At 51.7% G+C, this 120,905-nt stretch overlaps 7 protein-coding genes, 1 long non-coding RNA gene and 1 pseudogene across 33 annotated transcripts; 5 read left to right on the forward strand and 4 right to left on the reverse strand.

The window, feature by feature from the left end:
• The first annotated feature begins 19,142 nt into the window (after nucleotides 1–19,142).
• On the forward strand, nucleotides 19,143–22,415 carry NRM (nurim). The gene is made up of 4 exons (XM_059702173.1): nucleotides 19,143–19,342; nucleotides 19,783–19,979; nucleotides 21,135–21,311; nucleotides 21,647–22,415. The coding sequence occupies exons 1-4, from the start codon at nucleotides 19,210–19,212 to the stop codon at nucleotides 21,926–21,928; spliced, it is 789 nt and encodes a 262-aa protein (XP_059558156.1). The 5' UTR covers nucleotides 19,143–19,209; the 3' UTR covers nucleotides 21,929–22,415.
• A 587-nt stretch (nucleotides 22,416–23,002) lies between these two features.
• PPP1R18 (protein phosphatase 1 regulatory subunit 18) lies at nucleotides 23,003–31,721 on the forward strand. Of its 2 annotated transcripts, none has more exons than XM_059702155.1 (4): nucleotides 23,003–23,132; nucleotides 23,866–25,440; nucleotides 29,069–29,264; nucleotides 30,776–31,721. In XM_059702155.1, the coding sequence occupies exons 2-4, from the start codon at nucleotides 23,893–23,895 to the stop codon at nucleotides 30,793–30,795; spliced, it is 1,764 nt and encodes a 587-aa protein (XP_059558138.1). In that variant the 5' UTR covers nucleotides 23,003–23,132; nucleotides 23,866–23,892; the 3' UTR covers nucleotides 30,796–31,721. The 2 variants fall into 2 exon arrangements, with proteins under 2 accessions (XP_059558138.1, XP_059558139.1); XM_059702156.1 differs by having other exon boundaries at nucleotides 23,077–23,208.
• Nucleotides 31,722–33,775: 2,054 nt separating this feature from the next.
• DHX16 (DEAH-box helicase 16) lies at nucleotides 33,776–49,075 on the forward strand. 4 transcript variants are annotated; one of them, XM_059702145.1, is made up of 20 exons: nucleotides 33,776–34,278; nucleotides 35,674–35,915; nucleotides 36,010–36,172; nucleotides 36,485–36,541; nucleotides 39,627–39,881; nucleotides 40,647–40,850; nucleotides 40,929–41,120; nucleotides 42,091–42,201; nucleotides 42,366–42,481; nucleotides 44,038–44,248; nucleotides 44,397–44,495; nucleotides 44,580–44,732; nucleotides 45,644–45,784; nucleotides 45,971–46,133; nucleotides 46,436–46,554; nucleotides 46,638–46,705; nucleotides 47,333–47,495; nucleotides 47,639–47,744; nucleotides 48,002–48,144; nucleotides 48,825–49,075. In XM_059702145.1, exons 1-20 carry the CDS (start codon nucleotides 34,072–34,074, stop codon nucleotides 48,951–48,953), a joined length of 3,042 nt encoding a protein of 1,013 aa, XP_059558128.1. In that variant the 5' UTR covers nucleotides 33,776–34,071; the 3' UTR covers nucleotides 48,954–49,075. The 4 variants fall into 4 exon arrangements, 3 of the variants coding, with proteins under 3 accessions (XP_059558128.1, XP_059558129.1, XP_059558127.1); XR_009453543.1 differs by having other exon boundaries at nucleotides 33,781–34,278; nucleotides 47,971–48,144; nucleotides 48,825–48,964; XM_059702144.1 differs by having other exon boundaries at nucleotides 33,786–34,278; nucleotides 47,583–47,744; nucleotides 47,971–48,144; nucleotides 48,825–49,050.
• An 11-nt stretch (nucleotides 49,076–49,086) lies between these two features.
• Nucleotides 49,087–52,450, reverse strand: C6H6orf136 (chromosome 6 C6orf136 homolog). Of its 3 annotated transcripts, none has more exons than XM_059702171.1 (6): nucleotides 52,211–52,450; nucleotides 50,732–51,133; nucleotides 50,363–50,451; nucleotides 50,051–50,251; nucleotides 49,423–49,492; nucleotides 49,087–49,326 (listed from the first exon to the last, which is right to left on the reverse strand). In XM_059702171.1, the coding sequence occupies exons 1-6, from the start codon at nucleotides 52,280–52,282 to the stop codon at nucleotides 49,318–49,320; spliced, it is 843 nt and encodes a 280-aa protein (XP_059558154.1). In that variant the 5' UTR covers nucleotides 52,283–52,450; the 3' UTR covers nucleotides 49,087–49,317. The 3 variants fall into 3 exon arrangements, with proteins under 3 accessions (XP_059558154.1, XP_059558153.1, XP_059558155.1); XM_059702170.1 differs by having other exon boundaries at nucleotides 49,087–49,351; nucleotides 52,211–52,448; XM_059702172.1 differs by having other exon boundaries at nucleotides 49,231–49,368.
• A 163-nt stretch (nucleotides 52,451–52,613) lies between these two features.
• Nucleotides 52,614–79,119, reverse strand: ATAT1 (alpha tubulin acetyltransferase 1). Of its 12 annotated transcripts, none has more exons than XM_059702162.1 (13): nucleotides 78,782–79,119; nucleotides 78,304–78,364; nucleotides 78,130–78,221; nucleotides 77,961–78,021; nucleotides 77,728–77,841; nucleotides 77,440–77,541; nucleotides 57,673–57,718; nucleotides 57,495–57,560; nucleotides 56,124–56,195; nucleotides 55,752–55,992; nucleotides 53,388–53,467; nucleotides 53,253–53,295; nucleotides 52,614–52,950 (listed from the first exon to the last, which is right to left on the reverse strand). In XM_059702162.1, the coding sequence occupies exons 1-13, from the start codon at nucleotides 78,886–78,888 to the stop codon at nucleotides 52,773–52,775; spliced, it is 1,263 nt and encodes a 420-aa protein (XP_059558145.1). In that variant the 5' UTR covers nucleotides 78,889–79,119; the 3' UTR covers nucleotides 52,614–52,772. The 12 variants fall into 12 exon arrangements, with proteins under 12 accessions (XP_059558145.1, XP_059558146.1, XP_059558143.1 ...); XM_059702163.1 differs by having other exon boundaries at nucleotides 52,614–52,799; nucleotides 53,388–53,500; XM_059702160.1 differs by having other exon boundaries at nucleotides 53,388–53,500.
• Nucleotides 79,120–79,258: 139 nt separating this feature from the next.
• MRPS18B (mitochondrial ribosomal protein S18B) lies at nucleotides 79,259–88,048 on the reverse strand. 3 transcript variants are annotated; one of them, XM_059702176.1, is made up of 7 exons: nucleotides 87,893–88,048; nucleotides 86,451–86,550; nucleotides 86,258–86,355; nucleotides 86,061–86,129; nucleotides 84,658–84,724; nucleotides 80,361–80,420; nucleotides 79,259–79,831 (listed from the first exon to the last, which is right to left on the reverse strand). In XM_059702176.1, exons 1-7 carry the CDS (start codon nucleotides 87,968–87,970, stop codon nucleotides 79,539–79,541), a joined length of 765 nt encoding a protein of 254 aa, XP_059558159.1. In that variant the 5' UTR covers nucleotides 87,971–88,048; the 3' UTR covers nucleotides 79,259–79,538. The 3 variants fall into 3 exon arrangements, with proteins under 3 accessions (XP_059558159.1, XP_059558160.1, XP_059558158.1); XM_059702177.1 differs by lacking the exon at nucleotides 87,893–88,048 and adding an exon at nucleotides 87,697–87,872 and having other exon boundaries at nucleotides 79,259–79,726; XM_059702175.1 differs by lacking the exon at nucleotides 87,893–88,048 and adding an exon at nucleotides 87,697–87,867.
• On the forward strand, nucleotides 80,258–85,792 carry LOC132237545 (uncharacterized). The gene is made up of 2 exons (XR_009453544.1): nucleotides 80,258–80,462; nucleotides 85,473–85,792. It is a non-coding gene; the product is annotated as an uncharacterized LOC132237545 (long non-coding RNA).
• Nucleotides 88,049–88,516: 468 nt separating the features above from the next.
• PPP1R10 (protein phosphatase 1 regulatory subunit 10) lies at nucleotides 88,517–110,856 on the forward strand. 7 transcript variants are annotated; one of them, XM_059702148.1, is made up of 20 exons: nucleotides 88,517–88,631; nucleotides 88,850–89,368; nucleotides 94,974–95,091; nucleotides 95,750–95,836; nucleotides 95,960–96,095; nucleotides 97,025–97,076; nucleotides 104,381–104,458; nucleotides 104,600–104,773; nucleotides 105,142–105,298; nucleotides 105,386–105,498; nucleotides 106,411–106,511; nucleotides 107,139–107,283; nucleotides 107,361–107,519; nucleotides 107,619–107,865; nucleotides 107,993–108,056; nucleotides 108,159–108,353; nucleotides 108,482–108,557; nucleotides 108,732–108,845; nucleotides 109,020–109,598; nucleotides 109,817–110,856. In XM_059702148.1, the coding sequence occupies exons 3-20, from the start codon at nucleotides 94,985–94,987 to the stop codon at nucleotides 109,924–109,926; spliced, it is 2,694 nt and encodes an 897-aa protein (XP_059558131.1). In that variant the 5' UTR covers nucleotides 88,517–88,631; nucleotides 88,850–89,368; nucleotides 94,974–94,984; the 3' UTR covers nucleotides 109,927–110,856. The 7 variants fall into 7 exon arrangements, with proteins under 7 accessions (XP_059558131.1, XP_059558135.1, XP_059558130.1 ...); XM_059702147.1 differs by having other exon boundaries at nucleotides 88,518–88,631; nucleotides 104,597–104,773; XM_059702150.1 differs by having other exon boundaries at nucleotides 88,519–88,631; nucleotides 104,597–104,773; nucleotides 105,193–105,298.
• Nucleotides 110,857–115,145: 4,289 nt separating this feature from the next.
• Nucleotides 115,146–115,886, reverse strand: LOC132237546 (midkine-like; annotated as a pseudogene).
• Nucleotides 115,887–120,905: the final 5,019 nt, after the last annotated feature.

Raw genomic sequence — 120,905 nt, forward strand, 5'->3', positions numbered from 1 at the left:
TAATATGTTTGCTCCCCTGCCCTAACCGGTTTGGCTCAGTGTATAGAGCATTGGCCAGCAGACTCAAGGGTCCCAGGTTTGATTCCATTCAAGGGCATGTACCTTGGTTGCAGGCACATCCCCAGTGGGGAGTGTGCAGGCGGCAGCTGAACAATGTTTCTCTCTCATCAATGTTTCTAACTCTCTAGCCCTATCCTTTCCTCTCTGTAAAAAAATCAATAAAATATATTTTTTTAAAAATATGTTTGGCCGAAACCAGTTTGGCTCAGTGGATAGAGCGTTGGCCTGAGGACTGAAAGGTCCCAGGTTTGATTCCAGTCAAGAGCATGTACCTGGGTTGTGGGCACATCCCCAGTAGGAGATGTGCAGGAGGCAGCTGATTGATGTCTCTCTCTCATCAATGTTTCTAACTCTCTCTCTCCCTTCCTCTCTGTAAAAAATCAATAAAATATATATATTTTTAAAAATATGTTTGCTCCCCTAATTAGCACTATGTGTTTTAACCAAGGTCACCTCTCTGAGAAAGGTTGTTTCCCCAGGTGGGGATTTTTCCCTGGAGTTAGGGATTAACAGGACTAAGGAAGGGAATAAATCAGTAAAACCCCTTAACTAAGTGCCAGGTGGGTAGTTAATCCCTTTAACTACGAGATAACAAACGCCCTCACCTTTGGAATAGAATGGATAGGATTAAAATCAACTGGTATAAATACAGATGTAACAGGAGAATAAAGACAGAACCTGGCTAGAACCTGGCTAGGCTGCTGATCAACTGAACGCTATCTCCATGTCATTCCTTCTTCGCCAACTCTGTCCACACCTTTGGGAACCCCTGATCCTGCTGGGGCTGGACCCCAACAATACTCTTAGGAAGCTAGAAATAGAGGGCAAACTTAATTTGATAAAGATATGTATTTTTTTAAACCCTGACAGCCTGGCCGGGTGGTTCAGTGGTTGAGCACTGACCTATGAACCAGGTCAAGCATGGTTCGAATCCCAGTCAGGATATATTCCCAGGTTGCAGGCTTGATCCCCAGTGTGGGGCATGCAGCAAGCAGTTGACCAATGATTCTGTCTCTGATGTCAAATAGTTTATTACCTGTTTTCTTCCAGGAGTTTTATAGTTTCATGTCTTACATTTAAGTGTTTAATTCATTTGGAGTCTATTTTTGTATAAGGTGTAAGAAAAAATATGGGGAGAACCAAGATGGCGGCGTAAGGTATAGACCTGTGTGTGCTGCCTCCCACAACAACATTAAAACTACCAACTATAAGACAAACAGCTATCATTCAGAACCATGCAACTGGATGCGGGGTTTTTTTCAATCGGAAGGGGTTACAAACTCTCAAATCCACTGAGCTTATTTGGGGTGGGATTCTGAGGTCCCAGACCCCTACAGGGAGAGGTGGGACGGCCATGCAGCGGGTCAGAAAGCGAGGGTGGCTCTCTCGTGGAGATGCTCGCCGGCACTCCGGGATGCAGAGTCCCGGAGAGGCGAGGAGCCATGGAGACCCCACTGCTGCTTGCTCCACCCTGGTGACTCCCTGAGACCCCGCCCTACTCAATTTACATCCCCACCCAAGCTGTGCCAGTGGCACAAAAGGAACCACCTGCGCTTTTGCAACGTAACCCAACAAACTGCAAATTTCAACTTCTCGCACCCATAAGAGACACACTCAAGAAGCAGACTCAGGTTCGGAGGAAGCCGGAGCCAGACACGGCTGGGCCGGCGACATGGAACCGCTGTACCAGCAAATGCACAAGCAGGTCCATCAGATCCAGTCTCACATGGGACACCAGGAGATGGCAGACAAGCAGTCTGTGCACTTAGTAGAAAACGAAACCCAAGCAAGCATACCAGATATTCAGCCAGCTAGAAAGCCTGGGGATTTGGTCCAGCAAGGAGCCGCCCAACAAAAGACAGAATGCCAAACTTCGTGTTGACCAGTTAAAGTATGATGTCCAGCACCTGCAGACTGCTCTCAGAAACTTCCAGCAGGAGAGACAGCGAGAGGAGCTTCTGACTTGTACCTTCACCCGCAACGTGGGATGCGGGGCTCCCTGTGAGGCTGCAGTGCCCCCTGCAAGGCTGTGACGGCCCCTGTGAGGCTGCAACAGTCCCAGTGAGGATGAAACAGACCCAGTGAGGCTGAAACGGCCCCTGTGAGGCTGAAACGGCCCCTGTGAGGCTGAAACGGCCCCTGTGAGGCTGAGTCGGTCCTAGTGGGGCTGAAACAGCCCCTGTGAGGCTGAGTCGGTCCCAGTGGGGCTGAAACAGCTCCTGTGAGGCTGAGATGGTCCCAGAAGGGCTGAAACGGTCCCAGTGAGGCTGAGATGGCCCCTGTGAGGCTGCGACGGTCCCTTCGAGGCTGCGACAGCCCCTGGGAAGCTGGCGGAACCACGTGAACCGCCCAGATGGCTTCGTCGACGGCCCTCGAACCAGCGAGAAGCCCCAAGCACAACTATCACGAGAGGGGCGAGAGCAGCTGTAGTGTTGCTTAATCCTCACTTTTGGTAACAAAATCCTCATTTTAAACATAAGAGGACACATTATTTTAAAAAGCAGTTACATTTCTCCGTACCCTTTCTGAGTAGAGTGTGAACAAGTCATGAGAGACCTTTCTGAAAACAGGGACACATCGTGGATGGAAATAGCTACATTTTCCATGTGTGTGACCTTTGACCCGGCAACAAAAAGCGTACCCCTATGGATGAGGACAGTGGGGGGAGGTAAGGGCAGAGGGCGGGGTTGGAAATGGATGGAGGGGAGTTATGGGGTAAAAAAGGGGAACAACTGTAATAATCTGAACAATAAAGATTTATTTTAAAAAAAAATATGACAAAAAAATGGGCAGAGGACATGAAGAGACATTTCTCCAAAGGAGATATACAGATAACCAATCCTATCTAATAAAAGAGAAACATGGTAATTAGCCATACGTCCGCTATCCTTCCCATTGGCTAATCAGGGCGATATGCAAATTAACTGCCAGCCAAGATGGCCGCCGACAGCCAGGCAGTTTGAAGTGAACATGAGGCTTGCTTGCTTCAGTGACGGAGGACTCCAACGTTCCCCGCCTGCTGCTGCCAGCCTCTGAGCTTGCAGTTTGAAACATTGTTACAAATATAGAAGCTAAACAAAACCCCAAAAACCTGCTTTCAGCCAGCTGGGATCTCAGAGCTGGAGTTGAAACAGTGTTTCGATTATAGAACCCAAACAAACCAGATACCTGCTTTCAGCAGCGGAGGCGTAAGAGCTGGAGCCAAGCCTCAGAGCTAAAGCTGGCCCAGAATAAAAAAGAAAAAGAAAAAAAGGAGCGGTTGGGAGCTTCAGTCACCCGCCAGCCTGAAAACAGCCCTCAGCCCCTCACCCAGACTGGCCAGGCACCCCAGTGGGGACCCCCACCCTGAAGGGTGTGTGACCAGCTGCAAACAGCCATCATCCCCTCATCCAGGCTGGCCAGGCACCCCAGTGGGGACCCCCACCCTGATCCAGGACACCCTTCAGGGCAAACCAGCCGGCCTCCACCTGTGCACCAGGCCTCTATCCTACATAGTAAAAGGGTAATATGCCTCCCAGCACCGGGATCACCATGACAGGGGGCAGTGCCCAAACCCCCTGATCGCCCTGCGGCTCTGTGTGTGACAGGGGGCGGGGCCACAACCTCCCTATCCGCCCTGCTCTGTTCCTGACAGGGGAAGGCGCCCCAACCCCCTGATCAACCCTGCTCTGTGCCTGATAGGGGGGGAGCTCCCCAAACCCCTGATCGCCCTGCGGCTCTGTGTGTGACAGGCTGCGGTGCCCCAACCCCCTGATCGGCCCTGCTCTGTGTGTGACAGGGTGTGGCGCCCCAACCCCCCGCCCCACAGGCCTTGCTCTGTGTATGACGGGGTAGAGCCATAATCTCCCCATCGGCCCTGCCCTGAGTGTGACAGGGTGTGGCGCCCCAACCCCCTGATCCACCCTGCTCTGTCGGCCCTACTCTGTGAGTGACAGCAGGGAGCTCCCCAACCCCCTGATGGGCCCTGCTCTGTGCGTGACAGGGGGGAGCTTCCCAACCCCCTGATCGACCCTGCTCTGTGCATGACAGGGTACAGAGCCCCAACCCCCCTGATGGGCCCTGCTCTGTGAGTGACAAGGGCGCCGCCCCAACCCCCTGATCGGCCCTGCTCTGTGCATGACAGGGGGTGGCACCGCAACCTACCCATCGACCCTGCCTTGAGTGTGACAGGGGACGGTGCCCCAATCCCCCAATCGGCCCTACCCTGAGCATGACTGAGGGTGGCATCGCAACCTCTCATCCGCCCTGCTCTGTGCATGACAGGGGGTGGCGCCCCAACTCCCCAATCAGCCCTGCTCTGAACCCGACCAGGGGCTGCACCTAGGGATTGGGCCTGCCCTCTGCCACTCAGGAGCAGGCCTAAGCCAGCAGGTCGTTATCTCCCGAGGGGTCCCAGACTGCGAGAGGGCACAGGCCGGGCTGAGGGACCCCCCTCACCCCCAAGTGCACAAATTTTTGTGCACCGGGCCTCTAGTAGCCATATAAAAAGATGTTCATCCCTAGCCGGTTTGGCTCAGTGGATAGAGCATCAGTCCACAGACTGAAGGATCCCAGGTTTGATTCCAGTCAAGGGCATGTACCTTGGTTGCAAGCTCAATCCAGGCCCTGGTCCAGGTATGCAGAAGGCAACCAATTGTTGTCTCTCTCACACATTGATATTTCTCTCTGTGTGTCTCTCCCCCTCCCTTCCACTCTCTCTCTTTGAAAAATCAATGGAAAAATATCCTTGGGTGAGGATTAACAACAAAAAAGATGTTCCGCCCGGTGTGTCTCAGTTAGCTGGAGCATTGTTCTGTACACCAAGATGCAGTGGGGTCGATTCCCCATCCAGGCACATATACAGGTTTCAGGTCTAATCTCCAGTTGGGGCGCATATGGAAGGCAACCAATATGTTGTTTCTCCCTCTCTCTCTCTCTCTCTCTCTCAAATCAAATTTATTTTTAATCCTCACCTGAGGATATTTTTTCCATTGATTTTTGAAGAAAGTGGAAAAGAGAGGGAGAGAAAGGAAAAGAAACACTAATGTGAGAGAGACACATGGATTGGTTGCTTCCCACATGCCCCTGAACAAGGCCCAGAGCATGCAACCAAGGTACGTGCCCCTGACCAGAATCAAACCCGGGACCTTTCAGTCCACAGGCTGACGCTTTGTCCACTGAGCCAAACTGGCTAGAGCTCAAATCAATTTTTAAAAAAGATTTTTTTAGAAAAAGATGTTCAACATCCACTAATAATCAGGGACATGCAAATCAAAATCATGAGATACCATCTTACACTAGTGAGAATGGCTATTATAAAAAAGTCAACAAAAGACAAGAGTTGAGATTAAAAATGGCAGTGGAGTAAGTGGAAGCTACACTGACATGCTCCCAGGACCAAACTGGTGCTGTGTGAGGAGAGTTCAGGGTTGGGGGCTCTGGGATTGGAGCTTGGTTTCCTGTGCTGAGTCATTCCCTCATGCTGCGGAGAACATATTTCTCTGATGGACCTTGGTTATCTGGTGTTTTGGCCTGGGAGAAAGGCAGTTGTCACACCCTGTTGGAAGAACTCTTGACCCATTTTGTGGTCCATAGCCTAAGGCAGCAGTCGCCAACCTTTTGGTGGTCTGCGGACCACCGGTTGGCAACTGCTGGCCGAAGGCCAAGCAAGGCAGATAACAGGCGGATCTCTGGAGGCTTTGAGTCTTTGCCTGATCTCATTCTGGGCCTGGGGGTATAAAAAGTAGATTCTGGTGCACATCGTGGTCCATTCTAAAGGCACCCAGCCCCAGCAAAGGGAGCTACAAGCTGTGGATTACTAATAGGTCCAAACAGGGTACTCAGGGCCAGTCACACACAGCATCTGACATTGTCCTGCACTAGAAATTAGGTAGCTAAAGCAGATCTACCTAATACATAGACACAAACCTAAATAGGCAGCCAAAATGGGGAGACAAAAAAAACAAACCCCAAATAAAAAACAAGAGAATTCTCCAAAAGAAAAGCTAAATGAAATGGAGATAAGAAATTCATCAGAATAATGATGTCAAAGATGCTCAACAGCATGAGAAAAGATATGGTAACTATGAAACAGAAATAAAGAATGACATAACACTAATAAAGAACACATTGGAAGGAATACACAGTAGATTAGGGGAAGCTGAGTATCAGATGAGTAAATTAGAAGACAGGTAGAAAAAAATCAATTGAGAAACAAAAGGAAAAATCAATTAAAAACTAGGAGGACAGCATAAGGAATCTGTGGGACAACATGAAACAACAATATTCACATAATTGGAGTGCCAGAAGGAGAAGAAAGTGAGCAAGGGATAGAGATTGTCTTTGAAGAAATAATGGCAGAGTCCGAGCGAGTTTGGATCAGTGGAGAGAGCGTTGGCCTGTGGACCAAATGGTCCTGGGTTCGATTCTGATTAAAGGCACGTACCTTGGTTGCAGGCTCCTCCTCCCGGTCAGGGCTCATGCAGGAGGCAACCAATCAATGTGTTTCTCTTACATCAATGTTTCTCTCTGTCTTTCCCTTTCTCTCCCACTCTCCTTAAAAATCAATGGGTGAGGATTAACAACAACAACCTGAGGGGGGAAGCCATGCAGGCAGGGCCTCCAGCTGGAACACTGGCTGTGGGTCAGTATGTCCATGGTGCTGGCAGGACCCTCATCTGGGATGGCGATGAAGACTCTGGACAGGCTCCAGGTGCTCCAGGCTGGTACCCAGGCGGGTTTCTATTAAACCCACCTCCTGTGCACTGGACAAGGGGCCTGGTGATGCCCAGAGTAGCCCTAATGCTTGGATGGGGAACCCTCCATTTTGAATAGAGCTCCCTGAGTACTCCTTCTTTTACTGGCTTAGGGGAGGGACAAGAGATCTGGATAAATGTGGATTTCAGTATCCTTCTCGTAGTATCCTTCATTTCTCTTTGTGAGGCTCTCTCTTGGCATTCCTTGTAGGACGGGTGTAAAAATATATTGTAAAATGTAATATAAATGTGGGTTTTCAGTAAATTAGGGCATTTGCTTAGCAAATGTTATCTGTGCCCTAGCTGGTTTGGCTCAGTGGATAGAGCGTTGGCCTGAGGACTGAAGGGTCCTGGTTTGATTCCAGTCAAGGGCACATGCCTGGGTTGTGGACTCAATCTCCAGTAGGGGGTGTGCAGGAGGCAGCTGATCAGTGATTCTCTCTCATCATTGATGTTTCTATCTCTCTCTCCCTCTCCCTTCCTCTCTGAAATCAATTAAAAAAATTTTTTTTAATGTTATCAACACCTCTGTTTTTTATGTCTGTTCTGAGGACTGTTCCTCCAGCAGAGGGGGAGAGCCTGCAATGGCAGCAGCTCAGCAGTTGTGAAGTCAACAAGCCAAATGAAAGTAACAGCCATGTCTTTAATCAGGCATTTCTTCAGAGGGCCCTGGTTCCTTTTAGTACAGAATGGTATTAAAAACTTACTTCGACAGAACCTAGACACAGAACCTACACAGAACCTAGAGACAGAAGAACTTCGCTGGAGAGAACATGGCAAAAGATCCTGGACAGAAACTGGCCACAGAACCTAGAGACAGAACCTAGCGAGAGAACATGGCAAAAGATCCTGGACTGAACCTGACTACAGAAATTGGCAAGAGAACCTGACTAGAACATGGCAACCGAACCTGGCTGGAGAACCTGTAGAACCTGACTGGAGAACCTAGCAAGAGAACATGGACACAGAAGTTGGCTGGAGATTGTGGCTAAAGATCCTGGCAAGGCTGCTGATCAACTGAACGCTGTCTCCGTGTCATTCCTTTTTCGCCGACTCCGTCCACACCTTTGGGGACCCCTGGACCTGCTGGGGTTGGACCCCAGCATTATACTTTTCTGATAAACATTTGTTGTATCAAAAAAAAAAAAACTTACTTCATGCCTTGGCCAGTATGGCTCAGTGGGTAGAGCACCAGCTTGCAGATGGAAGGGTCCCAGATTTGATTCTGGTCAGGGGCACATGCTCTGGTTGCAGGCTCAGTCCCCAGTGCGGGGCATGTGGGAGGCAGCCAATTGGTGATTCTCTCTCATCATTGATATTTCTATTTCTCCCTCTCGCTTTCTCTCTAAAATCAATTTTTAAAATGTATATTTTTAAATTACATCATGTGGGAGCTAAATGTGCTCAGGTGACCATGCCAGGAAATGTATACATGTATTCCAACCGATGTATACAAACCTAATTATAAAGATTTCTATGTGGAACTGTCCATATTAAGCTAAAGATGAATTTATACTGTTGTCTCCAGCCTGATCCATTATCACATGGATACTGTAACCTCTCCTTGACTGGGGTTCAAACCCACAACCTTGGTGTATTGGAATGACCATCTAACCAATTGAACTACCTGACCAGAGCCATCTGCCACTTACTAATTCATCGCTCCATTCCATATTGTATATAGAGTGGATTCAGAATCATAAACTACCTCCAAGGGAAATAACTTTATAAAATAGAGTCCACTGTCTACATACAGTAAAAAATAAACAAAAAATTATTCAAACACATGGAATTTAAATAGAATATTATACAATAAATGGGTTACCAATAAGATCAAGAAAGAAATAAAAAAACTTTCTGGAAACAAATGAAAATGAACACACAACAACCCAAAATCTCTGGGACACAGCAAAAGCAGTCCTGAGAGGAAGTTCATGGCACTACAGGCTTACCTCAAAAAATAAGAAAAATTAATAATTAGCAATTTAACCCTTCAACTTAAAGAATTAGAAAGAGAACAACAAGTAAATCCCAGAGTAAGTAGAAGGTCGGAAATAATAAAGATTAGAGCAGAAATAAATGGCAAAGAGACTAAAAAAAACAATACAAAAGATCAATGACACCAAGAGCTGGTTCTTTGAAAGGATAAATAAGATTGATGAACCATTAGCCAGACTCATCAAGAAAAAGAGAATCCAAATAAATAAAATTAGTAACAAAAGTGGCAAATTAACCACTGACAGCACAGAAATACAAAGGATTGTAAGAAAACACTATGAATAACTATATGCCAACATGCTGGACAATGTGGATGAAATGGACAAATTCCTAGAAAAATGCAATCTCCCAAAACTGAATCAGGAAGAATCAGAAAACCTGAATAGGCCAATAACAACTGAGGAAATAGAAGGAATAATAATTTAAAAAAAAGAACTCCCAACAAACAAAAGCCCTGGTCCAGACATCTTCCCAGGGGAGTTTTACCAAACATTCAAAGAACTAACACCTATTTTCCTCAAACTATTTCAAAACATCCAAGAGGAAGGAGCACTTCCAAGCGCTTTTTATGAAGCCAGCATTACCCTAATTCCAAAACAAGGTAAAGACACTACAAAGAAATAGAATCACAGGCCAATATCCCTGATGAACATGGATGCTAAAATCCTCAACAAAATATTAACAAATCAGATCCAGCAATATAGTAAAAAGACCATATGTCATGACTAAGTGGGATTTTTTTCCAGGGATGCAAGGCTGGTACAATATTCACAAATCAATAAAGGTGATACATCACATAAACAAATTGAAAGACAAAAATCACATGATCTTATCAATAGATGCAGAAAAGGCATTTAACGAAATCCAACACCCATTTTAAAAAAATATATATATTTTTTTAATATATTTTATTGATTTTTTACAGAGAGGAAGGGAGAGGGATAGAGAGTTAGAAACATCGATGAGAGAGAAACATCAATCAGCTGCCTCCTGCACACCTCCTACTGGGGATGTGCCCACAACCAAGGTACATGCCCTTGACTGGAATCGAACCTGGGACCTTTCAGTCCACAGGCCAACGCTCTATCCACTGAGCCAAACCAGTTACGGCTAAAAATATATTTTTTATTAATTTTAGAGAGGAAAGGAGAGGGAGGGAGAAATAGAAACATCAGTGATGAGAGAGAATCATTGACCGGCTACCTTCTACATGCCCCCTACTGTGGATCAAGCCCACAACCTGGACATGTGCCCTGACAGAGAATCGAACCATGACCTCCTGGTTCATAGGTCGACGTTCAACCATTGGACCACACCAGCGGGGTACAACACCCATTTTTGATAAAAATTCTCAGCAAAGTGGGAACAGAGGGAGCATATCTCAACATGATAAAGGCCATATATGACAAACCTACAGCCAACTTCATACTCAATGTGCAAAAACTAAAACCATTTCCCCTAAGAACAAGAACAAGACAGGGATGTCGGCTTTCACCACTCCTGTTCGACATAATACTGAAGTCCTAGCCACAGTGATCAGAAAAGAAGAAGTAAAAGGCATCCAAATTGGAAAGGAGGAAGTAAAACTCATTATTCACAGATATCATATTGTACATAGAAAACCCTAAAGACTCTACCAAATATCTACTAGATTTAATAAATGAATTTGACAATGTAGCAGGATGCCAAATTAACACGCAGAATTCGATGGCATTTTTATACTCCAATAATGAATTCCTAGGAAAAGAAACTAAACAAACTATCCCATTTAATACTGCAACAACAAAAAAATGTAGATACTTATAAATAAACTTAATCAAGGAGGTAAAAGACTTGTACTTGGAAAACTTCAGGACATCGAAAAAAGAGATAGAAGAAGATATAAACAAATAGAAGAATATACCATGTTCAATGGTAGAATTAACATCATTAAAATGTCCATACTACATAAAGCAATCCATAGATTCAATGCAATCCTATTAAAATACCAACAGCATATTTCACAGATCTAGAACAAATACTCTCAAAATTTATATGGAACCAAAAAAGACCCCAAATAGCCAGAGCTATCTTGAGAAAGAATAAAGTTGGAGGGGTCACAGTAACAGATACCAAGTTACACTACAAAGCCACCATAATAAAAAACAGCCTGGTACTGGCACAAAAACAGACAAATAGATCAATGGAACATAACAGAGAACCCAGAAATCTACCCAAGCCATTATGCCCAAATAATATTTGACAAAGGAGGCAAGAGCATACAATGGAGTCAAGACAGTCTCTTCAATAAATGGTGTTGGTAAAATTGGACAGATACATGCAAAAAAATGAAACTAGACCACCAACTTATACCATACACAAGAATAAACACAAAATGGATAAGACTTAAATGTAAGTCGGGAAACCATATAAATCCTAGAAGAAACTATAGGCAGCATAATCTCAGACATCTCTCAAAGCAATATGTTTATAGATACACCTTCCATGGTAAAGAAAACTAAGGAGAAAATAAACAAATGGGACTACATCAAAATAAAAAGCTTCTGCACAGCGAAAGAAACCATCAACAAAATGAAAAGGGAGCCACCTGTATGGCAATGATACATATGATAAAGGTTTAATATCCAAAATATATAAGGAACTCATACAACTTAAAAAAAGGAAGACAAACAATCTAAATAAAAAATGGGCAAGGGACCTAGACACTCCTCCAAAGCAGACATACAGATGGCCAAGAGACATGTGAAAAAATGCTCAAAGTCACTGATCATCAGAGAAATGCAAATTAAAACAACAATAAGGTATCACCTCACACCTGGCTGTGGGGGCGCTGTTCAGAGTACGTGGGATGGTCAAGGCCACTCTGAGGGTGGGAATCCTCATCGGGGTGTTTCAGGCTAATTTGCTATCTGCAGGAGCAAAAGCAAGGATGCAGCCATCTATGCCCTGAGCAGGGTACCCTTCTCTAACCCGAAACACTGATGTCACTATTTGGCCAGAACTCCTTTGTCTAAGTTGGTATAAAGTATGCTACTGAGCAGCTGGTGCAGGGCTGCGTGGTGGGGAAGATGAGTCACTGAGCATGCTGTCTCAGAGAGTAAGAGATCCTTCTTTTTCACTGCTGCATAGAATTCCATGGTGTAAATGTACCACGGCTTTCTATCCACTCATCTACTGATGGGCACTTGGGCTGTTTCCAGATCTTAGGTATTGTAAATTGTGCTGCTATGAACATTCTTTCTGATTGTGTTTCAGGATTCTTATGATATATTCCTAGAAAAAATATATGCAGTAATTCTCTCTCATCATTGGTTTTTTACCTCTCTCTCCCTTTATCTCTGAAATGAATAAATATATGTTATATTTTTATTAAGTTCAGAGAGGAAGGGAGAGGGATAGAGAGACAGATACATCCATGATGAGAGAGAATCATTGATTGGCTGCCTCTTGCACACCCCCCACTGGGAATTGAGCCCGCAACCCAGGTATGTGCCCTTGACTGGAATCAAACCTGGGACCTTTCCAGTGCAGGCCAACACTCTAACCACTGAGCCAAACCAGCTAGGGCAATAAAAATATGTTTTTTTAAAAGACAAGTATTGCTGAGAGTGTGGAGAAAAGGAACACTTATGTACTTTTGGTGGGACTGCAAATTGGTATAGCCACCATGGCAAGCAGTATAGAGATTATTCAAAAAACTGAAAATCAATCTACCATATGACCCAGCAATTCTACTTCAGGATATTTCTACAACAAAAACAAAAACACTAATTTGAAAAAAATATATGCACCCCTATGTTCATCATATATATAGAAGAACAGGTAAAGACGTGATACATATAGACAATGAAAGCCTATATAATAAAGCGGTGATTTGCAAATTGACCATCATGTCCTCACACAAAGATGGCCGCCCCATGTAGTCATAAGATGGCATGGCCATGCTGTCACAAGATGGCCACCACAAGATGGCCAGCAGGGGAGGGCAGTTAGGTGCAACCAGGCCGGCAGGGGAGGGCACTTGGGGGGGACCAGGCCAGCAGGGGAGGGTAGTTGGGGTGTTGGGGGAACCTGGTCCGGCAGGGGAGCAGTTAGGCGTCGATCAGGCTAACAGGCAGAAGCAGTTAGGGGCAGGCAGGCAGGCAAGCGGTTGGGAGCCAGCAGTCCCAGATTGTAAGAGGGATGTCTGAGGGGTCCAAGATTGGAGAGGGTGCAGGCTGAACTGAGGGACCCCCCCCCCAGTGCACAAATTTCATGCATCAGGCCTCTAGTATTACAATAAAAAGAATGAAATCTTGCCATAGCCGGTTTGGCTCAGTATTTAGAGCATTGGCCTTCAGACTGAAGGGTCCTAGGTTCAATTCTGGTCAAGGGCACATGCCTGGGTTGTGGGCTCGATCCCTGTTGGGATGGGGGGGGAGGCAGCAGATCAGTGACTTTCTCTCATCATTGATGCTTCTATCTCTCTCCCCCTCTCCTTCTCCCATCCTCTATGAAATCATACAAATATATTTTTTAATGAAATCTTGCAATTTGTGACAACATTGATGGACCTAGAGGATGTTATGCTAAGTGAAATAAATCAGACAGGGAGAGACAAATGCCAAATGGTTTTTATATGTGGAATCTAAAAAAATACCAGCCCTGGGTGGTGTGCTCAGGTGATTGGCCATTGTCCTGTGTACCAAAAGGTTGCCAGTTCGATTCCTGGTCAGGGCACATGTCCCAGTTGTTGGCTTGATAACACTCTCACCTCTCTCTCTCTCTCTCTCTCTCTCTGTCTCTCTCTCTCTCTCTCTCTCTCTCTCTCTCTCTTCTTCCCTCCTCTCTCTGTGAAAATCAATAAAAAATATTTGGAAAAAATACTAAAAACAGCCCTAGCCTGTTTGGCTCAGCGGATAAAGCGTCAGCCCACAGACTGAAGGGTCCCAGGTTTGATTCCAGTCAAGGGCACATACCTGGATTGCAGGCTTTATCCTTGGCCCTGGTCAGGGTGCATGCAGGAGGCAACCAATTGATGTGTCTCTCTCACATCGATGTTTCTCCCTCTGTGTCTCTTCCCCTCCCTTCCACTCTAAAATCAATGGAAAAAATATCTTCCGGTGATGCCCGAGCTGGTTTGGCTCAGTGGATAGAGTGTCGGCCTGCAACTGAAGGGTCCCGGGTTTGATTCTGGGCAAGGACACATGCCCGGGTTGCAGGTGCCATCCCCAGTAGGGGTTGTGCAGGAGGCAGCTGATCAATGATTCTTTTTCATCATTGATACTTCTTTCTCTCCCTCTCCCTTCCTCTCTGAAATCAATAAAAATATTTAAAATATATATATATCCTCAGGTGGGGATTAACAACAACAACAAAACAGATGAACAAACAAAACAAAAACAGACTCAGAAACAGAGGTCAAATTGATGGTTGCTAGAAAGGAGGTGGTTGGGGAATAGGCGAAAAGGGTGAACAGGAATATAGTCAGCTAGAGGCCCAGTGCACAGATTCATGCACCGGTGGGGTCCCTCAGCATGGCCTGCAGGGATGGCTGAAACCTGCACTCCAACATCCCCTGAGGGCTGTAGTAGTGCGAGAAGTGGCAGGCAGCCAGGGAGAAGCCCAAGCCCCAGCCAGGCGCTCCATTCATCCCGGCCCTGCTGCGCCTGCTGCCACTCAGTAGGCTCGCTGCCACTCCCCTGCAGTCTCTGCGCTCCCGTCCTAAGGCGATACCATGCACCCGTGACTGAGAAGCAGCCATGGGCTCACACCCTGTCTGTCCCAATGCCGATCCCAATGCCAGTCCTGGTCCGGATGAGGGAGGGGCGTGCAGGGGGAGTGTTCGCGGGAGAGGCTCGAGCCGCAGCAGCTGCACTCGCCAGCCATGAGCCCAGTGTGTGGCGCCTATCGGTCAGCAGAGCAGCGCTCCCATTGTGGGAGCGCACTGACCACCAGGGGGCAGCTCCTGCTTTGAGCATCTGCCCCCTGGTGATCAGTGCGTGTCATAGCGACCGATCAAATGGTCACTTAGGCTTTTATATATACACTGAGTGGCCAGATTATTATGACCACCCCATCAGTACTTCATTGGGCCACCTTTTGCCTTCAATACTGTAGTGATTTTTCTTGGCATTGACTCCACGAGATGTTGAAAGGTGATGCGAGGAATCTGACACCATGCCTGATGAATAGCACTGTCCAGTTCTGTGAGATTTGATGGTTGTGGAACCAGCTGCCTGATGGCTCTTTTAACTTCGTCCCACAAATGCTCAATTGGATTGAGATCTGGTGATTGTGGGGGCCACCTGAGCAAGGTAAAGTCTCCCTCATGTTCTTGAAACCACTCTGCACAATACGAGCACGTGGCGCATTGTCTTGTTGGAAGAAGCCATCTCCATTGGGATACGCCATCAGCATGATAGGATGAACCTGATCAGCAACGACACTTAGGTATGTTGTGCTATTCAGACGTTGTTCCACACGAATTAAAGGGCCCAAATCACGCCAGGAAAACATGCCCCAAACCATAGCACTGCCCCCACCAGCTTGAAGGGTTGTACTCATGCATGTGGGGTGCATGCTTTCATGCTGTTTCTGCCAAATTCTCACTCTGCCATCTGCATGATGCAGCTGGAAACGTGATTCATCGGACCACATGACTTTTTCCCAATGCTCGACTGTCCAATCCTTGTGTTCCTAGTCTAATTGGAAACATTTTATCTTGGTAACTGCAGACAGAAAAGGTGTTCAAACAGGCCTTTGGCTTCCATATCCCATACGATACAGTGTACGGCTAATGTGCCTACAAAGGTCAGGTGGTCATAATAATCTGGCCACTCAGTCTATAGACTAGAGGCCTGGTGCATGAAATTCTAGCACGGGTAGGGTCCCTAGGCCTGGCTGGAGATCAGGGCCGATTGGGGCCTTCTGGCTGCCGGTCGGGGCCTTCCTTCGTCCTGCACTGCTCCCTGGTGGTCAGTGCACATCATGGCGAGCAATTGAACTCCCAGTCTCCCAGTCGAACTCCCGAGGGGACAATTTGCTATTAGGCTATTATATATGTACTAGTGGCCTGATGCAGGAGCCCCACTATCCAGCACCCCAAAGAGCTAGGCCCCGACCAACCATCTGGGGCTCCTAGATGGACTGCCCCAAAGAGGTAGGCCGGAGCCGGGGGTCCCGCCACTGTCCCACGCGGAGCCACGGACTCCCAGGCCTCACCGTGTGGAGGCCTCTGCCGGGCCCCACCTCTGGGCCAGTTCACGCAGAGGCCTGTGGAACCCCGGCACAGGCGGGCAGAGGCCTCCACTGGGCCCCGGCCCCGTCCCCCATGCCGCAAGTCCCTGCCCATCTGCGCCTGCTGCATTCGCAGCCTCCTGCTGATCAGTCATTATCCATGAGGGCATCCTGACCATTTGCATATTCCCCTTTTATTAGTATAGATTATAGATAGATAGATAGACAGATAGATAGATAGATAGATAGATAAGATTATGATAAGTTTGCACAGCTACAGATAACAACTAGGATTAATAGGGTGATCACATTGTAAAGATATATAAATGTGGAGTCACTTTTTGAACACCTGAAACTAATATATTTTGTATCAATTACAAATAATACGTATATTATATATATGGGTATATATATATTTAAATTACATATAATTTTTAATATCTGAATGAACTCTGGACTCTTGGTTAACAATAAGGTATCAATATTAGTTCATTAATTGTAACAAATGGACGATACTAATTAATATATTAATAAGAAAGTAGTGAAGGATGTAAGGGAATTCTGTACTGTCTTCTCACTTTTTCTGTAAATTTGAAACTTTTCTATAAATAAAGTTTACAATAACAAAACACAATGGGATAGGACATATTCACTGGATTGTCTAAAACTAGAGAGACTGTTAATACCAAATACACAAAGGGGAGCTCTCTTATGCATGTTGGTAGCTGCTGTGAGTAGGTCCTTTTTTGTTTTTGTTTTTATCACAAATAGGACTTGTTATTTGTCACCCTTAAGTCTGAGGTAAGCAGAGTCTTGGCCTGGGGCTCATGTCCATCTGCCCATTCACCTTGAGCGCTGTCTCAACCCCAGTGGGCTTTCCAGAACTGTACCCTTCACCATGAAGCTCTGTGAGTTCCCCCATTCAAACTTGGGCTTCTTCAGCATTTGACTTCTCCTTCTTTTTTAAAAAATATGTTTTTATTGATTTCCAAGAGGGAGAAAGAGAGAAACATCGGTCAGCTGCTTTCTGCATGTCCCCTACTGGGGATCAAGCCCACAACCTGGGCATGTGCCCCCACCAGGAATCGAACCGTGACCTCTTGGTACATGGGTAGATGCTCAACCACTGAGCAACATCGGCTGGGTAGCATTTAACTTTTCTGACAAAGTAATCGTGGAGCGGGTAAATAGATTGGTAAACCTTTTCCATGTCCTTTCCAACGCTACCTGGAATCAGCTTATGGCATCTTTCAAGTCATTTGTCTGCACTCTTAGGCCATGATTTTCATCATCTTCTGGATTTGGCAGGCCTGTTGTTGAGATAAGAGGTCTTCTGGATTTGTTTTAAAAGTTTTTAAATTAAAACCAACACAGACAGATGAAGCAAATAACCATTGGCAGTCTTGACATCAACATGAGCTTCAATCATGGTCAGCCACGTTTTTATCATGGAGCATTCTGTCTGACACCGGTAAGACCCACGCCACGACACGGGTAAGACCCACGCCACGACACGGGTAAGACCCACGCCATGACACGGGTAAGACCCACGCCATGACACGGGTAAGACCCACGCCACAACACGGGTAAGATCCAGGCCACGACACGGGTAAGACCCACGCCATGACACGGGTAAGACCCACGCCACGACACGGGTAAGATCCAGGCCACGACACAGGTAAGACCCACGCCATGACACGGGTAAGACCCACGCCACGACACGGGTAAGATCCAGGCCACGACACGGGTAAGACCCATGCCACGACCCGGGTAAGACCCATGCCACGACACAGGTAAGACCCACGCCATGGGAGTTAGGCAGCTTGGGCCCTGAACACCTCAGTAATCTGGGTTTCTAACTGCAGTTTCATGGGCCTGCAGGTCAGTGAAGCTCACCTAAAAGACATGAGCCCTGAGGCCCTCAGACGCGATTTTGGTTCCTGAGTTCTCGGGACTAGTGTTTTCCCAACCTTTCTTACATCGCGCAGAGCTGGCGCTCACTCACGCCGGTTTTTCTTGGAGAACAGATCAGACACTTCCTTCTTGGCTCCTTTTTGCCACCTTTTGTGAGCACTTGCCCACCACCACCATGCTGCTCACGGAGGCCCAGAGGCTGTGAGTAGGTTTTTTTTTTAATCTTTTTTAAAATACATATTTTTAGCCCTAGCTGGTTTGGCTCAGTGGATAGAGGGTCCCAGGTTTGATTTCAGTTGCAGACTCCTCCTCAGCCCCGCGCCCTGATCAGGGTTAGTGCAGGAGACACCAAATGATGTGTTTCTCTCTAAAAAATCAATGGAAAAATATCTTTTGGTGAGGATTAAATATATATATATAATCTCCATTGATTTCAGGTAAGGGAGAGGGAGAAACATGGGCTGCCTCCTGCACGCCCCCTACTGGGGATCAAGCCCCAAACCTGGGTATGTGCCCTTGACCAAAATCGAACCCGGGCCCTGCAGTCTTCAGGCCAACGCTCTATCCATTGAGCCAAACCGGATTTTTAACTCTGATGAAGAAAAGCTTACTTTTACATTGTAATCTGCATTGTAAACAGGTCTGTAAGGGAAAGTATTAACACAAAAGATCTAGGTGGTTTCTGATTAGTAAGTGGAGTTCAATGAATGAGGTTGCAGAGCACAGTTACAGTTCATTAGACGCTGGATAAAGTTAACCTACTGCAACGTGTACAACTGTCATAAATAAAGCTTCCTGCCGCCAACGTTTTCACGTTTTTATTCTCATGGTGACAAGTCAGCAGCCTCTGGGAACTCCCGCGTGTGCAGTTCCCTGCGCTGCTCGGCGACCGAGGCGCGGCGGGCCCTGAGGCCGAGCGCGCGCCGCCACGTGGGGCTCGCGGCCCCGTCTCCGTCCAGCGCCGAGCGGGACCCCGGCCGCGGCTCAGCCGGCCGCAGCCTCCTCGGTTCGCTGAGCTTCGGGGCCCGGGCTCGGGCGCCGCTTCCGCCGGGACCCCGCCAGGCGGACCCGCTTCCCACGGGAGAACAGCCCACCCGAGGCCGGGGGCCGCCGCCTTCCCCTCCCGGGGATCCCGACTTCCCGCCCGTGACGCGGCGACGCGGGACCGGGCGCTCCGGGGCGTGGGCGAGGGGAGCCCCGCCCGCCGGGGCCGGGGCCGGGGCGGGGCCGGGGCGGGGCCTGCGGCGCGGGAATCCCGAGCCGCCGCTCCCGCCGGCTCCCCGCCATGGCCCCGGCGCTGCTCCTGGTCCCGGCCGCCCTGGCGTCTTTCGTCCTGGCCTTTGGCACCGGCGTGGAGTTCGTGCGCTTCGCCTCCCTTCGGCCTCTTCTCGGAGGGCCCCCGAAGCCTGCGGGTCCCGGTGAGCCGGGCCGGCGGCCCTGCGCGGGGAGGCGGGCGGGAGGCAGGAGCGGGGCGGGGCCCGCGGGCCCCACTAGGAAGTCGGGGCAGCGGTCCGGGCGGCGGACAGTGCGGCCCGAGGCCGAGGGGCGGCCGCGCGCGGTGCGGAAAGTGCTTCGTAGCCGGGGGGGAGCCGGTTAGCGGGCCCTCTGGACGCGGGGGGGTGGACCGGGGCTCCCCCGCGCGCCTCGGTGCCTGCCCGGGAACGCCCCCCGGCCCTGAAGGAGGCCCGGGAAAGGGCGGACACTGCGAGGGGAGGGGAGGCGAGGCGGGCGCAGCCGAGAGATGAAGCGTTAGGGCTCTTGAAAGCTTGGAGAGACACGGCCCAGCACCCCCAGAGGAGACGAGGGTCGGGGATGTCTCCCACCATCTTCCTGTTCTTCTCTCTCCCGACTCCCCCAGAGGCACCCCAGGGCTGGCTGGCCGCCCTGCAGGACCGCGGCGTCCTGGCTCCCCTGGCGTGGGATCTGGGGCTCCTGCTGCTCTTTGTGGGGCAGCACAGCCTCATGGCGACGGAGACAGTGAAGGTGTGGCTGTCCCGGTCCTTTGGGGTTCTTCAGAGGTCGCTGTACGTGGCATGCACGGCCCTGGCCTTGCAGGTATGCGGCCCGCAGGGAGAGTCTGGGAAGGACGCCCTAGACCGCGGGGGGCGAGGACCTGAGGCCGACAAAGGTGTGGGTGTAGGAGAACTCGGGGCGTTCAGGACTCTAATCTCAGCTTCCAGTCCTCCACAGCACACACCTCACTTTATATCAGGAAGGGTGCACTGCCCTAGCCGGTTTGGCTCAGTGGATAGACCGTCAGCCCGAGGACTGCAGGGTCCCGGGTTCGATTCTGGTCAAGGGCATGTTCCTTGATCCAGAGTCGGAGAAGCAACCAATCGATGTGTCATTGACAGACATCAGTGTTTCTCTCTGTCTCCCCCTCCCTTCCACTCTCTCTAAAAAATCAATCTAAACATGTGCTGGGTGAGGATTCACAAGAAAAAGGTGCACCTTGTCATTCCCCCAGCACGCGTGCCATGTGCACTGCACCCCTGCAGGTTGTCGGTCCCGCCTGCAGCGCTCTCCTCAGCCCTGCCCTGCCTTCAAACCCAGAGCAGGCTCCCTAGTTACTGTGATTTTTATTTACTTACTGGAGGCCCGATGCACGAAATTGGTGCAAGGGCCTTGGCCTCGCCCCACCCACTGCAGCATTGTCTGCAAGGACGTCCAGTCCAATTAGCATATTACACTTTTATTATTATAGATATAGATGTTTTTTAATCCTCACCTGAGTATATTTTTCCATTGATTTTCAGATAGAGTGGAAGAGAGAGGGAAAGACAGAGAAATATTGATGTGAGAGAAACATCAATTGGTTGCCTCCTGCACGCCCCCGACCAGGGCCCGTACTGGGGGAGGAGCCTGTAACCGAGGTACCTGCCCTTGACGGGAATTGAACCCAGAACCCTTTGGTCTGCAGGCCAAGGCTCTATCCATTGAGTCAAACCGGCTAGGGCCAGGCTTCCTAGTTAGTACTCGCCATCTTCTCAGTGGGTGCTGGGCATAGGCTGGTCCGTGCGCCTCTCTGGCCACCCTCACCATCCTGTAAGCGCTCTGGGAACATACGGGTCACCCTTATATCCTTGGAACCCCACCCAGCACCTCCACGAGCTGAGTGTTGGTGATGCTCGTGGTAAAGATGGGGAGAGCTACAAGCTGTCTGGGGTGGGGCAGCCTGTCTAGGTCTCCCAGCCCCTCTTCCTCCCCCAGCTGGTGATGCGATGCTGGGAGCCCGTCCCCAGAGGCCCTGTGCTGTGGGCAGCTCAGGCCGAGCCCTGGGCCACCTGGGTGCCCCTGCTGTGCTTCGTGCTGCACGCCGTTGCCTGGCTCCTCATCTTCAGCATCCTCCTCGTCTTTGACTACGCGGAGCTCATGGGCCTCAAGCAGGTGAGGCCCGTTCCCTGCCTTCCATCCTTTCTAGAACACCTCTCGCCTTGCCAAGGACTCCCCGCTCCTCCTCCCATGCTCGGCCACCTTCCTCTTGCTCCCGCTCCCGCTCCCTCACCTGCCCTTCTTGTATGATAGTCTCCCCGCAGCTCCCGCCTCAGAGGCCAGAAGCCTCCTGGGCCTGTGGAAGGTTCCTGGACCGGAGATGAGGGTCAGGGGCCCAAGACCTAGAAGGGGGAGGTTCCTGGGCCTGAGTCATCGAGGGGGGTACCTGGCAGGGAGGAGAGGTGATAGCTGTGAAAGGCCCCGGCTCCCTGACTGCTCCCCTCTCCTAGGTGTACTACCACCTGCGAGGGCTGGGCGAGCCCCTCGCCCTCAAGTCCCCCCGCGCTCTGAGGCTCTTCTCCCACCTGCGCCACCCGGTGTGTGTGGAGCTGCTGACGGTGCTGTGGGTGGTGCCCACCCTGGGCACCGACCGGCTCCTCTTCGCGCTCCTCCTCACCCTGTACCTGGGCCTGGCTCACGGACTTGACCAGCAAGACCTCTGCTACCTCCGGGCCCAGCTGCAAAGAAAACTGCACCTGCTCTCCCGGCCCCAGGAGGGCGGGCCCCAGTGAGCAGGTGCCTGGTGTCAGGCCCTGCACTCCTCTCCCCTGGGGTGGCGACCCCTGGCCACCCAGGCCCTGGCTTATTCAGGCCGGAGGCCCCGATCCACGGGCCGAGGGCCGTCCATCCACTCCACTCCCGCCCATCTCATGCCCTAAATCCCGAGTGTCCGCGCTCCGAGGCCCACTCCTCGCCAGCCAGGAGGGGGCGGGGACTTGCAGGTCTCACAGCTGAGGGCGTGACCCCCCTTCCCAGCCTCAGGGCGAAGGGTCCCGCCTGGCTACTCCCGGGCACTCGCCTGCATCTCAGGGTCCCCTTCTCCGTGTCGCTCGCGCCCAGGAGCTGGCGCAGCCGCCCCGCCCCCCGCCCTGCACCTCGAGGCCCCCTGGTTCCTGCAGCTGAGCTGAGCGGCCTCTTGGCCCTTCGTTCGGGTACGGCTCCCTGCTCTCCCGAGGAACACGCGCGGCGGGAAAATAAATCGCAGCCGGTTTCTCTGCACTTGGCGCGCGGTTTGTTCGGGGCCGCGGGGCACAGTTTGGGAAGGACCTGCGGAGCCGCGGCCCAAGCCCGGCACCTCGCGCCCCCGCGACCGCTGGGCGGCGGCTGCGCCCTCGGACCCGCCCCGCCTTCCGGAGCGGCCCGGCCCCTCCCTCCACATCCCGGGACCTGGGCCCTGGGGGCCGGGCGCGGAGGGGCGAGCTCCCCAGGCTGCTGCTTCCCTGCCTCTCCTGCCGCCCCCCACGACCCCTGCCGGGCGCCCGGGACCACGCAGGACAAAGGCTGGCCGAGGCCGAGGCGTGGGGAGGGGCGGCCAGAGGCGGGGAGGGCGGGCCGGGCTCCGAGCAGCTGCCGCTTCCTCCCACGTCCCTCGAGGGGCCTGAGTCACGGGCGCCGCCCCGGTCGGCGGGCTGGGGGCGGGCGCCTGGCTCCCGGGACGGCGGTCCGGAGCTGGGTGGGTGGGGGCCGGGACCGAGGGCCAGGGGCGACGGCGAGCAGAGGAGGCGCGCTCCCCACGGGGTTGGCGGGAGCAGGTCCCGCCCCTCCTCGGGCCCCGCCCCGCGCCCCCATCCCTCTCCCCATTGTCCTCTGACGGAGTGGTCGCCGGCCCGGTCTCGGTCTGCGTCCCTCCCGGGCTCCCCGCCTCCGGATCTCCGCGACCCTCGCCTCCTCGCTCCCTCCGGGCGCCGGGCCCCGCGGACTCTCCGGGCGCGCAGCGTGAGTGCACCGAGGGCGGGGGGGCCTCCGGCCCGGGCCGGCTGCTCCTCTTCACGCCGGGACGTCCGTCTGCCCGGTGCGATGCCCGGTCCCGGGGAGCAGAGGCGGAGCCGGGCTCCGCGCTCCTGGGTCCCCGGCACCGCGGGGAGAGGCGGGACGCGCCGGAGGGTGGACGCCGGGGTCTGGGCCCGCGCCGGCGCCGGCGCCGGGTCTGGAAGTCCCCGCGGGAGGGAAGTCCCCGGCCCTCTCAGGGGCGGAGGGGCGGCGGGAGGCGGGCGGAGCGCAGCTGGAAAGGGAGCTTGGACCTCGGGGCCGAGGCGACGCGCCCGGCTGTCCCCGCCGGCCGCCCTTGCCCTTGGACCTCTCCACCCTCCGCCCCTCACCTCCCTGACACCCGCTCGGGTCCCGCAGGCCCCTCTCCAGCGGGACTCGCTGACCTCCGTCCCCACTCCCACGCCCCCTGGCCCTCACCCGCAGCCTCACACCCGCTTCTCTCTCCTCTCGGTCCGTCTCTGGCACCCGTGAGCCCTGAGCTGCCAAATCTGAATCTCCCTCTTCCTCTGCCGTGTCCCCCCCATCGGCTTGGCCCGTAGGCGTTTCTTCACTTCTGGTTTCCCTCGCCCGCCGCACTGCCTGTCCTCCCCGCCCTCCGCGTCCCACCTCCCGCGCCGCTCTGCCGTCCAGGCTCATCCCCGGGCCTCGGCAGCACCTCCTCCCTGCTCTCTGCCTCCAGTGCGCCTCACCTGCACCTCGAGGGACCATGGCCACCATCCCAGACTGGAAGCTACAGCTGCTGGCCCGGCGCCGGCAGGAGGAGGCAGCCGCGCGGGGCCGGGAGAAGGCGGAGCGGGAGCGCCTGTCCCAGATGCCAGCTTGGAAGCGGGGGCTCCTGGAACGCCGCCGGGCCAAGCTTGGTCTGTGTCCTGGGGAGCCCAGCCCTGCGTCTGGGCCTCCAGACCCAGACAAGTCTGCGGTCCTGCTGGAGGCCATCGGCCCGGTGCACCAGAACCGATTCATCCGGCAGGAGCGCCAGCAGCAGCAGCAGCAGCAGCGGCGGAGTGACGAGCTCCTTGCAGAAAGGAGGCCTGGACCTGCGGAGGCCCGGGAATGGAGACCCAGCCCAGGGGAGATACAGGATCCAAGTCCCCAAGAAAGAGAGCCCAGGGAAGAGCGGCTCAGCCCCAGGGAAGCCGGAGACAGGAGGCCGGGGGTAGGGGGAGCCCGAGAGTCAAGCCCCAGGCCTGCGGAGGCCCGGGACTGGCCGCGCCCGGGAGAGGCTGGAGACAGGGCCTCGGGGCTGCCAGAGGCGCGGCGGTGGAGGCTGAGCCCGGGAGAAGCGGACGGAGGTGTGACCCCGGCAGAGCCTGGAGAACAAGGCCCCAGGAGGAAGGCGGCGGCCGGGGGGAGGCTGAGCCCAGTGGAGCCTGACGGCCAGCACTCGGGCCCGACCGAGGCCCCTCAATGGAGGCCTGGCCGCGCAGAGTCTCCGGAGCAGAGTCGGAAGCCACTGGCGGCGTCAGAATGGAGACTGAGCCCAGGAGACGGGAAAGGCAGCGCGGAGGGACGTGGGAGCAGAGAAGACAGGCGGGCCCCCGAGGAGCTGACCGGGCTGCCCGGGACGCCGGCGCACGAGGCTGCGGGCCGCAGCTCCGAAGGCGGGCAGACCGCAGAGCGGAGCCCCAGCCCTGCCGAGGGTGGGGAGGGGGACTCCAGGCTGCCCGAAGGGTGGAAGTGGACCCTGCTCTCCGGGAAGGCTCGAGAATGGACAGCCAGGGACCCAGAGACTCCGACTCGGAAGCCAGCCCCTCCGGAGCCCGCCGGGAAGCCCCTGGGGCCTCTCGGTGTGGAGGCTGCAGGGGAGGAGGCGGGGGCCCAAGGCCGGCCCCCGAGCGCCCTGCAGAGCCGCTGCGCTGGGCCCTGCCCCCTCCCGCCCGAGGACGCGCGGCCCGGAGGCGCTAGGCAGCAGGAAGAGGAAGCGGAGGAGCCGCGGCCCCCACCCGCCCCTCTGTCTCCCCCACCACCGGCCCCCCAGTCCCCTGGGGATCCCCTCATGAGCCGGCTGTTCTATGGGGTGAAGGCAGGGCCAGGGCTGGGGCCACCCCGCCGCAGCGGGCACACCTTCACCGTCAACCCCAGGCGGTCTGCGCCCCACGCAGCCCCTGCCGCTCCTGCCCCCGCTGATGCTGCGGCCCCCGGGGCCGGGAAGAAGCGGTACCCGACTGCGGAGGAGATCTCGGTTCTGGGGGGCTACCTCCGCCTCAGCCGCAGCTGCCTTGTCAAGGGGTCCCCTGAAAGGCACCACAAACAGGTAGGGAGCAGCCAAGCCAGACTTCGCAGCAGCCCGCTCGCCGTGCCCTCTGGGCTCTGAACTCCACCTTTCTCTCTGACCCCTGCTCCCGGTCCTCTGGTCAGCCTCCCCTGCCCTCCTCTGCAAACACCCCTCCTCCTCACAGCCCCTGTCCATGGCCAAGCCTCGAGGGCCTGCCCACAACCATGCTGTCCCTGGGGTGTCGCAGGGTGTGCCCCGACTGCTCCCTCTCTGCTCCCTCTGGCTCTAAGGCCCCCATTTCTTTCCTTCCTTTCCTCTGAGCCTGTGACCCAACCCAGCCCATCTGGTGGGAGACAGGCCAACAACCTTGACTCTGTGACAAGCAGGGTCACCAGGATGACAGCCCTCACAGCTTCCAGGGGGGAATGTGGGGCGGGGCGGGGGTGGCTTTGCGGTTCTAGAGAGAAACTGAAGGAAGAAGTGAGTGGAGGGAGGCCTCAGAACCCCAAGGAAGAGAGGACAGCTGAGTGGCCACGGCCTGGGCTGGAGGGCATGGGGAACGGAGCAGGGCTGGCCCTGGGAGAGGCTCACAGAGGCCATTAGAGTGGGCCACCTCAGGCTGCACCCCAGCTTCGGACAGTGCCGCCTCTCCCAGCCTGCCACCTCTGCCTTCCTCCCGGCCTCGCCCGCCCTTCTCAGGACTGGCTCACACTGGGGTTCCCCTCTCGCTGGGCTCTCCCTCCCCTTGGGGTAGAAAAAGAGAGAAGTGAACGTGGAGGCACTGCTGAGAGCAGGAAGTCCAATGGGAGTTGAGGACAGGGGTGGGGCCAAGGCCAGCGGAGGGTCAGAGGTCAGACTGGAATCAGGGTGTGCAGGAAAGTGGGAGAAGCCAGGCTAAGGGCTCCCTGGCCTGGCCCTGGTCCCACCCCTCCCGCAGTCCCTTCCAGCTCATACCTGTCCCCCGAGACGGAAGCCCTTCCTGGTCTCCAGTCCTCATCCCACATGTGCCACCCTCAGACCTGGTTTCTGTGTCCACAGGGACCACAGGCTAGGTTCAGCTCGGGGGTCATTGTCCCCCGCTCATCATCACAAGGAGCTTAAGTGCCCACCCCGAGCCCGCGACTATGCAGTGAGGTAGGTCAGGAAGGCCAGGGCGAAGTGCTCAGAAAAGTCGCTTCCTACGGAGTCCGCTGGCTTTGCTTTTGGGGTGGACAGAGCCGAGGGAGCATGAAGTTTGGGACCCAAAGTCCAGGGCCGTCCGGGTGCAGGGCAGGACCTGTGGGGGTGACCGTACCTGGGTCAGGGATCTGGGAGCCGGAAGCAGATCACCCAAACAGGAAGCCTGGGGTGGGGGCCGGAAGGCGGTGGGGCCGAGTGGGGACGCTGGGCCCTGCCTGCCAGCACCGCTCAGGATGTGGTGAGAGGAGGAAGCAGAGCGGGGTGGGGGTGGGGCGGAGCAGCGCTCTGCGGACCGCAGGCCTCCCCCTCGCCCTTCCAGGCTCGTGAGGGGCTAGCATCCCTGTCCCAGCTCTGCCCCCTAGTTCAGGGATAGGAGCACCCCCCCCACACACACGCCTCCTTCCCTAAGTAACATCTGCAGGCCAATTCCATCAGCCTTATTCAGAGGAACCCCAGGCTTGCCCCGGGCCCAGAGCCCTCCCTCTCCAGCCCCCTCGGGACCTTATATAGCTGATGAGCCAGTGAGTCACCCCTCCGCACCCCCTCCCGTGCGGGCTGTACATTCCTGGGAAGCCCAGTCAGAAGTTGGGGTTGGGGGAGGGAAGCAGAGTGTGGAGAGAGTCAAACAGGGACTGAAAGCAAATAAAATGAGCCCTTTATCAGCGTGTCTAACACTGCAGAGCTCGTCCCCGAAGGGGGGCATGAAAAGAAAAGAGACGTGGGTTCCCAGAAGTTCGGGTAAATCTGTCAGTCACAGAACCAGAGATGGCCCCTTGAAGAAGTTTGGATGCAAAGGGTCTGGTTGCTGTCACCAGTTCTATCAGCCATTTCACGGACAGGTCAGCTGTGTGCAAGCTGGGCCCCCCCAGCCTTGGTCCTCTGCTGGGACCTCATCTGGGGCCTGCATGAACCCCTCCTTACCCAGTAAAGCATCTCCCAGTCTCCTGTTGACAGAAGACACAGGGCAGTGAGGCGCAGGGCGAGTGGGAGCTGGAGGCAGGAGGAGCGGGAGTGGGTGTGACTATGTGCGGCTGGGAGAGGGCATTGGGTATGCTGGGAGAAGAGTGTTCCAGGCAGAGGGGGCAGCGGGTGCCGAGGCCTGCGGGAGTGCCTGGGCCTGTGGCTGGAGGGAGGATGCCCAGAGTGAGGGCGTGGCCATGGCAGCATCCTCCAGACCAGCGATGGCGGACCTTTTGAGCTCGGCGTGTCAGCATTTTGAAAAACCCTAACCTAACTCTGGTGCCGTGTCACATAGAGAAATTTTTGATCTTCGCAACCATAGTAAAACAAAGAATTATATTTTTGATATTTATTTTATATATTTAAATGCCATTTAACAAAGAAAAATCAACCAAAAAAATGAGTTCGTGTGTCACCGCCGACACGCGTGTCATAGGTTCGCCATCACTGCTCTAGACTTAGACCTTGGTCAGGCTCTAGCTTTTGTCCCGGTGAGGTGGGGAGCCAGTGCAAGAGGGACAGTCCCTGAGTTTCAGGCTCCAGGGGGGACCCATGTTAGCAACTTCCTGTCCAGCCACCTTCCAGGCTTTGCTCACATCCCAGTCCGCTGAGGCTCAGGGGTGCGGGGAGCCAGCACCAAGTGTCTCAAAACATGCTGGGAAGGCCCAATAGGTCTGGACCTTTCCAGGGAGTTCGCAGGAACCTCCTGCTTTTTATATATATTTTTTTTAATTGATTTTTTACAGAGAGGAAGGGAGAGGGATGGAGAGTTAGAAGCATCCATGAGAGAGAAACATCTATCAGCTGCCTCCTGCACACCCCCCACTGGGGATGTGCCTGCAACCAAGGTACATGCCCTTGACCGGAATCAAACCTGGGACCCTTCAGTCCCCAGGCCAACGCACTATCCACTGAGCCAAACCGGCCAGGGCAACCTCCTGCTTTTTGCTCCGAGTTAATCCTACGCTGGCCCGTCCCTTCCCCTGAGCTTCTGAGGAGGGCCCAGGGCTGCGGGGGGGGGGGGGGGGGGGGGGGCGGGCAGCAGTGAGGACAGCGGGCTGTTTTGGGGGAGCCTGTCCCTCCCGTCTCCTGTCTGGGGTGCTCCTGTCTGCCTGTCCCTCTGTGCACTCTCACCCCACCCTGCGTCTGCCAGAGGCCCTGTCACCTCCCCGGCTGCACCTCGGGACACCCTGTGCTGAGGGAAGAGCCCTGCTGTGGGTTGCCTGGCTTTTCCCTGGGACCCCTCCAGGCCGGCTCCAAGCTCACCTCGGGAGGCTTCCCGTTCTGATCGCAGGACTATGCCCACGTTGTCCTTTCCCTTCTGCCTCCCGCCCGCTGGGCCTGCGTTACTCACCTCTGCCCCTGCCAAACGCAGGCCCAAGTCTCATGTTTTTGAAACTGATCGAAGGAAAACTGGGCCCCGGAGGGGTGGGGAGGGCAAAGGCAGCGGGTGCCCAGACCCAGCCCCACGCCCACCTTGCACGGGGCTGAGGTGGGTGACCTGCCTCCTTCGCCCCCCACCCCCCAGCTCAAGATCTCCTTCAGCGAGACAGCCCTAGAGACTACGTACCAGTACCCCTCCGAGAGCTCGGTGCTGCGGGAGCTGGGCCCGGAGCCCGAGGCCCCGGGCGCCCCCGCGGCCCAGCCCGACGACGAGGAAGAGGAGGAGGAGGAGCTGCAGGCGGAGCCCCGGGGCGGCCTGCGCTCCAAGGCGCTGCTAGTGGGTGAGTGGACCGCCGCTGGCGCGAGGGCGCCGCCTGGCGTCCAGAGCGGACACCGCGGTCCTGGAGGAAAACGTTGGCGCTGGAAGGGCTCGCCAGGTCTTGAACGGATGAGGAAGCTGAGGTCCTGGAGAGCAAAGTGCACATCGGGTCTCCCGAGTGTAAAACCAGGGCTTTCCGCGAGCCCCCCTGGGTGGGTTAGAGCTCGGGGTTTGGGTCAGTCAGGCCTGAGTGTGAATTTTATCTTCTCTTATGGTTGTGGCCTCAGGCAAATAACCTGACGGTTGGCCTCAATTTATTATTTTTTTTAAAATTTTAAATATATTTTACTTATTTCAGAGAGGAAGGGAGAGGGAGAGAGAGATAGAAACATCGACGACGAGAGAGAACCATTGATCGGCTGCCTACTGCACACCCCCCCTACTGGGGATGGAGCCCATAACCCAGGCATGTGCCCTTGGCCAGAATCAAACCTGGGACCCTTCAGTCCACAGGCTGATGCTCTATCCATTGAGCCAAGCTGGCCAGGCAAATTTTTATTATTATTTCTTTTATTTTAGAGAGAGTAGAAGGGAAAGAGGATGAAAGAGTGATGTGAGAGAGACACATCAAGTGGTTGCTTCCCACACGTACCCTGACTGCAACCGGGGATTGAGCCTGCAACACAGGTACATATCCTTGACCGGACTCGAACCCAGGACCCTTTAATTTGCAGGCCAATTTACTCTGCACTAAAACAACTGAGCAGCCTGGCTGGTTTGGCTCAGTGGATAGAGCGTCGGCCTGTGGACCGAAGGGTCCCAGGTTCGATTCCGGTCAAGGGCACATGCCTGGGTTGCAGGCTCAGTCCAATGTGCAGGAGGCAGCCAATCAATGATTCCCTCTCATCATTGATGTTTCTATCTCTCCCTCTCCCTTCCTCTCTGAAATCAATAAAAATAAATAAATAAAACCACTGAGCACACTGGCCAGAGTTCAGTTTATTACTGAAAAGGAGTTAAAAATAATTGCCTCCTGGAGTCACTGAGAGGGTTAAATAATTTTAATGAAGCACCTAGAACAGTGGTTCTCAATCTTCTGGCCCTTTAAATACAGTTCCTCATGTTGTGACCCAACCATAAAATTATTTTGTTGCTACTTCATAACTGTAATGCTACTGTGATGAATCGTCATGTAAATATCTGATATGCAGGATGGTCTTAGGCGACCCCTGTGAAAGGGTCGTTTGACCGCCAAAGGGGTCGCGACCCACAGGTTGAGAACCGCTGACCTAGAACCATGGCTGGACGTCACATCACTTCACCGCACCTGGGGTCGCTGTGAGGCTGTTATAAGAATGCCTGGCACAGAGTAGGAGGGAATGAGTGTGGCTGCTGCTGTTCCTGGTAGGAGCAAGCACTCAAGTTGTGGACAATGTTAGACAACTTCCCCTGCTCCTGGCCCTCGGGTGGGCGGGTAGGGAGCTGGAGGCAGAGGCTGGCACTCACCCCCCGTTATCGCCTCCTCTCCCGCAGATGAGTCCTGCCGGAGGTGACCCTCTTTCAACACAGGGACCTACCTTCCTCCTTCCCGAAATGAAGATCCTGGCTCCCGGAAGATTCAGAACAGACGCCCCTGAAAGGAGCCTGGCAGGAAGGGCAGCCCACGTCCTCCGACCTGCTGTCCCCGCCCTGTCTCTGAGGACAGAGCCCAAATGCCACCTCGCCCGCAGTCCCCAGACTGAGTGCCAGCTGTGCTCACGCTCCCTGGGCGGCCCAGCCCCAGGCGGAGGCCGAGCTCACGGATGGGTGGAGGAGAGCCCTCCATCTGTGGGCACAGCACACCGCCTGGCAGCCTCCCTCGGGAGGCCGGCCCAGTCCTTTTATAGGCACCTCTTTCTCCTGTTCCTTAGGCACTGCCCTTCGTTTACAGCTCCTGCTTCCTCTCTCTTTTTAAAAATATTTTTTTATTGATTTCAGAGAGGGAGAGGGAGAGAGATAAAAACATCAATGATGAGAGAGAACCATCCATCGGCTGCCTCCTGCACGCCCCGACTGGGGATCAAGCCGGCAACCGGGGCCTGTGCCCTGACCTCCTGGTTCACAGGCTGATGCTCAACCACTGAGCCCCACGGGCTGGGCTCTTGCCTCCTCTCTTGACCATAACCTGGTTTACAAACACCCCCAGCTCCCCTCCCAAGGTCCCAGGTTTACAAGCCACGCCTGCTTCCCATGTCCATGTGGATCCTCTTCCCTGTCCCCCAGTCACCCCACTGGGGTGTGGCTTCCTCCGCTTTTGCTCAGTATTACTCCGCCTCAGTTTTCCCCAAGAGGGAAGGCTGGGAATCTTAGCTCTGTACCCCCATCTGGTTATTTAATTCTGTTCCTCTTCATGGTTCACAAATGAATTGCAAGGGTTTGGTGTGACTAACGAAGCACCTCAATTCTCCCCTACTTCTCCTTCCTTATCAATTGCCTGTTTTTAAAAAGACAAAAACAATTGTTCATAATAAAGTGGAGCTCTTTCCAACTCTCCTGTTGCTGCTCCTTCTTTAGAAAAAAAAAAGCGTATGTGGAGGCTGCTCTGGTTCGTCCAAGCCTCTGTCCTCTTCCTATGGCCCAGAAGGGGACGTGGCCCGGCTGTGGGCGGGCTGGGCGGAGCTCAGCGCTGCGGCAGGAAGCTTTGGGAGCCCCCAGCGGCTTCTCCAAGGGCTGGTTTGAGGAAGGGCAGTGGAAGTATCCGCCAGACATGGCCAGTGCAGTGAGGGCAGACTAGGCTGGCTAGGTTCAACCCCACGCCTGGCACCTCGTAGACAAAAAAGTTATTTCTAGAATGAATGATTCAATGAGTCAATCAGCAGATGAAAAGAGCGAAGGAACTGGAAGCAGAGGATGCTCTGAATTGGAGGGGTCCGGTATTCAGAGGCCGACGGCAACGCAAGCAGCAGGCAGTGTGCCCGTGGCTAACCCAGAGTCCTTCACCCCAAGACTCAGCACCAATAACAAATCTGAAAAACAGGTCCACAGGCGAGGATTAAAAAAAATCCATTGCTATTTCATGGCTTTGTTGCCCAAGTATATAGTTGGGAGATTTTCCCATTTCAAAGAATTCTATCTTCTACAAATGTGGGAGATCTGCACTTTCCTTACCAGGCCAGTTTTTAGTTCTCCGGGGTAGGAAGACATGCTTGGATAGGTATGGTCCTGCCCATAGAGGATGCCCAGTCGGAGGGACCCCACTAAGAACAGGATGTACTAGACAAACTGATCTAAACATATGCCAACAGCCTCTAATTTACTAGCAGGGGGACCAGTTCAGAGAGGCTGTGGGTATGGAGGGTAACAGAATCTTTAAGGTAGTAGCTCATTAGGTGAAGACCCTCATCTGTTTGTTTTTTTAATTAATTAATTTATTTATTTTATCCTCATCTGTTTTGACCCAAGAAAGTAGAGGCAGGAGGCCGAGAGATGCCAGGGGCGCCCACAGTCCATCTCAGAAACCAAAAGCAGTGCGTCCAAGAAGTCAATGACACGGAATTACCAGTGGCTGTTAATTGGAATAACCATGTTTGCTTCTCGACAGTAGTGTCTGATAAGTCCCGTTAATCATGAAGCATGACGCAGGGTCAAACAGGTCCGACAGCAGGGTCAACTAACAAGGTCTGCTCACTTGTAAATATGCAGCCACCAGTGCACTTGGCAAGCTGTTAGCAAACATGCAGAGCACAGCTCGGGCATGCCTAATTCGGAGATCTTTTATTTTTACTGATTTCAGAGAGGAAGGGAGAGAGAGAGAGGGGGAAACATCGATGATGAGAGAATCATTGATTGGCTGCTTTCCTGCAGGCCCCCTACTGGATGGAGATCAAGCCTGCAACTGGGAATCGAATCCTGACCTCCCGGTTCATAGGCTGACACTCAACCACGGAGCCATAGCCGCCAGACGAGTTCGGAGAGCCTTTAAAAGTGCTTTCTGAGAGAGCATCAAGAAAGCAAGCACCTGTTCTCCCCGCAGGTCCTCGCTCAGGCCTAACCTGTGCTCACCGCTGCTGCGGACAGGGCTCCGAGCGAGCTCACTCCTCGTCAGTGTGGGCTAATTTGAAATGAAATTCCAAAATACACCTTGCTTTTTTTGGGGGGGGTAGGGCTCCATAGAACTTACATGCTTTATTTATTATGTATTTTTTCTCCCCCCCCCCCCTTAAATGTAATTCGGTAAGGGATTTTTGTCTGATTTGTTCTTTGCTATATCCCTAGCGACTACTAGCCATGGGCAAACTAGGCCCGAGGGCCAGATCCGGCCCGTTTGAAATGAATAAAACTATTGAAATAAAAGACCGTACCCTTTTATGTAATGATGTTTACTTTGAATTTATATTAGTTCACACAAACACTCCATCCATGCTTTTGTTCCGGCCCTCCGGTCCAGTTTAAGAACCCACTGTGGCCCTCGAGTCAAAAAGTTTGCCCACCCCTTAGGCGCCCGCCTTGGTTGAATGAATGGGTGAGTGAAGCATCCGCAGGCTGACCACCTGGGGGCGACAGAGATTCTGCGGGGCGGAAAAGAAAATGTACGGTTCCGCGAGACTTGGACTCTATCGGCCACCGTCGTGCTCAAACCGGAAAAGCGCCGCCGGAAGCTCCGCGGTCCGAGAGGGCGGCTTTGGGCTGTTGGAAACCGAACCTCGGGGCCCCGGCGGTTCCTGCGCGGCGGCTGGGCCCCTCGGGGCTCCAGGCCTTCGACCCGCTCGGTGCCGCGCGGCCGCTGGGCCCTTCCAGACTCCAGGCCTCCGCCCCGCCGGGCGCCCGCGCGGCTCGGGGAGCGGGTCGCCATGGCGACGCCGGCGGCGCTGGAGCGCTGGGTGCAGGACGAGCTGCACGCGGTGCTGGGGCTGAGCGAGCGGCACGTGGCGCAGTTCCTGATCGGCACGGCGCGGCGCTGCGGCTCGGCCGAGGAGTTCGTGCAGCGCCTGCGCGACACCGACACCCTGGACCTCGGCGGGCCCGCGCGGGACTTCGCCCTGCGGCTCTGGAGCAAGGTGTCGGCCGCGGCGGGGCGGGGCGGGGCGGGGCGGGGCGGGGCGGCGGGGCCGAGGGGCGGGCCTGGCCGCTCGTGCGGGTGTGGCCGGCTGCCGTCCTCCCGCGAACCTGTACGCTCCGTGCGCAGGCGCTGGTCCTGCCCGCGGCCGCCCGGGCGCTGCCCTGGTGCTGCACGTCCAGCCCCGTGCAGATGAGTGTGTCGGGTTAAGTCTCACATGGCAGCTTCTCGAACGTGAACATGCACCCATCCATCCAGGCCCCAGTTAAAGTGCAGATGCCGACCCGGAGGCCTGGGTGGGGGCCTTCGTTCCTGCATTTCTAACAAATCTAAGGAGTGTTCCGGCGGCGGTGGAGGAGAGGTGAGGGTAGTGACCAGGCGAAGCGGGCCCGGAGTCCCTGCAGTTGTCAGGTAGCGAAGGGGGAGGAGTGACGGCATCCAAGGCGAGCTTCTAGCCCTGGCCGGTTGGTTGGAGCATCGCCCCCACACACCAAGGTTGCAGGTTTGATCCGGTCAGGGCACGTACAAGAACCAACCAGTGATGCATAACTTAAGTGGAACAACAAATCGGTGTTTGTCTCTCTCTAATCAATAAATAATAAGTGCAATAAAGCCCTGGCTGGTGGCTCAGTAGATAGAGGTTCGGCCTATGCACCAGAGGGTCTCGGGTTCAATTCCCAGTCAAGGGCATGTACCTGGGTTGCAGGTTCCATCCCCGGCCTGGTTGGAGCCCCATGCAGGCGGCAACCGTCGATATTTCTCTCTCACATCAATGTTTTTCCTCTCCCCCTCTCCCTTGGGTGAGGATTAACAAAAACAACAAGTAAAATAAAAGGCACTCCTACCACCTAGCAGAGCACCTCACAGAACAGGGGCTCAGAAAGCGCACAGTGGGAGTGCAAGGGTCAGCGTGTCCGGAGCCTGTGGCTGTCCCGTGGTGCTTGGCGAGAGGTGAGGTTGGAGCAAAAGTGACAGGAGGGAGAACTTCAGATCGGTCTGTTCACCAGTGCGCCCCTGGAGCTGGTCCAGTGCCAGCCTGTTCCAGGCTCTGCAGAGCAGTCCTTGTATTCGGGCAGCCCTTGGGCGGGACTCACCTGGACCTTGGGGAGGACACAGGCTGAGCAGTTGAGAACTGGGTTTGAGAATGTCAACTCCAGGAGGGCAGAGGTGTTTTCTCTTGCATTTATTCCCCTCCCCGGTGCCTGGCAGGCGCCTGGAACAGCTTCAGTAAGTGCTTGTTACCCACGTGACTGAGCGCATGAAGGTGAGCAGCTGAGAGGCTGGTGGACGTGGGGTGAAGGAGGACTCGTTTGAGATCAGGCCGTTCCTTACAGCAGGACCAGGGCAGGGCGGGCGCCGACCAGGAGGCGCTCACTCCCCTCTCTCCTGCCGACAGGTGCCTCGGGAGGCGGCGGTGGAGAAGCCAGCCCGGGCAGCCGAGCGCGAGGCCCGAGCCCTGCTGGAGAAGAACCGGTCGTATACGTTGCTGGAGGACAGTGAGGAGAGCAGTGAGGAGAGTGTGGGGAGGGCTGGGAGCCGTCTCCAGAAGAAGCGTAAAAGGCGGAAACACCTGAGGAAGAAACGCCAGGAGGAGGAGGAGGAAGAAGAAGAGGACTCTGCGAGAGGGAAGAAGACGGGGTGAGTCGGAAGTAGGGTGCGCGGGACGGGCAGTGGCCGCTAGGGCAGTAAGCCTTCTGGGCGCCTTGATGTAATGCTCTGGGCTGGGCTGCAGGGGAAGCCGACAGCAGACGGAGAAGCCCGAGTCGGAGGATGAGTGGGAGCGGACCGAGCGAGAGCGCCTCCAGGACCTGGAGGAGCGCGACGCCTTCGCCGAGCGGGTTCGGCGGCGGGACAAGGATCGGACTCGCAATGTCCTGGAGCGGTCGGACAAGAAGGTGCGGGAACCGGAACGGCACCCTCCGCCACCCCCAGGAGGACCCCTGGGTCAGATCTGAGGGTGGCGTGATGCAGACGGGGGTCGCTGGGAAGACAAGAGGGTGCCTGTAGTGGGGAGTAGACCTCCGGAGAGGGGCCTCCTGGTCCTCTGGCTAAGGCCACCCTCTGCTGACGCCGTGGCGTGGATTCCTCAGTGAGCAGAACGTTTCCCTGTGCCGGGCGCATCTGGCGTGTCCTTGTGGTTCTGGGGGAGGGTGGCTGTGGCTGTGGGCCTGCAGCCTCACACCCGCACGCTTGGTTTCTTCTCCTAGGCTTATGAAGAGGCGCAGAAGCGCCTCAAGATGGCTGAGGAAGACCGGAAGGCCATGGTGAGTCCGGTGCCCGGGAAGCCAAGGCCAGAAGGCCGAGGAGAGACCTTGGTGGCGTGGTTAGCGGTCGGGAGGAGCAGAGAGGGTTGCAGCGGGGCTGCTGATGGTGCCTCTGGAGGAGGGGCCTGCCTGACAGGAGCCGCTGAGGGGGCTTGGTTGTAGCGGGAGGAAGCTACCCCAAAACCCGCCTGACTCTTGGATCAGATCGTACTGTGTGAGTGAGAGAACCGTGTCGTCAGAAGGCAGTTGGCCGGTAGGGGCAGGGCAGCTGTCCCCCAGGGGTGTGCTGCCCATTCAGCTCGGCACACCGTGTCCAGCGCTTTCCTCCCTAAGCCTCCCCGGTGGCCTGTGGCCTCCCTCTGGTTTCCTGGTTGGGCTGCTCACTGCACAGGGACAGGGTGCTGTGAGTGAGGGCTGAGCTGGACTTGCTCTGACGTGAGCCTAGGGAGGGTAGGCGGCTTTTCTAAGGCCTGGGCCTCCCTAGTAAGGTCACACTTAGTTTTCCCGAAGAGACTCGGGGTGTCTGAGAACGGCCTGGTGGCCTCAGGCCCCTCCTGGGCCATCCATCTCAGGTCTCACCACAAAGGACTGTGGCCAGGGACTCTCAGATGTGTCAATAGTGCAGTGTTTTTATTTGCCTGAATTTGTTTGGTCTTTTTCAATTGTGAAGACTTTCAAACAAATAGGAAAGTTGAATGAATAGTATAATGGACACTCATACAGACTATTTGGGTTCAGAAATTGCAATGCCTGTGTAAACGTGGCCTTGTTTTCTTTTTGAATCATTTAAAAGCATTTAACTGGCCAGTGCATCTCAAAGGTTGAGCGTCAAACCAGGAACCAAGAGGCCACCGGTTTGATTCCCACTGAGGGCCCATGATTGGGTTGCGGGCTCAATCCCCTGTGGGGGGCGTGCAGGAGGCAGCCGATTGATGGTGTTTCTCTCTCCTCAATGTTTCTATTTCTTTATTCCTCTCTCTCTCAAAAAAATCAATAAATATATTTTTTAAAAATAAAATAAAAGCGTTTAAGACATCATAGCACTGTATCCCATCGTCATGTGCCTCTTAGGAATACAGGCGTTCTCCCTGAAGTGGGTGCCATTGTCACCCCCGAGGAGATGAACAGCGCTTCTCATGTGTCAGCCAAGAACCTGCAATCAAATTCCCCTGCTTACCCCAAAATGTCTTTCTAACACTTTTTTACTTGTATGTATTGATTTTAGAGAGAGACACTGACCTGTTGTTCCAGTCATTTACGCATCACTGGTTGCTTCTTGTGTGTGCCTTGTCAGGATCGAACCCACACCTGGTGTGTCAGGATGGCGCTCTCACGAGCTGAGCTGCCCCACCGGCGCGGAAATGTGGTTAATAACCTCGTTTCCAAGTCGGAATCCCGTGAAGGTCCTGCCTTGCATTTGGTTGTTAGTCTCTTGGGTTTGCTCATTTTCTCTCTCTCCCCTCTTGTGGCATGTCCTGTGTTCTGGGTTTGTCTCGTTCTTCTCTTGTGAGTTAAGCTCTTCCATGCCCTGCACCTTCTTTAATGTGGAAGTTGGGTGTAAAGCTTGTCCAGACGCGGAGGAGAGCGGTGGCAGCAGCACCTGCCCTGCCAGCTCGCCCCTCACGGTGCCACCCTTTCCCCAGGAGCCGTGCCTCTAACGGGCCAGCCCAGTTGAGCCTTTCCAGAATCAGTTATTTCATGGGGGTTGCAATGCTGATGTTGGGGTGCTCTTTATATAAAGAAGAGCTTTTTCGCAACAACTAGAAGTGAGCTACAATTCCTTCTTAGCCGGCAGGGCAAATGCCTGTTTCCTTAGCTGCTAATGTTCAAAGTAGGAAGTCAGGCGTGACCCCCACCTCTCTGGTGACAGGTTCCCTGTCCTTGGTGTGTATGTGTGGCGTTACACCGTACTCATGAATTTCTTTTTTCTTTTTTTAAAAAATATATTTTATTGATTTTTTACAGAGCAGAAGGGAATGGGATAGAGAGTTGGAAACATCGATGAGAGAGAAACATCGATCAGCTGCCTCCTGCACACCCCCTACTGGGGAGGTGCCCGCAACCAAGGTACATGCCCTTGACCGGAATCGAACCTGGGACCCTTCAGTCTGCAGGCGGACGCTCTATCCACTGAGCCAAACCGGTTGGGGCATGAATTTCTTTTATATATACATAAATATATATATTTCAGAGAGGAAGGGAGAGGGGGAGAGAGGGAGAAACGTTAGTGATGAGAGAGAATCATTGATCGGCTGCCGCCCACACGCCCCATACTGGGGATCGAACCGTGACCTCCTGGTTCACAGGTCCACACTCAGCCATCTGCCTCCTTCAGGATGAAGGAGTGTTTGGTTGTGGTACTCAGATTAGGTCATGAGCATAAACTCCCTTTGAAGTCTTCACAGAACAAACAAGAAAAGCCAAGCAGTTAAATCGAATCGGAGCCCCCAGGGGTGGGCGCCTGGGTCACGGGGAGAGTGGTGGTGAGAGCCAGGAAGGCTTACGGAGGTGGCCAGTCTTCTGTCACCTTCAGTGTGTCCTGAAAAGCGTGTATCTAAGGAAACATGTAGAAGAAGCAAGTGACACACGGTGTGCGGGAGCTGTTCCCAGAGGCACCCTCCTGGGGTCCCGGGCCTGCCGTGTGCGGTGGTTCCCTCCCCCAGAGCAGCCATGCGTGTAGACAGGGCCTCTGGCCGCGAGCGTCTGAGCGGTCAGGTCGCTGCATGGCGCCTGCAGGGTGTCCGTTGTCTCCGTTTGCAGGCGGAGACTGCTCCCCAGTGCTGGTGTCCGCCCTTGGCTCCCCTCTTCACTCCCTCGAATAGGAACTAGGGGAGCAGCCTCAGACATTCAGATAATCGCCCTGATGCCTTTGTATTGGCAATGGCGAGGCTGCTTTGGGGCCTTCCAGCGGCAGCGGGTCTGTGGGTCTGCTGCGGCCTCCAAGCCTGTGCTCGCCGCTCACAGGTGCTCACAGAGGAAAGGGAGGCTCATCTTGAGGTTCTTGTCTCCCCCTGTCGTGCTGGTAGGAAGGGGGCAGGGTTACCATTCCACAGGATGAGGCCTCAACTGCCCCGTGCTGACCCAGGTCCCTGAGCTGCGGAAGAAGTCGCGCCGCGAGTACCTGGCCAAGCGGGAGCGAGAGAAGCTGGAGGACCTGGAGGCCGAGCTGGCGGATGAGGAGTTCCTTTTTGGGGACGTGGAGCTGAGCCAGCATGAGCGGCGAGAGCTCAAATACAAGCGGCGAGTGCGGGATCTGGCCCGGGAGTACCGGGCAGCCGGTGAGCAGGAGAAGCTGGAGGCCACCAATCGCTACCACATGCCCGAGGAGACCCGAGGACAGGTGAGGTGAAGGCGCAGCCGCAGGGTCCTGCCTTGGTGTCGGTGGGGGCTAGCCCCTTCCTTGTCTCCCTTTCCCAGTAGGCCCGGTCGGGACGGGGAGGAGGGAGCTTGGCAGAGAACAGGCCTGCCCACTGCCCTCGGTGCCCGCCTGCTCACTGCCCTCTGTGCCCGCCTGCTCACTGCCCTCTGTGCCCGCCAGCCCACTGCCCTCTGTGCCCGCCTGCTCACTGCCCTCTCTGCCCGCCAGCCCACTGCCCTCTGTGCCCGCCTGCTCACTGCCCTCTCTGCCCGCCAGCCCACTGCCCTCTGTGCCCAGCCGGCCCACTGCCCTCTGTGCCCACCCTGCTCACTGCCCTCTGTGCCCACCCTGCTCACCGCCCTCTGTGCCCGCCTGCTCACCGCCCTCTGTGCCCGCCCTGCTCACCGCCCTCTGTGCCCGCCAGCCCACTGCCCTCTGTGCCTGCCGGCCCACTGCCCTCTGTGCCCACCCTGCTCACTGCCCTCTGTGCCTGCCGGCTCACTGCCCTCTCTGCCCGCCTGCTCACTGCCCTCTGTGCCCACCTGCTCACTGCCCTCTGTGCCCGCCAGCCCACTGCCCTCTGTGCCCACCCTGCTCACTGCCCTCTGTGCCCACCCTGCTCACTGCCCTCTGTGCCCACCCTGCTCACTGCCTTCTGTGCCCGCCCTGCTCACCGCCCTCTGTGCCCGCCCTGCTCACTGCCCTCTGTGCCCGCCCTGCTCACTGCCCTCTCTGCCCGCCCCGCAGCCAGCGCGAGCTGTGGATCTGGTGGAGGAGGAGTCTGGCGCCCCCGGGGAGGAGCAGCGGCGCTGGGAGGAGGCCCGGCTGGGGGCCGCCGCCCTGAAATTTGGGGCCCGAGATGCTGCCTCCCAGGAGCCCAAGTACCAGCTGGTACTGGAGGAAGAGGAGACCATCGAGTTTGTCCGGGCCACTCAGCTGCAGGGCGATGAGGTAAGGGAGAGCCCCGCACCTCGTGAGGAGGATAGGGGGCGGCGGGCCCTGACGCTCACGCCCCTCCCTCCTTCCCAGGAGCCGGCAGCTCCGCCCTCTCCCACCCAGGCCCAGCAGCAGGAGTGCATCCAGGCCGTGCGCCGCAGCCTCCCCGTGTTCCCCTTCCGCGAGGAGCTCCTGGCCGCCATTGCGAGTCACCAGGTCCTCATCATCGAGGGCGAGACAGGCTCGGGGAAGACCACCCAGATCCCGCAGTATCTGTTTGAGGAGGTGCGGCATCCCCACGCCAGGGCCAGCCCGCCCCTCGCTGAGCAGGCTCTGCCGGAGCCCTTCCCTGACCTCAGGAGCTGCTCACCTCCCCACGCTAGCATTCCCTTTCCCACGCAACGGGGAGGGTCTGTCTCTGTTCTCACTTCCCGCCACAGTGCCTGGCTGGGGGTGTTCTCCGTCCCCATTGGAAGGCAGTGCCTGGGGTGGGGGAGGGGTGAGAGGGGCCCTCACTCCAGTCCAGCGAGGCCTCTGCTCCTCCAGGGAGCGGAGAGCCTGCATCCTGCTCCTCAGCACTTGCCCCCGTCCTTCTGAGTCTGCCCCACCTGCTCTGTCCTTTCCCAGCTCCAATCTCACTGACCCCAGAACTATTTCTTTAATGCTTTTTAATGATGATTTGGGGGGAGAGGGAAGGGGAGGGAGAGAGAGATAGGAACATTGATCAGTTGCCTCCTGCACACTTCCTACTGGGGATCAAGCCCGACATGCCCTGACTGGGAATCGAACTGGTGACCTCTGGGTGCGTGGGTCGACACTCAGTCCACTGAGCCCAGAACTTCATCTGCAAAGGGCTGGGACTGCCAGGGCTGGCTGAGAACCCTGGGTGGCCTGGGTCTGCCATTCCATCCATTTGCCCTCCCTGTCTGGGCTTCAGCTTCTGTCTGTCTGCTCCCTCCGCCCCGCACCCCCCGCCCAGCCCGCCTTTGCCCGCATTTACAACTGTTTTCTCTGAGTTGCCTTAGGTGCCAGTTCTATATTTAACAGGAGAGGACCTCTTCTTTTTCCTTTTTTGTTTATTGCCCTGAGAGAGAGAGAAACACCGATTTGTTGTTCCATTTATTTCTGTGTCATTGGTTGATTCTTGTATGTGCCCTGACCGGGGATCAAACCCACAGCCTGGGTGTGTCAGAGCAGTACTCCCACCAAGTTGAGTTACTGGCCAGGGAGGAGCTCACCCTTCTCTGTCACTCAGGGTTATACAAAGAAGGGTCTGAAGATCGCCTGCACCCAGCCCAGGAGAGTGGCCGCCATGAGTGTGGCCGCCCGAGTCGCTCGGGAGATGGGCGTGAAGCTGGGGAATGAGGTGAGCTCTGGAGGGACCGATGGGTGAGGGGAGCCCAGGGGTCTGGGGTTCAACCCACACTGCCCTGGGGGCCCCGCACCGCATGTCTGGGCGCGGCCTCGTCGCCTGGCCCGGCACTCCCTTCAGAGAGCGCCAGCCCACTCCGCACGCTGACGCCTCGGCAGGTGGGCTACAGCATCCGCTTTGAGGACTGCACGTCGGAGCGGACGGTCCTGCGCTACATGACCGACGGCATGCTGCTCCGCGAGTTCCTCTCGGAGCCCGACCTGGCGAGCTACAGGTAGGCCCGGCCCGCCTCCCACAGGAGAGCCGGCGCCTTCCCTCCCCGCTCTGCGCCCGCCTCCCCTCGGCCTTTCTCTCCTTTCTTCTCACCCGTCCCTCTGGCCATGGCCAGTCCTTGAGCCTTTGTGACCCCGGAGGCCAGGGCTGATCTCCGGGTCCCATAGTTCTGGGCTGGAGGCTAGAGGGACTGCAGAGAAAGCCCCTCCCTCCGGCTGCAGCTGTTCCCAGAGGTTAGAAACGGGTAGAGGGTGGAGTGCGGGGGAGTTGAAAGGCTGAAGACCACTCGAAGGAACTTAGGGTTGCAGCTTCCAGGGGAGACACTCAAGGACAGAGCCTGGTCCCGCTGCCACATGGGAGAGGGGCCAGACTTGGCCTTTTTTTTTTTTTTTTAGTATATTTTTATTGATTTCAGAGAGGAAGGGAGAGGAAGAGAGAGATAGAAATATCAGGGATCAGAGGGAATCATTGATTGGCTGCCTCCTGCACGTTGGACCGAGCCCGCAACCCAGGCATGTGCGTGCCCTTGACTGGAATCGAACCTGGGACCCTTCGGTCCACAGCCCGACACTCTATCCACTGAGCCAAACCGGCCAGGGCCACACTTGTCTTATGGGACCCCAGAGAGCACATCTAGGAGCCATGGGGTGTCACAGGAGAGGAGATTCAGGACCAAGGCGCCGTGGAGGCGAGACCGCAGTTGCTCATGAGTGGGTCTCAGTGCTGCGCTGACCCACAGGGGCGGGTAGTAACGTGCTGAGGGCAGAAGGCTCATGCGTGGGATGCGGGTGGGGTCAGGCCAGCTGAGCAAGAGGGTGCCAAGTTCTGGTCCTAGAAGGTCAGAGTGCAGCCATAGGACAAATAAGACTTGACATTTTACACCCCTTCCAAAACGCTCTCAGAGCCCACGGAAGGCCAGCCAGTGCCAGAGCGTTTGGGGTGCAGTTCTTTCCCAGCAACCCCAGCGGGAAATGGCCGGGGCTTCCCCATCCGGCCAGGGTTCATGCAAAGAGTTGAGGTGGGGCATGAGCTCCTACAGGCGTGGTTGCCACCAGAAACCCAAAGACTAGAACAAGGAGAAAGAGAGTGCACAGAATAGCTGGCTCAGGAGGAGGCCTAGAAGTCTGCAGAGCCACTAGGTCGGGCTGGAAGGCTCGCCAGTCCCAGGAGTCTGGGAGCTGCTGGCTTTGGGGATCGTGATGGCACAGTCCGCCGCCCGCCCAGCCAGCCTGACCGGAAGAGGCCCTGCCCTCACTTCCCGCTTCTGTGACTGCAGCAGACTTTTGACTCGGAACCACAGGGAGGTCTGGCTCGTCTTGGCTCCGCCCTCCAACCCCAGGTCTGGGAAGCTGCTGTTTTCCCACTGAGAGGCTGCGGGCCATCGAGCCTGGTCTCCCCTACTCTCTGCTGGTCTTACTTCACGGCGATTCGCTTTCCTGGAGCCCCTCGTCCCACATTCACCCTTGGACTCTGTCTCTAGCTGCCCTTCATCCGGGGGACCCCACGTCCACGCCTGCATGGCCTGCTCTTCTCACTCACTGCTCCCTGTTCCCCCAGCGTGGTGATGGTGGATGAGGCTCACGAGCGGACCTTGCACACGGACATTCTCTTTGGACTGATCAAAGATGTGGCTCGCTTCCGACCCGAGCTCAAGGTCCTGGTGGCTTCGGCCACACTGGACACCGCCCGCTTTTCCACCTTCTTTGATGATGCCCCCGTCTTCCGGATCCCTGGACGCCGGTTTCCAGTTGACATCTTCTATACCAAGGTGCTCCCCGAGGACGGGCTGAAGTGTGAGGCATGAGGCGGGGGAGGGCAGGGTGGGTGGAGAGTCCACAGGGGATGGGACTGAGCGTGTGGACCGGGGAGGACGAGGCTGTCTGAGCAAGTGCCTACCTGTGCCCTCTCCTTGCCAGGCTCCGGAGGCCGACTACCTGGAAGCCTGTGTCGTGTCTGTGCTGCAGATCCACGTGACACAGCCCCCCGGGGACGTCCTGGTGTTCCTGACGGGACAGGTAAGGGGGTCCCAGAGAAGACGGGGCCGGCAGGTCCAGGGCGGCCTCTGTGATCAGTTCCTGCTGCTCTCCCCCCAAAACCAGGAGGAGATCGAGGCTGCCTGTGAGATGCTCCAGGACCGCTGCCGTCGCCTGGGCTCCAAGATCCGGGAGCTGCTGGTGCTGCCCATCTACGCCAACCTGCCCTCCGACATGCAGGCCCGCATCTTCCAGCCCACGCCCCCCGGGGCACGCAAGGTGAGAGAGCTGCAGAAACCTGCGCTCCACCCTGTGGTGCTGGGGCGCTCCAGTGCCGGCTCTGGAGCGAGGACACGGACGCAGGCGGGAGTGGGAATTTGTCTGCACCTGTGAAATGCAGGGATGTCAGAGGAAGGCTTAAGGTGTGATTGAGGTCAGAATGCAAGGTTCAGTGGAAGGTTCGTGAGAAGCAGTGGGAGACAGGGCAAAACCACATATGGACTAGGTTAGGGAGGGCCTCGGGTGGCAGGTGCACGAGTTTGGACTTTAGACTGAATGGCAGTCACAGGATTTTGAACGAAGTGTAACTTTCATCAAATATCGAACGGGTTCTCGCAGGTTCTGTTCTGGGGGTGGGATATGGTGAGACAGTCCTGGCCTCGAGAGCTCCCAGTGGGGTCAGTTAGGAGACAGTGCCAGGAGGAGACACGGCGCAGCAGGGGCGTGAGGCTCGGCGGGAACTTTCCTGAGCGTGTAGGGAAGGCCTCCCCTCTCCATTCAAGTGAAAGTGAGGCAGAGGCTTGAACTGGATGAGGAGGGAGCCAGGCTGGGACCCTGAGAGGAGACAAGGTCTTGAGGGCTCGCGCCGAGTGGGCGTGGCTGTAACTCCAGCAGGATGGGAGTGATGGGAGGTGCATTTTAAAAGGACCCTTCCAGATGCCACGGACCGGGCGGCCCCATCTCCCAGCTCTGAAACCTCAGCCGCTTCTCCACTCCCTTTCCACGTCATGCCCTTGCTGAGCCCCACTGCCCCTCACCGGCCTCCCAGCCTGTCCCCCTGGGACTGGACACGAATGCCCTCAGCTCCTGCCCTTATCTGCCCCTGCCGTCTACTCCAAATCTCCCCGGATTCCTCTTCCTACATAGCTGGGAGGTGGGGGTCTCTGAGTGACCCACAGCCTCTCACTCAGGTGGTTGTGGCAACCAACATCGCCGAGACTTCACTCACCATCGAGGGCATCATTTACGTGCTGGATCCAGGGTTCTGTAAGCAGAAGAGCTACAACCCTCGCACGGGCATGGAGTCACTCACGGTCACACCCTGCAGCAAGGTCAGCCCGGGCTCCAGGGGGTCTCCGTGGTGGAGCGGGAGGCAGAATGGACCCACAGGCAGGCCCTACTCAGAAGCCGGGGGGCTTAGAGGACGGAACCACAGCCTCCTAGATTCTTTGCATAAGCACTGCCCTTTCTCTTTCCCTCACCCAGTTGTCAGCCGGCCTGTCTGTCCTTCTTTCCAGGCCTCAGCCAATCAGCGAGCAGGCCGGGCTGGCCGCGTGGCGGCCGGGAAGTGCTTCCGCCTGTACACCGCCTGGGCCTATCAGCACGAGCTGGAGGAAACCACGGTGCCCGAGATCCAGAGGACCAGCCTGGGCAATGTGGTGTTGCTGCTCAAGAGCCTAGGTCAGTGGTCGGCAAACTGTGGCTCAGCAAACCGTGGCTCGCGAGCCACATGCGGCTCTTTGGCCCCTAGTGTGGCTCTTCCACAAAATACCGACTTCTGCGCCCGGGCCACAAAGTTTCAATCGCACTGTGTGTGCGCACCTGCACGTGGTATTTTGTGGAAGAGCCACACTCAAGGGGCCAAAGAGCCACGGTTTGCTGACCACGGGCCTAGGTGATTGGGGTCCCGGGCCTTCCGAGAGGCTGGGCTGGAGTCAGTGGTCCTAGGAAAGGGACTCTATTCTGCCCTCACTTCTCTGCAGGGATCCATGACCTCATGCACTTTGACTTCCTGGACCCTCCCCCGTATGAGACCCTGCTGCTGGCGTTGGAGCAGCTGTATGCTCTGGGAGCCCTCAACCACCTTGGGGAGCTCACCACGGTGAGTGGAGGCCGTGGGCTGGGCAGGAGGACAGGGACACCTGAGGGAGGACCGGCTCAACCCTCTCTCTTTCCTCTCCTTAGTCTGGTAGAAAGATGGCAGAGCTGCCAGTGGACCCCATGCTATCTAAAATGATCCTGGCTTCTGAGAAGTGAGTGCCCCCATCCGGCCGGGCCCCCACCCACAAACTGGCCATACCGGCCATCTTTGTTATTTTGCTCCTTTTCTCTCTACCATATTCTTCTGTAACAAATAAGTTATCAGAGAACTCTTCCTGCCCTCTGTGAGGCCCACAGGGCCAGTAAGACACTGCTGTGCTTGGTCATTATGTGAAATGGGTAAGATTGACACACACGTAGGACGTTTGGGGGCATGAAGGGAAGGGGAAGACTTTCCATCTGTGAGGAGTGCGGAGTGAGGGCTGGTCTGGGGCTTGCTCATCCTAAGGCTCAGACTGGAGCATTTAGATGTGGCTGTGGAGGGACCACCTTTAAACGCCGTGGTTGGGTCAGAGGTCATCACATGAGCCGAAAGGAAGTGGCCTTTCCCCGATGCATAGCGCACACCTTGCCTCTGCCTCCTCAGCGGCCCGTCCTTCCCCGGCAGATGCCATCACAGCCCCGAGCTGCTGGCACTGCCCCCAGATCTAGCTACTCGGAGTGCTTGCCCTGTGCCGCGGGCGGCCCCCGTGTGAGGACACAGCCCACACAGCGGTCACTCCCCGTGTCTGTCTGTACGTCTGGCTTTGAGCTCTCAAGCTTTCCCCCTTCCTGCCCAGGTACAGCTGCTCAGAGGAGATCCTGACAGTGGCCGCCATGCTGTCCGTCAACAACTCCATCTTCTACCGGCCCAAGGACAAAGTCGTGCACGCGGACAACGCCCGCGTCAACTTCTTCCTCCCTGGGGGGGACCACCTGGTTCTGCTAAACGTGTACACGCAGGTCGCTGGGCTCAGGAGAGTGGGAAGGAGGGGGACGTGGGAGACTCTGGTCCTGGATACACTCACCCCTCCTTAACCCTCTCCACAGTGGGCTGAGAGTGGTTACTCTTCCCAGTGGTGCTACGAGAACTTTGTCCAGTTCAGATCGATGCGCCGAGCCCGGGATGTGCGAGAGCAGCTGGAGGGGCTGTTGGAGCGGGTGGAAGTTGGCCTCAGTTCCTGCCAGGGGGACTATATCCGTGTCCGCAAGGTCAGCGTTCCTCCCGCGGCCCCCGGGCTCCGAGGGGCCAGCTTCCCCAGGCCTGAGCAGCCCTCCTGCCTGAGCTGGGGAAGGTCCGTTTCCTCCCGGGGGCTCTTCACGCACCCTTCCCTTCCTAGTTCTCCAGAAACCTGAACTAACACTGAAAAGGTGGCGAGGGCTGAGGGCCCCTGGGGTCTGGCCTTCCCATTGAGGGTCTCTCCTGGCTGCTCCTTAGGCCGTCACTGCCGGTTACTTTTACCACACAGCACGGCTGACTCGCAGCGGCTACCGCACAGTGAAACAGCAGCAGACAGTGTTCATTCACCCCAACTCCTCCCTCTTTGAGGAACAGCCCCGCTGGCTGCTCTACCATGAACTTGTTTTGACCACCAAGGAGTTCATGCGACAGGTGAGGGTTCCACCCCCTGCCCTGGCAGGTGGAGGTTGTAGAGACGAGTGGTACTCTGGCCAGCGAAACCCAGGCTCGAGTCGCTGGACCTGGCAGAGGAACAGGAAACCAATTGGTTTAAGGAAGGGTAAGCTAGAAAGGTGCCCTTCCTGACAGCTGACTCAGGTCTCGGAGATCTGACCATCGCACCATGAGCATTTGAAAGGCTGTTGTCCCGGATGCCGGTGCTGGGGATGGTGGTGAGCAACGCAGGTGTGGCCTCGGCCCGTGTACTTTACGGTTCCCATGCAGGCCTTCGGAGAGCCCACTCGGGAGCCTGAGTAACACGTGGAGGTGTGCCCGCCTCAGGCAGGCAGTGCAGAGCTCTGCGCCTTCCTGCAGCCACAGGGAAAAGAACCTTTTTTAAATATATTTTTTATTGATTTCAGAGAGGAAGGGGGAGAGAGAAACCTTGATGAGAGAGAATCACTGATCGGCTGCCTCCTGCATGCCCCCCACTGGGGATCAAGCCTGCAACCCAGGCAAGTGCCCTTGATCAGAATCGAACCCGGGACCCTTCAGTCTGCAGGCGGACGCGCTCTACCCACTGAGCCAAGCCGGCTAGGGCAGAGAACCTTTTTGAGCTCACACATGAGAATCTAGGGAAGATGGGATCACTGCTGGTTTCTCTCCCCTTCTAGGTATTGGAGATTGAGAGCAGCTGGCTTCTGGAGGTGGCACCTCACTATTATAAAGCCAAGGAGCTAGAAGATCCCCATGCCAAGAAAATGCCCAAAAAAACAGGCAAGACACGTGAAGAGCTAGGGTAACGAAACAAAACGTAACAGAACACGACGTCAGCTGCATCTTCTCCACGTTATTTATATCCATTAATAAAGTAGTTTTGGAATAAAGCTTGTGGGGACTTTTGTGAGCTAGAGAAAGTGGTGTGGAGATTCCATCTCATATTTTCACTTAGACTTTATTATTTACAAGTTAAATTACACAGCATGAGATGGCAAGGAGGGAGGGAGGGGGAGGAGCGGGAAGAAACTGGCCAACCCCACCTCTTGTGTGTAGCAGTTTTCAGTGCTGCCCCGCCCCAGTTCCTGGAGGAGGCCTTGGGTCACAGGTGGAAGTTGGGTTCTGGCTCTGACAGCCCCAGCATCACCAGGGCTCCCACAAGCAGCTTCTTCACAGGCACTGGGGGTGAGTGTGAGGGCATCAGCTGCCGGGAGGAAGTTACTGCATTAGCAGGGGTGCTGCCCCTCCACCCACCCCATCCACCCTGGGACTCACTTTGTCTAGGCGATGGCGATAAATGAGGCCGCTGGAATTCAGGTAGAAAGTGGAATAGGCATCATAGGTCCTGGTGAAAGAAGAGAGGCTGAAGGGGAAGGTGGCTGATCCCAAAGATTCATTCAAGCATTTGCTTAAATTCCTAGTCCCTTGACTGCTACACACTAGTATTACATCACCTGGGGACTTTGAAAAATCCTGAAGCCCAGGTTGCACCCCGTCACAATTAAAGCAGAGTGTCTGGCACCAAGATGATCCCACTGTGCAGCAGTCTACAAGCTGCTGATGTGGGGCAAGCCCAACAACTGCTCGGGATCCTACTCTGCCAGAAATTTACCTAAGGGTGTGAGGCTCAACTTACGAGGCGGGAGTTTTCATTTGTTCCGTAAGTATTTGAATTCCTACCTATGTGCCAGGTGATACACATGAACAAGCTGAGTTCAGAGCTTCTCTCATGTGCTCCGTCCCAGTTCTGTTACAGTAAAGGGGACTGAACCAAGACCCTGCCCTGAAGGAACCTCGGTGAAGGCAGGGAGAGGAAGGGCTATCCAGGAGACCAGACCACCAGTCCTGAAACGGAACGTGTGGGAAGAGGGTGGTGGCGTGGGGTCCATCCTCAGCCCCTTACCGGTAAAGCTCTTCCTTGTCACGTTTGTAGAAACGCAGAAAGAGCGTGTGGATGGGCAGCCCCACCAGCCGCCAGCGGGCCTGCAGGGTCCAGTTCTCAGGGTGGCGGGTCAACTGCAGGACCTCCAACTGAACTTGTGCAAAATAGTTCCAGGCCAGGAAGCGGCAGAGGGTCAGCGACAGGATGTACCACGTCCGGCCCCTGAGAAGAAGGGACGGGAAAGCAATCTCACGCAGAACCAGAACAAGCCGCGTGAGAAAGGGGAAGCAGATGCAGAGCAGCAGCCCGGCACCTTCCCCAGCACAGACTCACTTGGTACGGATGCGCAGGATCTCGTTGATGAACTCCACGTCCGAGGAGTAGAGAGAATAGTCATGGGAGTGAAGGAAGAGAGTGGGGAGCTGGTGGAAGAAGAAGGCATCACCAGTGGGAAAGGAGCGATGATCCTTTCTCTGTTTCCTATTTTTAGGGCCTCCTTCCCTCTGAGTGAAAGGTCATTTCCATGCCATGTATAACTTCCCTTAATCCAAACCGAGGATTATCTTCTACTTGGGAAATGTCTGTAACATGTTTCTATACTTTCCTTGTGGTTCCAAGAAAGAATCCAGTTGACTAGCCCTCTATCTCCAAGGTCACCTGCATTCCCACCAGGTGGGTGAAGGTCCCTTCTGAATGACTCACCTCCTGTCGCAGTCTCTCATACATGACAGCCAGGTGCTCCTCCATGCTGGGGTCTCCCGACGGAGTGGCAGGGGAAGGGCGGGCCGTCACAGGGGCTTGGAAAGATAGCACAGCCCCAACACAGGGGCAGGAAGGTCCCTCAAACAGGCTCCTAAGCCCATCCAGACAGCCACTATGCAACTCAGGTCCTGGTCCCTCCTCCCCCTTTCCTGGAGGGAGACTCGCCCATGGTGAGCTGAGGGCGGGGACCTGAGGGAGAGGTAACGGGGGAGCTCGGGGAAGCAGCCCAGGAGGAGGGCACGAGAGTGCGGGAGACCGGAAAAGGGGGGAAGAGGGAGAAGTGGCCGTCGTGGAGTGGGGCCACAGGGGTGGGAATGGCAGAGCCCGTGGAGAAAGCTGGTCCTAAGGAGGAAGAAAAGGGAAAGCAATAACCCAGCTGCCCATGGCCCTTCATCCAAACTCTCACGAACACTTCCACTCCCACCGGCTCCTCCGGCAGAAGGGGGAATTGCTCAAGGTAAAGGGGTGGATTCACCTCCATCTCCAGGAGGAAACAGATATTTCTATGACAAGCACCTCCGCCAAACGGTTAGCAAATGCCTTTACATTTAAGATCCCAATACTTTGGGGGCAGTTCCAGGGCTCCTGGCGCAAGGCTCACATCCATGTTTGGAGAGAGAACGAGGAAGGAATCGTTTTATTGCGCTGTGGGTGAAAGGCGTGGCCTGCAGACTCCACAACCATGTGCGTCCAATGGAACAGGAGCCAATGAGCACCCAGCCCACCGTGCACCTTCAGCACTCGCATTCCCTGTAAATCCTCTCACAGTCGGGGAGGAAGCCCACGAGTTATGGCGAGGCTCCAAACCACAGTAAATGTCGAGCCTTGCGACTTGTAAAGTAGTGCACAAAGGTAAGCTGTCGCTCGGGCCCCACTGATGACACAGCCCAGGAGACCAGGAAAGGCTGGACTCCACTCCTGCTCAATGACCTTGAAACTGATGCGGAGGAAGGAGGTCACCCAAAGTCTGGCTGACCAAGTCCCCGCGTCACTCCATCACTCCGGGGCGTGGCTATCCTGCCCACCGGGGTGCAGGGCCCGAGCCGGGTCCACCGGGCCCGAGGCCGCCTTCCTGCCGGGACCGCTATCCGTGTGCAAGGTCTGCCTGGTGGGGACCGGTAACTCCGGGCGGCGCTGCGCCGGGTGCGGGTGCGTGCGAACCTCTCCGCCCCCAGCCCTTCAAATCACCTCCATGCACAGACCGTGGCGGAGTCACGGACGCCCCCCACCCCCCCAAGACCCGGAGGAACGATCAGGGCTGGCAGCGCCCCTCCCCCGTCCACGACCCTCGCCCTCCACGCACAGCCGACACAGGGAGGGCGGTGGGCGTCACTGCGCCTGCGCAAGACGGCGCGCTCCGCCCTCGCACGGCTGGAGGGTCGCCCCGCCCCGCCTCCCTCCCGGGCGCCCCCTCCTCACCTGGGGCCGAGCCTGGTAGGCGCGGAGGCACGGGCCCAGACGCCTGGCCGCCCCCCTGCTGGGTTGGTACATGGTCTTCCGGGAGTGGGGAGCGCGCCTGCCGAGTGCGGCTGCCCCTCCTCGCGGGGTGAGCGCGCCCCGCCGCCGGCTCCTTGAAGGGGAAAGGAGGGGGTCACGGCGGAGAGAGAAACGGAGACGATGCGCGCCTGCGCACTGCGGCAGGTCTGGCGAAGCGGCGAGGCGCCGGTCTGCCGTCAGTGCGCCTGCGCCAGCGGTCGGAGCCTGCCTTAGTGCGCCTGCGCAGTAAGCCAGCGGCCGCCGGCTTCGCGCCACCCCGGGCGCTTGCGCAAGATGCTGGGCGAAGAGGGTCAGATTGAAATAACGACAGGTTTCTCAGTAGCTCTCGTGATAAAAATACTTTATTGCTTTGGTGAGGATAGGAATGGTTGGGCACTGCTAAGAAGGCCTGTTGAATGAATGAACGAGTGAATGAATACAGGCACGGGAAGGCGGCGGTGGCTGCTCCCGCAGTGAGAGGACTGCAGGTGTGGCGGGGCTGCAGTCACCACGGCCTGGTGCTGCGCCGTTCCTGCAAGTTGCGAATGAACCTGGCGTTGAACATGTCCCCCGCCACTGTGCAGTGCTGGGCTGGGGGGGCGGGGGCCTGGGCCTGTGGAGGCACTGGGTGCATGGGGGCCTCCCCACTCCCATCCTGTGACAAGGTCTCCTGGCTGGCGGCCCTGGTGGGTGGGAGGGAGATGGAGAGTCAGGGTCTTTCTGGCCCTTATGTAGAGGACGACCATGATGGAACCACTGGTGCTATGTCCAAACTGGAAACCTCAGAAAGTGCCCAAGGGAAGTACCAGAGTTGAATTTATGGGGAAACAGGCTTGTAGGATGTTAGGTAGAAGGATTTTTTTGGGGGGGGGGGCGGGGGGAGTCCAGTTGGACGGATAAGATTTCAGAGGAAGGAGCTGAGAGTGATGTTAGGAAAAGAGAAAGAGGTGTGGGCAAGCCAGGAGGGGAGGGGATCAGGCCTCACCTATTCTCTGTTTCCTGTTCCCCCTGCTTCCATTCTTGGTTGCCTGTGGAAATACCAGGCATGTGCATGGGAAGGCTGGAGCAGGCGGTGAGCATGACCTGCTTGATTTGAGGGCAAGGAGGGAAGAATACTTACCTGTGCTGGGGGATGAGGAATTCAGCCCCCCATAGCGGCTGTAGCAGCAGCTCTGGGCTACCAGCCCTGGGGGAGCCCCCCTGTAGGAGAAATGGCAGGCGATGGGGAAGAGGCTGCAGGGGGGAAGGTGAGTGGGTGTGGAGGAATCAGAGGAGGGACTAAACGAATAGCACAGGAGTGCAGAGAGGGGCAATTAGACTTCTAGGGGTTTTAACCTAGGCAGGGCCCCAGGAAAGGGGAGGGAGCTCATTTTATACCCCAAAGATTTTCTGGAGCAATCCTGATTTATTGCTTTTCTGTTTCTAGTTGGAGTAATGTGTTAATATTTGTGATGCAAATCATCTCACAAAAACAGACTTACACATAGGTAAACTATCTGTTGGACCTGGTGCCCGGATGTTTGGTTTGGAAAACAGTTACCTTACTTACAGGGAGTGGCCAAGTGATTTAGGAAGAAAAGGGGGGGAGCCTTTGAAGAGCGGTGACAGACTGTGTTGGGCACTCAGCAGAGGTAAGGGACTGTCTTGGGAGAGGTGCCAGGGTTTGGTGGGGGAGAAGGAAACCAGAATGGAAGAGGAACCCGGGACCATTAGGGGATGCAACTCGAGGGTCCCAGGGATAATGGTGCACCTTGACATCTCAGCAAGGGCTGGCCTGGGGCGAAGGGTAGGGTCGCGGGGAGAGCCCGAGGCTCTGGGGGGAGTGGGGAAGTACACACAGAAGCTTCCGCAGAGGGATCCAGCAGCTGCTTGAGGGGAGAGAGGGGCGGGAGAAGATCCAGCAATGCCACGGGGAGGGTGGACACCAGACCCTGCAGGGAGCTCGGAGCCTCCGTGCTGGAAGACATGCAGATCTCAGCAATAAGGATGACAGACTCCCAGGCCCCAGGAAAATAAGAGGTGACACACAAAGGAGGCCGAGACCTTAAGTTGCTTTTTGGGGTGTGCTTTTTTCATTGAAAATGTCCATTTAAAAAACACAAAGGAATTCACACTTTATTCAAACAACACAGGGAGAAGAGAAAGGAGAAATGAGTAGGGAGAAAGGGAGGTCCTGCTCCCAAGGATTTGGGGGAGCACAGGGGGTGCCTGATCTACCACACACTCGGAGGAGGGAGGAGGGAGAAGGGAGGAGGTTTTATTCCTGGGTGTGGAGCAGGGAAGAAAGGAAGACCAGAGAGAAGTTCCCATCATCACGACAATCACACAACAAGGAATAGATGAGCATCTAGCTGCTGAGGAGGACGGGTCCGGGAGCTAACAGGCCCTTGAGACTCAGGCTTCTCTTGTGAAACCTGGCAAAGGCGACCCCTCTTTGACCCCAGGTGCTGCCAAGAAACGAAGTCCCTCACAGAATCTCACCTGGGGGGTAGTGCTGTCTTCAGAAGTGCGAGTCTAGCCCCAAAGTAGACAACAGCTCAGGGGTCCCTGACATACACACATGTAATGAAGAGCCTAGCATTGTTGGGGGGTCCCTTTAAGGAGCTGGCTGGCATGAGCGGGCTGAAAGGCAGTGTAGGTGGCAGCACGAGGGCCATCACTGGACTGGAGAGTGAGCTATGGGTTTGTTCCAGGGACAAGACCCTGCAGCGAAGGCTGTCGGGCCTCCATGGTGGTCTAGAGTCCGACAGCGGGCCAGGGTGTGCTGCTCTGGGCAATGTGGAGAGGGGTGTGCTGTCTGTGGGGAGTACTCAGTGACCGCGTTGGGAGAGGAGGCGCTTCTAGGGCGAGGAAAGCTACAAAGCAGAGGGCCATCCCGGGCCTTGACAACCCAGAAAGGAGAAGAGGGAGTCTCATGGGCTCCATCAGGCTCCTCGGGGTCCTGGGACGCACGGGACGAGAAGGGGTGGGTTCTCGGGGACGAGGCTCCCGGGGGAGAGGGTTAACTGTCAGTAGCGACTCTCCTCAGAGCGGGGAAGGGAGCTGTGGGAGGACGGTATGGACAGGAGGTAGGGAGAGGGAAAAGGGGGAAGAGAGAAAAACGAAGTCAGAGGTGGAGAGAGCTGGGGGAGACGGGAGATGCCCCTCCAGCTGCGGGATGGCTCCTGCCGCACCAGCACTCGGGGGCCAGGGCCCCCGCCTGTGCCAGACGCCACTGCTCCTTCCCAGCAAGGACCACACCAGCATTTCCCCCAACTTAGAGGCTCACCCCCCCCCCCCCCCCACCGATCTGGGTTCTTCCTCCCACTCTCACTGTAAAACGGGGCCCCGGTGCCATAGACAGTCCTGATCTGCCCCCTCACTGCCAGGCACTCCCAGACCTCCCACACACCTCCAGTGTCTCCCCCGCCTGCTGTCCTGCTCCGTCACGCCTGGGCCCAAACCGCCCTTTCCGTTTCTCACACTGCCCCTCCACGCCCATTACCTGGTGCGGCGGCGCTGGGCTGGGCTGGCTGCAGGGTCGGTGGCCAGCAGAAGGCGGGCAGCAGGGTGAGGGGGGCAGAGGCGCAGGGAACGCAGCAGCTCCTGCTCTGGCACAAAGGGGCGGAGGGGACCTCGTTCGGGCGAGTTTCCCAGGCTGCTGGAGCGTGGCGGGTGGGCTGGAGGTGTAGCGCGGCGAGGGGCTCTGTTTAGGGGCCAAGGAGGCTCCACAGCTACCTTCAGAACTGGGAAGAGAGGAGAGTCATGACAGTAGAGATCAGGGTAGAAAACAGAAATCAGAGCCTTTAGAGAGAATGGACCCTTCCCCTGAGGTGGGGCACCCCGCCCCCCCACGCCGGGCACCCGACCGCCTTACATTCTCGGTCACTCGAGGAGTACGGCTTAATGTCTCCCTCTGCTCTCTTGGGGGGCAGCTTCCTTGCTGGAGCTGGCGGTGAGAAGACAGGCAGGGGAACACCAAGACACACACTTGGTAGCCTTCCTCCGGCCACGACCCGCCACTGCTCCCTGACCACAGCTCCTGGGGACAGTCCGCTCCCCCACAGAAGAGGGAACTCGGGGTGCTGGAGCACTGCTGAGGAGAGCCAGGAGGAGGGGCCGAATGCAGTGTGGGGGGAAGACCCAGGCAGCCGCTGGGGCCTGGGGTGCAGGAGAAGGCAGCCAGGGAGGCCCCTGGGGTTCTGGGCGGAGGGGTGGTCCCGCCGGGCCAGCGAGGACAGGTCCCTCTACTGGTAGACGAGCCGGACAGAGGCCTCGGTGAGTCAGGGATGGCTCTGGAGAGGCCAGGAGAGGGGGGCAGAACCTCCCCCTCCAGAGCCAAGACGGGAAGAGATTGAAGTTTTATAGGAAAAGGAGGACGGAGGGGAAGCGTATCTGGAAAGGAGTTATCGGAGCAGAGGGGAGGATGACCTGCTGTGAGACTCTGCCTCCGCCCTCACTTCTTCCCTTGCTCCCTCCCTCCCTCTCTCAAGAGGGTCCCCCTCAGGAGCCAGGAGAGCCTTCCCCACGGCCCCCACTGTGGACCTCACGGGCTCTCATCCCCTCGCAGCCGGGGCACCAGCCGGGCGGGCACGGGAAGCCCTGGCAGCCACGAGGCATGGGCACGAGTCCCTCTCAGGGCCGGACACTGGGGACAACCGGACCAGCCTGTTCTCTGAGTGACAGTTACTCCGCTTCCTGGCCAAGGAGGAGCCAGCGCTGGTCACAGCCGGCTCAGGAGGGGGCCCGCTGCGCATGGCGGCCAGCACCTGGCTGCTGCTCCCTGTGGGAGGCCGTGAGGAGGAGGGGGCTGGCTGGCAGGGAGCGTGAGGATGGCTCGGGGAAAGGGGCAGCATTCAGTGCCTCCTCCGTCCGGTTTCTCCAGGTCTTCACTTTGTGCCTTTCGTGTCAGTATTCTATGGCTGCACACGGAAGGGCTGACTGCACTTGCCTGCCCCTCACCGAGGGACGGGCCGACGGTTACAAAGGAACCCGACTCGCCTATCTTGTGGACCTGAAGCCACAGAGGCTCCATCAGCACTCACTGTCAGACAGGCCCAGCAGCTTGCTTAGGGAGGTCTTGACGGCTCCAACGCACTGCGCCCCATGTGGGAAAGGCGAGTGAGGCTGCTGGGGCTGGGCTGCTGAGGAGTGTCCCCTTCCCCACGCCCTCCACCCCCCACCCCTGCCGCTGTGGCCTCCGAGAGCAGCTCGCGGGCACCACAGCTGCCTAGCAGCGCAGCTTTACCAGGGGGCACAGGGTCGGCCGCAGCACGCGCGTGTCCAGTTGCCCTCAGAGGGGGAGCAGGGGGCCCTGTGAGGAAGGAGGCGGCGCCCTCAGTGGGGGGCCAGTGGGACCGGGATCCGCCTCTTCCCTTTCCCTCGCCCCAGCTGGCTGGCCAGCACCCACAGGTGAGGACACTTACGATGCTGGTGGGCAAAGAAGCCTTCAAAGATCACGAAGTTGTTCACCTGGAAGACAAAACGGCAAAATACGGCCGTCCCTTCAGCCCCTCGGAAACGGCTCGGGCACGGAGCCCTGTGCTAGGAGGCCCCGTCCCACAGCCCCTCAAACTCGCGGGCTGACAGCCAGCCCACACTGATAAGGCAGGCGCAGGACCGCAGGGCCAGAAACGTCTTGGAAAAGAAGAACAAAGCGCAGGAATCACACTCCCTGACCTCAGCGCTGCAAAGCCACGGTCATCGGCATGATGCAGGAAGCCTGAGGACAGACAGGCCGGCGGAGTGGCGGGGGCCCGAAGTTCACGCGCGTCTGTGGCCAGCTGACTTTCAACACGCGCCACGCCGCCCCGGGCAGAGCAGTCCCTCCAGCAAATGGCCTTAGACAGTGAACTCCACATGCGAGGTACTGAATTGGGACCTCTATTTCACACCACAGGCCAAAAAGCCAAACACACAAATAAAAATGGACCTAAGAGCTAAAACTATGAAAACCTTAGAAGGAAACATTGTGGAAAATTATCACTTTGGATTATACAATTTCTTTTTTTTTTTTAATATATTTTATTGATTTTTTACAGAGAGGAAGGGAGAGAGATAGAGAGTTAGAAACATCGATGAGAGAGAAACATTGATCAGCTGCCTCCTGCACATCTCCCACTGGGGATGTGCCCGCAACCCAGGTACATGCCCTTGACCAGAATCGAACCTGGGACCCCTCAGTCCGCAGGCCGACGCTCTATCCACTGAGCCAAACCGGTTTCGACAGGATTATACAATTTCTTAAATATGACATCAAAAGCACAAATAACAGTCATCAAAAGTAAAATCTTTTGTGTTTCAAAAGACACTTTCAAGAAAATGAAAAGACAACCCACAAGCAAAATAGGACAAAATATTTTGCAAATCATCTATCTGATAAGGATGTGGTATCTAGAATATATCAAAAAGAACTCTTAAACGTGAGAAAAAAGAACACAATTTAAGAATGGGCATGGGACTTGAATAAACGTTTCTCTGAAGAAAATACTAAAAGGGCCAGTGAGCCCTGGAAAAGGTGCTCGGTGTCATTAGTCACAGGGAGATGCGAGCGAGGCAAACCCACAGAGATACACTCACACCCATGAGGACGATCACTATTTTTTAAAAGGAAAAATAACAAATGTTGGTGAGGATGGCACTGGTTTTCAACCTTCCTCATGCCGCAACCCTTTAATACAGTTCCTCATGTTGGGTGATCCCCAACCATAAAATTATTTTCATTGCTACTTCATAACTGTAATTTTGCTACTGTTATGAATCGTAATGTAAATATCTAATATGTAGGATGTATTTTCATTGTTGGCGACCCACAGGTTGAGAACCGCTGAAGAGAAATTGAAACACTCATCCATTGCTGGTGGAGAGGTGAAATATTATCATCATTGGAAAAACAGTTTGTCGGTTCTTCAAAAAGGTAAACAAAGAATTACTGTATGACCAGCAAGTCCACTCTTAGGTATATACCCAAGAGCATTGAAAATACAAATGCAAAAAAAAAAAAAAAGAAAAGAAAATACAAATGCAAACAAAATCTTGTACACAATATTCATAATGGACAAAAAGTGGAAACAACCGAATATCAATCAGCCACCCTAGCCGGCCTGGCTCAGTGGACAGAGCGTCGGCCTGCGGACTGAAGGGTCCCAGGTTCAATTCTGATCAAGGGCACGTACATAGGTTGCAGGCTCCTACCCGGCCCGGTCCTGGAGGCAACCAATGGATGTTTCTCACACATCAATATTTCTCTGTCTTTCCCTCTCTCTTCCACTCTCTCTGAAAAATCAATGGAAAAATGTTCTCCAGTGAGGATTAAAAAATAAACAAAAATGTGGTAGAGCCACATAATGGAATATTTTTTGGCCATAAAAAGGAATGAAGTATTTATACAAGCAACAACATGAATGAGCCCCCTTAAACACAACGGTCACAAAAGCCACATATTGTGTGACCCATTCACATGAAATGTCCAGATTAAGCAGGTTAGTATAAGGGAATGGGGACAGGGAGTAGGGAGTGCTTAATGACTTCCAGGTTTCTTTTTGGGAAATGGAAATGTTCTGAAATTAGACAGTGGTGGTAATTGCACAATTATGTGAATATACTAGAAACCACTGAGTTGTTTGTTTTAAATAGTTAAAATAGTGAATTTTATCTCAAAAACAAAAAGCCCAGACCCTTTTAGGTTCTCCCAGGACCCACTCTCACAAAATGCCAAGGCAGGTATCCAGAACTGTCCAAACAAAGCCCACTGACAAGAGCACAGGTCTCAGGCTCCAACACTGAGAAAAGGGAGATTTACTAGTAAGTAGGGCTCGAGTAGGTGGAGCTATCGGGGGAAGACATGCTGGAGGACAGGGTACCGCTCTGATATCTAATAATTGATCACTTTAAAATTACTTATTATATTATCACATTCAATTTGGCCTTCACAACAACCCTATTTTAAAGAATAGTAAAAATGACTTGGAGACCTGGCTGGTGTAACTCAGTGGTTAGAGCATCGGCCCACGCATCAAAGGGTTGCAGGTTCAATCCCCAGTAGGGGTGCATGCGGGAGGCAACCTGTTTGTGTGTCTTTCTCACATCAATGTTTCCTCTCTCTTGCCCTCCTCCCCTCCCTTCCATTCTCTCTAAAAAATATATCCTTGGGGTATATTTAAGAACAACAACAAAGACTTGGAGACATGGTTTGCCCAAAGCCAAGTACCGTATTTTTCCAGGTATAAGACACCCACCACTTTTCCAACCCAAAATTAAGGAATCAATAAACAGCCCTAACCGGTTTGGCTCAGTGGATAGAGCGTCAGCCTGCGGACTAAAGGGTCCCAGGTTCGATTCCGGTCAAGGGCATGTACCTTGGTTGTGGGCACATCCCCAGTAGGAGGTGTGCAGGAGGCAGCTGACAAGTGTTTCTCTCTCATTCATGTTTCTAACGCTCTATCCCTCTCCCTTCCTCTCTGTAAAAAAATCAATAAAATATATTTAAAAAATAAATAAACATTTGCTGGTTTTCCTCGAAGGCCTTCTTCTTTTTCGGCATCTTAAGGAGTTGTTCTTCCTGTTTTCTCCACTGTCTGATCATATATTCAGTGGGGGGAGGTCCAAACTGTCTCTCTGCAGCTCTATTTCCATGCTCTTTTGCATAGCTGTTTACATTCAGTTTCAATTTTGCCCAGTAAGAAAACTGCTTACGGGTATTTATCTTTTTATTTTTTGACATCTTTATGGGCTTAGAACTCTCCAGTCCCTGTTGCATCTGCACACTCTCCACCTCCAATTACGGCATCAGCTGACATCAGTAACAATAAGGCTCATGATTGGAGGAAGCCTGTTTGGCAAGGTATGGGCAGCTACGCACCCACACGATTCCCTCCTCGGCTGACTTCTGTGTATAAGACACCACTCAGTTTTCAGTCTAACGATTTTAGACAAAAATAGCGTCTTATACATGGAAAAAGGCAAAAGCTGCAAATGGCAGAGCTGGGCCTCAAGCCCCAGACTGTGATTTTTTGTTACTCCTGACCCAGGGATATTTTTTCATCGATTTTTAGGGAGAGTTTGATGGGCAGAGACACAGAGAGAGAAACATCGATGTGAGAGAGACACATTGATCAGTTGCCTCCCGCAGGTGCCCCTGGACTTGGAGCGGGGATCAAGCCAGCAACCGAGGTGCGTGCCCCTTGACCACCAAAATCGAATGCAGGACCCTTCAGTCCGAGGGCCAAACCATCCACTGAGACGATGCGTGTAGATAGCATGCAGAGCTCATGAAACATGAGCCACTGTTATTTATATCTATCCTGCTCTGGTGTTACACGTCACCTGGGTCATGTGTTTGATGCCACATGTTGTGCTCCTTCCACTGTTCTCTGCTGCCTTTTTTTTAAAAAATATATTTTTTTATTGATTTCAGAGAGGAAGGAAAAGGGATAGAAACATCAAAGAGAGTGTCATGATCAACTGACTGTGTTGCCTCTTAATGTAAAAATACATGTGGGACCTAGCCAGTTTGGTTCAGTGGGTAGAGTGTCAGCGAGCAGACTGGAGAGTCCTGGGTTCGATTCCGGTCAAGGCATATGCTAGGGTTGTGGGCTCGATCCCCAGTAGGGTGTGTGCAGGAGGCAGCCAATCAATGATTCTCTCTCATCATTGATGTTTCTATCTCTCTCCCTCTCCTTTCCTCTCTGAAATTAATAAAAATATATTTAAAAAATAAATAAATAAAAATACATGTGGCTGTACACTCTAAATCAGGAGTGGGGAATCTTTTTTCTGCCAAGAGCCATTTGGATATTTATACCATCATTCATGGGCCATACAAAATTATCAACTTAAAAATTACCCTGCTAGAGATCAACCAAAGGACTTGTATGCATGCATATAAGCCAAACCAATGGACATGGACAGCAGGGGGATGAGAGCATGAGTGGGGCGGTGGGGGGAGGATGGAGGTTAATGGGGGGGATAAGGACACATTTGTAATACCTTAACTAATAAAGAATTTAAAAAAAAATTACCCTGCTATATTTGGTCAAACAATTAATTAACTCATCCCTAATGCCTTGGCAGGGCCAGACCAAATGGTTTCAAGAGCCTGATATGTCCCACAGGCCGGGCGTTCCCCACCCCTGCTCTAAGTAGACCCTGTCTATCTCCCGCTTTGATCCTGCTGTAATATGTACCAACACACCCTCATCCTCCCCCAAACACATGCCCAGCATTCCAGCCACACCAATCTGCTTGCAGTGCACTGACAGGCACTTAGCTCCTCTCTGCCTTTGTTCATGCTGGTTCTTCCACATGAGAAGTACTTTAACCCACCTACTTCTGTCTCTTGACAAACACCCATCTTTCAAGATTAAACATATATCAAACCTTTCTTTACCCAAACTCAACTCCAAGGTAGCACACACCACCATGTCCTTATGCTTCCTCTGTAATCATATCCATCCAGTCATGTTACAATAGGTAACTGTTCATGCTCCTATCCAAGGAGCCCAATCCCAGCCCCACCGCCCACTTACACTGCTTCAGCAATTCCCCCCACATGCTTTGACATCATCAGATTTTCTCTTTATGGAGTCATTCTTATGCTGTTAGTTCTTCCAACTGAAAAGAATCAACCTGCTCTTGATCCACCTCCTTCTCCAGCTCTTGCTCTACTTCTCTGTTCCCCTAAAAGCAGCATTTAAAAGAGTGGCCTTGGCCCTGGCCAAGTAGCTCAGTTGGTTAGAGCATTGTCCTGATAGACCAGTGATGGCGAACCTATGACACATGTGTCAGAGGTGACACACGAACTCATTTTTTTGGTTGATTTTTCTTTGTTAAATGGCATTTAAATATATAAAATAAATATAAAAAATATAAGTCTTTGTTTTACTATGGCTGCAAATATCAAAAAATTTCTATATGTGACACGGCACCAGAGTTAAGTTAGGGTTTTTCAAAATGCTGACACGACGAGCTCAAAAGGTTCACCATCACTGTGATAGACCAAGGTTACAGGTTCAATCCCCGGTCAGGGCACATACAAGAATCTACCAATGATGCATAAATAAGTGGAACAACAAATCTATGTTTCTCTCTTTCTCTCTCTAAAATCAATAACAAATCTATACTAATAAAAGTCTATGTGGTCGTCACACCCTCACCCAGTGACCCCCTCACACCATGATGCCTTCACGCCACAATGAGCAATCCCCACGAGGCTGTGAGCACAGTGGGCATCCGCGGGTGGGTGGGGCTGCATGCGCATGCGGGTGGGCTGGGGCTTCTGCGTGCGGGATGCGGAAGCAGGGCCGGTAGCTCCGGCCTACCTCTTTGGGGCAATCCATTGAGGAGCCCCAGGTGGTTGGGTGGAGCCTAGCTCTTTGAGGCAATCGCAGGGCTCCCACACTGTGAGAGGGCACAGGCCAGGCTGGGGGATATGCGCCCCCCCGCCCAGTGTACGAATTTCATGCACCAGGCCTCTAGAAAAAAAATAAAAGAGTAGCGTATTCTTGCTATCTCCAGTTTCTAGTTTCTAGTTTCTCAATCTCCTAAACCCACTGCCCATCCGACTTGCACCCACCACTGCACCATGCTCCTCAAGGTCACCGTGACCTCAGGCACTCACTTCCCAGATCTCTTACCTCACTGATCAGTGCCATTTGAGTCAGTAAGCCATTCCTTCCTCCTGGAAGCACTTTCCTATTGGCCTCCAGGTCAACTTACTTGTAAGTTTTCATCAACTTCACTAGTTACTCCTTGGTCACACTTGCTGGTTCTTCCTCTCCTCCCTTTTTTTAAAAAAATATGCTTTTATTGATTTGAGAGAAGAAGGGAGAGGGAGAGAAAGATAGAAACATCAATGATGAGAATCATGATCAGCCACTCCTACAGGCCCCCTACTGGGGATCAAGCCCACAGCCTGGGCATGTGCCCTTGACTGGAATCAAACTGGGGATCCTTCAATATGCAGGCCAATGCTCTATCCACTGAGCCAAGCCAGCTAGGGCCTCCTTGACTATTTAAAAAAAGAATAGTTTATTGATTTTTAGAGAGAGGGAGAGAGAAACATTGATGTGAGAGTACAACGTCAATGGCTCCCTCTTGCACACCCCCTATCGGGGATTGGGCCTAAAACCTGGGCATGTGCTCTTTTTTTTTTTTTATGTATTTTTTATTGATTTCAGAGAGGAAGGGAGTGGGAGAGATAGAAACATCAATGATGAGAGAGAATCATTGATTGGCTGCCTCCTGCACATTCCCTACTGGGGATCGAGCCCGCAACCTAGGCATGTGCCCTTGACTGGAATCGAACCTGGGACCCTTCAGTCCACAGGCCAATGCTCTAGCCACTGAGCCAAACCAGTCAGGGCTGGGCATGTGCTCTTGACCTAGAATCAAGCTGGCAACCTCTTGGTGCATGGGACAATGCCCAACCACTGAGTGGCACTGGCCAGGGCCTCCCTGACTTTTTAAGAGTGCCCAAAGGCTGAAGTCTTTGGACATCTTCTCTATCACCTCCTGGTGATGTCATCCTGTCCCACTGCTTTCAATACTCTATGTATACTGAAAACTCTCCATCCAAAACCTCTCTCAACTCCAGGGAAACACCCAACTGTCTAATTAACCGGAACTTAGCATAGACATCTCCAATTAACATATTCAAAATGAAGTCCTATTTCTCCCAAATCTGTTCCACCTATCATCTCAGTGAATGTAACTCCATCCTTCCAACTCCTCAGGCCAACAACTTGGGAAATCATCCTTAACTCCCTCCCTCTCTCTCCATCGAGAATCTATCAGGAAATCTTACTTGCTTTAACTTCACAATATTTGAAATCTAACCACTCCTTGCTTCTCTGCTGTTACCGTCTTGGTCTGAGCCGCCACCAGCTTTCAGCAGGACTGTTGGCTCCTAACTGGTCGCTTGCTTCTGCCTTTGCTCCCTTCTGCTTATTTTTAGTTTACTTTTTTTTTTAAGAGAGAGGAAGGGAGAGGGAGAGAGAGAAACATCGATTGGTTACCCTCTGTAGGCATCCCAACTGGGTGTCGAACTGGCAGCCCACGCATGTGCCCTGACCAGGAATCAAACCCGAAAGCTTCTGGTATACAGGATGGTGCTCCAACCAACAGAGCCTCAGCAGCAGGGACCCTGCTGGGTTTGTTTGAACCCTCTCTCAAAGAGTGAGAAACATAGATGTGAGAGCACACATTGATTGGTTGCCTCCCACACACGCCCTGACTGGGCATAGGGATCAAACCTGCAACCCAGGTTTGCACCCTTGTCCGGGAATTGAACCCACAACTCTCGGGTGCATGGGTCAACATTCTAACCACTGAGCCATGCCAGCCAGGGCAGCTGCTGCTTATTTTTAGCAGCCAAAGTGATCTGATTAAGTCAGATAATGTCATCCCTCTGCTCAAACCCCTATGATGGCTCCTTTTTTCACACAGAGTAAAAACCAAAGACTGAAATGGCCATAAGGCTCAAATGTCCTTCCTGCCATTACAGCTGATTGCATCAGTCGCCGCCCCAGCCCATCACTGACAGTGCTCCAGTCACACCAGCCAGCTCACTCTTCCAGGCACAGTCCCATCTCAGGGGCTCTGCTAGCCCTTCCCTCCAGATACTACTTGGCTCTTCTTTTCACCTCCTTTAACTTATCCCTAAACTGACACTTCCTCAGGGAGACTTCCCTGCCTATGCCATTTAAACTTGTAATCCCACACAATTCCATCCCCATCCCGCAAACCCAAGCCCTCTCACTGGCTCTAATCTCTCCAGAGCACTTATAATCAAGCACAGGATAAACTTGTTTGTCTGTATCCTCAACTAAAATATAAACTCCAGGAGATTAAAGAGAAGCAGAGTAAGTGGATGCTATACAGACATGCTCCCAGAACCAAACTGGAATTACAACTAAAATACAAAAACAATCCTGAATAATCAACTGAGGACTCGCTGGAGAGAACCTTCATAGCCAAGGATGAAAAATGGAGACCATGTAGGGACTGGTAGAAAGGGCAGAGGCATGAAAGGGCAGGCCGGGCACCCACAGACAGCAGCTGAAGTTCCAGAGAGACGTCTCAGCTGTGGGGGGTTCTACTGAGAACTCTGGGGTCTAATCCCAAGCTAAGCGCCCTAGCAGAGAGCACCAGAACTGAGAATGGTGCCAGCATACCATCCGGCTCTGAAAAGCAGCAGGGTTGCTGTCAGCCAGGGAGAGACAGCTAGAAATACAGGCATCCTCTTAAAGGGCCAACATACAAAATTTCTTGTGCACCAGCAGAGGGAGGGCAGAGTGAACTGGAGCAGAAGCCAGAGTTGGGGGCTCTAGGCTAGAGCTCAGAAGACAGGCACCCTGGTTTCCTGTGCTGAGTCATTCTGTCACCATGCGGAGAGCTTCTTTCTCAGGCAGACATTTGCTACCCAGGTGGTTTTGCCTGGGGGAAACTTGACCCACCCTATTGGAAAACACCTTTCCCCTCCCTGTGGAGTTCCTGAGGCACATTAAGAGACTAACAATTAGCCTCCAGGCAGAAGCAATTGCCCCACCCTGTTGGAAAAACTCGCCACACCTGTGGACCATTGCCTAAGGACTACTCAAGACTGAATCCAATCATTCTTCAGGCACAGATGGTCTCTAGAGCAGTGGTCACTAACCAGTGGTCCGTGAGGTCCAAAAGGTTGGTGACCACTGCTCTGGAGGCTTTGAGTCTTTCCCTGATCTACATAGTCAGAAACACATTTGAGAGGCATAGCAGAGCTACCTAATACATGGTCACAAACCCAAATAGGCAGCAAAATGAGGAGACAAAAAAAAACAAGCCCAAAATGAAAGAACAAGAGAATTCTTCAGAAGAAGAGATAAATGAAAAGAAATAAGAAATTTATCTGACCCAGACACATCTTAATTAAAATGCCAAAAATTAAAGACAAAGAGAGAATCTTAAAGGCAGCAAAAGAAAACCAAACTGTTACCTACAATGGAGCTTCCATAAGGCTGGCATCTGATTTCTCATCAGAAACTCCGTAGGCCAGAAGGGAATGGCATGAAGTACTCAAGGTAATGGAAAGCAAAGACCTGAAACCAATATTACTACAGTGGGGCCTTGACTTATGAGTGTCCTGACTAATGAGTTTTTTGAGATGCCAGCTGTCTCTCTGCCGATTTTTTGCATTGAGTTGACAGAGTAATTTGAGTTAACGAGCTCCTGAATGAGCTCGGTCTCGGAACGAATTAAACTCGTAAGTCAAGGCCCCACTTTATGTCCAACAAGGCTATCAATCAAAATAGATGGTGAAATAAAGAGCTTCCCAGAAAAAAAACAAAAAAACAAAAAACGCTAAAGGAAACATCACCACCAAGCCAGCATTTTAAGAATTGCTAAAGGGACTTCTGTAACTGGAAGAAGAAATAGAGAGAGAAACCTAGGCATACAGAATTAAAATGGCAATAAATAAGTACCTATCAAATATAAATGGATTAAATGCTCCAATCAAAAGACAGGGTAGAGCCGAAACCGGTTTGGCTCAGTGGATAGAGCGTCGGCCTGCAGACTGGAAGGTCCCAGGTTCGATTCCGGTCAGGGGCATGTACCTGGGTTGCGGGCACATCCCCAGTGGGAGATGTGCAGGGGGCAGCTGATCGATGTTTCTCTCTCATCGATGCTTCTAACTCTCTATCCCTCTCCCTTCCTCTCTGTAAAAAATCAATAAAATATATTTAAAAAACAAAAAAGACATAGGGTAGAGCCGTCTTGAGACGGCTGGGAGGGGCTGGCTCTTCAGGAGAAAAATGGCTGCTTAGGTCCAGAGAGTCAGGAATGTCCCAGTGTTGGACTCTTGGTCACGTCTCCCAGACCTGCTCTCCTCCACAGCCTCTACCCAGACTCAAGTCCACAATGCCACCTGCACCTCAGCCACAGCACAAATTGAAGTGATACCATGCAAAATTTGTGGCAATAAGTCGCCTGGGATCCACTATGGAGTCATCACGTGTGAAGGCTGCAAGGAATTCTTTAGGACAGGGGTCCTCAAACTTTTTAAACAGGGGGCCAGTTCACTGAACCTCAGACCGTTGGAGGGCCAGACTATAGTTTAAAAAAAAACTATGAACAAATTCCTATGCACACTGCACATATCTTATTTTGAAGTAAAAAAACAAAACGGGAACAAATACAATATTTGTATTTGCATGTGGCCCGCAGGCCGTAGTTTGAGGACCCCTGCTTTAGGAGGACCAGCAGAACAATGCCTCTCACTCCTGCCCAAGGCAGAGAAACTGTTTACTTGATAGAAACAACAGAAACCGTTGCCGAAGTTGCCAATGGGGCTGACTGCAGAAGTGTCTTGCCCCAGGGATGTCAAGAGATGCTGTGAAGTGTGGGAGGATGTCGGAGAAGCAGAAGGACAGCCTGTATGCTGAGGTGCAGAAGCGCCAGCCACTGCTGCAGGAGCAGCAGCAGAGCGGGGAGGCGGAAGCAGCAGCAGCAGCAGCAACAGCCTCAGCAGCCTGAGTAACTAAACTGGCAGCGCTATGCCAAAGGACATGTCATTGACCTGCCCAGTCCAAGGGTTATTACAACATGGATTCCGGCCAGCCGTCCCCTGATCAGTCTGGACTTGACATGACTGGAATCAAACAGATAAAGCAAGAACCCATCTATGACCTCACATCCATACCCAGCTTGTTTGCCTATAGCTCTTTCAACAACCGGCACTTAGCACCAGGGATAACAATGGCTGAAATTGATCAAATGTTAGAAAATGTAAAGTGTACCTCCAAAGATTTCCTCTGAATTAATTCTTTCAAAAAGTCAGAAATACATTGACTGAATTTCCAAAGAAGGGGTAAGGTAGGGGAGGAATTGCTTGTGTTTTAATTAACAGTCAATCTATATGTCAACAAAATCCAAATAGTAAAAGTCAATCCTAATAATGGCCCTGAGCAATTTTCATAATTAGGTTTTCATCATCTGTGACCCACTAATTGTGCTTCAGGTAGTGTGCAGAGGTTCCGTTTTTAAAAGAGGGTAGGGAAAGCTTTGATGTGCTCTGGATTATATCGTTTTTGTTTGCTCTATCAAGACTCTTCCAGTGCTACTGGGACTGTGAGCAATGCTCTCAACCTCTGTAACTATAAGACCTCTCCTCCAAGAGTCAAAACAGGGAAATGCCTGGGAAGACCCTCACACTCAAGTTGCCATGCTTCAAAGAGCCCTTAGAAAATGTTTCTGCTGCCAAAACCTGCTGTAGATGGAAAATTAAATCCAAAGAATCTAAGACTTTAGATGGTAGGTGACTTTCCAAAGAGGACAAATAAAAGTCTGAAAGGGGGCATATTGGCTTCCTCATCTTACAACTCACCAAGCCCAGGACATTGAAGTAAGTTGATCTTTGAAGATTATTCTGCAAATGTCTTATACTATGACAGTTAATTTTGAAATGAATTGTTTCTATAATAGATTCTTTCTCAGTTCTCTTAGCTAGCTTGAAGAAAGGCTAATTTTTCAAACATTAGGCATGCACTATTGCAATCAGCAAAAACACCTGTAATAAAAAAAAAAAAAAAAGACATAGGGTAGCTAAATGGATACAAAAATATGACCCAACTATATGCTGTCTACAGAGACCCACCTCAGAACAAAAGACTCACACAGGATAGAGTGAAGGGATGGAAAAAAAGTTTTCCATGCAAATGGAAATGAAAAAAAAAGCTGGGGTAGCAATACTCACATCTGACAAAATAGACTTCGAAATGAAGGCCATCACAACGAGACAACAAAAGTCACTACATAATACCAAAGGGATCGATCCAACAAGAGGCTATAACCCTGGTAAACATATATGTACCCAATATAGGAGCACCTGAATATATAAAAAAAAAGTTCTGGAGGACTTTAAGGGGAAATTGACAACAATACAATCATAGTAGGGGACTTTAACACCCCACTGACTTCACTGGATAGATCTTCCAGACAAAAACTTAACAAGGAAAACAGTCACTCTAAAGGACACACTGGATCAGATGGATTTAATGGACATTTATAGAACATTTCACCCCACAGCTGCAGAATATACATTCTTTTCAAGTGCACATGGGTCATTCACAAAGATAGACCACATTTTTAGACACAAAACAAGTCTCTACAAGTTCAAGATTAAAATCATATCAAGCATCTTCTCAGATCACAGTAGAATAAAATTAGAAACCAACTACAGTAAAAATACCCCAAAACATTCAAATACATGGAGGCTAAATAGCATGTTATTAAATAACTAGAGGCCTGGTGCACGACATTCATGCACTTGGGGTGGGGGTAGAGGGGTCCCTCAGCCCAGCCTGTCCTCTCACAGTCCGGGACCCCTCAGGGGATGTCCAACTGCCAGCTTAGGCCCACTCTCCTAAGCAGGCAGTCGGACATCCCCAGAGGCATCCTTAGCACTATGGCAGAGGCGGGTGAGGCTCGCACCACTGCCACTGCACTTGCCAGCCATGAGCCCGGCTTCTGGCTGAGCAGCGCTCTCCCTGTGGGAGTGTCGCTCAGCCAGAAGCCGGGCTCACTACTCCTTAGCACTATTTCCCTCTGGAGCACACTGACCACCGGGGGGCAGCTCCTGCACTGAGCATCTCCCCCTGGTGGTCAGTGTGCATCATAGCTACCAGTCGTTCTGCTGTTCAGTCAATTTGCATATTAGGGTTTTATTATATAGGATCAATGGGTTACCAATGAGATCAAGAAAGAAATAAAAAACTTCCTAGAAACAAATGTAAATGAACACACAACCACCCAAAATTTTAGGAACGCAGCAAAAGCAGTCCTGAGAGGGAAGTTCATAGCACTACAGGCCTACCTCAAAAAACAAGAAAAATTAATAATGATTTAAACCTACAACTTAAAGAATTAGAAAGAGAACAACAAGAAAAGCCCAAAGTAAGTAGAGGAAAGGAAATAAAAATTAGAGCAGAAATAAATGACAGAGACTAATATATATATATAATCAATGACACCAAGAGCTGGTTCTTTGAAGGATAAACAAGATTTATGAACCATTAGCCAGACTCATCAAGAAACAAAGAGAGCTCTAACCGGTTTGGCTCAGTGGATAGAGCATCAGCCTGCGGACTCAAGGGTTCCAGGTTCGATTCCAGTCAAGGGCATGTACCTTGGTTGCATGTACCAGTAGGGGGTGTGCAGGAGGCAGCTGATCGATGTTTCTAACTCTTTTTTCCTCTCCCTTCCTCTCTGTAAAAAAATCAATAAAATATATTAAAAAAAAAAAAAGAAAGAAACAAAGAGAGCCCTAGCTGGTTTGGCTCAGTGGATAGAGCGTCAGACTGCGGACTGAAAAGTCCCTGATTTTATTCTGGTTAAGGGCACATGCCTGGGTTGTGGCTTTGATTCCCCAGTAGGGGGCATGCAGAAGACAGCTGATCAGTTGTTCTCTCTCATCATTGGTGTTTCTATCTTTCTCTCCCTCTCCCTTCCTCTCTGAAATCAATAAAAATATATTTTTTTAAAAAACAAAAACAAAAACAAAAAAACAAAACAAAACAAAAAAAAACAAAAACAAAGAGAGAGGACCCAAATAAGAAAATCAGGAACAAAAGTGGAGAAGTAACCACTGACACCACAGAAATACAAAAGATTGTAAAAAAAATACTATGAACAACTATATCCCAACAAGCTAGATAATGTGGATGAAATGAACAAATTCCCAGAAAAATACAGTATCTCAAAACTGAATCAGGAAGAATCAGAAAACCTGAATAGGCCAATAATAGCTGATGAAATAAAAACAGTAATAAAAAAAACTCCCAGTAAACAAAAGCCTTGGTCTGGAAGGCTTCATAGGGGAGTTTTACCAAACATTCAAAAAAGAACTAACATCTATACTCCTCAAACTATTCCAAAACATCCAAGAGGAAGGAGCACTTCCAAGCTCTTTTTATGAGGCCAGCATTACCCTAATTACAAAACCAGGTAAAGACACTACAAAAAAAGAGAATTAAAGGCCATTATCCCTGATGAACATAGATGCTAAAATCCTCAATAAAATATTATAAAATCGGATCCAGCAATTTTGAAAAAGATCATAAAGCATGACCAAGTGGGATTTATCCCAGGGATGCAATACTGGTACAATATTTGCAAATCAATAAGTGTGATACATCACATAAGCAAACTGAAAGACAAAAATCACATGATCATATCAACAGATGCTGAAAAAGCATTGGGGAGGTGGCCACTGGAGCTGCAGGAACCAGTGGGAGCCAAAGGGTGGGCTGTCAAGCTGTATGGGCTGGGAGAAGGGGCTCATCGTGGAAGAGGGACAGTGCTGCCCCCACGTGCACAACATCACTCCTAAGGTAACAAATCGGAAGTATTGAAAGGTGAAAGTAGATGATGTGCTTGGTGGAGCAGCTGCCGGGAGAACGTGTTCTCTGCTGCTGAGCCATGTCCCAATGTGAACATCCTGTGCCTATTTTACGCAGCTTCAGACCCGCACTGCAGATGTGCCAATGATCACCTTCTACAAGTGCTGTGATGCTCAGCGTGGACACTGCTAGAGAGACTTGGGCCAGGCTGGCCCAGCTGCCTTCGTGTCTGTTTACCTGATTCCCCAGAGTGGATTCTCAGCTAGGAGGGAGCACTTGTATCCTGAGGGTCTTTGCTGGGGAGGCAGAAAGTTAACGATTTCAGGGTTGTTGGCCAGGGTGTCAGATGATGGATAGCCCATCTGCCAATCACTGGATGAACTCAATGTCCAGGGAGACTTTGTATGGGGGAAAGATTATCCACAACTAATTATACTCTGTTTAATTTCCTGTTCATTCATCTTTCACATTTATTGGGCAACTGACATTCTTTTACCAACCACCAACACTCTTAAATATTTCTATTGTTTGCATAGCTAATGAAGTACAACTTATTTAGTTCCTAAATATTTAACTGTTAAATGAAAACTGATTTAATCGAAGTTTATTCTGAATATTTAATTATAATGAAAAGTTTAATACTGCCTTCTCAGTGTTTTAAATGACTTAAGAAGTAGATGTTAGCCCTAACCAGCTTGGCTCAGTGGAGAGAGTATTGGCCGTGGACTGAAGGGTCCTGGGTTTGATTCCGGTCAAGGGCATCTACCTTGGTTACGGCTCTATCCCCAGTAGGGCGCGTGCAGGAGGCAGCTGATTGATGTTCTGCCCTCGCATCATGTTTCTCTTTCTCCATCTCCCTTCCTCTCTCTCTAAAAATCAATACAAATATTTAAAAACAAACAAAAACTAGCTGGGGTCAGGATCTAGGTTATTGGTGGATTTATTGGAACTTAAATTTATGCCTTGGATACAGATTTTTACTTTTGTACAACGTGGTATTTTACCCATAAATGAGTAATTTTTTTCCTTTTGTAATTTATTTTCATTTTCACAAGCTATCTATATTAATAGAAGGATATGCTAATTAGAGTGGGTCGACTGGACATCTTCCAGTTGTCCTGCCTCCCTTCCTTCCGGACAAAGCCACGGTGGTGGTGGCCGAGGCAGAAGCAGTTAGGGGTGATCAGGCCAGCAGGGGAGGGCAGTTAGGGGCGATCAGGCAGGCAGGCAGGTGAGCAGTTAGGAGCCAGTGGTCCCGGATTGCGAAAGGGATGTCTGAAGGGTCCCAGATTGGAGAGGGTGCAAGCCAGGATGAGGGGACCGCCCCCCCCCATGCACAATTTCGTGCACCGGGCCTCTAGTACCATAATAAAACTTTATAAAAGTTACTCATGTGAAATATTTCTCTTTAACATTTTATGTTAATTAAATGCATGCCACAATAAAAAAAAAGAAAAAGCATTAGACAAAATCCAACACCCATTTTTGATAAAAACTCTCAGCAACGTGGGACTAGAGAGAGCATACCTCAACATGATAAAGGCCATGTATGACAACCTACAGCCAACATCATACTCAATGGACAAAAACTAAAACCATTTCCCTTAAGAACAGGAACAAGACAAGGATGTCACTTTCACCACACTTTTTTTTATATATATATATTTTATTGATTTTTTACAGAGAGGAAGGGAGAGGGACAGAGAGTTAGAAACATCGATGAGAGAGAAACATCGACCAGCTGCCTCCTGCACACCCCCTACTGGGGATGTGCCCACAACCAAGGTACATGCCCTTGACTGGAATCGAACCTGGGACCTTTCAGTCCGCAGGCCGACGCTCTATCCACTGAGCCAAACCGGTTAGGGCAACTCTCACCACTCTTATTCAACATAATACTGAAGTCCTAGCCACAGCAATCAGACAAGAAGAAGAAATAAAAGGTATCCAAATTGGAAAGGAGAAATTAAAACTCTCATTATTTACAGCTGACATAATACTGCACATTAAAAAAAACCCTAAAGACTCCATCAAAAAAACGACTAGATTTAATCAATGAATTTGGCAATGTAGCAAGATACAAAATCAACACCCAGAAGTTGATGGCTTTTTTATACACCAATAGTGAATTCTCAGAAAGAGAAACTAAACAAACAATCCCATTTACCACTGCAACAAAAAATTTAAGATATTTAGGAATAAATTTAACCAAGAAGGTAAAAGACTTGTACTCAGAAAACTACAGGACACTGGAAAAAGAAACAGAGGAAGATATAAACAAATGGAGGAACATATGTGTTCATGGATTGGTAGAATCAACATCACGAAAATGTCCATACTACCCAGGCAATCTATAGATTCAATGCATCCCATTAAAATACAAACAGCATATTTCACAGATCTGGAATAAATACTCTAAAAATTTATATGGAACCCAAAAAAGACCCCAAATAGCTGCAGCAATCTTGAAAAAGAAAAACAAAGTTGGAGGAATCACAATACCAGATTTCAAGTTATACTACAAAGCCACCGTAATCAAAACAGCCTGGTACTGGCAAAAGAACAGGCATATAGATCAATGGAACAGAACAGAGACCCCAGAAATTGACCCAAGCCCCTATGCTCAATTAATATTTGACAAAGGAGGCAAGGACATACAATGCAGTCAAGACAGTCTCTTCAATAAATGGTGTTGGGAAAATTGGACAGATACATGCAAAAAAATGAAGCTAGACCATCAACTTACACCATATACAAGAATAAACGTAAAACGGATAAAAGGCTTAAATGTAAGTCGTGAAACCATAAAAATTCTAAAAGAAACCATAGTCAGCATAATCTCAGATATCACTCATAGCAATATGTTTATGGATACATCTCCTGGGGCAAAGAAAACTAAACAGAAAATTAAAAAATGGTACTACGTCAAAATAAATGGCTCCTGCACAGCAAAAGAAACCATCAACAAAATGAAAAGGGAGCCCACTACATGGGAGAACATATTTGGCAATGATACATCTGATAAAGGGTTAATATCCAAAACATATAAGGAACTCATACAAGTTAACAAAAAGAAGACAAATCATCCAATTAAATAATGGGCAAAGGACCTAATAGACACTTCTCCAAAGTGGACCAGATGGCCAAGACATGAAAAAATGCTCACAGTCACTGATCATCAGAGAAATGCAAATTAAAACAACACTAAGTTATCACCTCACACCTGTCAGAACGGCTATCATCAACAAATCAACAAATGACAAGTGCTGGTGAGGATGTGGAGAAAAGGAAACCCTAGTGCACTGCTGGTGGGAATGCAGACTGGTGCAGCCACTGTGGAAAACAGTATGGAGTTTCCTCAAAATATTAAATATGGAAAAAAAAATTAAATATGGGACTGCCATTTGACCCAGTGATCCCACTTCTAGGAATATATCCTAAGAAACCTGAAGCACCAATCAGAAAGAATGTATACACCCCTATGCTCCTAGCGGCACGATTTATAATAGCTAAGATCTGGAAACAGCCCATGTGCCCATCAGTAGATGAATGGATAAAAAGCTGTGGTACATTTATACCATGGGTTGCTCTGCAGCAATAAAAAGAAGGATCTCTTACCCTTGGAGACAGCATGGAGGGACCTGGAGAGTATCATGCTAAGTGAAATAAGTCAGTCAAAGAAAGACAAGTATCACATGATCTCACTCATATGTGGAATCTAACAAAATAAAATGATGAACAGGGTGGATCCAGACACATGGAAGCATAGAACAGAGTGCAGAATGTCAGGGGAGGGTGGGTGGGTGGGAGCTAACCAACCAAAGAACTTGTGTGCATATATGCGTAGCCCAAGGACACAGACAACAGGGTGGTGAAGGCTTGGGTGGGAGCGGGCTATAAGTCAATGGAGGGGGGGAGGGTATATAATACTTTCTACAATAAATATTAAAACAAAAAAATTACGTGTAACTAAAAAAAAAGACAAACCCTCTCAGGTAAAAGCCAATAATGATTTTTGGAGTCTCAATGGTATGAAATAAATTCCTGTTCCTAAGAAAAAATAAAATAAAATCACATGGAAAAAATAATAAAATAAAATATGAGCTCCACAAGGGCAGAAACTTTTACCTGTTTTGTTGAGTAAAATATTTCTAGTGTCAGATGCTCAATAAATATTTGTTAAGTGAATGGGTAGTATTACTAACATTATATTGCATTTACTTATAAACCAACCACCTTCCTCAGTTTACCAGCCGTGGGCAAACTACGGCCCACGGGCCGGATCCGGCCCATTTGAAATGAATAAAACTAAAAAAAAAAAAAGACCGTACGTACCCTTTTATGTAATGATGTTTACTTTGAATTTATATTAGTTCACACAAACACTCCATCCATGCTTTTGTTCCAGCCCTCCTGTCCAGTTTAAGAACCCATTGTGGCCCTCGAGTCAAAAAGTTTGCCCACCCCTGGTTTAGACCAAAGCTCCCCGAAGACAGAAAATGTATATTATTATCGGCCCTTAATAAATGTTGATTTAGTAAGTAATGGCCTTTGTAAAAACAAGGAGGTGAAAATGAGTTGGCTATATTTGGGGCACAAACATATTATTAGGTATACAAAACAGCCATGATGAAGAATCAAAATAGGTGAGAGTAAAATAACTGCAAAATGAGACATGGTAAAAAACAACAACAAACACTTAGTTGTATAAAATGAATCCTATATGATGGGGAATGTGCCTGGAAGGCGCCAATTCTTTGCCCCCAAATAATAAATTGAATGTGACTGCTCAGTGGGGACCTGCCCTCTGAGGCCTCTAACCTGCGGGACTGTGGTCTCCAGGCTGTAGTGTTTATTTAGGAACCTCAGCAGCTTCGGCGAGGGCCGGTCAATGGCTAATTGGTGCGGTTCAACTCGCTCCTTCTGCAGGGAACAGGAGACTCAAGGTAGAAGGTGTGGGGAGAACATGCCAACAGAACTCTGGAGCCTGGGGAGGGAATAGGAGGACATGGGGACATTGGGGAAGGGGAGGCAGAGGCTCCAGTAGGGCTCACAGCAAAGGGGCCTTTATTCTCCCTTTGGACAGATGGGTGAATAGAGAAGTGATACCTGCAACATATACTGGAAGAGTTCTCGCCCGTGGCCATGGCGTTGAAGTGTCTCGTGGATGTAAAAGTCCAGGATGCAAAGTGGTTCCACCTCATTGTGAGCCTCACGATCGTCCTAAGAGGTAAAGAACAAGTATCTCTTCAGGACCAAGACATTGCTGCCACCTCCCACACTTCGGAACTGTTGTTTGGGGAATCAAGGCATATGAACTCTCAGCCTCCAATAGCACTCACCAGTACAAAAAGTTTCTTGTAGCCAACTTTGAGGAAACCAATAATAGCTCCTTTTCCAGCCCTATGGGATGGGGAGGATAATGAACAAACGAGTAGCAGCTCTCTGAGAGAGTCCACATGAAAGGGGCTGGGGAGGAAGGGTGCGCGCTGGAAAGCGTGTGGCACTCACGGTCGAGCGGAGCTGTCTTTGAGCACGTACATAACATGGCGGTTACTCTGCATCCTCGATGCACTGGTGATGGGTGCAGGAAGATGCTGGGCCTGCAGGGAGACAACAGGCATTTTGCAAGTCCCTTCCTAAGGACCAGGCCTCCCTTATCTACTGTCCCCGGGCGTCCAGTACCTTGGCAGAAGCCTTGCCCAGTTCATCTACGATGGTCATAAGTTGCTGCTGCACATCAACACTATAGAGAGGACAGAGGGAGAGTCACTGCCGAGGGCTCTGACGGTCATTCCCAGGGCCCTGGCCGCAGCTCCCACCCAGGCTCAGCACTGAAGCCCAGGACTTGACCTTGCTGCCTTCCAGTCTGACTTTCCCATCCCACCCTCTGGAACCTGCACTTCTGCCACACCCCCTCCTCCCCTGAGGCTGCTGTGGGGAAGCGGAGAGGGCGGGTCAACCACATCCTTTGGCCGAGGGGTGGAATGTCATAGATCCAAGTGCAGATCAATCCCTCTAAGTGTAGGGTGAAAGGGCACCAACAGGTCGAGCCAGGACATCAAAAGGAGGGTCATCGTCTGTGATAAGGGGGCGTGGTGCCGGGACCAGGTATCTAGGGGAACCGGGAGAGCCGGGCCTCGGGGTGGGTTTGAGATGTCACCGGGCTGGCGTTGTGGTTCCGGGTCGGCGGGCCGGGGGCCGCAGGTGCTGGTCCAGCACCGTGATCCGCTCTGGCAGCAGCGCGTCCACATCAAACGGGAACTCCATGGCCCATTGTGCAGGGCCAACCCCGCCCGCGTAGCGTCACTTCCGTCCTGCCCTGACGCCCCGCCCCTTGGGGGGTCTATTTCCTTTGCTGGGAGGGCCCGCAATCCCCGCCCCGGAGCCCTCCTCTCACCAGCCCCGGCCCTTAGCAGCGCCCCTCCACCGCCCCGCCCCACCCAGCCCCGGCCCCAGGGAACAGCTGGGTGGGGTGCGCCGCGGAGCACTGCCTCAGGCACGGGGGCCCACAAACGTGGTCGGGGCAGAAGGGCACCAGCGCCCATCCGAGGGGGCTTCTGGTCCTGAGTCCCAGGCTGGGCGGGCTCCCCCCTGACCAGTCCCCTCCCACAGCAGCACCCATTTGCAGAGACTCATCCGCAGACAGAAGAGCTTTATTGTGGAAAAGCCAAGCTGGCAGCAACATACGGTTGAGCCCATCTAGTTGCACTGCGGGGGGATTAGGGTTTCCCACATGCACCCCGCTGCCCTCCCTCAGCCTCAGATATATTTATCCTCTTCAACAACCATCATTTCCTTTCACTGAGCCTGGACCTGCCGTGGGCCATAAAACAAACCCAACTCTTCGGGGTGCACGCCCCCATGTAATTCCTAGGCATTATCTCCCGACCCCTCGCACCCTGCCCAGTCCACAGCTCCTACAGAGGATTCCGGGAGCCCGCGTGCTCAGTGGAGGCTTCAGCTCCTGTTGTGAGTGCCGCCCCGGGCATCGCCTCAGGCGGGGGGCCACTCTCTTCTCGGAGATGGCCCTGATACAGGCGACGAAGGCGGGACAGCTCTCTCTCTGGTGGCTGTTTCCAGCTGTACCAAGGGTACCAGGGGTCGCCTGAAACCAGAGTGGGAGCAGGTGGAGTAGCATTCACAGCTCCATGCGTGTTACTGAAGTCAATGTCCCGAGGTTCAACCTGGGGAACGTGGTAACTAAGGAGACCTACGGGATTTAAAAAAAGAGAGCAAGTGAGGGAAGGGAGCAAGGTGGGACCGTTCAGATTAAGAGCCAGGAAGGAAAACAGCCCATAGAGGAAGAAGGAAGCAGTCACAGCCACTGGGTACACTGCACAAAGGCCAGGTGGCCAGGGGCACAGTGTGAGCTAACGTACTGCCTGGGCTCTGGCCCACCAAGCTGTGCAGCCCTGTGCCAGGGCCATGACGCTGCATCTGCCATAATGGAGGGGCACCTTTTCTAATTTATAGAAAGGAATTATGGAGCCAGGGCCAGAAATTTATACAAAGACCATCTTATGGCATTGGGACTAAAAAAGGGGGAAGAAAAAGGAAAGAGGAGGAACAAGGGGACAAGGAGAGGGAATAAGGGACATAAGTGATGAAAGAGATTTGGAGGAACATGATGGATGGGTACTAACTTCTCAGGTAGGTGGGAACATTTATATCTATTCTCTAGCCCGAAGTCACCTTCCTGGTGTCTAACAAAACTTCTCAGGACCCCTCCTCACACTCACCATGCTCCCTGGCTTTCTGGATGGCCTGGGTCAACTTCTTGTGCTGCTTCATACAGACTCCTGCAGAACAGAAAGGTAACTCTGCTCATCCTATCAGGCACAGTAAGTAAAAAATACATACCACTTCTACGAGGTGAGAGAGGGCTGGCTTTGGAAGACCTGACTACCCATTCTCCTGACCCCTCCATGGCCTAATTCCCCACCTGCCCAATGGGAAGAAACCTTCCTCTCTCTGAGAGCTGGGATCAACACACAGGAGTCCCTAGCTACTACAGAGAAGCCATTTAATGGCAAAGGCTGCAACACAGGGAACAGAACACAATTCAAAAGGCAAGTGTGCTTAACTGGGTAGGTCAGTCCACAGAGAAAATTCAGTAAAGGAAGAAAGGATTTCAGGTCTAGGGAAGGCAACCTGAGAGAGTAGCAAAGAGTCTCTTCAGTTTTTTACAGTTTGACAGGAGTTTCGAACTACTTTTTAACTCTCCGTGACAAACAGAATTCCACTAATCATGCTGCCATCTACAAAAGGGTAAGTTCAGATTATTCTTTGCAAATTTATCTTGGCCTTGGCAAAATGTTTCTGTATATATTTTAGGCATTGTAGGTCCTAGAGTCTTTGTCTCAACTACTCAACTTTGCCACTGTAGCCTAGAAGCAGTTATAGATACTGAAAACCAATGGACACTGCAGTGAGTCAGCTTTAGCTGTGGCTGTAGTTAGGGAATAGATGTAATCTTTTTTTTTTTTTATATATATTTTATGGATTTTTTACAGAGAGGAAGGGAGAGAGAGAGGGATAGTTAGAAACATCGATTCAGCTGCCTCTTGCACACTCCCTACTGGGGATGTGCCCAAAACCAAGGTACATGCCCTTGACCGGAATCGAACCAAGAACCCTTCAGTCCGCAGGCCAACGCTCTATCCACTGAGCCAAACTGGTTAGGGCTAGATGTAATCTTTTCTTTTTTTTTTTTAAACTTCCTACATTTTTTTAAAATTATATTTTATTGATTTTTTTACAGGGAGGGAGAGTCAGAAACATCAACGAGAGAGAAACATCGATCAGCTGCCTCCCGCACACCTCCTACTGGGGATGTGCCCACAACCAAGGTACATGCCCTTGACCAGAATCGAACCTGGGAGCCCAGTCCACAGGCCAATGCTCTATCCACTGAGCCAAACCAGCCAGGGCCTAGATGAAATCTTTTTTTTTTTAATTAAATCTTTATTGTTCCGATTATTACAGTTGTTCCTCTTTTTTCCCCCAATAGCTCCCCTCTACTCGGTTCACACCCCACCCTCTGCCCTTACACGCCCCCCACTGTCCTCATCCATTGGTGCATGATTTTTGTCCAGTCTCTTCCCGCATCCCCCACACCCCTTTTCCCCGCAAAAATAGTCAGTCTACTCCCTTCTATGCCCCTGATTCTATTATAATCACCAGTTTATTCTGTTCATCAGATTATTCACTTGATTTTTAGATTCACTTGTTGATAGATGTGTATTTGTTGTTCATAATTTGTATCTACCTTTTTCTTCTTCTTCCTCTTCTTAAAGGATACCTTCCAGCATTTCATAAAATACTGGTTTGGTGGTGATGAACTCCTTTAGCTTTTTCTTGTCTGTGAAGATCTTTATCTAACCTTCAATTCTGAATGATAGCTTTGCTGGGTAAAGTAATCTTGGTTGTAGGTTCTTGGTATTCATTACTTTGAATATTTCTTGCCACTCTCTTCTGGCCTGCATAGTTTCTATTGAGAAATCAGCTGACAGTCATATGGGTACTCCCTTTTAGGTAACTGACTGTCTTTCTCTTGCTGCTTTTCAGATGCTCTCTTTGTCTTTTGCTCTTGGCATTTTAATTATGATGTGTCTTGGTGTGGTCCTCTTTGGATTCCTTTTGTTTAGGGTTCTCTTCGTTTCCTGTACTTGTCTCTTTCTTTCACCAGGTAGGGGAAGTTTTCTTTCATTATTTCTTCAAATAGGTTTTCAATATCTTGCTCTCTCTCTTCTTCTGGCACCTCTATAATTCGGATGCTGGTACGCTTGAAGCTGTCCCAGAGGCTCCTTACACTATCTTCGTATTTTTGGATTCTTTTTTCATTTTGTTTTTCTGGTTGGGTGTTTTTTTCTTCTTCATATTTCAAATCTTTGACTTGATTCTTGCGATCCTCTAGTCTGCTGTTGGAACTCTCATATCCTTTATTTCAGTCAGTGTATGCTTAATTTCTAGTAGGTCCTTTGTCATAACCTCGAGGGTCTCACTAGATTTCTTGAGGGTCTCACTAGATTTCTTGAGGGTCTCACTACATTTATCAGCAGTCTCACCAGACTTTTTGACGGTCTTACCAAATTTATCGGCGGTTTCTAGAAAGTTCTTGAAAAACCTTAAAAATGTGGTTTTGAACTATATATCCAGTAGTTTGCTTTCCTCCATTTCTGTCATTTGTGTCCTGTTTCTTTGTCTCCACATTTTTTTATGCTTCCCTGTGTTGATAGAGTGGCTCTGTGTGCTAGGTGTCCTATAGGGCCCAGTGGCTCAGCCTCCCTAATTACCTGAGGTAGACACTCTTGATGCACCCCCTTGTGGGCTTTGTGCACAGTCTTGTTGTAGTTAAGCCTTGATTGCTGTATCACTGGGAGGAATTGACCTCCAGGCCAATTGTCTGTGAGAATCAGCTGTGTCTGCAGTGGGAGAACTTCTGTGCTGGAGACACCCTTCTGGGGCAAGACTTGCTTCAGTGGGGCTTTGGTGCTCATTGAGTCTGCCCCCTGAGTGTGTGTCCTTTATGGATCCAAGGAGCTGCAATCTGGATGGTCCCACTCTGACTACCAGGCACACTGGCACCTGGATCTCTAAGGAGGTGCTAATCTAGCCTCCGCCTGAGGTTACCCGGCAGGAGCTCAGCTGTCAAGCAATGCAAGTTGCTTAGGGGCCTTGGGCCAGATACAGTTTGTAATTTTCAGATTGCAAAGGACCAGGTCTTTCATATGCAAAAGCCAGCGCACAGCTTAGTGGGGCAGGGGTCCCAGGGGATCAACAGGGCAGAGCAAGCAGCTATGGCTGCCCTCAGAGGCCCTGCTTCTCAGTGTCCCTGAAATCGCTGCAAGCACCTCCGAGAGAAATCTGCCCTCGAGTTCCCACCGATGCCAGACAATCCAGTTTCTCCCATATGAGTCTGGGTTCCCAGAGACTCACCCGGAACTGGAGCTCAAGAGCTTGAGATTGAAAAAGACAACCGTGTCCTCAGCCGCCAGCCCTCTCCGCATGCGCCTCTGTACTTCTGTACTTTACTTCCGCACCGCAGCTCCTCTGAGTCTCGGTATGCTTTTCTCTTTCCTTCTAGTTGTAGAATTTCCACTCAGCCAGCCTTCCTGTGGTTCTGGATGATGTCCATTCCGTCTTTTAGTTGTATTCCTGAATTGGTTGTGCTAAGCAGCAATCTCCAGTGTTTACCTATGCCGCCATCTTGGTTTTCTAGATGTAATCTTGAATTATTAAGTTTACAATTCCAAACTTGGGAAATAAAATTGAATTGTCAACAGTATAAAAGAACTTACAGGATGGTAAACTTATAGGAAAGCTTTTTTCTTTTAATATATTTTTATTGATTTCAGAGAGGGAGAAGAAGAGAGAGATAGAAACATCAATGATGAGAGAGAATCATGGATTGGCTGCCTCCTGCATGCCCCACACTGGGGATCAAGCCCGCAACCTAGGCATGTGCCCTTGACCAGAATCGAACCTGGGACCTTTTAGTCCGCAGGTCAACGCTCTATCCACTGAGCCAAGCCAGCTAGGGCAAGAAAGCTTTCTGTAGAAGTGAAGAGCCCTGCCCTTGCCAGTGTAGCTGGTTGCTGGTTTGATTCCTGGTTAAGGTATATGCCCAGGTTTCGGGCTCAATTCCCAGGATTGGGCATGTGAGAGGCAGCTGATTGATGTTTCACTCTCCTGTGAATATTTCTCTTTCTCCCCCTCTTTAAAAAAAACCAAAAAACAAAAAAAATCCCACCACCACCACTAACACACACACACAAAAAAAGCCCTAAAGAAAGAAAATCACCACCACTTATGTTTCAAGATCTACCTTTAGAAGGTTTGCTTACAATGACACTAGCCTGCATCTTTTGTCCACATGTAACTGTTTTTAGCATGTGAGTATCCCCAATAAGCCAAGATTTCCAAAAGTTCGATTGCACTTTTTATGCCATGGTAGGAGGCACATACCTGTTGTCTGACCAAATAAAGTGCTCCCAGGAAAAGCTATTCTGGTGGGGACAAGGAAGAAGGGCTCACCTGTGTATGGCGCATGGAAGATGATGCCTGTGTGCGCACAGACAAACTGCTCCAGGAGCTTCACGTTCTGGGGGAAAGTGGTGGAGAAAGGAGTGGGGGGAGAGCAGGACCTTGAGAGACTGGCAGTGCAAAATCCCTACACACCACACAGATGACCTGAACCCCTCATTGCCTCTCCAGATGCTGCCCTCCTCCATGTCCCAGTTTTAGTCCCATCACTTTACTGGACACATTCATGAAAACTCCAGCAAACAGTTCCCCTTTCCTGGTCTTTTACCCACTTCACATGCACACCCTACACTTTGTCACTGAGACTCAGAGAGAATGCTCCTCGCTGGGGGTTAGGCTCTGAAATCAACCCTCATGCAAAAAACGGGACAGTTGGCATTCTCTGAAATCACCCAGAAAAACAGTATATGTTGTACTGTGCATGTATGAATGACTCCAATCAATTTTAAAGTTAACGATATAGAATGACTCTCAGCTACCAAGTTAATCAAATGAAATGAGACCCAAGGAAAACGCAGGTACATGTGGAGTTGGAATGGCAGGTAGAATCATCCACACCATTAAATTTGTAACTTTTCTCTCTCCCTTGTTATGTGATTATAAACTGTATAAAATTGGTTACGATACCTTTTTATTAACCAACTAGAGGCCCGATGCACGAAATTCGTGCACGAGTAGGCCTCCCTTCCCCTGGCTGCCAGCACTGGCTTCCCTCTGGCACTGGGGACCCCAGCTTCCCTCATAGCCCCAGCTTTGTCTGGAAGGTCATCCGGTCTAATTAGCATATTATGTTTTTATTATTCTAGATTGTACCCAGTTGAAATTGAGAAGTTACCTATTGGACTCCTCTACAACTTGTGTCAGAAGGGGGCTGAGAACAGTCACATGCCCTCCGACTTCTGTAGTAACCAACCACACAGCTTCTGATCTACTACCTCAGTGCAAGCTCAGAAGAGCACGTTCCCATGACCAGCTTTATAAGGTTTTAATTCTTTAAGGAGCAAGTCCTGTCCTCCTCATAATGAAGGCTTTTCCAAAAAGTGCTTTATGTACCTGCCCTCCAGTTGCAAGTCTCAGCCTGCCACCAACCATCAACATGACAAGGAAATAAAACCTCAGGAGAAAAGTCCAATCTACTTGCTAATAATTGTGATGGATAAAACGAATTTTGGGGCATTGTTCTCCCATTAGAAACGAGCATTTTTCTTGCCTGCCAATTTAGACTGTCAATTTCATGGGGATAAAGCTTTTTACTATAGTCCATAGTGGAGGGCAAATGACTAGAGGAAAGATATTTTTATAGTTCCAGGAAGCCAGTGCAAAATGGAGTGTAGGGGTGCCAGGCAATCTCTTTAGGCTCCAAATCCTCATCCTGGAAAAAAGATTCTACTTACCCTAAAGTCGATGTGCAACTTGTGATCCCGGCAGATAGGGCAGGGATTCCCAGCAACTTTATCTTTACGCTGTAGAGAGAAGAAATTGGGAGGTGATGATGTTCCAAGCCCTGCCAGAAGAAATGCCGCTGCCACTCTCTCTGTGGTCTCCACCCCCCACTTCCCAGCCCATCCATGTGCCACTCTCAAAAACTTACAATACAGGTCTTTCGAGTCTTCTGTGGGGGTACTCCACCTTTGTGGTTGCGTCGGTAGTCAGCCCATACGGGGCGAGAACCGTAGCGGGTCTGGTATTCTGAGTTGAAAGACCACAAATGTTAGGGTGAAGGAAGTGTCTCTGTCCATTTATTTCACACCCCACAGGACCCTCCCTTCCCCACTTAGAGTTACCTTCTGAGTCCAGGTATTTCCAGGGTTCATTCTCGTAAGGGGAAACGGGCAAAGAATCTTCCTCAGGGGGGGCTTCAGTGCTAAGAGTTTGGAGGGGAACCTGTAAAAGGGGACAACAAAAAAATGAACTCAAAGCAGAAACCCAATTGTTTTGCTCCCAACACTTCAGGGAGAAGGGGCACGCACATCCATTGTGTTAATGGAATATAGCATTGTATGTACACACACACACACACACACACACACACACGTGGAAGGTAGCATATTTGTTGGGGTTAAACTGACATTATCAACAACCACTGTCCCAATCTCCAACTGGGTCCTGGAAGATGCTAATATTAGAGGCTAACAAGTACAGGTGACTGAGAGGCCATCTTACTGGGGAGGGCAACTTAAAAACCTGGCACGTATCAGGTATTCATGCTTTTGGGGATGAATTGAGTCTAGTGGATGGAAAAGGGCGAAGAAAGGAAAAGTGGGGGTGTCTATCTCCTTGGAAGCAAGATGTATGGCAGGGAAGGGATGGGAGGGCAGGTGCGTCTCCAGCTCAGTCCAGTCCGGGATCACTGTGTTCCCCAGCTTTACAGAAGCTGAAGGTCAACATTCCACAGGGAAGAGCAAACTTGAGTCCTAACGCCAGCTGTAAAGCTACCAGGCCTGTCATTAGCTCCGCAGTGACCCTGTGGCCACTCTTCAGTCCCCCTGGGAGTGGCAGCTGGGCAAGCCTTCCAATCCCGCCGGCCCACCAAGGACCGTCAGAACGGTGAGTCCACGAGGCTGGGGGGAACCCTCGGCCCAAAGGGCTGCGTTAACCCTTCACGAAGGCTCTGATGCCCAGCTGATCTAGTGAGATGGAGGGCTGAGAAACCGTCACCAGGTGGAGTGATGTGCCCTGGCTCTCCTGGGAGACAGCAGGGCTGGGCTGGGCAAGTCGGTGCGGGGACCCCAGGGCATCAGATTAGACACCGTCTGTGTGGCTGAGTTGGCTGTGCGAGCCGGGGTCGGAGGGGGCATTCCTCACCTAGCTGCTTAGCCAAGATGCCCATTTGGGAAGAGGATGGGATCTAAACCTGGCTCTTTGCCCTGGCCGGATGGCTCAATGGGTTGGAGCGTCCTCCATACAACAAAGGTTACTGATTGCAGGGCACATACCTAGGTTGCCAGTTCGACCCCTGGTCGGAGGCGCGCACGGGAGGCAACTGATCGATGTTTCTCTCCCTTCCTTTAAAAAAGTCAATAAACTTACCCTCCGGTGAGGGTTTTCTAAAAATGCACGGAGATTTACGGAGGAGCAGGGGAGAGGGGTGGAGGCAAAGTATTGCCTAGACAGCGGAGGCATAAGCACTAGGGGAAGTCTCCGCTCCCGGGTCCCCAGAAGTGGAGCGACGACCTAGAAGGCATAACTAAGCAGTGGTTGTACAAAATGTGCTCCAAGGAGTTACCTGAACTCCGTAGGCACTCCTGAAGGACGAAAGCTTAGGAAGGCGCCTCAGCAGTTTATTCACCACGGAGGCCGCCATCTTGACGCACGCCCAAACCAGGAACGGCCGGCAAGGCTACTGCGCATGCTCCCGGAAACTGACTAGGGCGGGGGCAAAGACCCGCCGCAGTGCGGCCGGCAGCCACGCGCTTGCGTCAGGACGGAAGCGAGAAGGGGGCGGGTCATGGGGAGACGCTAATTTCAACTGCGTCACAGTGGAATTCGGCGTCAAAACTGAGTTTTTGATGAGCCAGTCACGACGATTCTTAGGTCTTATACTTAGAGCGAGCCTTTTAAGCAATTTTGAAGGCGATTTTGGCCGAGGTTCCCACAGTACGCATGCGCCGGCCCAGTTCCGCCAACCAAGGATGAGAAATATTTTCGGGGGCGGAAGTGGTGAAGGCAGAGGAAAGGGAGGCGCTAGTCTCTCCGGTTATGCGCACGCGCGTCCCGCCTCCTCAGGAGGAGGCGGGAAAATGTCCAGAGAGTGACGGGAAGTGGGTAGTGGGCTGAGCGAAGGTGAAGGAAGGATAGCCAATCAGCTAGTTCGTTGTCTTTCGGGTTAACCAATGAATTTACGCCTCGCGCACAATGTCTCGCGACAAGGGAAACGCACTAACACATTTGGGCGCATTGGGTGGTGTCCGGATATAAAAGGCTCCGCCCGCGCGGACAGCCGCCATTCTGGGGTTCGTTTAGAGGTAAGTTCTTGTGTTTTGTCGGTTGGGGGTTAAGATTTTACTGAGAGCGTTGGCCTGGGAAACGGATTTGGCATGGCTTTCCTTAAGAGCCTCGGCTTATATAAAGTTCCGGACTGGACACGGAGGTGTTTGAGACCGCGAAAGCGGTCGTCTGGGTGTGTTTAAAAAGCAGCCCGTACTGATTACCTCTTCCTCCCCTTGTGTTCTTTCTATCCCAGGTTTGAATTTTCACGGAGAAAGACAGGCCGGCCACCAGGAAAAAAGAAACGAGCCGCATCCACATCTAAGCCCTTGAGAGGATCCTGAGCGGGGGGAAAGGGGAACCGCAGCCACCAGCCCAACCACTGTCTTCTGCCCTCTCCCACTTCTTTGCCCACCCACCAGCCCACGCTGCTTGGGACTTGAAATCTGTGGCCGAAGGACCGTCACCACATAACTGCAAAAATAATCCACCACCCTCCCTCCCCAAACCCACCCAGGTCCACTTATCCAGCGTTTATTTTTTTTTAATCAACTCAGAACTTTTTTTTATGACCCCCCCCTCCCTAAATGGAGTTGGGTGGGGGGGGTGAATGCTGAGTTGGCCTTTGTTTTTTTTTAAAAGACTTTTTGACCTAATGAGGCCCCCCAAATAGAGTTTTGGGTTCTGGTTGGTGGTTTTATTTTTTTTTTTTCTCCAAAATTTTAACCCCCTTCCCCCTGAGCCCGAGGTGCTGACGTCGCAAAAAAATTGGATAGTAAGTGTCGAATTTTGAAAAACGAGCCTTGCAACAAGAAATCAACGTTTCCCTTGGTGAAACCAAAAATAATGAGAGGAAGAAATGAGACCATAGAACAAAATAGAGAACTGGAGGAAGGACCGAGCCGGTCCATCTCCACTAAGAGGGGCCTTTGGCTCCAAGCCTCGTTCTCTGCCACCTGCCCGCCCTGCCCTGCAGGCGGGAGGCCAGCGAGGGAGGATTTGACGGTTAACCCTTCGCAATCCAGCCATTGCCAGACTGCCCGCGCCAAGTGCTCTGTACGGAGGGTGCCCTCCCTCGGCAGCAGTCTCCAAAGGGTTAATGAGCTCACATACAAAAATGGGGGAATCTTGTGCTCCGGAGGCCCACTTCTTTGTGTGTGAGACGAGCAGGGCGCCTTTCAATTTGCCAGATTAATAAGCAATCTGTACATAAAGATTGCAGGGTAAGGAGATGGGCACAAGTACTAGCTGGCTGTGACTTAGATTGTTAAATCCTCTCAATTTAATGTAATGTGCTTGGGGTATATTTGTGGCTAAAGTAGGTGGCAATCTAGAAATAAAGATTGCAAGACACTTAATTCAGGACAAAATATAATCTTAGTGCCAGTACATACAAGATAATAGTTTAAATGTTTTGTAATTGTTGGAGATTGCATAAGTTATTTAAAAGCAAAAGATTAACATTTTAACGATACTTTTTGATGGGAATAGAGGGTGGGGAGGTTGGGAAATGTGGAATTCAGGAGTATAATTTTTAAAGCCATTTAGTGCACTTGAATGCTAGCTTTCTAGGAGATTTGTGTCGTTAAAGGCTTTCTTTTCCTTCCCTGCTTCAATATGGCGACTTTCCTTGTCCTTTTGTCTTCCAAGCAGTGTTGCAGGTTGTGTCTCCCATTTTGTCCTCAACCCTGTCCGTTGAGGGTCCAAGGCCCCCTCCTTTGTTCGGAGGGTGGGGGTGGTCGATGGTAGGTTGAACCTCAATTGCAAGTTAGTGCTTCCCCGCATAAAATTGTTAATATTTTAATTGCTTTTACTTTCACCACGCTCTTATTCAAAATAGGTCAGAGACTTCGGGATGGGGGACTGGGATAGGACTATTACTGTGTTTCCCCCCCCAGTGTTCTTGCCTGACCAGGGCGGCGGGGCCTGCGGAGGCTCCGAGACAAGATGGCGCCCTGCCTCTGCTCCTCCGCCCGCCGCCGGAAGCGCGGGGAGGGGCGTGCTGGCCGAGGCAGTCGGAGCCCCGCCCCTGAGCCTGTGCCTTCTGCGCTCAGGGCGCCGAGCCAGGAGCAGGCCTCGCCCTTTCTGTAGAATACTGTCTGTTAAAGCCTTTATTTTAAAAGGCAAGAAAGCTCACAGGAATTAGGTCTTCAGGCTGCTCATTCGCTTGGGCAGCTCTAGTTTTTTTAACTGACAGCCTGATGCTTTTCCCCTTTTACTCATCACAACTGCTTGGAAGTACTCCCACCTAGTTGCCAGGGGTAGGAAAGGGGGCCTGGGGGCCTGGAGACAGGCAGGGCTTGTGCAAGTAACGGGCAGATGGGGCCGAATGGCAGCCACGCCACTGCTGCGCAGGCCCCGGCCTTGGGCTCCTGCGGCGGGTCGCCTTGTGTAACGGGCACCCGGGGGAGTGGGCACTGCAGGCCTTTCTTCTCCATCACTCATGGCCCCGCCGGGGGCTGCACTGTTCCGCGCCGTATCAGGTTCTCCAGTTGCTTAGCTCCTGTACATTGGTACTGGGATGAACAGTTGTAAACTCAAGGCAGGGGCATTCAAGCTACGGTCTCTGGTAAGCAAAACCTTTCTGGTATTACGTTTCACAGCCTCGTTTCTTTTATTCCCAAGAGCCACCTTTTTTAAAAATTTCTTTCCTTACTTTGTAAAAGAAATTCCTTAAAATGGGAGAATAATGTCTTCGTTTTCAACTCATGCAGTGCTATAGCAATTGGTGCATATGGAAAAACCATGCCCTGAGGTTGGTAGTTGGTGTCCTGTTCCTTCTACTTTTTCAAAGTCAAATCTTTATCAATCTCCATATACTTTTACTTTTTTAAAGTCCTACATTGAATCATGGTTCTAGGCAGAACTGGAAAGTCATTTTGTACAACTGCCATGGTGACTTGGGTGAGACTTCAGGGCTAATTTTCTACTGGGTGTGAATTCCCAAATTATTAAACTTCTGGAATGGATGGGAGGGATGTGTCTTCCACATGTCTATTGACCACAAGTTTTTTTATCTTTTAAGCAGTTTGCCATATGCCTCTGCAGCATACCTTCCTTGGGAGCTGAACATTTGCCACTGGGGTTCCTGGTCTCTAGTGAGCAGGAGATGAATAAAATCTTCATTAACATGGGAGATGGGAAACAAAGCCTTCTAGAGAGCCGCATCCTTCCAGAGAACCTGATCCTTGTAGATTGTGGCCAAAGTTCTGTTCTGGAACCCTTTCCTGTGGGGATGGGGTAGGGTGGTGATTTTATGAATAAGCTTTTGGTGAGCTCCTGTACCCAGGTTTTCAAAATGACTGAGGTACAGAGGCTTACTACTTAGGAAAAAGGTACAACCTTGGGAATCACCAGAGACATCATTCAGTCCACTGCTGAGTCATGCTGTAATGCCTCAAACACCAAAGGGAAGGGGAATGTAAGGGATTAAGTACAAAGTATTTTCATTTCCAAAAATGCTCAAGCCTCCAAGTTAAGGGAAAGGCCTTCCTCCTTTGCTTGAAAGAGTATTGTGGTTGTTTTAAAAAGGACTTGACTTGTATAGAATTTTTGTCCTGAACCAATCAAGTTCTGTTTTATTGGTGATGGGAATGGAATAACAGCCAAAGCTAAACATTTTTCACCCTATGTAATGAAATAACCCTCAAGTATACCTCATTTTGGAGGCAGGAATTGGTGTTAGTTCTGGACTTGTAAACTGTATCTCTGGCAAGAACAGCAGACCTCTCCCCAGTGCCTGTATCCGTGTGGAGGTCTCTGCCCGCAGCGTCCTCCATAAGAAAAGCCCAGCAGAGGACCAGGTGGAGATAGGCCAGGGTGTGCTTCCCCGCCACTTCTTGTACTGCCGTCACGGAAATTAAAGTATGTCATGTGCTGGCTTACTTTTGGTTCCAGAAAACTTACTCAAGCTTCCATTGCAGTCTCCATATGACTAGGTAATGTGATGACCCTTGGTCACGGCTCCTCCCTTGGTCAGCTCATTGCCTTTTCTACTGGAGGCCTGTGCCAAGAATGTAGGTTCTTTATTCCTTTCCACTTGAATATCTTGGACTTCTTTCAAAATGTACTGAATTCCAAAGAGGGAAATTAGGTTGTCAGACACAGAGTCCTTAATATTAAATGAGTAAAAGCTAATCTTCCTGTAGGAAAGTTATCATGAGAAAACTCACCTTTTAATCACAAGATTGGTGCTTGTGATACAAAATTTAGTTTTGTTTATTGTATTTCCAAAATATAATAGAGGAAAATAATGGAAAAGTGAATATTTAACATTTTTATTGCTTTGTCTCCTAGCTTCTCTTGACTATTCTTGCTTTTTATGAATGGGAATGGGAAAATTCCTGGGTCCCATTCCAAACAGAAGGCGCTGGACAGAATTTAGCGCTGTGCTAATGGATCTCTTGTCTCCCGCCCTCTTACGTGAAGGATCATTTTAACTCTGGTGATAACTTTTTTATAGTTTCTGAAGGAAGTAGGGTAGCAGGCCTATTGGCTTAACTGATAGTTGAATATGTAAAGGGGAGTTCTCCATGGTGAGGTATATTCAACTCTGGGTTTGACTCAAATAAGTGGGGTCGGCTATATTCAGGGAGGACTGGTTTGAAGTGATGTTAGTTTAATTGAAGGCTTTTTGTCAAATTGTATTTATGTTGTTGCTGATAATGTTATTTAGATTTGTTCATTGCTTTTTCAGTCTCCAGTAGATGGGAAATCTGTTTTATATTTCCCTTTATTGTATCTATATACCTTTATAGTGTATATATCACATAGTATATTATTACATGGGAAAAATTCCTTTATCCCTGTGTTTGTCTCTATAAGAACCACCACAGTTCAGTGGATTTGGCCTGAGCACTTCTATCTTACCTGGTATGCTACGTCAGTGTTTTTTCCCCTCTGACTTCAGGTTCTGCTGTCCTTGTAGAGGTCCCAGGGTGGCAGTCACAGCACAGTTAACCCAGATTTGCTCCCCTCAGCATTTCTTACCTCCCTCCCCTCTTCAGCCCACAGTTTATGATCTCAGGAACCAGCCTTCTCTCCTCCCTGCTTCTGCCTTTTCTTACCTAGGTGGTTAGGACCTCTGCAGTTCAAAATTTACTGGCCTTTTTGTTGGAAGGACTTCAAGGTTAAGATTGTTGTGTGTGTTTTTGTCTGAGAACTAATTTGCATTATAAGAAAACTTCTCTTTCTGCACAAAATATAGTTGCTTTGTAGAACCTTGATTTCCCCACACTGCTGCAGGGAGCTGGTCTGTTAGCTGTGCTAGAAGCAGTGTGCATGAGGTGGGCTGCCCCTTGCTGTCTTCCCACCCAGTGTGTTAACTTCATTTCCCAAATGCAAATATTACTGAGGTAGCTTTCTTTTATGGTTCTCAGCGGTGTTTCAAGGCTTTGGGGATAAAAAATACCAATCAGAACCATATTGATTCTCAACTTCCTCTCTGGAACTTGGTTTCTAGCCTAGAAATTGCTTCACAATTCTCTGTCCCTTATCAGCAGTTTAACTCCTTTTCTAATCTGGTCTAAACTAGCTTCTTAAAATTTAATGGCATTTTCCCAGCTTCTACCTTTATTCTTTCAGGCCTTTCTTAGAGATCTTGAATAATGATATGATTTTGAGGTGGTTGGGAATAGGGTGTCAGATCTGCATCTTTGTGTTTGAAACCACAAACCTTGCTCTTTGAACCAATAAAAACCTGTGCAGTGTTTGGTTAATGAGAGACGATCTATTTAAGGCTTAGGAGGACCTGCTTGGTTTCCTTTGCATCCATTTGTCTCCATTTCTGGGAGCTACCCACACCTCCCCTGAGGAAAGGTTCTGTTTTCAAGTTTTGTTTCTCCTCTGTCACCTATCACTTTAGCCGAGATTGTCGACTGGTGCAAGCAGCGCATATTCTGCCACTTGTGGGCTAAGATAAAAAGGAATCGATTACTTTTAGCACATTTAGCCCGACACCCAAGATTGGCCCAGTTCTTACCAAGTCACAGTATTGTTTTGTTTTGAAACCAGATTTACCAGCAATGAAGGAGAGACAGGACTTCATAAGGAAAAATACCTCTGAGAATTGAGCATTTTGTTAGAGGAATGTGTCAGCTCTATACTGTCTAATGGAGTTCAGCTGTCCTAGGAAGGCTGTACCTGGGAGGGGAGAGAAGGGTGTCTTCCCTTTAGTCGTAGCCGTGCTTAACTTGCCAGGGCTGTTTGCTCAGTGCTGGCAATGGTCTCTGTTGATTTTTCTTAAAAATGGTGAGTGTAGTTGAACATAAATTGAATAATTCATCACTATGTTTTATCAAATGTGTAAATGGAATTTATTAGAGGGCATAGTGGCACTGCCCTTGCCGCCCATTTATTCTGTTGTTTTGTCCTCATCCTAGAAACTTCGATCATGGGTTCGGGTCCCATAGACCCCAAAGAGCTTCTCAAGGGCCTGGATAGCTTCCTTAACCGAGATGGGGAAGTCAAGAGTGCGGATGGGATTTCCAAGATCTTCAGGTGAGTCTGTCCTTTTCAAATTCGTTGCGGGTGGAGGATATTGTGTGTTGTAATTAAGGCAGGCCGAGGTGTTCCTGGAGAGGAAAGGGAAAGTCAGTGGGATAGGATTGAAATCCAGTAATTTTAGAATAAGTGATAGGAAAAGGTGAGCCCTTGGTTCCTGGCTATAATGGAATGAGATATTTGGATATCCACCGTCCCAAGGGAGTCACCCTTTGGAAGGAAGGAAGCAGGGAGCCAGGTGATGGAATTCTTGGTTCTGTTTTGGGTTGGTCAGGTTTCACATCCCCAAACTGTCATTTCCTTCAGGGATCCTTAAGTTTCCAAGGGGGAGCAAATGGCTAAGCCCGTCCTGGACAGGCCACTAAAGGCTGGTTGTTGAGGGTTGGGACGTTTTACCTGCGAGCAGAATCAGATGTGGCCTGTGTGTTAGGGGAGCAGCGATGCTCACCGCCCCCAGATCAGAGACTCAGTGTCTCCCAAGTTCTCTTCCATCCTCCCGTGGGTTTCATTTCACTCTGGATCCATCCCATCCTCCTAGAGGCCATGTGCCCAAGTGAGGAGGGATGTGCAGGTGCTCTCACAGGCTAGAGGCTTTGCCGTGGGAAGAAGAGGGGCTCTGTGGCTGCTCCGTTCCTAACCTGCCCCTTTCCTACAGCCTGATGAAGGAGGCACGGAAGTTGGTGAGTCGGTGCACTTACTTGAACATTCTCCTGCAGACCCAGTCATCAGAAATACTGGTCAAGTAAGTGGGGATCTGGGTGACTGCGACGGAGTTCCTGGGTTGTTGGTGGGGAACGAGAAGTGTGGGATGTGATCCTCCCAAAATCCAGGAAGGGCATCAGATTCTCCTCCTGCCTGCCTACAGGTTTATTGATGTTGGTGGCTACAAGCTTCTTAACAATTGGTTGACGTATTCAAAGACGACCAACAACATTCCCCTGTTGCAGCAAATTCTGTTGACCTTACAGCACCTACCACTCACCGTGGACCATCTCAAGCAGGTACCTTCTGCCTTTCCTACCTCAGTGCCTCTTCTTTGGTTGAGCCTGACAAATGAGACACTTAACACTGACTCTGAGGAGGCTGTGTATCTTGAGCCTGTGAGGTAGAATGGTAGGAAAAATAGGAAATTGGAATCAGAAGACTTGGTTCAGTTTATCTCCTTCAAATGGTGTGTATCCTTGGGGCACTCCATATTTCTGAGCCTCAGTCTTTTTCATCTATCAAATGGGAATAATTGTATCTACCTAACTGGATTGTTCTAAGGATATAACTATGCCCACAAAGGTGTGTTTCTTTTTTTTTGTTAATCCTCACCCAAGGATATTTTTCCATTTATTTTTAAGGAGAGTGGAAGACAGAGAAATAGCAATGTGAGAGAAACACATGAATTGGTTGCCTCCTGCACGCACCTGACTGGGGCCAGGGCCAGGGAAGAGCCTGCAACCAAGGTACATGCCCTTGACCGGGTTCGAACCCAGGACCCTTTTGTTCCGCAGGCTGACGCTCTATCCACTGAGCCAAACCGGCGAGGGCCCCCACAAAGGTTTTTTTCTTTTTTTTTTTTTTTTAAATATATTTTATTGATTTTTTACAGAGAGGAAGGGAGAGAGACAGAGAGCTAGAAACATCGATGAGAGAGAAACATCGATCAGCTGCCTCCTGCACACCCCCCACTGGTGATATGCCCGCAACCCAGGCACATGCCCTCGACCGGAATCGAACCCGGGACCCTTCAGTCCGCAGGCCGACGCTCTATCCACTGAGCCAAACCGGTTTCGGCACCCACAAAGGTTTTTAAATAAGACTATGCCCACATAGTCACTGTTAAGGGACTATGAAAAGATTGTGAGTGGTTTGGGGGCTTGTTAACTCTGAGTGGCCTTACTGTCCTGGCATTTATCTTTCTGCTGTTCCCCGTTTCTCATAGAACAACACAGCCAAACTGGTGAAGCAACTGAGCAAGTCAAGTGAGGATGAAGGTAGGGGCCAGGCCTTCCTCTGTCTGGGCCTTCCTCCATTACTTACACTCAATTCCCTGTCTGTCCCCATCCTTGGACTGTCCCTTCCTTCCTTACTCTTTGTACTTCCTCTTGCTTTTCTCTTCCTTTTGAAAATTTAGTTCCTCTGACCCAGTGGTTCTCAACCTTCCTAATGCTGCGACCCTTTAATACAGCTCCTCATGTTGTGGTGACCCCCAACCATAAAGTTATTTTCGTTGCTACTTCATAACTGTAATTTTGCTACTGTTATGAATCGTAATGTAAATATCTGATATGCAGGATGTATTTAGGCGACCCCTATGAAAGGGTCATTTGACCCCCAAAGGGGTCGTGACCCACAGGTTGGGAACCACTGCTCTAACCTGTCCCCCGTCCCCTGTCTACTGATCTCAATTTCAAATGGGATTTATTAATTTCTCTACTATTGAGGGTAAGATAAGGTACCATGCTTTAACCAGAAGCTGATTCTTTTTTTTTTTTAATCTTTATTTTATTTTAGAGATAGAGAAATATTGTTCTGTTGTTCTACTTATTTATGCATTCATTGGATGTTTCTAGTATGTGCCCTGACTAGGGATAGAACCGGCAACCTTGGTGTACCAGGACAATGTTCTAACCAATTGAGCTAACCAGCCAGGACTATAAGCTGATTCTTTTTTTAAATATATTTTATTGATTTTTTACAGAGAGGAAGGGAGAGAGATAGAGAGTCAGAAACATCAATGAGAGAGAAACATCGACCAGCTGCCTCCTGCACACCCCCCACTGGGGATGTGCCCGCAACCAAGGTACATGCCCTTGACCGGAATCGAACCTGGGACCTTTCAGTCCGCAGGCTGATGCTCTATCCACTGAGCCAAACAGGTCTTGGCTATAAGCTGATTCTTAAGAATTCTTGGTGCACCCTGGCCAGATGGTTCAGTTGGTTAGAACGTTATCCCAATACACCAAGATTGTGGGTTCGATCTCTGGTCAGGCACATACAAGAAGCAACCAATGAATGTGTAAATAAGTGGAACAACAGATCAATGCTTTTCTCTCTCTCTAGTCAATAACTAAAATTTTAAAAATATGGTGCAAAAGTCATACACTTAAAATTCTTTGGGGAAAAGTATCATCATTGACTTCTCTTTTTCTATATAATGTTCTGCCATTTGACCCCTTCCTGTAGGGCATGGGCAGCACCCCAGCTCCTGGAGTATATCACATAGTTCATACCAACAGATTCTTCTCTTTTCTAAGACAAAGGGGTTTTGGAGCTCCTGGCCATGGCCACACAGTTCTCGCTTGAAGTTAAAACCTGGCTCCAGAAAATCACCGGCTTTTTTTGTTTGTTTGTTTAAAGAAAAAAAAAGTGTGTACCCAAGGGTTCCAGGCCCAAAGATTTTACTCACAGCATAAATCAGGAACACAAGACCCTAGTGTCCCGCAAGTGAGCGGGATACTAGCAGAGTGGATCCCCTGGTAAGGTTTGCTCTTGGTCTAAAGGGAGCGGTGCATGAGGCCCTTTCAGAAAGAGGCTTTGGCCCTTTGGTGGGCAAACTATGGCCCGCAGGCCGGATACGGCCCGTTTGAAATGAATAAAACTAAAAAAAAAAAAAAAAAAAAGACCGTACCCTTTTATGTAATGATGTTTACTTTGAATTTATATTAGTTCACACAAACACTCCATCCATGCTTTTGTTCCGGCCCTCCGGTCCAGTTTAAGAACCCATTGTGGCCCTCGAGTCAAAAAGTTTGCCCACCCCTGGTGTAGAGGGAGCATCCAGGCCTGGGCCAGCCTTTCTGAAATTCCTTTAGTTAGAGGAGAAAACACTGGGAACACGTTCTAAGATAAAGGATTTATTAGGCTAAGTGAAATAAGCCAGTCAGAGAAAGACAAATATCACATGATGTTACTTATATATAGAATCTAATCAGCAAAATAAAACTGACAAATAAAGTAGGTCCAAAGGCATGGAAGCATGGAACAGACTGACAGATCTCAGAGGGAAGGGGAGGGGCGGCGGGAAGAGATTAACCAAAGACCTTACATGCTTACTAGAGGCCCGGTGCACAAATTCGTGCATGGGTGGGATCTGATAGGGCCAGGCCAGCCGGGGGGAGGTCTGAGGGGGAGCTGCGGGCAGTTGGCCAGCTGGCCCCGCCCCCTGGTCGAACTCCCGATCGAGGGGACAATTTGCATATTAGCCTTTTATTATATAGGAGGATATGTGTAATTCAGACAGCTCAGGGACACAGATAATAGTGTGTTGAAGGCTGGGGGTGGGGCAGAGTCTGGGTAGAAATTGCCCTGACGGAAATCGAACCATGACCTCCTGGTTCTTAAGTCAGTGATCAACTATGGAGCCACGCCAGCTGAACTCTCCTCTTTTAAAAATAAGTTTTTATACGCCGAAACCGGTTTGGCTCAGTGGATAGAGCGTCGACCTGCGGACTCAAGGGTCCCGGGTTCGATTCCGGTCAAGGGCATGTACCTGGGTTGCGGGCACATCCCCAGTGGGAGATGTGCAGGAGGCAGCTGATTGATGTTTCTCCCTCATCGATGTTTCTAGCTCTCTATCTCTCTCCCTTCCTCTCTGTAAAAAATCAATAAAATATATTTTTAAAAAAAATAAGTTTTTATTGACCTTGAGAGAGAGGAAGGAAGATAGTGATAAACATTGATCAGTTGCTTATTGCACACCCCCTTACTGGGGTTCTAGCCCATAGCACATGCATGTGCTCTGACCCATAATCGAGCCAGTGACCTTTCTTTTTTTTTTTTTTTTTTAATCTTTATTGTTCACATTTTTACAGTTGTTCCTCTTTCTCCCCCCATAGCTCCCCTCCACCTGGTTACCACCCCACCCCTTGCCTTTACCCCCCACCCACTGTCCTCGTCCATAGGTGTACGATTTTTGTCCAGTCTCTTCCCATACCCGCCACACTCCCCACCGAGAATAGTCAGTCCGCTCCCTTTCTATGCCCCTGATTCTATTCTATTCACCAATTTATTCTGTTCATCAGATTTTCTATTCACTTGATTTTTAGGTTCAGTTGTTGATAGATATGTATTTGTTGTCACTTTGTTGTTCATAATTTGTATCTTTACCTTTTTCTTCTTCTTCCTCTTCTTAAAGAATACCCTTCAGCTTTTCATATAATACTGGTTTGGTGGTGATGAACTCCTTTAGCTTTTTCTTGTCTGAGAAGCTCTTTATCTGACCGTCAATTCTGAATGATAGCTTTGCTGGGTAGAGTACTCTTGGTTGTAGGTTCTTGCTATTCATCACTTTGAATGTTTCTTGCCACTCCCTTATGGGTGCTCCCTTGTAGGTAACTGACTTTCTTTCTCTTGCTGCTTTTAATATTCTCTCTTTGTTTTTTGCCCTTGGCATTTTAATTATGATGTGTCTTGGTGTGGTCCTCTTTGGATTCCTTTTGTTTGGGGTTCTCTTCGCTTCCTGGACTTGTAAGTTTCTTTCTTTCACCAGGTAGGGGAAGTTTTCTGTCATTATTTCTTCAATAGGTTTTCAATATCTTGCTCTCTCTCTTCTTCTGGCACCCCCATAATTCGGATGTTGGTATGGTTGAAGCTGTCCCAGACGCTCTGCATTATCTTCATATTTTTGTATTCTTTTTTCCTTTTGCTTTTCCGATTGGGTGTTTTTTTCTTCTTCGTATTTCAAATCTTTGACTTGATTCTTGGGATCCTTTAGTCTGCTGTTGGATCTCTGTATAAGTCTTTATTTCAGACAGTGTATGTTTAATTTCTAATTGGTCCTTTTTCATATTCTTGAGGGTCTCACTAAATTTCTCAGAGGTTTCTATAAGATTCTTGAGTAGCCTTATAATCGTGGTTTTGAACTCTATATCCAGTAGTTTGCTTTCCTCCATTTCTGTCATTTGTGACCTGTTTCTTTGTCTCCACATTTTGGCTGCTTGCCTGTGTTGATAGAGTGGCTCTGTGTGCTAGGTGTCCTATAGGGCCCAGTGGCTCACCCTCCCTAATTACCTGAGTTGGACACTCTTGGTACACCCCTTTGTGGGCTGTGTGCACAGTCTTGTTGTAGTTAAGCCTTGATTGCTGTATCACTGGGAGGAATTGACCTCCAGGCCAATTGGCTGTGAGGACCAGCTGTGTCTACGGTGGGAGAACTTCTGTGCTGGAGACACCCTTCTGGGGCAAGACTTGCTTCAGTGGGGCTTTGGCGCTCACTGAGTCTGCCCCAGAGTGTGTCTCTTATGGATCTGAGGAGTTGTAATCTGGATGGTCCCACTCTGACCACTGGGTAGACTGGCTCTTGGAGCTCCAAGGAGGTGCAAAGTCAGCCACTGCCTGAGGCCACCCAGCAGGAGCTGCAGAGCGATCTGCAGATTCCTCCTCCTTGTTTGGGGTTTGGAGGTGCCCAGATGAGACGCAGCTGTGAAGCAATGCAGGCTGCTGACAAGCCGTAGGCCTTCTTTTGGAAGCTCTGGGATCTCTGAGCCAGCTGCAGTTTGACAGGATTTTAGGCGGAGAAAGGCCAGGCCATTCGTATGCAAAAACCTCTGCACACAGCTTGGGTGGGATTGTAAATTGGGTGGGTCGTGGTCTCAGGGAATCACGGCGCCCTGCAAACAGCAATGGTTGGCCATCGGCCCTCCCCCAGATAGGTCCCTGGTTCTCTGTGTCTCACGGGCCCGTGCAGGAACAATGACCGCTGCAAGCACCTCTGCGAGAAAGCCACCCTCATGTTCCGGCCCGATGCCAGACAGTCCAGTTTCTCTCCATATGAGTCTGGGTCCCCAAATTCTCACCTGGAACTGGAGTTCAGAGCAGTCAGGAACTTGTATCTCCCTCCCGGTTGAAAAAGACAACAGCGTACACAGCTGCCACCCCCTTTCGCAAACCTCTGTACCTCCACACTTCCACACCTCTGCACCTCCTACCCGCTTCAATACATTTTTCTCTTTCCTTCTAGTTGTAGAATTTCCACTCAGCCAGCCTTCCCGTGGTTCTGGATGATATTCGTTTTGTCTTTTAGTTGTAGTTTCAATGTGGTTGTGCGCGGCAGCAAGTTCAGTTGTTTACTATGCCGCCATCTTGGTTGTACCCCCAAGCCAGTGACCTTTTGATGCTCAGCCAACTGACCCAGACTGGCCAGGGCCCCTACCTTTCAATTATTTTAGTTGTATTAATTCCCAGTTTTTAGGTCCTTTTAGATACTTCAATATCTTTGTGACATGTCAGAGTAACCTATATAATAAAAGGCTAATGTGCAAATCAAGCAAATGGCAGAACAACCAGTTGCTATGCTGCACACTGACCACCAGGGGGCAGATGCTCAATGCAGGAGCTCCCCCTGGTGTTCAGTGCACTCCCACAGCGGGAGCACCACTCAGCCAGAAGCCCTGAGCTGGGCTCATGGCTGGTAAGCGCAGCAGCGGTGGCAGGAGCCTCTCCTGCCTCCATGGCAGCGCTAAGGATGTCCGACTGCCGGCTTAGTTCCACTCCTAAGCCGGCTGTCGGACATCCCCCAAGGGCTCCCGGACTGCAAGAGCGTGCAGGCCGGGCTGAGGGACCCCCCTCCCACTGAGTACTTGAATTTTGTGCACCAGGCCTCTAGTCTGTAATAATAATTTATAGCATAATATATATCCCAGAAAGCCCATTAAGTCATTGCACATCTGTTGTTCCTTCTGTGTCAGATATATTGTCCCTGTTTTCTTGGGATTTTTATACCCCCCACCCACTGTCCTTGTCCATAGGTGTACGAGGCTGGCTAAATATTTCTGCCTTCTTTGAATATAGATTTAATTATTCTTATACTTCCTTTGGATACAGAAATTAGTACTTATCGACTATAGTGAAGTCTCATTGGACCATACTCTCAATTGCTCTGAAAAGGTTTTAGGGGTTTCCTGCATTGGGAATACATTGGGATTCAGCTTGCCTTAGGTACAGAAATTGCCAGTGTGTGACTATTTTGAAAAGTTAGGTTTTCATGTTAATATGACAGTCTCATTATTAAATGAGTCCAAAAGTGGAAATGTTGTCAGGAAGAGAGATGCCATAGATAAGAGATGTTATTTGCCGAGTACAAAAAGAAAGAGCAACAAATTCTATTCTTTAAAATTCTCTGACCTCTTTTTTCTTTAGATAAACTGCAAACCTAAATTGGTCTGTTTTTCAGCTCTTTTTTCATCCTTGATATACTTAATTGATTTCCTAAAAAGGTTGCCTAGAAAGTCTTTTGTAAGATGAAGCTAAGTTAGCGTCCTTTGCATTAAGTTCACCTTCAGGACAACACAAACAATGCTGTTCATTTTAGAAGCTAGTGGCCCTTCAGATACTTGAACTCTGCTACCTTTCTCCTGATTTTAGTTTCTGGGTTTTTTTTAGTTAATCCTCACTTGAGGATATTTTTTCTATTGATTTCTCTTTTTTTAGAGAGAGAGTGGGTGGAGGAGGGCAGAGAAACATCGATGTGAGAGAGAGACATCAATTGGTTGCCTCCTACACTCTCCCTGACCAGAGCCGGGGATCAAGCCTGCAACTGAGGTACGTGCCCTTGACTGGAATCGAACCTGCAACCCTTCAGTCTGAGGGCCGACTCTTTATCCATGTGCCAAACTGTCTAGGGCTCCTTTCTCTAATTTTAACAGAAAGGGAAGAGTATATATATATATTCATTCTGCCACTTCCTAATTTTGTGACTAATCTCTATGCTTCTATTGAGGTGAGTCAATGTTACGATCTCATATCAATATTTCTCTCTTCTCCCATCCTCTCTGAAATCAATAAAAATATATTTTTAAAAGTAATAATGTATTGAGGGGGAGATAGATAGAAACATCAATAATGATAATCATTGGTTGGCTGCCTCCTACACACCCCCTACTTGGGGATTGAGCCTGCAACCCAGTCATGTGCCCTGACCTCCTGGTTCATAGGTTGATGCTCAACCACTGAGCCACGCCAGTCAGGCAATACACCATTCTTTAAAAAAAAATTTTCAAGTTGTAACAATTACAGGAAATATATAGGGGTGGGTAAAAGATTTATAAATAATACAATAAAAAGTAAATAAAAAAAATAAAAATATATAATGAAAAAATAATAATAATAATAAGTAAATAATAATACAAGAATAAACTTTCGTGTACTCACAACTGTAAACCTATTTTTGCCCACCCTGTATATATGAAGCAGTGATGTAGTTTTTATAATATAATAAATGTTCAGATATCTCTATTTTCTGTTACTGGACAGATAACATTTTAAGTTATTTAGGCATTTCCTCTTTCTGTCCCCTCAGAGCTCCGGAAGTTGGCCTCCGTCCTCGTCAGCGACTGGATGGCTGTCATCCGCTCCCAGAGCAGTGCCCAGCCTGCTGGTGAGCTCCCAGGCCCTTTGTCCCCGTATTGATCTATCTCCCATGGGATGTGGCTCCAGTGTCTTTAGCCTGCTTCACCGCTACCTGACAGTCTTTCTCTTTGATCTCAATAAAATCTTTTACTTTGTTTTTCCACAGCAGAAAAAGATAAGAAAAAGCGAAAAGAAGAGGGAAAGGGTCGAACCACGCCCCCTGAGCGACCTTTAACCGAGGTGAAGGCTGAGCCCCGGGCTGAGGAGGCCCCAGAGAAGAAGAAGGAGAAGCCTAAGTCTCTTCGAACCACAGCGCCCAGTCATGCCAAGTTCCGCTCCACTGGTGAGGCTGCTGGCAGGCCCCGGGGAGGGTCTGTGGCCATGTGCACACCCAGGGCCTTCTGGTGGAATTGCTGGATTGTGATGTGGGAAAAGAGGATGACTCGCGGGAGAAGCTCAGGGGATTCTACAAAGCTGGATGAACCGAGAGGAAAAGTCAAGAAGGTGGCCCTGGCCAGTGTGGCTCGTTGGGTATTGTCCTGTGCACCAAAAGGTCACCGGTTTGATTTCCGGTCAGGGCACATGCCCAGGTTGTGGGATGGATCCCCCAGTAGGGGGCATGATCGATGTGTTGCTCTCACATTGATGTTTCTCTCTTTTCCTCTCCCTTCCTCTCTCTAAAAATCAACTAAAAATCTTTAACAACAAAAGAAGTCAAGAGGGTGGGTGGGAATTCAACCCCACCCCATGTCTCTTCCCCAGGATTAGAGCTGGAGACCCCATCTTTGGTGCCTGTGAAGAAGAATGCCAGCGCAGTGATGGTTTCTGACAAATACAACCTTAAGCCCATTCCCCTCAAGCGTCAGAGGTAGGGACTGTGCTGGGCTTCTGAGTGGGTTGGGTCTGAGGCCACGAGAAAGAAGGGCCGTGTTCCTGACAGTTCCTCTTCTAACAGCTCAGCAGCTGCCCCAGGAGACACAGCTCCCCATGCAGAGAAGAAGTACAAGCCACTCAACACAACACCCAATGCCACCAAAGAGATCAAAGTGAAGATCATCCCGCCACAGCGTGAGTCAGAATGGATTGAATTTGGGGGCAAACTCTTCATGGGATGCATGGGGGCGGGGGGGAGGTCCTTCTCTTTAATGTTCCATTTTCCTTTCATTTCTTGGTGCCCTTTAATTTTTGCACCTCTGAAGCTTGTTTCATAGGGTTACTTAGGAGTGACCTGAGAGATGAGGTGGGAGGTGTGCTCTTCACTGACTGGTTAGGGCAGTGATGGCGAACCTTTTGAGCTCGGCGTGTCAGCATTTTGAAAAACCTTAACTCTGGTGCCGTGTCACATATAGAAATTTTTTTATATTTGCAACCATAGTAAGACAAAGACTTATGTTTTTGATATTTATTTTATATATTTAAATGCCATTTAACAAAGAAAAATCAACCAAAAAAATGAGTTCGCGTGTCACCTCTGACACGCGTGTCATAGGTTCGCCATCACTGTGTTAGGGGCACTCCCAGCTGGCAGGGTGATCTGTCATGTCCACAGGGCCGGCTCTGTCAGGTGCCTGAACTCTAGTTCATATCCAAAACCACGGCTTTGCCTACCTTTAATAGGAAGAGAATAGCCCGGCTGGCGTGGCTCAGTGGTTGAGTGTCGACCTATGAAGCAGGAGGTCACGGTTCATTTCCCAGTGTGGGGTGTGCAGGAGGCAGCCGATCAGTGATTCTCTCTCATCATTGATGTTTCTATCTCTCTTTCTCTCCCTCTCTGAAATGAGTAATAAAGATATATATTTTAAAAAATAGAGTATAATGTCAGGAATTTCCTGTCCATATGCTTCCTGGCCACCTTGAGCTAACTGTGTCCCAGGTTGAGGCAGGGTCTGCCCAGACCCACTTTACTGCCCAGACTGGTTCTATAGGAATAGGATTGTAAAGGAGGTATGATGGTTCCATTTATGCTTCTTCCTTTTGTAGCTATGGAGGGCCTGGGCTTCCTGGATGCGCTCAACTCAGCCCCTGTTCCAGGCATCAAAATTAAGAAGAAGAAGAAGGTGCTGTCGCCTACAGCTGCCAAGGTATGGGCCCTGGGTGGTAGGCGTGGCAGGGTGTAAAGGTAAAGTCAAAGGAAGGACCCGGAGCCCTGGCCAGTGTGGCTCAGGTGGTAGTCCCATGCACCCAGTGGTGGCTGGTTCGATTCCTGGTCAGGGCACCTTGTTGTGGGCTCAGTCCCTAGTAGAGGGTGTGCAGGAAGCAGATGATCGATGTTTCTCTCTAAAATCAATAAAAACAGTCCTAACCGGTTTGGCTAAGTGCATAGAGCATCAGCCTGCGGACTAAAGGGTCCCAGGTTCGATTCTGGTCAAGGGCATGTACCTTGGTCGTGGGCACATCCCCAGTAGGGGGTGTGCAGGATCGATGTTTCTCTCATCGATGTTTCTATCCCTCTCCCTTTCTGTAAAAAATCAATAAAAAACATACTTAAAATCAATAAAAAACACTTTAAAAAAAAGAAGGGCCCTGCAGCTCGGAGTTGGGGAGGGCAAAAGGAGTTTGTCTGATGCAGACTTGTGACGGTTGGCAGTGTTTGACATAGATCTTCGTTTATATGAACTGTTGGGGGTACTGCCCCAGACCCCGCACTATGCCTTGCCTTGACCTTAGCTTTTCGGTCAGCTCATTAACTTCTTTTCCTTTCACAATAGCCAAGCCCATTTGAAGGGAAAACAAGCACCGAGCCAAGCACAGCCAAACCTTCTTCCCCAGAGCCAGCACCTCCTGAGGCTATGGACACCGACCGTCCAGGGACCCCAGTTCCCCCTGTGGAGGTCCCAGAGCTGCTGGACGCAGGTCAGTCCAGTGGCTGGGCCAGGCTCGGGGGTTTCCCAAGGGGAAGGACCTGCATCTGAAACCTCTCCTGCTTACAGCCTCTTTGGAGCCAGGAGCTCTGGATGCAAAACCAGTGGAGAGTCCTGGCGATCCCAGCCAGCTGACGCGGAAAGGCAGGAAGAGGAAGACGGTGACGTGGCCTGAGGAGGGCAAGCTGAGGGAATACTTCTATTTTGAACTGGATGAAACTGAACGAGGTTAGAAGTCGAGTTGACTATCTAATAGGCGGGCACAGAGCGTTTCAAAGAGCTGGTTGTGCTTACTCTTCCTCTTGCTTTTTTCCTCCTTGCCGATAGTAAATGTGAATAAGATCAAGGATTTTGGCGAGGCAGCTAAGCGAGAGATACTGTCAGACAGACATGCATTTGAGACGGCCCGGCGTCTGAGCCATGACAACATGGAGGAGAAGGTGCCGTGGGTGTGCCCCCGGCCCCTGGTTCTGCCCTCACCTCTTGTCACCCCTGGAAGCAACAGCCAGGAGCGGTACATCCAGGCTGAGCGGGAGAAAGGAATCCTTCAGGAGCTCTTCCTGAACAAGGAAAGGTGAGCGGAATGGGGTGCCTGCCCTGGGTTGATTACGGAGAGGGTGGAGGTTAGGAAGAAATTCGAGGGCCTGGATCAATAATCTGACCATCATTCTTTTTTTTGCTCCCCCCCGCACTCACGCTAGCCCTCACGAGCCAGACCCTGAACCCTACGAGCCCGTCCCCCCGAAGCTCATCCCCCTGGACGAGGTGAGTGTGAAGTGGCGACGGGGCTGTGATGGATGCTGATGCAGCTGTTGGGCGTGACTCCCTTCATTCCGTGGTGTCCTCACTGCTCTGCTCTGCTCTCAGGAATGTTCGATGGATGAGACTCCGTATGTTGAGACCCTGGAGCCTGGGGAGGCCGGTGGCTCACCTGATGGGGCAGGAGGCTCCAAGTTGCCTCCTGTTCTGGCCAATCTTATGGGAAGCATGGGTGCTGGGAAGAGCCCCCAGGGCCCTGGAGGAGGAGGCATCAGTGTCCAGGAGATCCTCACCTCCATCATGGTATGAGCCCTCATCCTCGTTTCTGCTGTGTTGGCCACGCCCCTCCCCGTACCCCAGTCCTCCTCCTCTTCCTGCGCCCCTCCTCTGGGCTCTCCCTTTCTCTGCTAATGAGGACTGTTGCTCTCTAGGGTAGCCCAAATAGTCACCCCTCAGAGGAACTGCTGAAGCAACCAGACTACTCAGACAAGATCAAGCAGATGCTGGGTAAGGTCAGGGCCAGCCAGAGCTGGGCTGCATGCAGTCGTGGTCAGACGTGGGGATGGGATGGAGATGAGACCCTGCCCGCTGGTCTTCAGGGATCCCTGGGCACCCGTAAGTGGGAAGGATGTCACTCTGCTAGAAGCCTCTTGCTGACTACTGGACTCTTTTCATTAACAGTGCCGCATGGACTCTTAGGCCCCGGCCCAATAGCCAATGGTTTCCCACAAGGAGGCCCTGGGGGCCCCAAGGGAATGCAGCACTTCCCCCCTGGCCCTGGGGGACCTATGCCAGGTAGGCGGTGACTAGGGTGTTGGAATAATGGGCTTATCTGCTAACCTGTGGTCTGGTAATAGTGTAGGATTGACCAGAAGGAGCAGGGAGGTGGCGTAGGGTGGGGGGGAGATGGCTTAGGGTGGGAGGGAGCAGTCTCTGAGTGTAACATTGTCTCCCTTTTTTTCCTAACAGGTCCCCATGGAGGCCCTGGAGGCCCTGGGGGGCCAGTGGGTCCACGTCTCCTGGGTCCCCCACCCCCTCCCCGGGGTGGTGATCCCTTCTGGGATGGCCCTGCTGACCCCATGCGGGGTGGCCCGATGCGGGGGGGACCTGGACCTGGACCTGGACCTGGACCATACCATAGAGGTCGTGGTGGTCGAGGGGGAAATGAACCTCCTCCCCCTCCTCCTCCATTTCGAGGAGCCAGAGGAGGTCGCTCTGGAGGAGGACCCCCAAACGGACGAGGGGGCCCTGGTGGGGGCATGGGTGGAGGACACCGTCCCCACGAAGGCCCTGGTGGGGGCATGGGCAGTGGCAGCGGCCATCGTCCTCATGAAGGTCCTGGTGGGAGCATGGGTGGAAATGGCGGACATCGCCCCCACGAAGGTCCTGGACATGGGGGACCCCATGGCCACCGGCCTCATGATGTCCCTGGTCACCGAGGCCATGATCATCGAGGACCACCTCCTCATGAGCACCGTGGCCATAATGGCCCTGGCCACGGAGGAGGGGGCCACCGAGGGCACGATGGCGGCCACAGCCATGGAGGAGGTGAGGATGAGCCCTGCCCCTGTATGACTGGGATTGTCACTACCCGGGGTGCTAGGCTGAACCTGAGGCCGCCTGTCCCAGCCTGTGGCTGTTCCTACCCCGGCCCTTCCCCACACCCCGGGCTCTCTCTCTGAAAGTTCTCTGGCTCCATGGCTGTGGAGGTGGCGAGGGTGGTGGTGACCTAGCGTCTCCTCCCTAACCGCCCACCCTCTTTTCAGACATGTCCAACCGCCCTGTCTGCCGACACTTTATGATGAAGGGCAACTGCCGCTATGAGGACAGCTGTGCCTTCTACCACCCGGGGGTCAACGGGCCCCCCCTGCCCTGAGGACCCGCCTGCCCCCCACACTGTTATGGCTTCTGTGAGGCCCGTCTGTCCCGTCCCCAGCTGAGGAGGAGCCGGCCTCCTCAGTGCCCCCTGCTCAGTCCTGGGGTTTCTGATCACTGGTGCACCCCGTGTACACGCTCCTCCAGGCGGGAGGGCGAGACCCGCTCTGCCCTGCCTGCGAAGAGGAGGCTCGGAGACACTGGCTTCACTTCCCGAGAAGACGTGCCCTGGAAGCCCAGCTCCTTTCCAGCGTTCCCTCTCATGCTGAGGGCACCTGACCGTGCCAGCCCTCCCCGTGCACGGAGCTCTGACGTGGGATCAGCTGCCCTCCCGACCATCCCAGCCAAGACCACCATTCCTCGGGGTGGGGAGATGCTAAAAGGGGATATCGGCTATCCCACTCCGCTGAGAGGGCTCCCACTGCACACCGGCTGGACACATCCTGAGCCCTTCTCAGCGAGGTCAGACTAGGCAGCCTTCTGTGAGCGCTGTGGCTGCATCTGCATCGCGGCGGCTGGTGGCGGTCTACCCTGCGCACACAGCTCCTGCTGGCAGCAGACACTTCAGGGAGACCGGCTGTGCATGAACTGAAGCCCGGCACCCCGGGCCCAACAGTCACACTACATGCACCGCCTTGGGAGTGCACATGCTTCCTGTCCCCACCTGGGACCTTGGAGTGCGGCCACCTCTGAGCCCCCATCGGCACCGTCCGGGGTGCATTCAACAACACACTGGCCCTTACACAGCCCTCTCTTTCACCCGTCTCGTATCAGTTGTTTTCTATGAAAACAGTGGATTGGTTGGGTTTTGTGCAAGGTCTTGGGTTAGAGCCACAATGGATTTGAGGATGAGTATTTTTTCTTTTGGTTTTGTATATTTTGTACATTAATAATAAACAGTGGAGAGAGAAGCAGCTTATTTAACCCCTGATGTGTTTGGACTCCTTGAAAAACAAAACCCAGCCATTACCAGCTGTTTCAGGTGCATGAATACAAACCTTCGTGGAGCTAGCAAGCTCTACCTTCAAGTCATAGTTGATTTAAGTGAGAATGCTGATGCGATGCGCTCTGCACAGGAGATCCCAGGACCAGCATTCTTGGAGAAGGCAGTGAGGCCCGGGACAGCCTGTGGCTGGGCCTGCCAGCTGTGAAGTGCTCTGGGAAGGAGCAGGAGTGGCTACAGGAGAAATCCATGAGCAGTGTTTTGAGAACGGTCCAGGGGAGAGGAAAGTGTAGACCTCTCTTTGCAAAGAGTGACTGCGGAGCTGGAGGAAATGGCCTGCTGCGAGGGGACGGGAGGTCTAGGACCCAGCTTCCTCGTTGAGGGGGGTGTGAAATCAGGGCCTAGGTGATGGGATAAGATTCCTGGGAGACAGGAGGTTTTGGAGACCAGAACATGGAGGGATAGAATTAACTTTGAATAAGAAGTTACTTAAGTCTGCTATTTTTAAAAAATATAGTTTTATTGATTTCAGAGAGAGAGCAAAGCATCAATGACAGAGACCTTGATTGGCTGCCTCCTACATCCCGCCCCCCTACTAGGGATTGAGCCCACAGCCCAGGCCTGTGCCCTGACCAACCGGGAAGTGAACCGTGACCTATGAACTCCTGATTCATAGGTCGACGCTCAACCCACCTAGCCACGCTGGCCGGGCTAAATCTGCTATTCTTAGAACTAGAAATTAGGAGAACATTACATTTTGGGGTGGAGAGAAGAGTGGTTTTCACCAGAATGTCTGAAGGGCCCGTTAGAAGACAGATTGGAGCCCATGGATTCCCAGTCAGAGCACATACCCAGGTGTGGGTTCAATCCCCAGTCAGGATGCATGGGGGCAGCCAAGCAATGTTTCTCTCCCTCTCTCTCTAAAATAAAATTTTAAAAACATTAAAAATAAGTAAGGTTGGTGGGGTGAGCAGCAGATTTTCTGATTCAGTAGATCTGGGATGGATCCCAAAATGTTTCTGACAAGCTCCCTAGTGTTGCTGATCTGGAAAATGAAGTCACTGCCCTACAAGTTTCTTGGCTGTTATTTTCAAGATTGGCCATATTTACATCTAGCGAGGCCAGCAGTGCCTTTTTTTCCTCCCTTTGTCCAGGCTCGGGAGTGCCGGGAGCTCAGGCAGCCAGCCCACCGTTGCTCTGTGCCCTTAGGCAATCTAAAGGTGAAATACCAACGAGGTGCACAGCTCGAGGGAAAAAGCATGTCGATCCACGGGCCCACTTAACTTGAGTGTCTTTCCTTCTGGCGCGTCCAGTGCCTGCTTCTCACCTCCTTCCCGCCCCCAACAGGCCAAAGAGCCTTTAGAGCGAGCTTCACGTTGCCCATTATAATTTAAAGAGGAGTCGGTCATTTTCCTTTCAAAGTCTCCACAGAAACTTCCTGCCCTGGCCAGTGTTAGCCGCACAACCGCAGGGCAGTGGGTTCGACTTCCAGCTAAGGGCACGTACTGGGGTTGCAGGTTCGATTCCCGGGCCTGGTCAGGGTAAGTGTGGGAAGTAAGGAGTGGCTGTGTCTCTTTCACATCAGTGTCTGTCTCTCCACCCCGATTCCCTTTCACACTCTCTAAAAATCACTTGGAAAATACCCCCGGGTGAGGATTAACAAAAAGCAATGCAGGCAGGGAGAGAGGCTGCACGCTCATCCATTTCACCAAACCCATGGACCATGAAACCCTGCAGGCACTTCTCTCCCCTTTAGGTTTTTTTCCTTTCTGCTTCCACCCCCAACCCCCAAATCCTATTCAACTTCTGATGTCTCTCAACCCTTCCATCTCCAGTTCTGAGTTGTCAGCATTACAGTTCTCCCATTTCTGTTCCTGGGAAATCCACCCTGGCTGGGTCGCTCAGGGTGTTGTCCTCATACATCAGGGTTGAGGGTTCTATTTCTGGGGCACATACAAGAAGCAACCAATGAATGCATAAATAAGTGGGTCAACAAAATGTTTATCCTTTTCTCTCTTAAAAAAATTATAAAATCCTACCACCTCAGCCCAGTACAATTAAGTACTAACTCAACGTATTTGCTGCTGCTTGGCAAACTCCCTTTTTTTTAATCCTTACCCGAGGATAGTTTCCACTGATATTTAGGTGAGAGTGAAAGAGAAATATCGATGTGAGAGAAACACATGGGTTGGTTGCCTCCTGCATGCGCTCTGACGAGGGCCCTGGCTGGGGAGGAGCCTGCGACTGAGGTACGTGCCCTTGATTGGAATTGAACCCGGGATGCTTTGGCCCGCAGGCTGATGCTCTATCCACTGATCAAATTTTTATTGATATTCTTGGGTTTCGAGCTGCAACCTGGGCATGTGCCCTGACCGGGAATTGAACCGGCCACCTTTTGGTGCACGGGATGACACCCAACCAACTGAGCCACACTCGCCAGGGCTCCAGCTTGTTTTTATTTTTTACTTCTTTATGAATGTATTGGGGTGACACTGGTTAGTAACATTATACAGGTTCTAGGTGTCTACACATTCTGGTGCTTCCCCTGAAGGCTCTCCCCACTCATCTGGTTCACTCCTTCGCCTCCTTCAGGCCTCGGCTTTCGTGTTAATTCCTCTGAGGGCTCTACTAGTCACTCCACGTCAAGGGGACACCCTCTCCTCCCGGAGATACGCTCCGGGGCACCCCCGTTCCCAGTTGCGCAGCTGACTCCGGGTGCTGCCGCTGGGACAGAGAACCACTGCCCTAGGACAGCCAGGGGAGCGTCTCCAGCCACACTGGCCACAGGGCCACTCTTCCGTTCTCAGGCCCCCTTTGAGTTCTGTATGGCCACAGGGCTTTCCTGTTTCCATGGTAGCACTAACAGGACTTCCCTAAAATGCCTTGTGTTCCTAAAACAGTTCTATCCTGGCTCTCGCTTGGAACTAGGACTTAGCTTTGGTCATCTTTTGTTATTAATGCTCACCTAAGGATCATTTTTCCCCATCGATTTTTTTAGTGTGGAAGGGAGCAGGAGAGAGACATTGCTGTGAGAGGCACATCAATGTGTTCCCTCCCGCACACACCTGACCAGGCTGGGAATTGAACCTGCAGCCCAGGGACATGCCCTCAACTGGAAACCGAACCCGTGGCCCTTCAGTTCACAGGCTGGCACTCTAACCACAGAGCCACACCAGCCAGGGCAGCCATCCTTTTTTAATTCTCACTTGAGGATGTGTTTTTTTTCTTTGTTGATTAAGGCATTACATATGTGTTCTTATTGCCCCATTGTCCCCCCCGCCCTCTCAGAGGATATGTTTTTGAATTCCAGACAGAGAAAGGGAGAGGGAGAGACAGACATCAATGTGAGAAATATTGATCGGCTGCCCCCATATGCTCCTGACTGGGGATTGAGCCTGCAACTTGGGTATGTGCCCTGACCAGGAGTCGAACTCTCAACCTCAGTATACAAGACAACTTTCCAGCCCTCGCAGGTTTGGCTCAGTGGATAGAGGTCAGCCTGTGGACTGAAAGGTCCCGGGTTCGATTCCGGTCAAGGGCACATGCCAGGATTGTGGCTCGGTCCCCAATAGGGGGTGTGCAGGAGGCAGCTGACCCATGATTCCCTCTCATCATTGATGTTTCTCTCCCCCTCTTCCTTCCTCTCTGGAAAAAAAAAAAAAAAAAAAAAGACAACACTCCAGCCGAGCCACCGGGCCAGGGCCGCATTGGCCTTGTCCATTCTGCAGGTTAGGGAGATGCCCAGAGCACTGGTGAGGTCAACAGGGCCATCGTTCCAGGACCAGCCCCTGCACAAGGCAGGCAGGTGTCCGCAGTCTGTCATGAGGAAGCTGAGAAGTACTACTTTATGGGAACATCTGTGCTGCTCACTATGTACATTAGTGCAAAATGTGTAGGTACTAAAAGCTGTTTATGAATAAAAATATTTAATTCTGTTAATGAAATTGCATTTCCAGGCTTTGGGTTACTCATACACTGTGCCATGTGAGTTTGTTATTTTTTCCGTGTTCTAGTTCAACATTGTTTTTGGCGGGAGGAGTGGCATCCTTTTGCCCATACTTAGGTATATTAATTTCATTATACTAGTGTCCCAGTGCATGAATTCATGCACATTGAAAGGAAATTAATTAGAAGAAATATTTTAATATCGCTATTCACCCTTTCTCGATAATAGAAGTGTCAACCAAATTCATGACCGACAATGACAGATCGAAACACATGTGTGATTGGCACCAGCAAGAGTTTTTTTTTTTATATATATATATTTTTAAAAAAGCTTTTATTGGGAGAAAATGAGTTTTATTTGTTTTTTAGCAATGGCATCATGGTGGGTAAGAACAACAGGGGCATGGGAACAAATTCCTTTGGGGGAGGCTCCAGCTGCCAGAATCCCTTGTCCCTCCCCACTGTGGGCACTTGGGGGGTGGGGGAGGGCAGGGCATGATTGATAAAGCTGAAGAGTCACAAAAGGCACTGGTGGGTTATACTGGGGCTGGGGGAGGGAGCACGTGGGCCTGGGGCTCTTTGGATTCAGGCCTGGCCTCTAGTCCTTTCCCTTCCCTTTCTTGGCTTTGGCCTTGGCTTTGGTCTTGGGGGCACAGGGCTTGGTGACGCGGATGGTCTCCTGGCACTGGGCGTTGTACCGCGCCTTCTTCAGGGTGCCCTGGCGGGCTTTGGTGCCCGAGCTCCCATCGCAGGACCCCCAGCTCTCAAACTTGTACTTGCAGTCGGCTCCGAACTCCTTCTTCCAGTTGCACGGCACCCGGCAGCGGAGGCGCTGGGTCTGGGCCCCGCAGGTCCCTTCGCGGAAGCCCGCCCCACAGTCCTTGCTGCTGGGGGTGCAGGGTCCCCAGGTCCACTCGGTGCATTCGCTCCCCGGGCCGCCCTTCTTCACTTAGTCTTTCTTTTTGGCCGCCGCGGAGGTGAGCGCCAGCAGGGCGAGGAAGGCGAGGAGGAGGAAGCCTCGGTGCTGCATCTCGCTGGCTGCGCGCGATGCTTCGCTCCCTCCTGCGCTGGCCCCCAGCAAGAGTTTTATATGTATCGCACATGCGTGTTTCAGCTTAGCCTATTTTGTATATACTAGAGGCCCGTTGCACAAAAATTTGTGCACTTGGGGGGGTCCCTCAGCCCGGCCTATGCCCTCTTGCAGTCTGGGACCCCTCGGAGGATGTCCACCTGCTGGCTTAGGCCCGCTCCCTGGGGGGATTGGGCCCAAGCTGGCAGACATCCCCTGGCAGCCCTCGGGGGATGTCCAATTACCAGCAGGGAGCAGACCTAAGCTGCAGTCAGACATCCTTAGTGCTGCTGAGGAGGCGGGAGAGGCTCCCACCACCACTGTGCTGGCAGCCATCAGCCTGGCTTGTGGCTGAGCAGAGCTGCCCCTGTAGGAGCACACTGACCACCAGAGGGCAGCTCCTGTACTGAGCATCTTCCCCCTGGTGGTCAGTGTGTGTCATAGTGACCAGTCATTCCCAGTCGTTCTGTTAGGGTCAATGTACATATTACCCTTTTATTATATAGGATAGAGGCCTGGTGCACTGGTGGGGGCCAGCTGGTTTGCCCTGAAGGGTGTCTGGATCAGGGTGGAGGTCCCGCTGGGGTGCCTGGCCAGCCTGGGTGAGGGGATCATGGCTGTTTGCAGGCTGGTCACACCTCCTTCAGGGTGGGGGTCCCCACTGGGGTGCCTGGCCAGCCTGGGTGAGGGGCTGATGGCTGTTTGCAGGCTGGTCAAGTGCCCGCCCCCCAATGGGGACCCTCACCCCATGGAGGTTTGGCCAGCCTGGGTGAGGGGCTGATGGCTGTTTTCAGGCTGGCCACACCCCCTTCAGGGTGGGGGGGGGTCCCCACTGGGGTGCCTGGCCAGTCTGGGTGAGGGCCTGAGGGCCGTTTTCAGGCAGGCCAAGCCTGCCGGTGATGGAAGCTCCCAGCCTCTCCTTTTTTTATTTTTTTAATTCTGGGATTTATTTACCCTCTATAATTGAAACTTTGTAGCCTTGAGTGGATCTTAGAGCTGGCCAGGGCAGGCGGGAAGCTTGGCTTTCTCCATCACCAGGGACAACCCAAGCCTCCTGCTTGCTCCAGCTTTGTGGCCACAGCCGGCTGAAAGCAGGTATCCGGGTTTTATTTATCTTCTATAATTGAAACTTTGTTGCCTTGAGTGGAGCTCAGAGCCAGCCGCAGCAGGCGGGAAGCTTGGCTTCCTGCATCACTGGGGCAACCAAGCCTCCTGCTTGCTCCAGCTCCGTGGCTGCCAGCTGCCATCTTGGTTGGGTTGATTTGCATATAGTTGCTCTGATTGGCTGGTGGGCGTGGCTTAAGGTGTAGCAAAGGTATGGTAAATTTGCATGTTTGTCTTTTATTAGTGTAGATAGAACTTGCTTAGACCTGCTTTCTGATTTAGCTAAACTTCCTCCAGCCCAGGGAAGCACCCCAACTTCTCTTTTAGGTAATTGTCAGCAACACAACAGTAAATATCAACATGAAGCAGATTATTATTGTAGCTCAAGCAGGAAGAACAAAGGGTAAAATATTTAACTGCAGCAGTGTCTGACTATATTCTGTGCAGCAAGAAAAACTGAAGTCATTTTCAACCTCCACCATTTCTTCTTTTCAGTTGAGTCGTTTCTAAACTTTCTAAATCTCCATTTTCCAGCTAATGAAAAGAAAATAGGATTCCCTCAAGTCTCCTATCTACCTACTCCAGGACTTCTGTGAAGATCAAATGAGATGAGGCATGGGAAAACACTTCACAGACATTTGGTTAAACTGTAAAATGTTTGCACCTGGCTATAAAGGAAGTCATGTTCCTGGGCTGAAGAAACTCCAAGGCTAGTCACTAGGGAGCGGAAGCTGGGTGTTGCTACGTGATGTCTTTACCCAGTGCCCATGACTGTTTCTGGGCTGGGCTGTGGGCTGCATTTTGCGCCATGGGGTCTCGGTAGTGATGGCTGCGATTTGGTGGGCTGTTGCTCCATGGTGGTGCGGCAGGGCCTGTGTCCCATTTGGGGGAAGCCGAGTGTTGGTTTGTTGGCGGCGCCAGGTCCCTGGTGCCATTTTTTTAAGTGGCCAGTGCACATAATGGCAGCTCCTGCATTGAGCATCTGCCCCTGGTGGTCAGTGCACATCATAGCTACTGGTTGGACAGATGGACACTTAGCCTTTTATATATATACTAGGGGCCCGGTGCACGAAATTCGTGCACTGGGTGTGCGTGGGGGGGGGGGAAGTGTCCCTCAGCCCAGCCTGCCCCCTCTCACATACTGGGAGCCCTCAGGCGTTGACCCCCATCACCCTCCAATCGCAGGATCGGCCCCTTGCCCAGGCCTGATGCCTCTGGCCTAGGCATCTGGCCCGGGCAGCGGGGACCTGCAGTGGCAGCGGGGGGCGCCGCGATCGCGCGGGCTCCGCCCCTGTCCCTGCAGGACGCCTCTGGCTGAGGCGTCCGGCCCGGGCAGCGAGGACCCACAGCTGCAGTGGCCCCACAATCGTGGGCTTCGCTTTAGGCCCAGGCAAGGGACCCCTAGTTCCTGGGACTGCCAGCTTTGACCGTGCCCAGCTCCCATCGCTGGCTCCACCCCTACTTCCTGCTATCACTGGCCAGGGCGGAAAAGGCGCCTGATTCTCCGATCATGGCTGGGGGGCATGGCAAAGGCGGCCCCAGGGCCGCCTTTGCCCTGCCCCCCAGCTCTTAGCTCCCCCCGGGTTTCCGATCACTGTCAGTGGCAGGGGGCTTCTTCCTGCTTTCCCTTTCACCTCCCTGCATTGTGCCTACATATGCAAATTAACCGCCATCTTGTTGGCAGTTAACTGCCAATCTTAGTTGGCAGTTAATTTGCATATAGCCCTGATTAGCCAATGAAAAGGGTATCGTCGTACGCCAATTACCATTTTTCTCTTTTATTAGTGTAGATAGACTAGAGGCCCGGGGCACAAAAATTTGCGCACTCAGGGGGGAGGGGGGCCCCTCAACCCGGCCTGTGCCCTCTCGCAGTCTGGGACCCCTCGGGAGATAACGACCTGCTGGCTTAGGCCTGCTCCCGGGTGGCAGAGGGCAGGCCCAATCCCTAGGTGCAGCCCCTGGTCGGGCTGAGAGCAGGGCTGATTGGGGAGTTGGGGCGCCGCCCCTGTCATACACCAGAGCATGGCGGATCGGGAGGTTGCAATGCCACCCTCAGTCACGCTCAGGGTAGGGTTGATTGGGGGGTTGGGGCACTGCCCCCTGTCACACTCAAGGCAGGGTCGATGGGCAGGTTGCGGCAACACCCCCTGTCATGCACAAAGCAGGGCCAATCAGGGTTGTGGTGCTGCCCCCTGTCACTCACAGAGCAGGGCCCATCAGGGTGGTTGCGGCTCCGTACTCTGTCACACACAGAGCCGCAGGGTGATCAGGGGGTTGGGGAGCTCCCCCCTGTCACGTATAGAGCAGGGCCCATCAGGGGGTTGGGGAGCTCCCCCCGTCACTCACAGAGTAGGGCCGATAGGGGAGTTGGGGCACCGCTCCGTCACACACACAGCCGCAGGGCGATCAGGGGGTTGGGGAGCTCCCCCCTATCAGGCACAGAGTAGGGCTGATCAGGGGGTTGGGGCGCCTTCCCCTGTCACGAACAGAGCAGGGAGGATAGGGAGGTTGTGGCCCCGCCTCCTGTCACACACAACCTCAGGGCGATCAGGGGGTTTGGGCGCTGCCCCGTCGCACTGATCCTGGTGCTGGGAGGCGTATTACCCTTTTACTGTATAGAATAGAGGCCTGGTGCATGGGTGGGGGCCGGCTGGTTTGCCCTGAAGGGTGTCCTGGATCAGGGTGGGGCTCCCCACTGGGGTGCCTGGCCAATCTGGGTGACGGGCTAAGGGGCTGTTTTCAGGCCGACTGAAGCTCCCAACTGCTCCTTTTTTTTTTTTTTTTTTAAATTCTGGGCCAGCTTTAGCTCTGGCTCCAGCTCTGAGGCCTCTACTGCTGAAAGAAGGTATCTGGTTTGTTTCGGTTCTATAATTGAAACAATGTATAACTCCAGCTCTGACTTGCTGAAAGCAGGTTTCTGAGGTTTTGTTTAGTGTCTATATTTGTTACAATGTTTCTTAAACTGCAAGCTCAGAGGCTGGCAAGGCAGGCGGGGAACATTGGAGTCCTCTGTCACTGAAGCAAGCAAGCCTCATGTTAGTTTCAAGCTGCCTGGCTGCCATTTTGGCTGGCAGTTAATTTGCATATCTCGCTGATTAGCCAATGGGAAGGGTAGCGGTCGTACACCAATTACCATGTTTCTCTTTTATTAGATAGGATACTATATATATGATATATAGAGATGTTATCTCCCAAAGGGGTCCCAGACTGCGAGAGGGCACAGGCCGGGCTGAGGGACCCCCCCTCCCCCCCCAAGTGCACAAATTTTTGTGCACCAGGCCTCTAGTATATATATATATGTATATATATATGTATATGTGTGTGTGTGTGTATATATATATATATATATATATATATATATATATATATATGAAGAAATAAAATATGTGCTCTTGTCCATTAGTTATTTTGGAACATCTGAAATTAGTGATCAAAAACTTCACATGGCCTGGCTGATGTGTCCCAGTGGTTGAACCAGGTCACAGTTCAATTCCCAGTCAGGGCACATGCCAAAGTTGCAGGCTAGATCCCTGGAGGGGGGCGTGTGAGAGGTGGCCAATCAGTGATTCTCTCTCTACCTAAAAATCACACCCAGCACCTGCCATTTGCATTTTACTTTCCAAGCCTACCTCTCCAATCTAAGGCTAAGGAGTGGCCATTCTAGTCCTTTTCTCCGATTAGCTCTGTTTGGTTTTCTTCCTTCTAAGCTTTAGATATGCTCTTTTCCTAGGTTCCGAAAGGGCTCTGTTCCCTCATTCAAATCCTTATTCTTTGTTAAGGTCCACTCTCAAGTGATCCCGCCAATAACCAAGCTCCAGACAGCTCCTTCTAGGAGCACACAGCCCGAACCAAGAGCTGCCTGCCAGCCACCGGCCCATCACCGCATGTGTTCACGTCTTCCCCACCTGCCTGCCCTCAA

Source organism: Myotis daubentonii, chromosome 6, assembly GCF_963259705.1.
Source record: "Myotis daubentonii chromosome 6, mMyoDau2.1, whole genome shotgun sequence".
Taxonomy (NCBI): domain Eukaryota; kingdom Metazoa; phylum Chordata; class Mammalia; order Chiroptera; family Vespertilionidae; genus Myotis; species Myotis daubentonii.

Coding starts and splice junctions, on each gene's coding strand:
- PPP1R10 (XM_059702147.1), top strand. CDS start 94,985: ATGGGTTCGGGTCCCATAGACCCCAAAGAGCTTCTCAAGGGCCTGGAT. Junction 107,520..107,618: donor ACTGGATGAAACTGAACGAG/GTTAGAAGTCGA, acceptor CCTTGCCGATAG/TAAATGTGAATAAGATCAAG. Junction 107,866..107,992: donor CTCTTCCTGAACAAGGAAAG/GTGAGCGGAATG, acceptor CACTCACGCTAG/CCCTCACGAGCCAGACCCTG.
- NRM (XM_059702173.1), top strand. CDS start 19,210: ATGGCCCCGGCGCTGCTCCTGGTCCCGGCCGCCCTGGCGTCTTTCGTC. Junction 19,980..21,134: donor GCACGGCCCTGGCCTTGCAG/GTATGCGGCCCG, acceptor TTCCTCCCCCAG/CTGGTGATGCGATGCTGGGA. Junction 21,312..21,646: donor AGCTCATGGGCCTCAAGCAG/GTGAGGCCCGTT, acceptor CCCCTCTCCTAG/GTGTACTACCACCTGCGAGG.
- DHX16 (XM_059702144.1), top strand. CDS start 34,072: ATGGCGACGCCGGCGGCGCTGGAGCGCTGGGTGCAGGACGAGCTGCAC. Junction 34,279..35,673: donor CCCTGCGGCTCTGGAGCAAG/GTGTCGGCCGCG, acceptor TCCTGCCGACAG/GTGCCTCGGGAGGCGGCGGT. Junction 46,706..47,332: donor ATGATCCTGGCTTCTGAGAA/GTGAGTGCCCCC, acceptor CTTCCTGCCCAG/GTACAGCTGCTCAGAGGAGA.
- PPP1R18 (XM_059702155.1), top strand. CDS start 23,893: ATGGCCACCATCCCAGACTGGAAGCTACAGCTGCTGGCCCGGCGCCGG. Junction 25,441..29,068: donor CTGAAAGGCACCACAAACAG/GTAGGGAGCAGC, acceptor CCCACCCCCCAG/CTCAAGATCTCCTTCAGCGA. Junction 29,265..30,775: donor CTCCAAGGCGCTGCTAGTGG/GTGAGTGGACCG, acceptor CCTCTCCCGCAG/ATGAGTCCTGCCGGAGGTGA.
- MRPS18B (XM_059702175.1), bottom strand. CDS start 87,789: ATGCCTCCGCTGTCTAGGCAATACTTTGCCTCCACCCCTCTCCCCTGC. Junction 86,130..86,257: donor AGACTCGAAAGACCTGTATT/GTAAGTTTTTGA, acceptor TTCTCTCTACAG/CGTAAAGATAAAGTTGCTGG. Junction 84,725..86,060: donor AGTTGCACATCGACTTTAGG/GTAAGTAGAATC, acceptor ACTTTCCCCCAG/AACGTGAAGCTCCTGGAGCA.
- C6H6orf136 (XM_059702170.1), bottom strand. CDS start 52,282: ATGTACCAACCCAGCAGGGGGGCGGCCAGGCGTCTGGGCCCGTGCCTC. Junction 51,134..52,210: donor CCTACCAGGCTCGGCCCCAG/GTGAGGAGGGGG, acceptor CTTCCTCCTTAG/GACCAGCTTTCTCCACGGGC. Junction 50,452..50,731: donor ATGAGAGACTGCGACAGGAG/GTGAGTCATTCA, acceptor TTCTTCCACCAG/CTCCCCACTCTCTTCCTTCA.
- ATAT1 (XM_059702157.1), bottom strand. CDS start 78,888: ATGGAGTTCCCGTTTGATGTGGACGCGCTGCTGCCAGAGCGGATCACG. Junction 77,542..77,727: donor TCTTCCAGTATATGTTGCAG/GTATCACTTCTC, acceptor TGTTCCCTGCAG/AAGGAGCGAGTTGAACCGCA. Junction 52,951..53,252: donor GAACAGGAAACAGAGAATAG/GTGAGGCCTGAT, acceptor CCCACCCACCAG/GGCCGCCAGCCAGGAGACCT.